General features: G+C 39.6%; 2 protein-coding genes and 1 long non-coding RNA gene across 7 annotated transcripts in view; 2 read left to right on the forward strand and 1 right to left on the reverse strand.

Moving 5' to 3' along the window:
• Window positions 1–1,205, forward strand: part of LOC120531430 (protein FAM222B-like) — a 50,302-nt gene extending 49,097 nt beyond the window's left edge. For all 3 annotated transcript variants that reach the window (XM_039756847.1, XM_039756849.1, XM_039756848.1), the window contains exon 3: window positions 1–1,205. This exon is cut by the window's left edge and continues 1,152 nt beyond it. In XM_039756847.1, the coding sequence (XP_039612781.1) occupies window positions 1–434 (434 nt within the window). In that variant the 3' untranslated portion in view covers window positions 435–1,205.
• Window positions 1,206–15,604: 14,399 nt separating this feature from the next.
• Window positions 15,605–105,291, reverse strand: trpv1 (transient receptor potential cation channel, subfamily V, member 1). Of its 3 annotated transcripts, none has more exons than XM_039756846.1 (16): window positions 105,034–105,291; window positions 69,971–70,294; window positions 69,722–69,879; window positions 61,753–61,905; window positions 61,125–61,262; window positions 59,144–59,442; window positions 57,737–57,913; window positions 54,652–54,807; window positions 48,995–49,090; window positions 42,975–43,045; window positions 39,521–39,686; window positions 36,838–36,904; window positions 32,451–32,749; window positions 28,402–28,523; window positions 26,962–27,074; window positions 15,605–15,773 (listed from the first exon to the last, which is right to left on the reverse strand). In XM_039756846.1, exons 2-16 carry the CDS (start codon window positions 70,186–70,188, stop codon window positions 15,757–15,759), a joined length of 2,250 nt encoding a protein of 749 aa, XP_039612780.1. In that variant the 5' UTR covers window positions 70,189–70,294; window positions 105,034–105,291; the 3' UTR covers window positions 15,605–15,756. The 3 variants fall into 3 exon arrangements, with proteins under 3 accessions (XP_039612780.1, XP_039612777.1, XP_039612778.1); XM_039756843.1 differs by lacking the exon at window positions 15,605–15,773 and adding an exon at window positions 22,025–22,242 and having other exon boundaries at window positions 105,034–105,290; XM_039756844.1 differs by lacking the exons at window positions 15,605–15,773; window positions 105,034–105,291 and adding exons at window positions 22,025–22,242; window positions 81,272–81,381.
• Window positions 22,607–33,319, forward strand: LOC120531431. The gene is made up of 3 exons (XR_005634104.1): window positions 22,607–22,916; window positions 24,412–24,570; window positions 33,280–33,319. It is a non-coding gene; the product is annotated as an uncharacterized LOC120531431 (long non-coding RNA).
• Window positions 105,292–124,596: the final 19,305 nt, after the last annotated feature.

Below are 124,596 nucleotides of genomic sequence, written 5' to 3' on the forward strand. Positions count from 1 at the left end.
AGCTGTGCATGGGGCAGCAGTTTACCTTGAAGCCCCCATTAGATAAACCCACCCCTTCTCCTCCAGTCAATGGGATTCCTGGCAGCATGCCCTACACAAATGGGCATTATTTTCAACCTGTGTGGAATAATATTTTACCAACACCAAATAGTGACAGTTCTGGTTCTCAGGACTTGGCAATGCCATTCCACGGAGGACCTTCAGGGGCATCAATAGACTGTGCAGCAGGAACTCATTACAGAGCTGGAGCTGGTTCCTCCAGCCAGACTAATGTGATGCAAACCATGGATTATCTGGGCATGGACTTCCAGCAGCCTTGCTTTAGGGATCAAAGTCTAGGAATGGTGGCCAAGATGCATCAGCCATCGATGACCAGGGTTCCAGAATCAACAGATAATAGAAATTCTCATATTCAGCATCCTGGGTACAGATAAGCTGAAATATGACAATGCATTTATCTTCATCATGTGGATCTGATTAGTCTTACTCTTTATAATGGATAACTGTGTTTCGTTTTCCAAACTTGCAAGTGATCAAGTTAGCATTTATGAATAGTTAATGTACTGTAACGTCTGGTTAACAAAATGATGTATTGACTTTATTCACGTTTTAAAAATCATTTTAACTGGCTGAACAGTGGCTTTTTTCAAAATTTTGTTTAATTGACCCTTAAACTAGCCATCACTACAAGTCATATTTATAGCATTAATATATATTTTCATTACATCTGTCTTTAGTGGAAATTCTTGTTTAGAACAGTGTAATACATCCATCCATTCAGCCCCTCGAACTTCAATACTTTTTTTAAAACCTACTTTTACTGCACTGAGAATTAATTTTAAGAAAGATTACTCATTTTCTTGGAGTAATTTCTTGCACTAGTGCTGACAAATAATACTGCTTGTATATGTGTGTATGACTGTGTGTGAGCAATCAGAAAACCTAAAGGTATTCCTTGGCACATGAAATGAATGCCTTAGATGTGTGTGCTTCATATGTTAGTACCAGTAAAACAGCAGTTGAACGGAACTGAACTGCATTTATTCCCATGCTAATATGAAATTTCACAAATGATGCAACACAAAGAAAGTTGATGTGTCAAAATTTTACTTGCTATTGACCCTTAAACAGTTTTGGTAGCTTGGAGTATTTCTAATCCTCATGTTTCCTCAACAAGCTCCACCCCATATTTAAAAAAAAAGCAATAAGTTAAATTCTGATTATACAACATTACATTTTTTTGGTTGAAGTACAGCTTAACATATTCCTGCAATCAAGTGACAAACTATTTTTGCACCTTGAGTTTTCCATTATTAATATCCATATATATATATATTTTTTTACAAGTCAATCATCACAAATGACAAGTAAAGGCTGATCTTTCTTTTTTTAGTAACCATAGTATATAGGTTAAAATGGACAATATAACTAATTTATGGTGTTTAACCCTGCCAACCTGTCAAAACACATTCAGGAATGAGTTAAGCTCTGCAGATTCCTTCTCATTCCTATTGGGCCTGAAACCATTTTTCCACAAACATCTAAATACATAAACTATACATAACTTCATACAGCCAACTGACATTACTGAGAGCAGTCATTTTTATATTTTTAATAGCACAACCTCCCAACCATGTTTGTTCTTGACTCTACCCTACCATACACTGATACTGAAAGAGCTGCTGACTGCAGTTTACTTGAATTTTAATGCAGGAAATGAAAGTACTGTTCAAACTGTGCAATTATTAAAAGAATAAGCGTTTTTTCTAAGTACCGTGCTACTATTTTGTGTTAATTTATGCAAAAGTCTAGTACTTTAAAATGAAGGGTTATCTTAAGTGTACTTTTATGAGTGAACATACACATTGATCACATGCAGGTTTGGAGGTAAAAAAACAAAGCTCAAAAAAAAAAAAAAAACCTAATTTTAATGTACACTGGCTTCAGTACTATACTACTGTAACTTAAAGGTGTAATAACTCTGTGCGAATGTTGCCTGTCTGAGTCTGAGTAGCGTCATTTGTGGGTTAACCCACAGACACCTGCAGCCTCTTTTTTTGCCTCCCTCACAGCCCTTTAAAAAGCCTTAAGTATTTGCTCCTTGAACTTTCCTTAACACGAGCATGAAATTAAATAAAAGGAAACAGAAGCTTAATTTTTTGAAGCGATTCTATAGCTGGATAGAACAGATTCTTAGAGATTTCTTAAAAGGAAAATTAGATTATTTTATTGTAATAAAATTTTATAGTATGTGTAGTACTGGGCTGTAACAAATGTCTCTTCAGGTTTCAAAGCTTATTTTTTGTTTAATTTGTGACTATTTATATTTCCTGATTTGCTTGTTATTTAATTTTAAGGGGTGAAGGGAGCTGGGTATCAGGAGAAATGGACAGACCTTTTCCTTATAACAACCTGGCAAATGCCAGTAGGCTGTATTAGCAGATCATATTGGGAGGTTTTTGTAATAATGTAATTAAATTAAAGATTTATAATTTATGCTTTGAAGGTGGTGCCATTATGGATCTCTTGTAATTTATTTATGCACAAACTGCTATGTATATCTCTTAAGAACTATTGTATAATCAAGTCTGTTAAAATAGCTTGCTTGGAGTGGGCCAATTATGTTTTTGGTTTTGTTTTGGCAGTCCACATGCAGTTGAGCTCCCTCCCCGAGTCCCCTCACCCCAAAAAGAGTCAGAGCAATGCTGTTATCTGTAAACATGTACATGTTTGAGAGCATGAAAAGGATTTGAATAACACACATTTGTGTATGTATACACTGTATATACTTTTGTGTGTGTGTGTGTGTGTGTGTATGTGTGTTTTAAAGATTTGTTACAGCCCGAAAATTAGACTGACAACTAACAATACTTATTTTCTGCTTCTAATGTGAAAGAAGTGCCTCTGCTGGCCTTTCGGACCCTTTGACTGTTTAGGAATAAAGGTTCTGCAATGTCCATTGTAGAGGAGAACTGTGAAACTGCTGCTGCTGTCTTCATTAAAACAGAGTTACACTTTAATATCTAAAGATCTCATGCTACGGGTAAAACTGAGTTCTTTATTCGTCTTCAGAAGTGCAACAGAGACACAGAGTTGTACACGAGATGGGGAACTTTAGTGGGAGTCTTAATATAAAAAAAAAAGCAGACTTGATTGAAAAGTCCATGCTTGTTTCGTTGATGTAAATTTATTAAGAAATTTATGAGATGTAAAATTAAGAAATTTATGAGTAAATATCAGATTCTCTAGTGTTCTAGAAAACTGTCCCAGTAGGTTAGTAAAGAGAAGGCTCCCTGAAATTGGTGTGTTTAAGCACATATTTGGCCCTGAAATTCGGGGTGATCTGAGTAAGGGGTGCAGTCTTTAGTAAAGAAATATGCATAGATATATGTGAGAGGAAGTCAGACAGGTGGTTGTCAGTTGCTGGTAATTTTGTTCTGAACGTTAACTTTTTTTTCCTCTTTTTCAATTACTCTGTGTTGCACGGATGCTCCCCACTTATCCCAAATATAATAAATTGAACTGTAACTTTATAACCCTTTAATCAATTGAAGTGTGAGATTTTTTTTCCCTTCCTTACTAAAACATAAGAGGCGGGTATGGGCCAATGGGTTATAAGTCTCTAAATTGCCGCGTGTAGAATTTGATTTAGCCATTTAATATATATTAGTTTGTACTAAAGATTGTGACATGAATGGTCAATGTCGCGGCACATGTGAACGTAGTATCACCCTGAATATTATCAAGTGATCGGTGATACTGATATCGTTGAAATACAGTATATATAGTACAAATGAAGTACAATTTTACTACAAGCTCTTGACAAGAATACTTAACAGGCTGCTCTGCTAGTTAAGAGCACTGTGACAGTTTATCTTCATTGATTGCTTTTGACTGCATTAGTGCTCCACCTTTCCTACCCACAGTTAATACTAGGAAGACATTTTAACAGTGTGAATCAGATTGTGTCCTCTAAGCCACATCTATTGTATGTAAACCCCAATCCTTTACCTTTAGGAAGAGTTGTCTTATTTCATAACTTTTTTTTTTTATCCACGTGTCAAACTACTTTCATCAAAGTGTTTAGTGTCACAGTGACATTGGTGTGATTGACAACTGGTGTGGAGTCATGTTCTCTGTATGTTGTCTACCAGAGTTTACTCATTCATCTAAACATCATTTGTGTTACATTTTCTCTCAAAAAAAAACGTAAAAACTGGTGCATTGTTTGGCTTGAAAAATTACATATTTATTTAATCTCATCCTTCTTCTGTAAGACATGCAAAACAAAGTACAAATCAGAAGTGTAGGAAGTATAATAGTGATACAAATAATATGAACAATACACACTCTACATGTGTGCGAGTGATGTGCACGTCACTTTCAGATTCACCAGAATCACTTTTGGTTTCACTGACCATTTCAGTTTCACTTCCTGAAGACACTCACCTCATCATCACTGCTGACAAAAGGCATTTCTTATGAGACACTATTATGAAGCTAGAAGACGACGTGTCTATGCCATTGCCCAGGTAACACTACGGCCTAATACTTAAGCAAGACTTTGCTATACCACTCTAAAGTAACGTTCAGCACTTTTACAGCCCTTGTCTCACATAAGACCTGAGGATTACATGTCCATTAACATTTTTTGCACAGTTTTTACAGCCCAAGTGACACTCGGGTCTAACAACTAAGGAGTTTAAATTAGCCTTAGCCTGTCATGCAGGAGTGCATCCTGACTTCCTACTACCTCTTGCGAAATTCTGTCATGATTACCGGTTATTCCTTTTCTGTGCTATCATGTGTTATGAGAATGGATCTATACACAATCGAAACCCTTTGTACTAGAAGTAAACCTGATCTTAATGTGTGCTCTTTCTTCAACTGCAGTATGGAACTATGATTTATTTTTACTTAAATGTTAACTAATACTGTGTCACAATCTAGCATACCTCCCAACAAATCTCAAAAGAAAAACTTTTACAGAACTTTTCCATGGTCAGTGTTCAGCAGGTATGAATTTTTTTATTTTATTTTAACATGACCAGTAATTTTGGCATAATAGTAATACCTACCTTCCCAAGCTCAGAACTATTTTTGGTTTATTTTTAAAATCAAATTGTCTCCTGAGATACAGGTACCTTTCTCTATGGACAGCCAAAAAAAAAAAGAGTGATTTTTATTTTCCTATCAAAGCCACATGGCTCAGATAACTCATTGGAAAGCTCAAAAGGGCTCTGAACTTACAAAAAAAAAAAAACACTAATTGCACTCTTTAAATCTTGAGGGATGTTTTGGAAGAACTGTCTTAGGCTGTTAGTGGTTGCATTAATGTTGATTTGACATTCCCAGTCACGCTTCAGGAGTGAGCTTCAACCAGTGTGTGCAGGCTCTGGTTTATCACCATATCCATGACCAGTGTCTCCTGGCCAGTAGCATTTGAACCCTGACAGAGCAGGCCCTGCATCAGTGTTGAGGTGCTGCTTTTTAGTAATCTGTTTGCCAAAGGATGTGTTTTACTGTCATTGCCCCACTTTAGGGTTTTTTTTTTCTTTTGAACCTTGTGTAAACTTTTGAATATTTGGGATAAAAAAAGTGATTTCTTAATTGTGAACTGTGTAGGATTGTGCATCTTTCATTGAAAACCTAAAAGTTTATTTTCATGAAAGAGGTTTGTAACATTTTGAGAAATGAATCTAATTTATGGAAAATCCTTCTGCTCCAAGTGTTTGAAAGACCTTCAAACAATTATTACAAGCCCAGGAAGAAAATGAAAATTACATTGAATGTGTATTGTTTGAGTCTATAAAATCATATACTGACCTTGGTGTTTTTGCCTGCCAAAATAGTCTTAATTATCAATCCAAATTACCTACTCTTTAAAAATTCCATTGACACACTTGACACTGAGATTTCCTTCTCTGGTGAAGACTGTTCCTGTAGTTCACAACAGGGAGTTAATTGTACAGCATGAAAAAGCGATAGAAACCTCAGAGAGAGAATGTAACGGATCAGCATTTTAGGTTTGCATCCTTCCACTAAAAAATTGGCCAATTCTTAGCATAAAAATAGGGGTTAATAATAATAAAAAGGAGGGCTACCTTAAGTTGAAGCTAAGTATCCTAAGAACATTTGTTACAAACTCACATAAAACCACACAAAGAGACATATTCACATGATGGCAAGGAAAAAGAGGCTGCTTATCAGTGTGAGAAGAAGGCAGTTAAAAAATATAATCATTAGAGAATCTTGCGTGTGATCAGAAACTGTAAAGTAATGAACGTTTAAAGAAAAAATATGTACAAATCATGCAAACATTAGGACGTTTTTCTTCACATAGAGAACCATTGACACATGGAAAAGTAGTGTGGTGGGCACTCGACTTTATGGACCTTCAAAACTCAACATTATACGTTTTTACATTTATACAGTCCCTGACAAAAGTCTTGTCGCTTGTGTACAAATTGACCTGAAGTGCCGCTAAAATATATTTCTAATCAAGATTTTGTTACAAGAAATGGGTCATTTTAAACCCATCAGCTTTTGTAATAATGTTTCAGTGCAAAACGAAACTGACAAAAAGTATTCTGATATTCACAGCTTGGTAAAGCCCATTGAGTCAATTTTTGGCAAGACATAAGTGTTGTCGCCTTGTAATATGAGCTTCACCTGTGACTAATAATGGATCAATTAGGTCTCAGGTGTGTATAAAAAGAACCCCAGTACACTAGACCTTCACGGCAACTGCAACTAGACCTCTGCAAACATTCCTAAGATTCGCCCTGAGACTAAAGTGTTGATTATCAAGAGGCTGAAGACCAAATCCACTGCTGATGTTGCAAACACCTTCAGTGTGTCTCAGCGTCAAGTTCAAGTAAAAAAAAGATCTGAAGAAACTAGAGACGTTTTTGACAAGCCCAGGTCAGGAAGACCCTGCAAGACAACTGCTCAAAAGGACCTTTTGTTGGCTCGAAAATCCAAGGCCAGCTAATTTTCCACTGCAGCAGAGCTCCACGAGACCTGGTCACCTGAAGTCCCTGTGTCAATCAGAACAGTTTGTCGGATTCTGTCTCGAAATGGCCTCTATGGTCGAATCAGTGCCCATAAGCCAGCACTAAACAAAAGACAATTGAAAAACCATGTGGCATTTGCCAAGGCCCACAGCCTGCTAAAAGGATGGATGCTGGAAAAGTGGCAGAAGGTGGATTTTTCAGATGAATCTTCTGTTGAATTATACCACAGTCACCACAAATATTGCAGGAGACCTACTGGAACCTGCATGGAGCCGAGATTTACCCAGAAAACAGTGAAGTTTGGTGGAGGCAAAATCATGGTCTGGGGTTACATACAGTATGGGGGTATGAGAGGGATCAGCAGGGTGGAAGGCAACATCAATAGTCTAAAATGCCAAGAAATCTTAGCTACCTCTTGTATTCCCAACCATAAAAAAGGCCAAATTCTGCAGCAGGATGGTGCTTCCATCTCCACATCAAAGTTCCTTAAAGCGAAGAAGATCAAGATGCTCCAGGATTGGCCAGTCCAGTCACTAGACATGAACATCATTGAGCATATGTGGGGTAGGATGAAAGAGGAAGCATGGAAGACGAAACCAAAGAATATTGATGAACTCTGGGAGGCATGCAAGACTGTTTTCTTTGCTATTCCTTGTGACTTCATCAATAAATTGTATGAATCCTTGCCAAACCACATGGATGCTGTCCTTCAAACTCATGGAAGCCATACAAGATATTAAATTTGGATCTCACAGCACCACTACTTAATTTGCTGACATATTTTTGGATTTGCAGTAAAGTTCATTTTCTGTATAGGCGACAAAACTTTTGTCTTGCTCAAATTTGACCTTTCTGTCTTGATTAAATGATAAATCTTTTTTATTTCAGTGCATTAAACATAATTTGGGAGGGCTTTAGCTTTTCATATGAGCTATTTCTAAAACCAGTTGATTAATTAAAAGTCAGGTTAATAGCAGGAGTTTCTACAAAATAGAGAAACGACAAGACTTTTGTCAGGGACTGCTCGTATATAGTGGTTTTCTCGCTACTCAAAGCGTTCACCATGCAGGGAGTATACAGGACGCAAACTCATGATATCTTTTTGGAAGAATTAATTGGATAGGACTGGTGAGGTTTGTTGGGCTGAAGAACCTGTTCTCCTCTAGGTTGCTCTAATAATAATAATAAAAAAAAAACTGAAAATCGTTTCTAATTTCGCTGAGCGTAGATTGTTTCCTGGCTGGCACATACTCGGTGTTTAGTGTTCACAGTCACCACTGGGCATCACTAAAATGATTCAGTGGGGAGCAATACGGCCTGTTGTCGCCACAGTAAAGTGAACCCCCCAAGCAACCAAAACTTCCGTACTTCCACTTTAGGCTGTTGTTTTTTTTTTTTTGGTTTTTTTTTTTCGGAAACACGAGGATTAAAAGACAAGTGAGATAATGTGACGTCGGAGGCCTCGCCGCGCTTTACAGTCATGAATATGGAAAGTACAGTGCAGGGATTGCCGCTCTGTGTGTGTGGTGGCCCTTGTTACTAACAATGGTTGAAGGTTTTAATAGCAAGATTTAAGATACTGTGAATAGAACTTGAAACGGGTGAGTGCTTACCTGCCTCTGGTCTGTTTGCCCAGCTTTTGATATGCGTGCGCACGAACGAACGTGGAGTTTTTAGCTATTGCTTTGGCCAGGCCTTTGCCGGATGACAGACGGTTTCACATTGATTGCATGTGATTGCATTCACAGCTTCAGGGAGGTTCGATTTCAAGTTTGCGTAATGTTTAGTTTTTAAGTTTATTTCGGTGTAAAAATTATTTATTAATTAAGCGCCGCCGTAATATGTGTACAGATGGGAAAAAAAAGTTAAGGAGTGTAATTAGATTTCCCTTTAGCATGTGGTAACCACATTGTGGTTGAACCTGGGTGTCGAGTATTGGGGCTCGGTTAAGCCGCTATATAAACTCAACGGTGCATAAAGGGCCGGGCGGTCAAGCAAACCTGATGTGTTGAGTCCTGAGATAGCAGGGTCGTTTCTTAGTGGCTGACTGTAGAATAGCAGCAGGAAAGATTCTCCTATGAATCGGGTTCGACACCTGACTTTTAGGTAGAAGTTTTATTAATTTAGATTTTGGGCTGACGTGAGCAATTTGCTTTTCCGTTTTTTGGAAGAACATATTTAACTGCCTTTTGGTGATAGAGCTAGGTACCTACCCTTGTGCAGAGAAAGGTTTTTCTTTTTTCCTTTGGAGAATTTATTGTGAATTAATTGATAATGTTTTGAGACTCTCGTGTGTTTATTTACGGAACTAAGTTTATTTTTGAATAAAATAATTTTTCTGTTCACTGTGGATATTCTTCCTTTTAACATGTATCCCCGAGAACTGAAATTGTGGTGGATTAAATCAATCTTTTTTAATACATTAGTTGCTGTGTGTCATTGTTTGGTTTCTTTTTCAGCCTCTCCCTTTATTTTTGCGCCAGGTTACCACGTTTGGTTTATGACAAAGTAGTGTGTCGTTTCAGGGCAAGTTTTCAGAGGTTTAGGGTCTCGTAGTTCCCAAACCCTCTTGAATGACAATGTTTGAAAGCAATAAGGCCTTTCTTCCCTAATAAGTAAATCAATTTCAACAACCGCCTTTTCAATGAATGCCTTTTTGAGTTCCAAAAACGTTGTCAGTTTAGAAACTCTTGGTATGGTTAGCTCATGAAAGGGCTCGAGGAACAGGTATTTTATATAATCAAATATTACCCACGCGTTTATTTCATTATTTTCCAAGCCATTCATAGTTTTAAGAACTAAAAGTAGTAAAATTGCATAAACTTGGAAATATGTCAAAGTTAAACGTGCTACTTAAAAGTACCCTTTATGAGCTTCCCAACAAGCTGTAACTGAGCCACGTTGATTTGTTAAGGAAAAGGTTGCACTTTTATCATTTTTATGAAGAAAAGCGCCAGTATTTCAAGAGAAAATTAAAATAAACTAAATAGTTTTGAGCTCTAGTAGGTAGGTATAATTCATTTTCTGTATTTAGCCAAATTTAAAAACGACCATGCAAAACACTTTTTGATCAGGCATCCATTTTAATTTAATAAGATTTTGCATTTTTAATATAAGATATGCTTATGTAATCCAGGACTGGTGGTGTCAGTTTGGTCATGTAGGTTAAAAGCTTTTTTTTTTTCTTTTTTTTTTTTAAACTAAATATCGAGTTCATGGTAACTTCAAAGGACTGGAGTAAGCTTGCCTTCCAATATCATTTTGACTATCGTCTTGTGGTAAGTTACGGCTTTAAAAGGTAAGTTTTCTGTTTTTAACTCAGTTATTTCTTCACAGTCATGTTAATTTTGCCATCTTCTATATATATATATATATATATATATAATTCACTAAGGCAAGACACCCATGGAAAGCACACCGGAAGTGGCGTGGATTCACTAAGCCGCCGACAAGTAAGATACCTATGGCGCATGCAGGGAGGAGCCACGCCCACCAACTCCAAGACCATTGAATACGACGACAACTCGCAGAGCCACACCTACCAACTCGGGTGCGACGACACAGAAAGAACGTCGTCATTTATATTCGTCTGTCGTAGAGGCCACATGCACCTCCGAGCCACCTTGACTGTTCATAGAGGCATGTTTCTCGCGGAGGTGAGTCGCCATATGCAGCGTGTGAAACGGTTTGCGGGGGGTATCCCATGGGATCCTTAAAACAATCCTTTACAACTGAGGTTAAAACACAATGAAGTAAGCAGTCTTTAAAAACCGAGTTTTCGGTTACCACGCACGACCGCATGCACCATAGCAAACTGTCTTACACGCTACATACAGCAATTCGCATTCGCAACAAACGTGCGTCGTCTTCACTCACGGACAATTATATGTTGCTCTCTCCAGAGTTCCATCTTTTTCTGTTGTATCCTCAAACCCTCCCTTTTTAGACAACTGTGTCTTTCCAGAAGTGTTCAACCATCAATAAATTATGCGGCGTTTGTTATGCCACGGGTTCACTATTGTGTTGTATTTTGCTCTCTCCAGAGTTCCATCTTTTCATTCACTTACTGTTGTATTCTCACACCAACCCGTTTTAGACAACCGTGTCTTTCCAGAAGTGTTTAGCATTCAATAAATAATTATGCATGAGATTGAGCGTGGGTAAGCCGTAGAACCCCATTCGGGCTGCAAACCGTGGAATTCCCACTAAGTGCGACTCATACGCTCCCACTGGTTGCGTCCAAACCCTTTGTGCACACCCCCCTCCCACCTCGCTACTACTGTGGTCGGGTGGATTATATATAGAAAAGCAGCCAATGACTCAAGTGATGAGTTGGAGGTGGGCACGTGAGCGGGCAGTACATACTGAACGAGAATTCAGCAGAATAGCAAGACGGAGGGATCTGAATGGACGTCCTTCTCCTCTTCTCCCGTTCCACACTCCGCGCCGTGCACCTCCCATCCCTCCGTCTGGCAAGAGAAGGCGCGATTGCGGTCCGCCAGTTTTCAGTCACGGACGATTGTGTGTTGGTTCGTTCCGTGCATTGTTACAATGTTGCTTTTCTTGCTGATTTATTACATTACCGATTTTTCAAATGTTAATTTTCTCCCTGTGCTTAAAAATCATTAAAAAACCGGCCTGATTAGGTGTCGAATGGTAAGCCGCATGTCTTTGAGGCATGCTTATGATAACAAAAGCAAACTAAGTGTAATAAATTTTATATAACAGTTTCCTGGTAATTTCTTACAGTAAGAGTAAGTTTTCCGTTTGTTTTCTCGAAGCAGGCATCACAGGTGGAGTTTTGATAGGATGACCAGATTTTACCAAATTTCCAAAGCTTTGTCTCTGTTTTTTTTATTTTTCTTCAGTAATAGTTATTTTCTGCCATGGCTTTTAATGACAGATACACAATGAAATCCCTATTTTGTCCTAAATGGCGCCAACCTTTACATAGCTTAGAGCAAGAGTTGACTTAACATTGACTTTGTACTTTTTATACAAAGAATGATAAATCTGAACTGAGTATAGCTTCCTGTATGTCGATACAAAGATTCAGGAACACTCACCCTTTGGCACTTCCCATGGCATGTTGTGTGCATGTATCATAAAAAAAAAACACTGACAAAGTGAAAAGGCAGAGTGTGCAATAGGGCCAAACCATGACGCAACCAATGGAATCTCTACAAACCAATTAATGACTTTTCTAGGGCACGTCGCGTTGCTGTTGCTGAGGATATGGTAGTAATGGAGGACAACGTTGTCGAGAGAGGAAACTCTGACACTCCTTGATTACCAAGCAGTCTATAAATATATGGGAAGAATGCACACACTCCATGCAGACCCTACCATTGTGACCCAGGAATGATGGCCTACACTACCTGTGCTGAATTATCAGTTCTGAACTTGCTGAATTTCAACCTGATTAAAACTATATTAATGCCTACAACATGTTCACTTGTCACTGCACACTACATATGTGTTCAGTTTTTCTGTCACTGGATCACTAAAGTAAACAAATGCTTGCATGATGACACTGGGCAGCAGGCGGCAATATCTTTGCGAAATAGCAAAATGAGCTTTCATAGAATGAAAGACTGTGGGCAGTCATAAGTGTGTCTGTTTCAGGTATTAATTGGTGTTTGCAGGGCAGGGACAGCCATCAACATCTGCGTAGCAGCGTTAAATGTCAGTAACAGCGCTTGAAGGTAACCTTTCAAGGGGAACGTGTATTCTGGAGGAATGCATGCCCTCACAGGCTGAAGTGTGCCACAGGGGAAGATGAACACGGAGGTGAAGCCCATAGCCATTCTGCTTCTGCTTCACTGCGTCTCGGTTGGATTAAGATCAGGCCTTTGACTAGACCATTATAGGACATTCATCTTCTTGTGTTTGGGATTGTTGTCCAGTCAAATGATGAAGTTTCATCTATGCCTCAGACTCTCTTGCAGTCTTTGCTTCTATTTTTCTCCATCATTCTGTTTTAACCATGCACTCTGCTCCACTCTGTAGTAGTACTGCTAGCATCATACTTCAATTGACCAATGCTGTTTTTTTTTTTTTTTTTTTTTTTTTGGTGTGCACGGTGGTCCAAACATTTGTTCCAAATGCCTCTTTGGACAGAAGGCTACTTGTTGGTTTCTTCAGACCGTAAAACCGTATTTATGAGTAACGCCTTCTTTTAAGTTACCTCCCAAACAGGCTGGCATAATGCTGAGCTCTTGATATGGTCGACAGGTGCATCTTTACTCCAGTCTCCACTAATGGACTCTGTAGCCCCTTCAAAATGATGCCTATCTGCAGTTTCTGTCACAAGGTGTCTTGTTTGTGTAGACATTCTAAAAGTTTTTTTTTTTCTAGTGTGTGTGTGCTTTGAGGTAGTTTTCATTTCCTTGTCATTTAAACCAGCAGCACCTAGTGGGATACTTAATCTATTGATTTATAAACTTTTCCAAATTTATATATTTTTTATTTTACCTGTACCCTCTTTCCAATGCTCATTAGTCTTCATTTTCATAGATGTCTTTTACAGTGCCTTAAAAGTGGGAATTTTACCCAGAAAATGTTATTTTAATCAGTTACTGGTAGAAGTCAACTGTAAGATAGTGGTGTCCTGCTTAGTCAGATTTTCACCCGTGTAAAATATTTCCAGTGATGCCCCATGCTTCATTAGCCTCAATTGTAAAGTGCCAATGAGGGCAAGATGTTTAAAAAAAAAAAAAATATATATATATATAAAATGCTTAATTTTAGAAACACAACTTCATGTGGCAAGTGCATATATAGGCTACTATGTTTGTGAAATAATAACTTAGATTTGAAAAATATCTAATTTATCATTTAAGTTTACACAACACATTGATTGCTTAATTCAAATAGCATATACTGTACTGCATGTTGCCTTTCAAATTAAGATTTGTTCTAATATAACATTTGCAAATTAATTCATTTTAAGCTCCAGTGCTTTGAAGTAAAAACTTTTAGAGTGAGAGAATTGAGTGTTGAATTATCATTTAGTAGTATTAACTGTAGAAATAGTCAAGGCTGTGAAGACACTTCTGAAGCCCTGTAGCTGCAATACACACTTTCTGCATGACTTCTGCTCACCTGTCCATTTCACTCTGTCTGGACGTTTTGGATGCCATTCACAGCATGTTGTTTCTCATTCTGTTTGTGCCTTAATCTTATGATATATAATCCTTGTATTGGAATTAGGAGCACAGATATCTTCATATAGTAGTTTTTAACCTTGATTATGAGTGACCCTGTGGCTGTTTTTTTAACCATCCACTAATCATAATTTATGTTTAATAGACACCTTATTTTTTCATAGGACTTGAAAAAGATTCCAAATTCTTTACCTTTATGATATGCAAGAAAATATAATGCCTTGAAAAATTACTTGTTCCTTTCCATATTTAAGATTCTTGCAACCTGGTTATGGATGTATTAGATTGTGAGATTATAGTCCCAAATTGCACATTGCTCTTCACAGCAATGCTTTTGAGAAAAAAATGGTGATTAGTAACTCACAGTATATTTTAAAAAGATTAAATTTCTAAGTGTATGCTTACATGAACAAGCTGTGGCAGGTATAACAGCCAGTAATGTTTATTGGTAAGTAATTTTAGCAGTTTTTCCTTTTTTTTTTTTTTTTTCTCATTTCAGAGTTAATTGTAATTGTTTTTCACATTTTTCTGGCTGAATGATTCAGGTTTTTGTGCATGACTTCATTCTAGACAGTAGTTATTGAGCCCAGCAGCCATGCAGTGATGGAGTGCAGGAATGGCATCACTTGACTGCACTCTTCAAAATAAAGGTACCAAAGTGGTTCTTCAGGGCAATACCATAGGGGAGCCAGATTTGGTCCCCAAAAGCACCTTTTATTTGGATCCCTAATATGTTCCATAAATGGTCATGGACAGACAATAACAGATTTTTGAAATACAAGCGGGTCTGTGAAAATATCACAGACTGCAAACAATCACACAGCCTAAGCTGGGGCTTCTTGAACTCCAGAATCCGTCAGTCTAATGTACATTCAAAATGTCAGTTTTGTCCACATACTAGACCCTTTTTTTAAGCCCAAAGGACCAATTTCAAATGCAAAATAATTATTTATGGACTGGTGTGGTTCTTTGTCAATCAATGGCTCCACAGGGAACCACATAACCCAGTAAAATGCCTTTATAGTATCAGTGTTTTTAAGAGTATGTGGTGAAGTGTTTTGAATTGCAGTACTCATACTGCTAAGCATTTATGGTATAAACTTCATTTAAGTAAATTAAAGTGCATTTCATCCATTTTCCTGTTAAGATGGCAGTCTGAATTACATTTGTGCCTCACAGCTCCAGGTGATATTGGTTGAATCCAGGCCTGGTAACTCTTTGTGCAGTCTACACACCCTGAACATACTGTATGTGTTAGGTGGGCTTTAAAATGGCCAACAATAAGGGAAATGTCAGCGTACCATATATAGGTGATGAATAAGTGCCTTATTTTATTTCTTTCTTGTGCCAAACACATATGGATTTGTCTCCGCCTCACCATGCCCCTTCATGGAATTGAAATTAGCTGGGCTAGATAATGGCTTAATAAGAGGAACACAATTTATTAAAGCTGAAGAAGAGTTTTGTTGGTGCTCCTTGATCAGACCCTGTTTTGCTTCTGACATTGCACCCAGATTCTTGCTTTTTAGAACTGCATTAAGGAAGACAGAAAATTGGAAACTTGATGGAAAGAATCAGTTCAGTGTTGAGGCTGAAATGAAAAGAAAAACAAGTTAACGTATAAAAGCTCTGGCTTTCAATTGAAAGCATACTACTAATACTATAACACCCAACTCCATCTCCACTTCTTGGTGAACATTAAAAGGCCCTGTCACTGTGTTTATGTGCGTTTATATAATGTCATATATTTTCTATCAACCCCCCCATTTATTCTTGGTAGGCATGAGTCAATACACAATATTCATTATAATATGGAGCGATAATGAAATTTATTTGGAGAAAATTGTGTAAAAAAATAAAGAATTAGCTTAATTAATATAATAAACAAAATATGACTTTAAGCAGTTCAAATGTATCAATTCTTCACCCCTTCTGTTATATTCAAATATACCGTGCTTCCTGTCTAGTAGAAATCTAAGTATTCAATGCAGGCCTCAGTGTTAACATTTGCAGTGCACCATGTGATGTACATGTTTGTTATATTTGATATGGGATTCCAGAAAGCACTATTAGAATTTACTTTATTTTTTATGTTTGTGATGTGCTATCTGTTGGAATGACAGAGACATAGCAACAAGACAGACACAGACACTTAGCCTTAAATTAAGGTGGATTTTTATTTAGTTTTGCAGTTAAAACCTGAATGCAAAATGAACCTTGGCTGTTTCACTACACATACTACACTATCCTACACACTTTTTCAAATACACCCTTAAAAATAAAGGTGCTAGTGTCGTTCTTCATAGTGATGCCATAGGGGGAACCATTTTTGGTTTCCAAAAGACCCAGCGACGTGAAGGTTCCCGAAAGTACCTTTATTTGGATCTGTAACAAGCTCCATGCAGTGAATAACTATGAATAGATGGTAATAGATTTGTGAATTCCCCTTATGTCATGATTTTAAAAGGACTCTTGATGCATAGGTCCAAGCAACACAGGCAAAATCCATACCAGTTTTCTTAATTTGCTAATGTACTGTAACCTACCATATTTTCAAAATTTCTGTTTTGTCCCCATATTAGGATCCATTTTTTAATTGACTTTATTATAATCAAATAACATTCCTTACAAGCAAGTCAAGTTTTACAAAGCTAGGTTTGAAATAAATCAACCCCCATCTCTGTACCCTGTAACCATTTTCATATGGAAAAAAAACCTTCCCAGAATGAAATGTTTCTTTGTTTTAAGTAATGGCTCTATAAAGAAGTGCAAAACCCAGTAAAGAATCTTTTACTGCCAATAAAGAGCCATTATTTTTAAGAGTGTACCTTTATACATTCATATTATCCAGATCGCCAAAGTCGTCTGCCCTTTTAACTAAACACACTTCGTGTGACCTTAGGAGAAATTCAACATACATTGTACCTATGACTGACACCTTAATAACAATCCAAAAATTTAAATTTTATAAGGTGACAATATGAACATAATGTGAATCATTAAAATGAATGCCAATATAAATTTCAGACCTGTAGTTCTGAAATGTGCATATGCCATTTTGACGCTCGGTGTGGCAAAGTGGTGTGAATTTGCAGTTCCCAGGTATTTTAAAGTTTAATAGTTTTCATTTTAATATACAGTTTATAAAGGAGGTACTTTATGTAACTGTTTAAAGCGGTCATACTCAAATTTTTTTGTATTGTTATTTTGCAAGGTAAAAAGTGAACCCTTGCATGAAAATGCTGCACTGACCGAAGTACCAATGAGGCAATCATCATAGTCACACAACACGATTTTCTCACTAATTTTCAGTAGCACACTTAATTTATGCAGTCTTTGCGAGTCGGAGACTGTCGCACTGCACTCCTGTCACCCTGCAAAACTCACCCCAACAAACTGAGTCAGTTGCAGTCAGTGTGTTCTGAGCTCCGTTTGATCCCGTGCTGGTTTGGTTTTAGTCTTGTTACCATTAATATGTACTAAGTGTTGGGCTTCTCGCTCTTGCAATTTGCCCAGAGCTGCTGATCAGCAGCAGAATGGAACCATGTCTAAGTGAAATTGTAGTGGGCTTCTAGGAGGCTCAGAACTGGGGAACAGAGTTGGACAAATTCACCTAACCTTTGGACTGTGATTTTTTTATTTATAAATGTAAGCATCTTAAAATTACTCGTACTTAATTTTTCTGAATTACTTTTTGAATTTTTTTCTTTTAAAGTATGTGGGGGGTAGAGAGAAACTGTTATAAGATTGGTAAATTTTAATTGTGGAATATGGTTTAATGGAACATTAATAGTTTCTTTAGCCTTCTATCCTTTACATGTATTTAATGGACTCTGTCCTGGATACCCACTGTGACACTGTGTTTCAACCAACTTCTATTTTTTAATTGGGCTCCTAGCCTAATTCAGTGGTTATTTCTCACTTTCTGTGTTTTGGGGACAATGCAGAACTTACAAAACTACTAAGCAGTTATGTAGGGATAATGGTCTTGTGTGGTTTTTTTTTTTTTTAATTTAAACTTTTGGACAATATTTAAATCCTAATTTTCATTCTGTTTTTTACAGATATTCTGGTTATCTAATCCATTGTTTACTAATTGGTGGATTCAATGCTGAAGTAGTTGCAGCCTTTCATCATTCAGTATTGTTTGCTCAGGTGTCTGCGCTGCTTTTTTTCAATTTTCATTAATAGAGTAGAAAAGGGCAGAATAACAGGTAAACAGCAAAAGAAAGGTAAGCATTTAAAACTATAGTAAACACAGAAATACTTCTAAATATGTTATAGTTGTAAAAAGCCTACTGCTGGGCCTGTACTATGTTAATGTTAATAGGGTAGGAGACAGTGATTTAGTATACTCAAAAAGATAAAGTTGTTTACAAAACCCAGTGGTGTGAATCTCCAGTTCTTGGAGACTGGTATACCTGTCCCTGCCCTTTTCCAACGAACCAACAAGGAAAGGGCAGTCACTGTTGCTGTATTTCCTGGACAGGGCCACATCTCCATCAGTGCCACAACTTGGATTCTACTTTGGGTGTCAAGTACCCTGAAAAGAAACCTGCTTTATCTTTGTAAAAACATTTATTTCCTTTTTTGATTTATTTTCATTATGCAGGGTCATGGATGTTCCCCAAACATTTTTCCATGTCAGCTTCTTGTCACTTATATGAGGTATCTATAACTGCATTTTGACTAGTCCAGATATGATACTATTGTGGTAGGCTTCAGCTTCCCAGCAACTGTAAACTGCATTAAGTGTGTTTAAATATAGGCGAAAAAAATTAAAATGGACATCTGCATTTTTAACTTATTTTTTAAATTGTATATATTAAAATGTAGAGATGTGTCTAGTTACAGGTAGCAATATCCCTTAAAAATTAAACTAGTCATAATTGTGCAATTGCTCATTGTTTACTAATTTAAGAGGGAATCTTTGTAGGTTTCAGGGTTTTCTGTGTCCAGAGAAGGAGTGCGAAGGAGCCTGCGGGGTTTGTAGTAATACTGCAGCTTGGCTCTGCATCTCCCAGCATTTTTTGTTTTCACAACCACGAAAGCAAGTCTTCATATGCAAAAGGTCACAGCAAATGGCTATAAACATACTGACCATTTCTATATAGCAAGCAAATAACTCTTCTTATACAATGAACTAATATATCTGAACTTCTCAGGCGTCCATGTTATCGAAATCCACTAATCTATGAATTAATGTGCTACTTATACATTTTTTTCCCCTTACACATTCTCCAAGAATTTGACACACGAAAAAGGAACTGCTAATCTTGAAACTGCTAGGGTACATGACCAGCATTTGGTGTACCATTGGAGTTAAAGTAATGGAACAGTATGAGACGTGAGGGAATGCTTACATAATAGCTTTAGAAGTAGCAGAACAGAATTCCTTCTCCCTTCAAACCCTGCTTACATTTCCTTTGATGTTTACCACACACACTCCTCTGTTTCTAGAGATCTCAGTGAAATGTGCTTGGTGTGCCTTTACCTTTGCTCTTGTAAGCCCAGCACTAACCAGTTTGCCTTTCCAGGTGTAATGATGGGTTTTAATACAGAAGCCCAACTGAGACCTTGCTGGTGTACTCTTGAAGTGACTGTTCTTGTCCTAAATTTATTTTTGCAGTAATTAGATTTTTCAGTTGTTTATTTCAGTGGACCTGCTGTATGTTTTACTGTTCACAGCTGACCTTTACCATCAGTATTTTTACTTCTGATCCCCAGGTCATCTTTACCTTATACCCTTTCCTCATGAATCACTAGCAAGATAAGCTGTTGTCATTAAAGCTCCTGCTAAACACGTTCCAATGATCACTCCTTTTTACGAAGGTTCAACTTTAATGCATGGCCCTAAGCTTTCATTGAAGCACCAGCTTTCAGCATAATTTGTGTCCTTCACTCATGCATGTAGGTATACTTTTTGACCAGGTATATTGTTTATGTCCTGCCACTTTTGTGTACTTATTGGGGTGTCAAAACCTTATGTACATTTGCAAGTTTTTGTAACAAATATAGAAAAGCTTGAAAGGTTTGGGCTCCTATTATGCATTTATGAGGCAATTCATCAGTTTGTCCATTAAACCAATTATTGGACCTTGACGGGAGACTGACAATTAATCTGTAAAACTTGGCACAAAAGGCAGGAAGTAACTCCAGACAGGACAACAGTCCATCACAGGGCACATAGTCCACTCTTATCTGGTCAAAATAGTCTTCAGCTATTTTAGCAGGTATGGCATTGGGTTGTGGAGGCAGAATTCACACAGTCATGGGGGGAATCATATTAACACCACACAGTTTACAGGCCAGACTTTGAATCTAGTTGGCAGCTTTACAACAGTCAAAATAAATTAATGCATTTTAAAGTGATCTCTGTACAAATCACATAATTAGCACGATAAAGGGCCACTCTTCACTGAGTTCAAGTTGAAATCAAATCTGGCAGATTCTTGTTGTCAGGTGCAAACTTGGGAATGTGGCTGTAGATTAGTTTTGAGTGTTGAGCTGGTGTACTACAACCCTCCTACCTCTAGGTGTCACTCATCCCATTGCTTTTAAGACCGTGTTCATGGTCTCTACTGTACTTTAACAGTGTGATACTGTTTCTGTTATATTTATTAATTCTCCTTGCATCATTATTATGGATCAGTTCTGTTTTTTATTCTAGTGAGAAAGGAGGCTTTAGCTAATGTGTATGTAAATCTTGGTAAGTGCTGTGTAACGTCCTGTTTAATCAAAAAGCCACTGCTTAATCAATTTCTGTGGATAACAAAAGATGAGCTAATTTAAAAATAAATTCATTTTGTATCTACCCTTACAAAATAGGCCAATATACAGAAAAATAAAAAATGTAGGGGTATGGAGCCTATGTTGGCAGTTAATTTGAAGAAGTCGATGTGTTTTGGTGCCATTCAGAGGATGATCAAGCTGGAATTTAAAGTCTGAAGCTGAGAAGCAGCTCCACTGCAACACTCATCATTTCTTAACTAGCGGATTGCCTGGCTGGGTGTACTGTTCGTCAGGAGGGCCGCAGAAACTAAAAACATTCTGGTCATACCTTGGCAGGAAATCGCTTCAAAATACAGCTTCTTGTTTATCAGTTCTGAAGTTGTGATGGGCTTCCCAGCATTTCTGATACTGTTTGTATTTCATTTTTATTTTTTTTACGTGTTCCTCATTTGAACTATTTCAAGAAAATGTTTCATTTTATCAGCCTGAGGTGGTGGAGCTCTGACATGGTATAAAGTGTTGGTGAAATAAAAGAAGGTTCATGAGACCGGCCATGTTGTGATGACCTATTTAGTTTTCACTTTTGACTTTAAAGCTTCAAACAGTAAACACCTGAACATACAGTATTTTTATTTAGACATCAAACAATATATTTTTTGTTTAGTTTATTTCCAAATATTCAAATATTCAATGTCTGTCTTTGTAGATATGCAAACCGCAACATCTGCCTTCTGACAATGAAAATACTGAAAATATACAATAAATCTGAGCAGTTGCAAGCATAGCAAATGTGTTCTATAACTGCTATTTATTAACTGACACTTTTTAAATACATATTGCATTATAATTGACAACCGTAATTATTCAATTTTTCAGTTTCTCACATTGCTATAGCTTATATCCTACATGCCCTGATCTTCAGTGTTGTTATTTAGCACAGAAAACAGGTGGCTGTGTGCAAAAGAAAGCTGGAGGTAACATTGGTTTAGGTTGAATCCAAAAATGTGAATGACATCCTCATGGAATGATCAAGCAGTGTTCCAGATGAGCACACAAAAGAAAAAGCACTGCTCATCCAAGTATTTGTCTTATCTCTTTCAGTATGGAGTGTTTTTTTTTTTTTTGTACATTTAAAAAAATATTTTTGTGTATCCTTTTGGAAGACTAATATTTCCTGGAATGATGGAGGCATCTATGGATGTGTAGTTCCTCAGCAGCCAGTTAGATGGATGTTGTGTTAAAGGTCTGCATCTCTTCCTCATTGGTAGTTGGTGGCTGCCTGTTGATCAGCTCTCTTGCCAAAGGCACCATGTTCCTCCAACTTTGTCCTGAAAAATCACAAGTAATTTTGCAGTGAAAACATAAAAAAATCTTCTACTTATGTTGTGTTAATTATATTTATCACTGTGACAGTCCTGTTACACATGCAAACCTTTTGTTTTGTAACTAAATTTGTCAGTTTGGGATAATATGTTATCATAGATGGTGTTAACTTGCTTGCTGAGAAATAAGTAGAATCTAGAAGACCTAGCACCCTCGTATCATATCCATCTCTTGAGTGTCCCACTCAGTAACAGCCATTCAAGCCTATTTTAGGTGAATAATTGGCAGTTTGATGTCTTTTTCAACTCTGAAGTTGAACACCAGTTTTCACATTCACAGTTCCTCAAGTAACCAAGCCAGATGGGCAGAGGTAAAATTTGGTTAGCAGCAGCAGAGAAGGCACCATTACATCACCAAATTAGTGTGGCCAGCTTTGTCACAATAGTCATGACCAGGTTGTATGTTCTTGAAAAGTTCTTATTTTAGGGGTTTTAGATATCAAGGAATCTTGTGGTCACATTCATTTTTGTGTCTTACTTTTTTTCTTTTTTGATGATTTCTAAACTAGGTCCTGGAATGCCATTTTGATTTTCTTACGGGTGCTGCTGTTTTGAGGTGTTTGCATTGATAGTTACTATGCTGTTCCTGTGCCTGTTTCTAAGCCAACAGGAAGTTTGAGGTATGTAACCTATGTGGGCCAAGAAGATAAAGGTTGCACCTAATTGTCATTGATTAGATTCAGCTCAAACCTAAAAACTGTTATTTTGTTGATGTTTTGAAATATTTCTCGTTAACAAATTCTGGCTCTGGTTATTGACGACAATTTATGATATATGTTTTGGCGCTGGTTACGTTTGTATTTATTGGTTTTTAATTTTTGCCTCCTTGACTATGATTTTTGTTGCACATATTGAGCTTTGGTTATTTTACTTTTTGGCTTTCTGGTCACACAGCCCTCTTCTTATGTGGATTACAGTTAATCACTTGATTCCTTTTTAAATTGAATTTGGTGGCAGTGTCGTGCACTTGGCACAATGTTATACTCAGGGAGCAAGTTGGCTCAGGCCAAAAGATCTGTGTGTGCTGGCTGTCAAGGGATTAAAACTCCGAACAAGAGAAAACTTTAGAGGACCAGACAGAAGAAGGTCACTGCTGTAATAGAATGAGATTCATTTAAAACGAAAAAAAAATATTAGCAAAAGAACACAAGGTCGGAAAATAAAGGTTAAAGCACAAAGTGGGCAGCGATTATTAGCAAAAGTAGTAAGACAGAAATTGTAGCTTAATGGACCATCAACAAAGTTTCAAAAGTTTAAGAAGATTTCAAGAATATGCTTTTGAAGAATGGGTCATAATACTAGGATGGGGTTTTGCAACTGGGGTAAATATACTGTACTCCATGTTCTTACTAGCACTTCAGGAGCCATACCAGCCAATGGACATTGTGAAATATGGGGAAATGTACTGTGCTCTCCATGTTATAATATGAAAGTGTTTTATTTTGTTTTTCTAACAGTTTAGCTACTACCTAACTGGCACCTGGTAGTCAGGGTTAACTTGAACCCTTGTTTGGTCTTGTAACCAGAGTTCAAAATGAACTATACAGTACTGTGATTTTTGAGCATGGTTTTTGTTTAAAATGTTTTTGTTTGGCATAAATGCTTATATTTGCTGACAAAGGCCAAGCAGACACATTTTTCAGTCAGTTCCATAAAGACTTTTAGTGATTACAGCATTTGCACTGTTTGCAGATAAAGAAACAATGTCCTTGGGAAACAGAGCATAACTCATGTATAGCACTGGTCAGAAGAACCTGCAGATAGCTTGCTGATTATGCTAACTGGGTATTGATCCTTGCATGGTACTGGTCAGTGAAAGGCATGGGTATAAGTCTGTCGGAGCTTCAGAAAGCCAGAAGGACCATTGACATAGATATGAGGTTTACTCTATGGCAAGGCAAATGTCCTCCAAACTATAGACATTTCAGTCATCACTGAAAAATGGTAAGACAATTAAACTGCTCTGCTCATTGGCTTTGCTTTGGCTCTATGTATGTACTGTATGTGTGATATTCTATACTGCAATGTATATTAGGAATAAAAACTGAATTTTAAGGCAAGTTAAATAAGTAATTTCTTTTATACCACATTTCTCTTGTCTTAATATCTCCACAGTGTTTACTGGGAAGGGATATGTGCAGGTTCAAAGCAATTTAAAAAATGCATTCCTGGGGACATGTGCCACCTTTTTGGATGCAGGCGATTTATGACAGCATGGTACTGATAATGCTCATCTCCTTCACTGACTGCTTTAAGATTAAGATGTTCAGCACGGTTAGTAAAGCAAACTTTATCAATTTTTTTTTTGAGAAAAAGTAGGGATGTCATAGTACCGGAATATTTGTATTTGTTACCAATAGTCCTGAAATTTTACGATACTCAGTACCTATTCAATACCATGGCAAAAAAATAAATCCTATTCAACTGCTTTTTATTAAAGGTTACTCCATTACTCAGTACTGTGCCTTTTTGTGTATTATCCATCAAGTAGCTACTCAACTATCATTTAGGTAAAGTAGTATTGGCATTCATAAATTTAAGAATACAATGCAGGATTTGAATTTGTCTGTGTGATTAAACATGGGGATTCTTTCAGTTTAACCACAAGTGGGGAAATGTTATTATCTTGGGAAGTGGGGGGATTTCAGCATAGGGTTTATAAAGAGTGGCATTGTCATAGAATACCTAACTTATATCTTACTGTGTGCAGATTCTGAATTTATTTTGTAACATTTTCTCTACAGTAACTTTAAAATACTGTAACATTTGCTATTGTATGATTTATATTTGTATCATTAGCTGGTTTAAAAAAAAAAAAAAAAAGTAATACTTAGACTAACATTTAACTGATGAGTCAAATTAATTGAAATTTCAAATGGCACAAACTCCTTGTGCTTTAATTGTAAAAAAAAAAAAGGGTCAAAATTTAGACATTTGTCCAAACTTTAAGGTTTCTTGTGTGAAATAACTCTTGTCAGTTTTACATTAATTCTTTATTTAAGAACTTTCGTAAGACAAATTTACATGAGTGATTAGACTTAGTTATTGCTTTTGTCTGTGTAGAAATCTAGAATTACAGTATTGGCAGGACTGACGTTGGGTGTAGATAATCTTAACCATTTAAATTTATGACACATGTGCTCTTACTAACATTAGGATGCCGTCATAAACCAAACAACAAAACTTTAGCATTTGCATATTCCTTTTCAGCAGTGGAGTATGTCATTTTTCTAACATACTGCTAACTATGTGTCTTGATGATTTTGAATTTCTGTAAATGCAGTTCACGTCATATTAATAGTGAGATGTGCTTTGTGCTTCAAAGTATTAAAACACTAAATTAATTTTATTTTGGTAATAACAAATGGAGCAGCTCATTTCATCACTGTTACAGGTCAAACCAAATAGATACTTTGTTTTAAACTTGCCTCAAATTTTACTTACTACAAATGTTGTTAGTAAACATTGTTGTTACATTTCCCATATGCATGTGTTGAAATTCTCCTGCCTCCAGCACAAAGCATTTCAGACATGACTTCCGCTGTTTTTCTTTTCAACATGTGTTGATACAGTGCTATACTATCATCAATGTGAGCCATTTTTCTATGACCTTTTTAGTCATCCATCCATCCATCCATTTTCCAACCCATTGAATCCGAACACAGGGTCACGGGGTCTGCTGGAGCCAACACAGGGCACAAGGCAGGAACCAATCCCGAACAGGGTGCCAACCCACTGCAGGACACACACAAACACACACCAAGCACACACTAGGGACAATTCATGTTTTTCTTATTTTATTTTAACCTATGGAATAATTTGTCCACTTTTTCTGTAACAAGAGTGCAGTACCTACTTTCACTCATTACTACTCATACTGTAAAAATGCTAGTAACATTATTTTTGGGTTTTTTTGGTAGTGACTCGGTAAATAATGCCTACTTTGAAGAAATGGTAGTAACTCTGCATTGGACTAATTTTGAGATAGATAACTAACTATACCTCATAATTGTGTGCTGTCATGAATAGGCACAAGCAAGGGTCAGAAAACAAAAAGAAGCTGTCAGAACCAAACATCACAGCTCATACACAAAGTTGAAAACCTATTCAGAAGAATCCTGTAAATTAACTTGTTTTGTTGCCAATAGGATTAATCCTTGTTGTTTATGAAAGAAATGTATCCTATGCTTGGATTCCAGTAGGTGTGCTGCCATCTTATAAAGGCAAGATGAGATAATAAATACTGCATTATGTGCCCAGCAACAGCCATGCAATGATTAACGCAAAATGACATTGCCAAAATAACAAAATACACCCAAAAGTTCCAAAAACAATACAGATTCTGATTCTCATACATGTGGGGAAAACTATGTAGTTTTCCTTTTTTCTTTTGTTTCTACGACTGGTTAGCAACTGCGTCTACTGTTTTCCAATCCCATTTTTTCCCGCTTTGAACTCCTGTCATCCTCCTGTCCTTATTTCTTGAAATAGGGAGAACAAAAATAAATGATGTAGTATTCATCTCATACGCTAAAAATCCCCCATCATTCATTGCTTATTTCACTCATTAAAAGAATTGTACCTCCTCCTATCTCTCTTTGGACCGGGTAATTTTATTTGCCCTAATCTAGAAGATACCCAAAGATTTATTGAGTAGGAAGATACCTCTTTGATATCCAATGTGTGGACTTCCTGTTCTGTTTATGTCGTGGTTGCCTGGTTCTTCATTGATGATGCCAAGATTAGAGTTCCATTGGTTCCAGTTGACTGTTTCGACTCTGGAGAGGGAATGCAAACAGTGATAAGTTACAGCATTGATACACAACTTCTGTATTAGAATAGAATTATGAGCCTTCTTGATATGAGACCTAATTACAGACTCTCATAAAACACAACAATATACAAGCTGGAGCAAGAGTATCAAAGATATATTTAGAGACACTATGTGTACAGGGAGACTGTAAACTTTAGTAAGACACACCATGTCAGTGAATGCAGTGCCACACCCCTGAAACCTGTGCTGTGTTGCGGTTGTGTGCCTCGCATAGGCCTACCTCAGTTTTGTATTTCTGATAGTTTTATTTAGCACAGTTTGAAACTTCCCATGTAGTCTCTGCTGCAATACTGCTGGCTTTAGGGGTTTGTTTTAATGACCTTTTTAGGATTTAAAAAAAAAAAAAAAAAAGCTGCCGGACATGATTATGCCTGTAAACCACAGGATATTGGGAAAGTATATGGGTGCATGTTATTGGTAACATTAATAAGCATTTCATTTTTTCCCTTGAACTGTTATTAAAACCAAATATAATTGTTCAAATGAAGCTTTATACTGCATTTATATGAATAATGAAAAATAACCTAGAGGCGTCTGCAAAAATGATGCAGCTTACAGCTTACACAAAAGGCAAGAAATGTAATTTGCCTTCTATATAAAATTCACATTTGGCCAGGTTGGCATAACTTTGTTCCAATGAGAGAACATAAACTAGGGTTTTTCCATTACATGGCTTTTATAAAGGAAATTATAACACAGCCTTGAGCAATGAGAGTAAGGGCTGATTTTCAGTCTGAAAGATCCACGTTACATTAGAAGATAGGCACGTGTGTATAATGGGTAACACTGCTGCCTTACATTTTCAGAGTGTAGGATTCAAATTCCAGGACCGGCCTCTGACTTTGTGGAGATTTTTTTTAATGTTATCCTTGCATCTATGTGGGATGCCCTAAGTATATGCAAGTTAGGCTAATTGTCAAGTCCAAACTAACCTGGTGTAAAAATGTATGTCATAATGGAATGGCGTTCCATCCAGGTGGTGTTTGTGTTCCACCTGATGTGGCTATTGAGGTAGATGTCAGTCCTCACTAATTTATTCTTGAATGAACTAGATCAGTAAATGGACGGATTTTACTTTTTTGTGACAATAATCATCCAATTAAATATTGTAGAACATAAACAAATAACTTCATAAAGCAATGACTGATTGTTTTTTGAATTAGTTCAAAATAAAAAAAAGGTAAATATCTACAAAATGCCATTTAATTGCTTGAAAGCTAATTTCATTTATCACTCTATGTTAAAAAGCCTTGGAATCTCAAAGTGCCTACCTGAAACATCTCCGTATGTCCTCATTGGCTGAACTACCCAGGTCCTTTGTGATGCCAGACCTCAGCTTTGACTTTAGATACCTGGGCAGGCTTTTCTCCAGGTCAAAAATCATAATGGCTCTCTATAGACAAAATGAGAGAATTAACTTACGAGATGATTGTTATACCTGCATAACTGTAGGATTTTTGCTGGGACTAGCACCAAACTGCTTTCAAATATACCACGAGCTGCATTTATAAGACAGAAATAGATTATTAAAAATTTATACACATTTTTATCAATTTAAGTAGTGTGTGTGTGTGTGTGTGATTTAGTCTAGTATATTGGTTTTGGCAACTTGATTAATACATCTCCCAGTTTAAACCTTTGGCTCATTTCTCAACTGTGCTTTATTTCCTGATTCTTTGACCATGCCACTGTGTTGGCAGAATCTACATCACTTCCGCTGGAATCTCCTGTCTTTGAAAGCTGTTCTAGGAACTATATGCCTATTGGGGCTTGGTTTGTAGCTACATGACATTGTAAATTCATCCATCCATTATCCAACCCGCTATATCCTAACTACAGGGTCACGGGGGGTCTGCTGGAGCCAATCCCAGCCAACACAGGGTGTAAGATCAATCAATCAATCAACATTTATTTATATAGCACAAAAAAATGTAGCTCAAAGTGCTTTACAAAATGAATAGAAAAATAGAAGACAATAAAAAATAAACATAAGTCAACATTAATTAACATAGAATAAGAGTAAGGCCCGATGGCCAGGGTGGACAGAAAAAAACAAAAAAAAACTCCAAAGGCTGGAGAAAAAAACAAAATCTGTAGGGGTTCCAGACCAAGAGACCACCCAGTCCCCTCTGGGCAATCTACCTAACATAAGTCAAACAGTCCTCTTTGTATTTAGGGTTTTCATGGAAGGACCTGATGATGATAGAAAACAAACCCCAGGTAGGGCACCAGACCACCGCAGACATTGTAAATTGCCTCTAAAAATAGATTTTGTACACTCTTACTATAAATATTTATTAATCCAAAGTATGATATGTCGTCTTAAAAGTAAATAAACAAAAATTACAGATGCTCAAACTTTGAAAAAAAGTTAACTAAGTCCCAGAACATACCTGAATGTTATGGCAAGCATACATTTTCTAATTAAAACTTGTTTTTATTTCTAAGTAAATCTGCCTTCACTCTTACAAATATTGATGGACACTGTCTTATTGTAAATACATCTAAATAATCTTAACATACAGTAACAGAACAAAGTCTGGAAACTGTGTGTGAAACTATATGCCGTCATAAATTCAGCTGAATTGTGTATGTTCATATATTTCTGTCCAAATTTGCATCCATTAACTAATTTCTCTCAAATGTGACTAGCTGAATGTATTCAAAATGTTGCTGCAGATTTTTGGATTTAAGATTTGATGTGAAAGGACTTTAAAAAATGATAGTCAATTAATTCCTGTTCATTTTCCATTCCCCAATGTTGATGTTTTGCAAGTATCCAAGGTGCTACATTCAACTGTACCACATGGTAGCTTACTCCACGTATACCATGGGTATAGAAAAGAATTACCCCCTTCAAAATATTCACATTTTGTTTGCTTTGCAGCCTGAAATGAAGACACACACACAAATATTTACCCAGTTGTATTTATTCAATGCAACATATAACAGCCAAGTGAACGATAAAATAACAGTTCAGAAATAAATAAATAGACCAAAATCTCTGAGATGATTAAAAGATCACCAATGTTGTGTCAGTACTTTGTGGAACTACCTTTTCCTTTGATTCCAGCCATGAGTCTGTTGGGAGTCATCTGACCATCTTGTTACATCTAGACTGTGCAATACTTGCCAGGTCGTCTTCACAGAACTGTTGAAGCTCAGTCATATTGGTGGTGACCATTGGTGGAGTGAAAACTTCAAATCATTCTACAGATTTTCAATTGGGTTTAAGTCTGAACTCTGACCAGACCACACAATGACATTCACCTTTTAATTGCTCAGTCACTGTGTGGTCAATTTTGCTTTTTGCTTCTGGTCATTGTCAGGAAGAAGGTTCACCTTTCATCTTATCTTCAAGTTTTTGTTAGAGGGCAGCAGGTTTTCTTCAAGAATTTGACAGTATGTTGCTCCATCCATTTTTCTTCTACCCTGACAAGTGCCCAAGTCCCTGCTGCAGAGAAACACTCCCACCACAGGATGGTACCATCTCCATGCTTTACTATAGGTATGGTGTGTTTTGGATGGTGAGCTGCACTGGCTTTCTGCCGGGTATATTGTTTGGTGTTGAGGCCAGATAGTTTGATTTTGGCCTCAACTGACCATAACACATTTTTCCATTTGGCCTCAATCTTCAAGGTGTGTTTTGGCAAAGCTCAAATGAGTCTTGATATTGTTGTTTTTCTTGCAACCCTCCCATACAAGCCACTTTTGTGTAATGCTTTTGATATTGTTGCCACTTGCACACAATGACCATTATTTGCCATAAAGTCCTACATCTCCTTAAAAGTTACCACTGGTCTCTTGGTAGCCTCTTTGACCACTTTCCTCCTCGCTCTTCCATCCAGTTTGGATGGAAAGCCTGATTTGAGAAGGGCCCTAGAAGTACCAAACACTGCACTTCTATATTGTGGTGTTTACTGCACTCCTAAGGATTGATGAAATCTTTGAAAATTTTTTGTATCCATCTCCTCACTTGTACCTGTCCAAAACTTTATCCATGTGATCTTTTGTCAGTGCCTTGCCAGCCATTGTCAATAGTTTGTTTTTAGTTGCACTACCGAGCACTGGAATGCTCCAGGAATAGCTGAATGAAACGGAAGGATTACGACTGATCCCAGGTGGAAGCCAATTACCTTGGTGAACAATGGAGAAGGTGATTTCTTGCATCTGGTTGAGCATACAGGTATTTTTATCAGTGGCGTAATCCTTTAACCATATCAGTGATTCTGGATTTTTATTTTTTTCTGGACTGTTGCTATTTTATCTTTCACTTGGCTATTATATGTTGCATTGAATAAATACAGTTGGAGAAATATTTTTGTGTGTGTCTTCATTTCAGGCTGCAAAGCAAAAAAAAAAGAATATTTTAAAGGGGGTGGTTCTTCTCTATACCCACTATTTTTGGTGTTTTCTGTAAAAAAAAAAAAAAAAATCCCGTTTTGTGAAATGTACCCCAGTTTCCAAAGATAACTTCACGTTCCTGTTCAAAACCAACTTTTAAGAAAATTAGCTGTGCTCTAAGTCCTGATATCTGTCTAAAGGTTCCTTTCTTGGCTTTTATTAAATTCTTTCATTTAAGGATAGCCTTCCTGGATTAACATTTTATGTAAGACGAGCATCACACTTCCCAATTTAAAGTATGAGACCCAGTCATACTTAATGGTTAGCATCCTCATTGCCTTTAAGATTTCAGATTACATGACTAGTTGCTGCAAAAGGTAACATTATATGATTACCTTATTTTTTTCTTAGCACAATTTCAATCTTCCAAAGCCCTGCAGGCATTTTGACAGGCAGTTAATGATGACCAACAGTGCTGGTAGCTGTACACGTTTTCAATTTACAGTCTTGGCCCTTTCTTTTAGCTTTTCCATTCTCTTGTAGTAGACAAACATGAGACACTGGGCAGACAAGCCTACCTTCAGATTACATAGTCCATTGACCCCCTTTTCTAGTTTCTTTGGAGAAACATAGTTTGCAGTGTACTTCTGGCTACACACTCTTTGGCTTTCAATTCACACCACAGAGCCCAACCGTGCCCCTTAAGACAGAAGCAAACCTGTCTGATATTTCTCGTGGCTCATTGTGGACCACTATGACTAAGTTGCATGGGATATTGTGCTGCATGACTGGGTTGACTGTATGAGATTGTATAAGTGAAGGCTTTTAATTTTTTATGTTAATATCTGTTGGTGTCATGTCTGCCTAGATCTCAATTCTGTTCATGGCTCTTCTACAGATGCTTTACTGGCTCATGACTTCCACCTTGTTTAATTTAAGTCCCCACTTCCTCTGGGGTGAAAAGAAAAGAGCATACCTGGAGTTTCCAAATGCCTTTGCTTTCCTTTGAAATCTTGTCCACAGTTTCACTCATAAGAGCAATTAACATGTTCAGGAGGAGTATATAGGTGAGAATGATATAGCAAATGAGCAAAAAGTAGAAGAGGTGCTTGAAGTTGAACTGCTCGGTGAATTCCAAGTCACCCATTCCAATTGTAAACTTGAACAACTCCTGGGTAGTGAAATATATGCTGTTGTATGATTTGTTGTGGCAGGAATCCTCACCATTCCCCACAAATGCTTTAGCTGGGGAGTCTTCAATTAAAGTCACCAATGCTGTGTTAAATAAAAAGAGATGAGAAAAAATGCCCAGATGCATTAACTCTCCTACCAATACTGTCTTCTCCATGAGATTGACTGGTTAAGCAGGATAGGTACTCAGAAAAATCACACAATACACAGTTTTCCAGTAAGGCTGGGGAATAAGTAGAACACATCCTATGATTACTATGTGTTTAATTAACTTGTCACTAGTCACCATTAATACAACAGTTAGGTAGGAAACCAATGCCTGAAATGTTGCTAACAATATTTATGTAGTCTTACTCCACCCAAAAACAGATTTTTTATATGTTACTTACTCCATGTAGTTTGTAGTCATGGCCGGGAAAAAAAAAAAGCAATCTTAATCTATTGTTCAATACGACAGGACTCTTGAACAGTAAATGAGTAGGGTGTGGCACAGCTTCAGTTGAGAACCACTGTATTATGGGAATGTGTTTTCTGTTCACACATTTTGAGCTGAATAACATTGACATACTGGCATGTGGCAGAGTGCAGTGACTCTTTTTCTCCCTTGCCTGCAGACCATTCACGGGAGATCCCACCTGGTCCTCTTGATGTCACTTCCGGGACCGAGCCAATGGAAGGAGACCTTGCTGGCTCCAGCCCCTGTGATGTCATGTCTGGGTTCGCACCAATGGCAGAAGACTCGGTTTTGTGCACAGCAGTGCTGTATTCATTTGATCGACTTTGCAGCCAGGAAATCAATTATACGGGTGGCTGCCTCAAACTTTTTCATGACTGATATGTCTTGTTTTTGCAACATTGGCATAGTTGGCAGTATAGAGAAGTCCCAGAAGAGAAGGGAACAGGACCTACAATACACCCAGGTGAGAGTGTACCGGGGCCGAGTTTTCAGGCAGGGAGGATTTCCCGTGGTTCGTAGTTACCCGGTACAAACTTTACGCCCAGCACACTTCACTAGGCAACCTAGGCAGGCCAGGGAGTGTGCGGGATGGGCTCACAGACTTGGGCTGCTCTGGAAGGGGGAGGCAAAAGGGGCTTATTATGCTCTCTTGGAGGAGAGTGCCCACCTCCCTGTGAAGCCAGAGCCCCGATTTCCACCTAGGGGTGCCTCAGACTGGCAGGTGAATAGAGTGAGAAACTGGAGGTTCGACCCAGGGGAGCTGACCCCTCAACAAGCCTGGTCCTTATGAGCAAAGGTAGGGCAGTGGCTATGGCCACACAAAAACAAGCTCTCCCACGTAATAGAACAGGTGGTCTGCCACCTGCTCCTGAAAACACTATCCCGTGGCTTCACCCAGCTGGTCTGGGGTAAACAATTTCAAAAAATGGCAGAGCTCGTAGAGACACGTAGGACGGCCTCGCAATCTGGGGGAGATGAACCGTCCCTTAGTCAAATTCGACCAGAGTACATCCCAAAACCTAGCCCTCTACGGGAAAACCCAGAGCTTGTGCCGATGTCCCCGGAGTCGCGGGTGCGCAAACCGCTTGGGAGCAAGGAGGAATGCAGGTGGAGGGAGAGGAGGGGTTGGTGTGCTCTGACTGAACCAATTTGTGCTACCGCAACAATGGTTATCATTTGAGACCATATAACCTGTGTCCACGGAGAAATCTGCTGGTACAGGTCCGCCTATTGTGTCATCAGCTACGGAGGATCGGTTCAGAAATTAACCATGGCAGTCCTTCCAGATCCTCCACACCCGGTAATATTAGGGCGGGACCGGTCTAAAATTAAAAGTGGTGAGACACATACCACTCCTGGGGTTAACTTGGGCCTAGTTACAGACGAGAATGAGCCATGTCAAGCTACCTCCACGCCGAGTTACCATCCGGCAGAGAGAGAGAGACGAAGCGGCCGCCTTGAGTGATGTGGCAACTCTCGGACCATCGCGTGCCGATACGTCATCCACCAGCGTCGAGATGGAACGGGAGGAAACCACACCCCTTGAGGTCGGCCCTGACCCTCTCACACTTTTACGGTTTCAATTTAGAGAGACGCCGGCTTCTTTTAAAAGGGAGCAGTGGAATGATGACTCCCTCAAGCCTGCCAAAAATGCAGTAGTCCTAGTAGTCAACGGCCATCGCACTAACCAGTCGATGCCACAGGGTCTTCATTTTGTGCTAGAAAATGACCTTTTCTATCACATAGCTGAGCATGACGGGCAGGAGAGATGGCTACTGCTAATCCCACGGACCTTCCGTCGGCAGGTCTGCGAGTTAGCACACGCCCACCTCCTAGGTGGCCATTTGGGCACCGAGAAAGCCCTGGAGCGGATCAAGCTCAGTTTCTACTGGCCGGGAATCAATGAGGAGGTTCACCGCTTTTGCACTTCCTGTCCGGAGTGTCAATTGTGACAAATTCCTAGGAGGCACTGTGCTCCTCTTGTTCCTATTCCCCTGATTGATGTTCCCTTCCACAGAATTGGGGTTGATTTAGTCGGACCTCTGGAGCCCTCAGCCCGAGGACACAAGTACATTTTGGTCCTTGTGGATTATGCTACCAAATACCCCGAAGCTGTTCCGTTGCGCTCAGCCACTTCCAAAGCCATCGCTTGGGAATTACTAGGGGGTCTTTGCGAATGTGGGCATCCCCAAGGAAGTCTTGACAGACCAGGGATGCCTTTTACCTCGGAGAGATTCAAGGAGACTGCTGTTACTGAAAATAAAGCATTTAAAGACTGCGGTGTATCACCCTCAAACTGACGGTTTGGTAGAGCGGTTCAATCAAACTCAAACAAATGCTGCGTAAGGTGGTCAGCAAGGATGGAAGGAACTGGGATCAGCTCCTCCCCCTCTTCCTTTTTGCCTTCCAGGAAGTCCCACAAGCCTCTACGGGGTTTTCCCCTTTTGAATTATTGTATGGGCGACAAGATATCTTAAAAGGAGGATGGAAAGAAGAGGTTCTTCCCTCTACAAACATATTGGAATATATTGTGCAATTACGCGATTGATTTGGTAAGATTCGGCCCCTCTTTAAAAGTCACATGGAAGAGGCTCAAGCAGCACAGGTCCGTTATTACAACTTTGGCACCGCTCTCCGGTAGTTCTGCCTGGGCGATCGTGTCGTGGTCCTAGTACCTACCTCCCACTCTAAGTTGCTTGCCCATTGGCAAGGTCCCTACGAAGTTAAGGAGAGGAAAGGATTCGTCGACTATTTGGTGAGTCAACCTAATCGTCAGCCGAGGGAGCAGGTTTATCACGTAAACCTGCTGAAACCGTGGAAGGACAGGGATCCTGATTCTTCCTCCCGTCAGCCCTGCTCACTCTTTGCTCACATGGCTAGCCTTAACTTCAGTGCAGATTTAAGTCCCAGACAATGACGGGAGCTGGAAACGGTTATCCTGTCTGTCCAGGGGGTAGAGCGTGAAAACCCCGGACGGACCTCTCTGGTTGAGTACGACATTGTGACAGAACCCGGGGTTATAGCCCGAGCACGTCCGTATCGTCTTCCCGAGGAAAAAAGGGCTGAAGTGGAGCTTGAGATCAAACACATGCTGGAGCTAGGTGTAATCGAGGAAAGACATAGTCCCTGGTCCAGCCCCATTGTATTGGTCGTGCGCATGGTAGACAGCTAAAGGGCTTGAGTAAGGGCAGTTTCGAGACATACCGGGATGTGGCAGAGTGCACTGACTCTTTTTCTCCCTTGCCTGCAGACCATTCACGGGAGATCCCACCTGGTCCTCTTGATGTCACTTCCGGGACCGAGCCAATGGAAGGAGACCTTGCTGGCTCCAGCCCCTGTGATGTCATGTCCGGGCTTGCACCAATGGCAGAAGACCTTCATGAGCCCGACGCCTTTGACTTCACTTCCTGTCTTCCCATTTAAAAGCTTCCACCTTTTCCCTATTCCCTCAGTTCTGTTTTGGACTTGGTTTTGTGCTCAGCAGTGTGTATTCATTTGATCGACTTTGCAGCCAGGAAATCAATTATACGGATGGCTGCCCCAGACCTTTTCATGACTCATATGTCTCCTTTTTGCGACAATGAGGATAACATTTTTTCTCTGCCATAACTAGAAACTGCATGGGGTAAATAACCTATAAAGAAATTTCAGTGGAATATTCGCTAGAAGAACTAAAAAAGTACCTCCAGCAATGAGTAAAAGAAAAAAATCTTACATGCTGAAAAGCCAATGAGGAACACCATGTAAACGATCAGGAAGCGCATCATATCTCTCAAGATCATCTGCATGGGAGACAAAGTAGGCTGTGATTACTCGAGGCTGGTATAAATTGATACAGACAGAGACATGCAGAGTAATTCATAAAGAATTAAACACTCTTAAAAATATAATACTTGATAGCGAAGTAGCTTACCCAGCTTTTTGTTAATGTTACAGATGTTTAATAATCATCTGTCATTTCACATGGCTGACGTAAGAGTAGCAGTCCATTGGTTTTCAAGTTCAGTCCTGCAGGAACCCCATGGAAGCGGGTTTTTAATTCAACCAATTTTACAATCGGTGGATAATTATTTTGGTTGATTCCATTGTTTAGTAATGAGGACTACAGATTTTCTAAATTCATAAATATTTGTATTCTTTATCATATATTTAAATGCATTACACTTTCCTTTGCTGTCTTCTTTTTAATTTAACAATATTTGTAGAGTTTACACCATTAATAATATCCAAATTTTGGGGATTAGCAATGATGAGTGCACACATAGATTCATACAGACACACACTGGTTAAATTTAACAAAGTCAATTAACCTAACCTGCATGTCTTTGAATTATTGGAGGAAACGAGAGCACCCTGAGGAAAACACAGGGATGTGAGGAGAACATATAAACTGTAAAGCATCCAGGACGTGAAGCACAGTCTTCTTGCACGAAGCAGCAGCACTATCAAAGTACCATAGCCCTGCCCTAAACATATACATTTTTGGCAATAAAACATATTTAATATTTTCTTGGTATAGGAGAATAAAAAAGTGACAGCTCACTAAACAATGAAATTGTTTACAAGTAAGAACAATATACAAATTGTGAAAATTGGATGGAATAAAACTCCACAGTTACTGGGTTTTCCCAGGATTGAATTTAGAAACCCCTTCCTAAGTCCAAGTCAGTGGTTTTCAAACTCGATGCAGGAACAGCAAGACCACCTTATAATAGAGTACATGCTATCCAGCTGTGGAAAAACATGGAAGGCTGGTAAGTAGTGATGAGTGAGCCCTGTTGACTTCGCTTTGCGTTAAGTTTGGCAAGAATGTGTAAATGCTTAGAAGTTGTGGCATATGAAATGAAATGTATTGAAGTCAATAAGAGAAAAAAGAAGAAAAAAAAATTGTTTTGAGTGGGTTGTAAAGGTACAATGGTCATATAAGTGTCCATGAGGCCTAGGGAAGTGTCTGCCAACTATGCTGGATTGTTTATTGTGGCTATACATGTGACCTGTGCGGTGAGGCAGCAGTGCTAATCACTGCACCAACATGCCACCACCATGTACTCCAAGTCTACACTATTCTGAGCTCCTTATCTCTCTATGCAGTTCCTATCATTGTGACTAACTAACATCCACTTAGCCTATGATGCAAGCATACAGCATTACATACTTTTGAGTGTTTCGGGGATGGCTGTCCCTGTCACTACATGAGCTGCACTACGTAGTGAGAAGCACAAAATGCTTAATTCAGCAGTGAAGACACAATGTATAATGAATCCTTGCAGAACAAAGAAGTATTTTTATAATATTCTTATTATGGTCACCTAATGTAGCCCTCAAAAGAAAAAAAATATATATATATATATATATATATTAAATGCACACAGGGTGCAAATCCTGCTTGAGTGCCAATCGGGTAGTGACAGCATACATGCGTGTATTTGCTGCAAATATTCATACATGTGTGAAGCAAATCAGGCAGTGCCATAAAGTGTGAGGCAGAGCAGGGTTACAGTGCACATGTGTGAAAGTAATGCGCATGCACAATGCAAAAAATGACAGCACAGAATGAGTAGAGCAATCCCCACTTAACATGGCTGTTACAGCTCTCTGATGTCATATTGGCCTCGCAAAGCATCATGAGGTGCTGGAAGAAAATTGTTTATCTAAGCCAGCCGGCCGGCAGGCAAATTTTTGGGAAAAAAATTATAGCACAGAGTCACTGATGAACCCAAACATTTTTTATTTGTTTGTGTATTTTTTTATATTTTATTATTTGAAATAGTTGTACTGACTAGGTAAGAATGGACTATCCACCCATCTGTTTCGTAATATAGATTGGGAAGGCAGCGGTAATACATTTTTTTCCTCCATTCTTTGCACCCATTCTGACTTTGGCTATGAGGTGCCGGACTATCCTGACAACAGTATGAACTTGTGAGGCACAAGATGGCATTCAGGTAAAAGGTAAAACCTTGTCACACTGGCCAGTTTAGAATAGCCAATCAGCCTTTGGATTATAAAAGGAAAATGCACATGTAAACTCATCTTAGCAGACGCTCATACTGAAAGGTGTGTGCCAGTCAGCGACCCTTGATAACACTTTTCAATGACACTGGTGTCCCATCCCTGTTTGGTTTCCATTTTGTGTCCAGTGATGCTGGGATGAGGTGTACCCTCTTCAACCGTGAGATGGGCATATAAAATGAGTGGATAACCAGATCTTTATATAGTGTATACCCTGCCAAGGCATTCTAATTCAACTTTATTTCATAACTGAAGTACAGAGAGGGTAAGTGACTCTAACTGAGTTAGTGCTTTGTGGTTTCTTAGAGCAGCATTCTAGCTACTAGATCACAGGGTTTAGATTGCATACCATTTCAAATTAAACTAGGTCACTTTATTTTGATTACCTTTTGTATCATAACACTGTAGATTCCTAGGTGCTTGAAGCCCCGAGTATAATAAAGGACATCAACCCAAGCAAGAGCCAGGGACAGGACGAGGCAGGCCACGTATTCCTCTTTTCCTAAAAAGTAGAGCACTGTGGCAGTCAAGAAAAATAAGGCCTGCAGGAAACTGGGAGAGAGACAAGAAAAGTGACAGTGTAAGTAAATCTTAAAATAGAGTGTCAGAAAAGTAAAACAGGTCATTCTGTGAACAGAGAACAGTTGTATCCTGCAGCAATGCCCTGCGGAGAGTCACCCATTTGTACAGAGCAATTCTGAAGATGATCTGGAAGGAAAATGGGAGGAAATCATGCACATTATAATAATAACAAAGGTGCCAGAAGTTGTGGAGAGGATTCTCATGCCAAACGGAGGACAATTTGAGAACAGCATTGAGTGTTAATGTGTGGCACAGGCATAAAACTGCACACAATTATGAAAACTCCATCTGTGTCATGAAGCATGTAGGCATCACCCTGAAGCCACAAGGATACTCTGCTGAGTCAGGGTCTGAAAGATGTATTATGATGGAATGCACAAATCTGAGAGGAACCTAACAGGAGAATCTTTTGCAGGCAGTGACTTGGTCATTGATGTCCCCCCCATAGGTTGCCATTCAGCTTAACAGTGCTTGGGAAAGCCACAGTGTTCACACTTGCAGAGTCTCAAAGAAATGGAACTGGGCTCACGGTCCTTAAGGCTGATCCTCCAATTAGATGTGAACCACCCAGTCTCAGGGTAGGGAAGGTTGCTGTGATCTGTGGTATCCAGGGTGAACGTCTCCAGGCAGGTGGTAAGGCTGTCCTTGCATTGCAAGCAAACTTTGCTTCCATTTGGGAGACAGGTGTCATCCCAACTGACTGTAAAGTGGAACCTGTCCCTATGTGGAAAGGAAAGGGTGATCGCCTGGACTGCAGCAACTACAGGGGGATAGCACTGCTCTAGGGTTATCCTCAACAGCAGTCTGCTTTTACACCTAAGAAGTCCACCAAATCCTGGCACTGAATTCACATGGAGTGCAAACATGAATATCAGCAGTTTTTTAGCAGCCTTTGTCGATTTTTGAAAAGTGTTCAAGTCAGTTGATCGAGCTGCATCCTGAGACTGTGTTTTTCCCAGTTGATTGCTGGGGTTCGTCAGGGGTGTGTTCTTGCTCCTATTCTGTTTAGCGCTTGTATAGACTGGGTGTTGGGTAGGGTCGTGGGGTCCAGCTGCTGTGGGGCATCTGTAGGAGAAGAAAGATTCACTGATTTTAACTTTGCCAACGATGGTCTTTTCTTTGCGGCATCAATGGATGCTCTGATTGGGGCTCTCGAGAGACTGAGCAAGGAGTCAGAGTGTTGGGTTTGTGGGTGTCCTGGATTAAAACACACCGGAAAGGGGTGTGTGGAGCTCCTGATATCTGTGCAAAAGAACGAAGGACCAAGTCTTTAGAAACCTGGAGCTTCCTGTTTTGCTATGTGGTTGCAAGACATGGATGCTATTCAGTGACCTGAGACGAAGACTGGACTCTTACGCTACTGTGTCTCTTTGGAGAATCCTTGGGTACCACTGGTTTGACTTTGTGTCGACTGAGTAGTTGCTCACAGAGTCCCAAATGAGGCACATTACCTTCATTGTGAGGGAGCGTCAGATATGGCACTACGGCCATGTGTTGTGATTCCCCATGGGTGATTGATCTCGCAATGGCCTAACCAGGCCAAGAGGATGCCCACGTAACACCTGACCATGGCAGATAGAGGGTCATTTGGGGGTTATCTGGACCGTGTGTCTGCCTGGGGGGTAGCCAACCAGGATACAGAGCTGTTTTGTGATGCGGTGGGTGCAGCAACACATTGTACCAGAGTGTGCTCCCCAACTTGACCTGACCTGGGTATAAAATGATTATCTGAGCCATGATTGGTTTTGTTACTGTTGATATTTTTCTGCTGTTATGGCTTTGAGGTAATATTGCATGCGGGACTACTTTTCCACAGTGCATTTCTCAGCAATCAATGTGGTCCGTTTGTGAAGTTAATCACTGCCTGCTGCTCACAGCATTTACAGACAGTGGCCATTCAACACAACATAAAGTCGCTTTCACCAGTGCGTAACCAGTGTGTCTACATTTTAGATTAAGGTAGAACTTGCCACCTTGGTGTCAGGATTTAGGAATGGTAGCTTTTGTTGCATTTTTCTTCTTTTGTTTTATTTTTTCCATTTTGAGTTGCACATTGGTGACATTAATTGCTTCACCAGTACAAAATATGGCTGCTTCAATGTTGTGTGCTGCTAGGTGCATATATGTAACATTATGCAATGTGTGACACTGCATATTCAGTCATTGTCTGATCATTGTTATTAATAAAAGAAAGACTAGTTGGCAGGCATAATTCAGATTTCTTTTCAAAGAAGCAGTAAAATTTTGACTTTGCCTATTTAGAGAATGCTGAGTTTTTTGCCCTTTTAGTCTGGTTTTTGGTGGTGTTGTTCCCCATTCAATGATTTCTTATTCCTTGTTCCTTCTAAAGTGTTTAAAAGCACTTCTCCATTTGATCTTTTGTTGTATGGAAAAATTAATGCAGATGGGACGTCTGGGTGTTATTCTAAGCTATATGGATTGTTTTGAATATGAATGCCATTTGTTTTCAGATATCTACAGTACATTTCTCAGTGTAAAAAAATCTTTCTAGACATTTGTATAATGAGAAGTCAAGCAAAATGACACCTTTTATTGGCTAACTAACAAAGATTACAATATGCAAGCTTTCATGGCAACTCGGGCCCCTTCTTCAGGCAAGATATAATGAAGAAGGGGCCTGATTTGCCTCGAAAGCTTGCATATTGTAATCTTTTTTTAGTTGGCAAATAAACAGTGTCATTTTGCTTGACTTCTTATTACATCCATAATGGTTAACATGGTACAACACCCTGGTACTACAGAAATTTGTGCTAAACATCCTTAGCCAACATTCAATTTTGCCCATGTATTCTTAGTGAGGAACTCATTTGAATTCCTTTGATAATTATAAAATCGTCAACTCTTAATCTTTATTTGCTTAATCTTTCCTCATTGTATATATGTTGCCTCACAGTCTGAGAACCAGACCAGTCACCCACCTTTAACAAAGTAACAGCCTTTTTGTGGTTTGTGCTTCAAAGTGACTGCAAGCATTCTAGATCCAACGTGTCTCATTTAGCATCACAGTGCTGAAAAGGTTCAGCAGAAGTGCGTCCCATTTTATTGGAGACATTATGTTGGTTGTCCATTTTCATACCCTCTTGTGCATGCTTAGTCCATCCCACCCCAAGTGAATCTGCTTTTTAATCCTTCCTTCTGTTTTATTTCAGGTCGATATTTTCCATTATCCACTTCTACCAAAATCAAATGCAGAGAGCTGAAGTATATAAGAAATGACAAAGAATATTATGGACTTACAAAAGGATTTCATAGTAGCCATCAATTATTAAACCTTGCCAGGTGGTCCGTTTTTTCAGCAAATCTTTAATCTGCAAAAAAATGCATTTCAAATTGGTTTGAAAGAATCTAATGAAAAAGCATGTAATGATTTTTCTGATCTAAAAGGATGTAAAGGAGACCTTGATTACATAAAATGGAAACAGTTGACAATTACCGTAGGGTTGTCCATCTATCTATTTGTGGACTCCTTCTTCAATTACAAATCCTAGCAAGTCAAACTCTAAATGCATCTTCTTACTTGGCTTATAACCAAATATGACATAGACTCTTCCTCTGAAACCATGTGTTATTCACTCACCTTCTTCCCTGAGCGACTATGCCTGGTCATGAAATATGAACAAAAATAGAAGGAAAAGACCAAAAGGAAAAGAGTTTTAGCCAAAGAAGCTTAAGTCAAGTCAAGTTAGGGAGCATGCACTGGTACAGTGCGTTGCTGTACCCACTACATGACGAAACAGCTCGGGATACCAGTTGGCAACCCCCAGGCAGACACGCGGTCCAGTCCCACCCTCCGGAAATGACCCTCTATCTGCCGCAGCCAGGTGTTACGTGGGCGACCCCTTGGCCTGGTCCAGCCACTCGGGTCCCCAACAATGAGGATCTTACAAGCTGAATCACCTTCAGTGAAACGCGCCACATGGCCGTAGTGCTGTAACTGACACTCCCTCACAATACAGGTAATGTGCCTCATTTGGGACTCCATGAGCAATCGCTCATTCGACACAAAGTCAAACCAACAGTACCCAAGGATTTTCCAAAGAGACACAGTACCAAAGGAGTCCAGTCTTCGTCTTAGGTCACTGGATAGCATCCATGTCCTCAACCATATAGCAAGACAGAAAGCTCCAGGTTTCTGAAGACTTGGTCCTTCGTTCTTTTGCATAGATAATCAGGAGTTTCACACACCCTTTCTGGTGTGTTTTAATCCAAGACACCCACAAACCCAACACTCTGACTCCTTGCTCAGTCTCTCGAGAGCCCCAATCAGAGCCTCCATTGATGCCGCAAAGAAAAAGCATCGTTGGCAAAGTCAAAATCAGTGAATCTTTCTTCGCCTACAGATACCCCACGACTCTTCCCAACACCCAGTCTATACAAGCACTAAACAGAATAGGAGCAAGAACACACCCCTGATGAACCCCAGCAATCAACTGGGAAAAACAAAGTCTCGGGATGCAAATTTTGATGAATCTCAACCTTTTAGACCTCCCTGAGTCCGCAAATGCCATTTTTGAAGTTATATCTATGTGTGTCTGTTTGTGTTTGTGTATGTAAACACAATAACTTCAGCACGCTTTCACTTAGGTCAACCAAATTTTGCATACAAATATCAGGTACGACTCGTAGATTCCTTTCAACTTTTGGGCTATTTCCTTCAACTGGAAGTGGTGCTTTTATTCAGGCAGCTACAGAGTCCGATTTATTCAACTTTTATAATATTTATTCAATATATTATTGATTTGATTAATTGTTGATGGTTCTTTAATGTACATAATATATAAATGTAATCATTACTCCTCAAATATCCATCCCCATATATGAATACTGTATATGAGAAAGTCTAGGAGAGACCACTACCAGTTTTTTCTTATGTTTCCAAACTTAAAAATGAGTTGCATCTTAAACCTGTGGTATTTATTTGTCACACCTCAAAAGACCCTCTACAACTAAACAAATAGGGGAAATGAGCTTGTATTGGCTAATGAAAAAAAAAACTAAAAGTGATTCGCCACCTGCAGACTGGAGAGGGAGAAACTATTGTGGCATTCATGAGCTTGTCAAGTGAAATTGATTCTACAAAAGGAGGAAACACTTTGTCAGAATGCTGGTGTATTTAATTGTAATTCTTGTATATACCAGTATGTTTTTTTTTTCCTCAAGGGCATCTTAAATTGGAAGTAACACATTTCAGTATATTAAAAAAAGTACCAATACAAATAGTTAGTGAGAATTGTGTTTTTTTAGTCTTCACTCCATGTATCACACCTTGATATGACTGTTAGTTGGTACAGAGTTTTACTCAGCACAATGACTTTGTTTATCTCAGCCCTTTTGTTTTTGCCTGATGTCTGCCTTTCTATGTTTGCCTGTTTGTGACCACATCTTTACCGACTTACTGGTTCCTCCTCTTATCCCATCATCATACTGGTCTTCTTTCTGTCTGACCTCTCAAATCATAACCACCTACACCTATTAATAATATTGTTAATGACTCATCTGTCTATGTAGTCATAAAACCCTTGTTTTTGAAAATGGTTACTAGTTCAACTGGAAATTGACCATTATGAGTGACAACCCAGTTTAGTTTCCTAGAGAGTTGAGCACTTCAGAATCCTCAAAAGACATTCAAAAGTCCATCCAGGGTCACTTTTTCATTGAAATAATGAATTGCTTACTTGAGAATTCTGATAAAAATAGGGGGAAAGCATTTAATTTGGAATCTAGAAAGCACAGAATCTTGTTAACATTTTCCACTTCCATTTCAATAAATTGAAGCAGGAATCTTGACAACTTACAGTGCATCCGGAAAGTATTTACAGCGCATCACTTTTTCCACATTTTGTTATGTTACAGCCTTATTCCAAAATGGATTAAATTCATTTTTTTCCTCAGAATTCTGCACACAACACCCCATAATGACAACATGAAAAAAGTTTACTTTTTTTAGATTTTTTCAAGTTTATTAAAAGTAAAAAAATTGAGAAAGCACATGTACATAAGTATTCACAGCCTTTGGCATGAAGCTCAAAATTGAGCTCAGGTGCATCCTGTTTCCCCTGATCATCCTTGAGATGTTTCTGTAGCTTAATTAGAGTCCACCTGTGGTAAATTCAGTTGATTGGACATGATTTGGAAAGGCACACACCTGTCTATATAAGGTCACACAGTTGTCAGTTCAGGTCAGAGCACAAACCAAGCATGAAGTCAAAGGAATTGTCTGTAGACCTCCGAGACAGGATTGTCTCGAGGCACAAATCTGGGGAAGGTTACAGAAAAATTTCTGCTGCTTTGAAGGTCCCAATGAGCAGAGTGGCCTCCATCATCTGTAAGTGGAAGAAGTTCGAAACCACCAGGACTCTTCCTAGAGCTGGCCATCTAAACTGAGTGATCGGGGGAGAAGGGCCTTAGTCAGGGAGGTGATCAAGAACCCAATGGTCACTCTATCAGAGCTCCAGAGGTCCTCTGTGGAGAAAGGAGAACCTTCCAGAAGGACAACCATCTCTGCAGCAATCCACCAATCAGGCCTGAATGGTAGAGTGGCCAGACGGAAGCCACTCCTTAGTAAAAGGCACATGGTAGCCCACCTGGAGTTTGCCAAAAGGCACCTGAAGGACTCTCAGACCACGAGAAACAAAATTCTCTGGTCTGATGAGACAAAGATTGAACTCTTTGGTTTGAATGCCTGGCGTCACATTTGGAAGAAACCAGGCACCGCTCATCACCAGGCCAATACCATCCCTACAGTGAAGCATGGTGGTGGCAGCATCATGCTGTGGGGATGTTTTTCAGTGGCAGGAACTGGGAGACTAGTCAGGATAAAGGGAAAGATGACTGCAGCAATGTACAGAGACATCCTGGATGAAAACCTGCTCCAGAGCGCTCTTGACCTCAGACTGTGGCGACGGTTCATCTTTCAGCAGGACAACGACCCTAAGCTCACAGCCAAGATAGCAAAGGAGTGTCTTCAGGACAACTCTGTGAATGTCCTTGAGTGGCCCAGCCAGAGCCCAGACTTGAATCCGATTGAACATCTCTGGAGAGATCTTAAAATGGCTGTGCAGCGACGCTTCCCATCCAACCTGATGGACCTTGAGAGGTGCTGCAAAGAGGAATGGGCGAAACTGGCCGAGGATAGGTGTGCCAAGCTTGTGGCATCATATTCAAAAAGACTAGAGGCTGTAATTGCTGCCAAAGGTGCATCGACAAAGTATTGAACAAAGGCTGTGAATACTTATGTACATGTGATTTCTCAGTTTTTATTTTTAATAAATTTGCAAAAACCTCAAGTAAACTTTTTTCACATTGTCATTATGGGGTGTTGTGTGTAGAATTCTGAGGAAAAAAATTAATCCATTTTGGAATAAGGCTGTAACATAACAACATGTGGAAAAAGTGATGTGCCGTAAATACTTTCCAGATGCACTGTAGGGTTAGGTAGACAATCTGGAAAGATAGTGTGACAATTTAGATGTTAGCTAACCAACTGAGCACAGAAGTGTTGTGTGGTCTGAATGTGTCTTCTGTGAAACTGATGTTCTAAGATGAAGGAATAAAAGTGTAATAAACAGACAGACAGACAGACAAACAGGACTATCTTGTTGCCTCAAAGATAATTTCTCAAACATCCTAGTGCTTTGTGTAAATCCTCCTAAGCTCAGAGTTAAATGGGCCTCAGGTGATAAGTAAATTATAGATAGATGATTGACATTTGAAGGCAATGATAAATGGGGTACAGCATTGGCAGAACATGGCAGTCTCACTGTAAGGCTCTCGTGTCAGGTCTTTTGAAGCTTACTGCTGTTTTTCACTGTTTTTAATTTTTGCTGTGTTGCCCCTAGGCTGTCCCACTGCCCAGGCTTTGCGTTTTGGTCATGGATTAGCAATCTTAATATTCTTTCAGGCTGATGCCACGGAAAACTCAAGTTGGAACACTAGTTTCTACATTGACAAATCATGAGGTGTGAGAAACAAGGAAGATGGGCTGTCATGATGGCCACCCGAAGCTGAGCCGCTGTGACAGCTGATCATGATGCATGCATGTGATTAAAATTCTCCTGGGAAGTTGAGTCTTGTGACTGTCTGCTCCATTACTGTCTACCCCCTTCCATTTATCATGCCAGCCTTTCAAAGCTTTCCTTCATACTATTTTAAAGCCATCAGAGAGTGTTTTTGTGTTGGGTTATGAAAGGTTTTTGTTAAAGAAATGTGATGCTTTTATTTTGGTTGTTGCTGTAGCAACTACAGATAGCTAGGCTGATACTAAAAATCTGGAAGCCTGATTGAAGGGAATCCTTTTTTCGCTGTGAATTAAACCAAGCCGTAGCATTGGATGGGCCCCCATACTACTTTGTCATATACAGTAAATTGATTGATTGGGTTTAAATCTCTTCCATTGAAAAGCAGGATTAGAAAAAGAGAGTTGCATATAAAGCTGAAAAGTGTTTCAGGCAAAGCTGCTGTGGCCACTATAGGGTGTTGCAAACACCCATACCTCAGACATGATTGCCTAACAACAGTCATGGGTTCAAATAACCTTTTCTATTAAACAAAATTACTTTTTACAGTTATTACCAACTCTTTATTTCTTTTCCTATCCTTTCTTCTTTCACTTCAGAGGTGGCTGCTTTTATGCTGAACCCAGAAGTACATTTGGAGTCAGTGGTGAATAGATGAAGCAGTTTTGGGTCAGGAACTCCTACTGTCAGCAGCTCATTCTAGCAGCACCTGTGGCACACAGCAGGGTTGCCCAACAGGACTACAATTTAAAGTTTTGCAAGCCAAAAACCAGTAAATCCTTAGAAAAGGAAAATACTCTTGGAATAAGTAGGTGCCTGGTCAAGCATAACCATTTATTCATTGTTACAGGACCAATTTAGCTTTTGCATGTTTTGCACCCTGTATTTGTCAGATTCCTGTGGAAATGTATATATGTTTTTGGGCCACACTGTGTCTGCATGGGTTTTTGTCTAACATCCTCAAAGATGTGCTTGTTGGGGAAATTTAGTGACTCTAACTTGGCTGTGTATTTGTGATCAATGTGCCCTTCATGTTACTGGTACTCCACCCAGGATTGGCTCCTGACTGTGCCAGATTGTGTAGGGCTAGAGTTGTCTTGGTTAAGCAAATTCTGTAATGACGTGTATGGGGTTAGAAAAAATATTGAGTACAGGAATGAAAAGCAGAATTTTTACTACAATTGAAATAAAATTGAGATAAACAACATAACAGATAACTAATTAATATTTCTTTCCACTTACCCCTTTAATAAAGAAGTATACAGCTCCTGCCAGACTGATGAGCTGTCCAGCTAAACGTAGGTACTCCATTGGTGTCTTCTCGATGTGAAAAGGGGGCTGCAAAACAGAAAACAACGAGGGTTAGTACATTTGGGCTTTCAAATATGGCATGCAATGATTACTCGTGTTTAATCTTTAGAAGCCTTTATGCTGATAAAGTAGCACAAGGGTTTCAAATAAACAGCTTGGTTTTGGTATCTGTGGTGAAGTTGTGTTGTTTACCTTGAAGAAACTCGGACCCCTAGACTTCCAAACATGATATCAGTAATCTTTTTGTCCATATTCTGTGCTCACTTTGTCCATTTACAGTAAATGTTGAAGAACTTGGAAGCCTTGAATGTGAGACAGCTATCAATGCTGAATGGGATGTAAGTTCATTCTGGATATAAATACATACTCACGCACACTATATAACCAGTTTAGGGACACATTGAGCTGGTGCCAATCCCAAGAGAATTAGCCAAAGATTGAAAACAACCCTGGAACGGCACCAGACCTTCAGAAAGCAAACAAAAACTCACCCATACTCACTCATATTGAAGAAATTCTTCCATGTATCCATCTGTCTAACTCACTGATCAGGTTTAGAGAAATTCCGTGCCAGTCCAGGGAATATTTATTACATTTCAAGACACATTTGCTTCCAAACACAAACCCATACCATTTCAAACTGTGCCAATTTAGAGTTGCCAGTTGTCTAACATGCATTTCTTTGGTATATAGAAGAATAGTCTGAGTGCCTGGAGAAAAACCCACACAGACATGGAGAGAATCTGCAAATTTCACACAGATGTGAACCTGTGACTCTGGAAGTGTGAGGTTGCATTGCCGCACGATACGCAATCATACTATTCCAGCTCTTTAAAATACAAAAAAAAAAAAAAAATTGGACAGGAAACTGACTTCTGGCCTAACAAACAGGAGCTCTTCAAATACTCTTCACATGGAATCAAGATTAAAATTGTGAAAAGTTGTCCTCAAACCACTGACATGACATTTGTGAAACACCCGTCTACTACGATAACTGCAGTAAGTTATGAGAACTTCTTTCCATATGATATGGAATATCAGTGACAACATCTCAGGTACAGACAAAACAGTTTCTTAGATTTAGTGTATTTCCCACAAAACCAGTAGCATGCCACTTTTTCACTAGTTGCCGAATTGTTTGTTTCACAAGAGTACTGTCAATGTTCCACAAATGCTATTCCACAAATCCCTCATGTGTCAAGTTGAGGCGTCTATATGAACATGCAGCTCTACAATAGAAATATGCTGTTCCAATGAATATAACGTTTTCTCTGCAGCAAATAAACATTACAGAACTAACAAAATAAGCACAGGGAATTCTTTCTGGCTTGACATGACTATGTTTGCTGCTTCTAAAACAGGGTGGGATCCTGGGCCTTATTGTAGTATGACACAATACACCACAATAACTACATGGATGGCAGTGGCTTTGTACATGTGGTACAGGAAGTGCTGCACGGGACAAACATGATTGGCTGTTTAAAATGTATTCCCACCTGAGTAAATGCAAAGAGAGAATATGCAGCCTAAAATAAGTTTGAGCGATACATATCTCCATTTTTATGTTTGGCTGGGCAGGCCAGGGCCTTTGCATGGTAAAATGATGCCTGGTCCCTTCTTCGTTCAAAATGGATAAAACAAATTGTTCTGTATCTGCTCTGTTTTCGTCTCTGACATTAGGAATATTTACATCATTTTCATTGCTTTCTTCACTTAAATTTTTACTTTCTGTTGAAATCCATTCTTTTAAAGTATTTGAGTACTCCCGTTGTCTTTCAGTACATTTTTTTTCTTTCAGATTTTGTGCTCCCGACTTCTTTTGAGGACCCATTTTCTGTCGTGAATTGAATAGGAATAAGTATGATAGTTCCAAAATAAAAATAATTAGATTTTCTATTTTATCATTATTATTATATACTATTATTATTAATTTAGAATAAAAACATTTGATCATATTTAAATTTTTTCTATTTTTTTTGCCAAATTTATAAAACAGTATAAACTAATATACTACACAAAATTAATTTACCTTAAACAATGGCAGAAACACACCGAGAGCATTTATATATAAATGTCAGTGTTTACACTTAGAGTAAATTGGCATATTTCATAATCTTGTGACCACGCCATCTTTGTTTTCTTTGAGCACCGATTCTGTCGTCATTACACAGGGTCCTCGTTGTCCTGGAGGTCAGTATTTTATTTTAATGGTTGTTGATTTAAATTACATATTTTTAATAATAAAATCTTTGTTTAAACCAAAACAAATATTTTATTTAATAAGTTCAGAATATAGCAGGATCTGAACACAATGATGAGCAGTCAGTGCACACAAATTCCCACATTTTCTCTATGAGTGAGACAGCAATGCCAAGAATTTACCTCAAATGGCCCGCGAAACAACAGCTACCTCTTGGTACCAAAAAACATCATCAGACCTAGCTTGGTGGATCCAAATAAATTGCTGCTACCATTGCTTCCTGTTTAGCTTGGTTTAATGAAAAAAGTTTATTAAAGGTCTCTTAAAAGATGGAGCCAGTTTTATGTATTTGTGCCAACAGTTGTCTGAGGCTAAACTGAACGATAAATTTTTTGCCAGATCTGATATTAGAAAAAATGATTTCTGAGGCAGAATTTGATGGGCCAATGAATGACCTGGAATGAGAGACATGGGCATCACTCAAAGAAGTAATTTTGAAGTTTTTAGGTAACAATAAAAATCCAAATTATAAAGAAATTGGAAACAATGTATTAGTTTCATTTAAAGAATTGATTTGCAACATGAGCCTCAAAGTTCACTTTTTGGATTCACATTTGAAGTTTTTCCTTGAAAATCTTGGAGCTGTAAGTGAAGAGCAAGGTGATTTCAGCTGGATATGGAGGGCATGGAAAGGAGGTACTGGGCACTGGGATCTCAGGATAATAATAACAATAATACATTTTATTTATATAGCACCTTTCCCATGCTCAAGGCATGGTATACGGGGTATACAGTATATAGCATTGTACAAACCAAATAAATAAAGAAGATTAAGACAGTAAATTCAGAGAAAAGCCTAACAGACAACATAATTGATGGTCTAGCACACAAACACAGCCTACCGGTTACATGAGCATCTTGACAGAGAGGTACACTGAGAGAAGGGTAATAAACTCAGGTAGAGCTAAAAGCCTTTGTGAACAGATGAGTTTTGAGTTGTTTGTTAAAAGAATTCATGGAGTCCACTGACCTGATTAATTTCAGTAGGTCATTCCAGAGTCTGGGCGCTATACAGATGAAGGCCCTGTCAACCATGGAGTGCAGGTTAGTGTGGGGCACAACAAGATTGCCAGAGTCAGAGGAACTTAGTGGGTGGACAGGCACATGGTGATGGAGAAGGTCACTGATGTTTTTGGTGCGAGGTTATTTAAGGCTTTGTAGGTTATTAGTAGAATTTTATATTCAATTCTGTAAGACACAGGGAGCCAGTGAAGATGGAGCAGGATGCTCACTGCTGCTGGTTTGAGTAAGGACTCTTGCAGCTGAGTTTTGAGTAAGCTGGAGCTGTGATATAAGATTAGAAGGGGCACCTGCCAGCAACGAGTTACAATAATCGATGCGGGATGTGATAAAAGCATGGACAAGTTTCTCAGCATTAGAAAAGGAGAGGAAGGAGCGAACATGGGATATGTTACGGAGCTGAAAGTAAGAAAGTTTCTTAAAGTGATTTATGTGAACGGAATAAGAGAGGGAGGAATCAAAAATGACACCAAGATTCTTTGCAGTGGAGGCAGGTCTGATGAGATCACCGCCAAGACGGACTGGGAAGGAGCTCAAGTTGCACTTTAGTCCCAATTTGCAGGAGTTCAGTTTTGTTGCAGTTTAATTTTAAAGAGTTCTGCTCCATCCAGGTATTAATTTCACTGAGGCAGGTTGTGAGCTGAGAAAGCTCTGATGAAGTTCCACTTTTAACATTGAAGTAGAGTTGAGTATCATCTGCATAAAGATGATAACCCAGTCCATAGCTATGAATAATATGGCCAAGGGGAAGCATATAAATACAGAAGAGAAGAGGGCCGAGGACCTCACAAGCTCTGAGTAACTCCTTGTGTGACTGGCACTGAGCTGGATCTGCTGTTGCCAAGACTAACAAACTCTTGCCTATCGGTCAGATAGGACTTGAACCACTGGAGGGCAGTGCCAGTGATACCCAGCATGTTCTCCATTCTGGACAGTAGAATGTCATGTCTGACAGTGTCAAATGCTGCACTGAGGTCTAACAGAATAAATATGCTGGTTTGTCCAGTCTGCTGCCATAAGCAAATCATTGCTTACCCGAAGAAGAGCAGTTTCACGCTGTGCTGTGCCCTGAAACCATCAAATTATTACTGGATAAGTAGTTGGTGAGCTGGGAGGCTACAACACACTCAAGAACTTTTGACAGAAAAGGTAAGTGGGAAATAGGCAGGAAATTGTTAAGGTTGTCAGCATCAAGACCAGACTTTTTTAACATTGGGGTTACAGAAGCGATTTTAAAAGTGAGCGGTGGACTGATGTTAGATGAGTCATAGGGACGCACCAGAAAAGGAAAACTAAGAAGTGACAAAAATTAGAGAAGTTATATCTAATTCAATTAATAGACATTTTTGCTTTCTTTAGGTATATATTTAAAAATATTAGATTGATTAAATATTTCCATGTTTAATTGATTTTTGAACAATATTGTATATACGAATAAATTGTGTATTTTTTAAGATTTTAATTAAATTTCTTTTCAGTTTTGCATGTAAATGTGGTGTGATGGAAATATTCTAATTAAAATATTTTTTATTGTGTTTATGAATGCAAATAAAAATAATTAATGTTGCAGTCCTACATAATATCCCCACCCATCCATTCATGCCCACCAGGGCCTAATCTTAGCGCATCAGGAGAAAGGCTTTAATCAAACTCAAACTCAAAAACATTTTGTTTTTTAACAGGCAAAAGTAATACACAACATTGGAGAATAAATGAGAAAAGGCTGTACCACAGATCAAAAAGCATGTAGTCACCAGCTAAAAAAGGCAGTGACAACATGATTTGGTTGCAACATGAGTCTCACTTTTTGAATTCTTTTTGGGAATGGGGGGTCTTGGTGGAGTCTTGATTATAAAAACAGAGTTGACCTTCATATCAGCTTGATGGTGAACCAAAGTCCAGCAAAGAAAAGCACCTAAACTGATATGAATGAGAGATTTCAGTTCTTGATTTTTAATTTACAAACTTTTCTGAAAATGCGTTTTCACTTAGTCATAATGGGTTATTGAATGTAGATTGATGGGCAAGAATGGCAAATGTATCCACATTATATTGAATCTACAACACAGTAAAGTGTGCAGAAAGGAACAAGTTCTGAATAATTCCAAAATCCACCATATTTACTAATGACACATTCATATCTATTTCACTCCTAAAATCAGTATAATTATCTTTTTTTTTTTTTTTACAATCTTTACACTTGTTTAATTCCAATTTTTTTTTCATTGTCAATAGATTACTTCCTGAGAAAAACACCCTTGTGAGCTGCTCTATCGTGACAACGGCAAGTAAGTACAAGAGTTTTTACCTTCCCCTCCTTTCTGTAATAGGCAATCATGGTGAATGTGATCAGGTATATCAGGTAGAAAAAAAAATTTGTGAAGAAAATTTTGCTGACAAATTTTTTCCATTTGTCTTCCAGCACTTTATTCAGTGGTTCTATGCACAGCAGCTCATGCCGATTCTATACAAGAAATAAATGAAAGACACAAGGTAGTTATCAAGAAATCTCGATTAATTTCTTCACTTCTAGTTGATACCATCACATTTAAGAAATCAAATACCCTTTCAAGTCTTGTATACATTACTGCACAGATAAACCAAAGGATGTGGATATTCTATTCAAATAACGTTTCTCTTGACCAGCCTTATGGGTCATCTAGACACAGTTTCAGGGCCATATCAGAAAAAATGAAGAACAGGAATGCCTTGCAAAAGAAGAAGTACAGGAGCAGGTGTAACCAGGTCATGGAGAGCATTTGTGCCTCAGTATAAACATGCAGTGGCATGGAAAGGTTTGGGCACCCTTGCTTAAAATGTCTGTTACTATAGATAGTTAAGTGAGCAAAAGATGAACTGATCACCAAAAGGCATAAAGATGACACATTTCTTTGCAGCATGTTATGCAATATTAGTGTATTGTTTTTGCTTTGAACAATTGTACAGTGAAAAAAGGAAAAGTGCACCATGCAAAATTTTGGGTACCCCAGTGCATTTGAGGTCTCGGATAACTTTTACTAAGATCTCAGACCTTAATTAGTTCATTAGGGCTATGTCTTGTTCACAGTCCTCATTAGGGAACCCCAGATGATGCAAAGTGCACAGCTCTGTAAATTCTCTGACTCATCAAATCTTGTCGCAACAATCAGCAGCCATGAGCTCCTCTAAGCAGCTGCCTAGAACTCTGAAAAATAAAATAATTTATGCTCACAAAGTAGAAGATAACAAAGGGTTTTCAGGTAACTGTTTCCTCAATTTGTAATGTTATTAGGGAAAGACAGTTAACACGAATGTTGGAGGTCAAGTTGAGGTCTGGAAGACCAAGAAAACTTTCTGAAAGAACTGCTTGTTGGAATGCTAGAATGGCAAATAAAAACCTCCATTTGACTGCAAAAGACCTTCAGGAAGATTTAGCAGCCTTTGGAGTGGTGGTGCACTGGTCTACTGTGCATTGGCACCTAAACAAATATGACCATCATAGTAGAGTCAGCAGAAATAAACCTTTCCTGCATCATAGCCGTAAAAGTCAGTGCTTGAAGTTTACAAATGAACATCTAAACAAGCCTGATGCATCTTGGAAACAAGTCCTGTGGACTGATGAAGTCAAAATAGAACGTTTTGGCCACAATGTGCAAAGGTATGTTTGGAGAAAAAAAGGGTGCTGAATTCCAGGAAAAGAACATCTCTCCAACTACTAAACATAGGGGTGGATTGATCATTCTTTGGACTTGTGTTGCAGTCAGTGGCACAGGGAACATGTCATTGGTATGGAGAAGAATGGATTCAAATTAACACCAGCAAGTTCTGGAAGCAAACATAACACTATCTGTAAAAAAGTTGAAGTTTAAAAGGTTGGGTCCTACAAGATAATGATCAAAAACTACAATGGAATCCCTCAAGAGGCACAAGCTGACCATTTTGCCATGGACCTCATGGTACCCCCACCTAAACATCATTGCAAATCTGTGGATAGAGCTCAAAAGAGCAGTGCATGCAAGAAACCCCAAGATTATTGCAGAATTAGAATGCTTTTGATGGAAACAAAAATATAATCTTGCTTGAAATATTAAACAAATATGTCATCTTTAACTGTATGCCTTTGGATGATCGGTTCATCTTCAGCTCACTTAACTATTCGCAGTACCATACAGTTTAATCAAATTAACCCAAACTCCAGACAGTGACAAGCAAACTAACCCAAACTGCCACTGTAGCTCTAATACTGACAAGAGAGAGCCTTGGATTCAGGAATCTGGTTTGCGTTTGCGGCCACAGGGAGGCAGCAGTGTATACAAACCTTTAGATTGACTGGTTGTATGTTGTGATATGACAAGTCAATTCATACTGTAAGTAACGGAATCATCACTAAGTCTAATTAATTAGAATACTCTGTTTAATGGTTGAGGATAAATTGAATTCACTAAGCAAACTTGAAGTTGTAATGCTATTCGTCAATCAATTCATCCATTTTCCAATCTGCTTATCCAGTTCAGGGTCATAGCAAGCCTGTGTCTATCTCAGTAAAACCGAGCACAAAACCTAAGGAGAACACCAGTCTTTCTCAGAAGCAAGCTACACACTCACAGCTCAGTTTAGAATCACATTTTTTAAAACTCTAAATAAACTAACAGAGACATTGTCATAACAAAGATCACAGCTACATATTTTACACCTATTTTGAAATTCCACTTTTAATTCAGGGTCATGGATGGCAGAGCCTGTCTTAGCAACACCAAGCATAGAGCAGATTGGTACCTGGACGAGATCCATCAAAGGGCTCATTCTATACACAAACCCACACTACACCAATTTAGAGACGGGAATAATCTGCACTGTTTGAAATGTGGGAAGAAAAGTCACACAGACACAGGGAGAACATTTAAACTGATCACAGGTAGTAACTGGGCTGGGATTCAAATTCAGGACTCTCTTAGACAGCAGTGTTAAGCAATGTGTTGCCACACCACCTCAGAACAAGAATATTATTACCAAACCAAAACAGCAAAAAAAATCACAAAGTAACCAATAATACTCATCCTAAACCTTAAACAGCTTCTTATTTTGAAAATGAAATATACTGGTTTAACCTTCTTCTTGAATAAACTAGTTCAGACAATTCGATTCCACTGCAGATGTACTTAAATACAAAGTGACATTGCTTGACAATATGTGCCTGTATGCTGCATGATGATGCTCATGACCAAGGTGATATTTCATTGTATGAACGTTAAAAAGTCATTAGAGTGCATCACCTACCAGCAAAATGTAAACAAGGGAGGAACACAGTAACATTTTTATGATACCAATGAATGAGAACTACTGAAAACAGAACAGCAAATGCTAAGCCATCAGCAGATCCTGACATTACGTGACATATCTCCTGCACAGCTTACCGGGATTTCACTGCCATATACAAGGATTTCCAAAACAGAGTTTTTCTCATAAGAATCAATGGAGTCGATGTCGTAGAGGCAGGAATGTACTGGGCCATAAACCCATTCTGTAAACTTCCGGGACAGGTGTCTGCAGTCTTTTTCTGGAAATTCTCGTCCAATAATGTGCTTAAAAATCTGGAAAAGGCAACAATTTCACATTAGTCATCATCGTATCTTTCAAAGAGGACTGCCAAGATTTATGTGGGCATTCATGTTTGCCCCACTCTGAAAAAGAGAGCCACACTTTAGTGTGTGGTCAGTCACTGAGATTTCATCATGTAGATTGCCTAAGTAGCTGCTTATGTCCTGTTTAATAGGAGAGTGTTTCTGGTGTCTTCCCAAACCCGGAATGATACTATGAAACCCATGAGAGGGGTGCTAATAGGGAGAACATACACTAGCAAAGAAAAAGCCAGTCAGGAACAATTCAAATGCTGTTGGTCTCTAGGCTTTTCATTCTTGCTTTAATACATCCCTGAGCTCTAAGTGGCCTTTGCAAAGCAAGCAAGGCTGACCTTCTCTCTGTACTGAGTAGTTGGTTGTTGGCTTCCTGTTGTTCTCCCGGTCTTTGATGGGTCATTTGCTTATCCCAAGGCACCATCCTGTCACTTGTGACTCCAGTCACTAATTACCAGAGAAGTGACCCTCCAAACTTATTTTGTTATTTCTTCTATAGTGTGGGTGGAGTGGTGGTTATGAGACTAGGGATCTGCTCCAACAATCGGAAGGTTGCTGGTTTAAATCCCATAAATGCCAGAAGTGACTCTTCTCCGTTGGGCCCTTGAGCAAGGCCTATAACTTGCAATTGCTCCATGCTGAGTATGTGTTAATCTGCATCCAGCCCAGTAAGTGGGCCCTGCAGGGAAAACTTGGGGGTTGGTGGCAGAATTGGCACTCCAGCTACTATAAAAAACAAAATTACACTATTTCATTCCATCTGAACTTGTGTGATGCTGAGGTGTCACCTGTTGCATGGCTGCACTCGGGTCCTAATCTAGGATCCTGAGGTGTTTTGTGTGGTGGGTTCAGCAACATGCTGTATCAGCGCATACTCCTAACCTCATCTATAGTAAGCAGATCACACATGCAATTGGCTGCCCTTGCCTCCCACTTTCACCTGATCCCCCATTACGTTTGCATTAAGTTTGTGTAATGTGCTACCAGTAGGTTTAAGGTTGGTTCCTGCCTTGCTCAGTGCTGTGGGTGTAGGCAGTGACCTCCAGTGACTCTGAACTCAAAAGTAGGATATAAAATGAATGCATAGATAGCAATACAAAAGTGGACTATTGTAAATGTCTGTGGAGGATTTGACTGCTCATCTTGTAAAAATGTTTCTTAGTATTAATAACTGGGCACTATGCTCACCTCCAGCTTGCCTGTCTTTGCTGCCAGTTTCAAAGGGGTGAGCTTGCGATTGTTTGTGATGCTCTCCAGCTTGATTTTTGGATAAAGTTGATTCCCTTTCCGCAGTATCTCATCATACATTATGGTGACAAACTTGGTGTTGACCGACGTGTTGTCAGCTACTGTGACCAGAGCATGCAGCACTGTATTTCCAATGGAGTCGGTGGCATCAACCTTAGCTTTCTCGTAGGGGTTCTTCATAAGAAATTTCACAATGTCCATCTGGTTGGTGCAGGCAGCCAGTGCCAAGGGGAGCTCACCTGAAAAAAGATGTGTATAGCAAAACCATTTAGGCTTGTGGTAACCATTTAACTTCCTTTCTAGTTTCTCTACTGGATGAAACTGAATCTGTCCATTCTCAGGCTTCTAACACACTCTTACTAAATATCTCAAGCCTGTGAGGGGGCATCGGCAAATGGTGACATTTCGATTATAACAGAGTCACCGCAGCTACCCCAGTGAAATTTTAGTTTGAGTTTCAGTCCCAATAAACAGGGAAATAACAACAAATTCTCTTTACTAAAATGCAGTTAATTACAAAAACAGGCTGATTTTTATTTGATGTTTCACTCTCCTGTAAATAAATCATAATTAAACATTAAAAAAGCTTATATAGTCTTTCGCTTCTTCCAACATACTCTTAACCTTAACAGATTCACTAATCCTCAGAACGTATTTATAAACGTTGATGTAACATAGACGCTATATGTGAAGTATTCAGATCTATAGCATTTAGGAAGCTCAATTCACCTGCTTAGCAAGCAATGCAGGCGACAAACAAAAACACAATCCGCAAAAATGCATTTTAACTCGTAACTGATCCAAGAACACTGAGAAATTTCCACAAAAGTTTCTCTGAAAACAAAAAAGGTTGCTGTTTTTATTCCTGCTTTTAGTACTTCAGTACTAAACAGAGTTGGTGTAAACCAGATGAATGGATGCTTATGCTGCTCCAACATGTTGCATTTGCTATAAATTAGTGGTTTGTGTAAATCTGACCTCTGGAAGTTTGCAGCATTTAGGCACAAGCTAAGTAGGGGCAAATGTAAAAAAAAATCCTTTTGCCCAAAAGTGAGGGACTGTTCAGTTGAAAGAGTTATGCCCCCTGCGGTAGCAGGCCTGCAATACTCTCATGTAGCTTTTGACCACACCCCTTTTGCCTGGTCTTCTATTGCTGGGAGAAGGAATAGGGGGCACACACACACCACTCATCAGCCATTGAGATGAATATTTAACAATGGCCTTCTTTTCCTTCAAGTTTGCATTACAGTTTTTGATTAATAAATATATAACATTCACGTTTTACTCATGCCCATATACTTTATAAGGTTCAGAGCACCGGAGGGGACATGGTGTAAATTTTTTTGGGCTTGTTGATCTAAATGGTCAAAAGAGAGCGGAGAGGAGAGGAGAGGAGAGACTATTGTTATTGGCACAGTTTGCTGTGCCTATGATGAAATGAATGATACTGAATACTGTTCTGCAAGACATCATTCCTCTTGAATATCTAATCTTTGGATTTGCCTCTTCTTTGTTAATTCGCTTAAATCGCTGCCCAAAGTAAACATCTTGTCTTCCCTTAGACAGGAACAGTGGCTGGGCTTGAAATTGGGCCTTGTAGATTACAGAGTAGCCTTTTCTGCCAATGTACCAAGGGAGCTCCTCTGTAGCACATCTTAATAAACTGAGTCCCTGAGTTTGTGGCCATGTGATGAAATGAAATAGAGATAACAGAGGTTTCTTGCTGGTGACAAATCTTCTTTGGCTTCAAAACCTTGATCAAACAAGCAAGCAGTGAGAAATCTCCTGAAAGTGGATCATATCACTGGAACGGTGGCAGTTTTCATACCTTTGGCTCAAGTCAAATATGACTCAGAAAATCCAATTATTGCATCATTCAGGGTCATTTGGCTCCATTTTGTTCATCAGAATGTCTGCTTACCAAAATAGAATCCATTTCCTTCATTTAACTGAAAGAACTTCCCACTGGCTCTTGCATTTACGTCTGCTCCCTTCTGGACAAGCATCTCGACATAGTGTCTATTTCTTCTTTCAATAGCAACATGAAGGGCAGATTGTCCTAGAAAGACCAAACAGACAATGAAATATTAAAATGGACTCATAATTTAAAAAGACAGAAAATATTTGGGAGAAGAGAAACAGGTAAGATGTTGTCCCACCCATAAAAAGAATGTTCAAGAGTCCAACTAAGCGCTGATCAAACATTCATGGAAGGTGAACAATTGGCCATATGCAAAAATAATTCTTTGAAAAAATACTGAACAAGATAATACTTTTAGAACTCTTATGTTCATCACAATATTTAAAATTCTATGTTTGCACCTTGGCAGAGAATTCCCTGTAGAGCCAATATTTAAGGTAATGCCTTCTTATGCTCCTGAAAGTGTTCTTCCAAGATTTTCTGCATCATTTTACAACTTACGATGAACAATTTAGAACTGTTAGAAGAAGTAAATTGTTACTTATTTCCATTTTAGTGCAAGCTTGTAACATGACATATTTAATAATCCAGTCACCAAAAAGCACACAAGTACATATAATGTTCTCACCTTTGTAATAACTGTCAGTGTATGCAGCATTAACAAAATCCTTTAGGTAACCTCCTTTTTCTGCAATGTCCAGGAGCACATCAATCGTATCATTCTGCCCATCTTTTAAATTTAGAAGTGCCTTCAGTAAACAAGTTTTACCATTTACAGGATCTGAGGAAAAAAAAACAAACCCACTAGGTTATCTGGACTACTTATAAATGACGTCTTTGAATAAGAGACACTTCAGACTGTCTCTTGATCAAATTCACAGAGCAAAAAGCTGCCAGTGTGTAATGAAGGGGCTACTGACTGTCCTGGTCATACTCTAACATTGTACAGCAAATTCAACTTTTAATGAATCTGTTTCATAGACCTCTCAACTGGGTTTTTACTAAAATAGGCTAATAGGTTTTTAATCCAAGTTAGTCCAAGAGTATAATCAAGAGATGAAAGCACTTTTCCATAATGGACAAATTGTCCAAACACCCGCTATTCCTCCATGTATCACATGTTAAATAACACTTGCCACAAACCAGCAAAAATAAAGAAATTAATAATAATATCACTTGAAGCAGAAATTACATAATTTTAAACAAAAAGAAGTTTATTACCATGGATTGTGCACCACGTGGCACAAACCGTCACAACCAGCAGACACTTCAAAATAAAGATAAATCAAGTACTGAGATGCACAGTATATGTTTTCTGAGTCACCAAGGTTTCAGCAGACACATGGAGAAAAGATGCAGCAAAAAAGCATTGGCCTTATCATTAGCCTACAAAATGAAGTAAATTATCAAGATCGTGGGGTTGAAATATTTGCTCTCTCTTGCCCTACATGTACCTTCAACTTTGTTCCTTGGCATTCGTGTGTGTCTGAACCTCTCTTGACCGATGCCTCCTCTTTCACGCATGTTCCCATAGTGCCTTTTTCTCAGACAATGTCATTTCAAGGTGCCTTGCTCATCTCCTGTCCTCTTTCATACTTCACAACTTTTAAGGAGACTCTCAGAGTGCCTCCTATGCCTTTTCTTCTACTTATGTGTCTCACACTTCCTTTTTTGATCACATCACCAAAACCAAACTGACCAATCACATCAAAGCCAACCTGACCAATCAGATTATTCTCAGGGACTGGTAATGCAGACGTTAGTGTTTTATTATATAGTAAACTAGCAGAATACTCGCGCTTCGCAGCGGAGAAGTAGAGTGTTAAAGAAGTTATGAAAAAGAAAAGGAAAAATTTTAAAAATAACGTAACATGATTGTTAATGTAATTGAGTAATTGTTTTGTCATTGATATGAGTGTTGCTGTCATATATATATATATATATCTATATATATATATATATATATACACACACACACATATAAACATTTATACATAGACATATATACATATAAACATATCTACATATACACATATCCACACATACACATATCTATAGATATATACATATACACATCTACATATATATAAATATATATAAACATACTAATACATACATACAGATAAATAAACTGTACATATATATACACACACACACACACACACATTATATTATATATATAAGCAAAATACCCGCGCTTTGCAGCAGAGAAGTAGTGTGTTAAAGAAGTAATGAAAAAGAAAAGGAAACATTTTGAAAATAACGTAACATGATTGTCAATGTTATTGTTTTGTCACTGTTATCTATATATATCTATATCTATATCTCTATATCTATATATATATCTCTATATCTCTCTCTATATCTATCTATCTATCTATCTATCTATATCTATCTATATATATATATCTCCTTTGGGGTGCGAGCAGCTGTTGCTGGAGGTGCCAGAATCCATCGAGGAAGAAAAATGAAAAACATTTGTTGTACAAAATCTTAATTTATCTATCCATTCCTAAAAAATTAAATGGGCAGGCTATTTCGTATCAGTGCAATATGCTGCTTGTTAAAACAGATGACTCCTGCTCTTATGTGCACTTACTGTAGTGCTGCGTGGGTATTATGAAGTATTGTATCTGTTCAAGTTCTATTTAAATTTTAAATATAAGTAGTTTTTATTTAGTCGACAGAAATATGTTTGGTAGGAATAAAAGGTAAATTTAGTCAGCATTGCATAAATTTTTCTTCACCATAGAAATTTAAAGAGTAAATTCAACTTACATTCCTACCAAAGATATTTCTGTCGACTAAATAGAACCTACTTATATCCAAATTCGAGCTATTGAGCTGTCGCCTGCCTGCCTGGATATGTCACCCTCGCTTCGCTCTTACTTTTTTACCGTTCATGTAATCATGGCTAGTTGCGAAAAAATTAGAACATGGAAGGAGGATTACACCGAGTATGGCTTTACCAAAATAATTATTGATGGGGAATAAAATATCCATTACAGTATTCATAAAGCTTCAATTGGTGATCTTTTTTTCTGCGTTAACCTCATATTTTTTCATACTTCTTCTCAAACCAAGGGGGTGCGAGGGTAAAATGAATCGGGAAGCGCTGATTTATATATATTGAATATACTGAAATAGTTTCACTGTCAAATAATGCGAACAATACGCGGCACATGTTTTGCCCTAATTCTGGGCTCATCAGGCGTACACACTGACTGCACCCCGTCTTGGGAATCGAACCTCGGACGTCCGCACTAGAGGCAAAGCCTCTCATGTTGCACCACGGCGCGTGTTTCGTTTATTTGACAGTATGTAGATTGGGGTGTGTGGCTGCTCGAGTTTTGCAGGGCAGGAGACGCCACTTTTTGCAGATACGTTCACGTGATCAAAAGTCTCTGCGCTCTTTGGAGGTCATTCATATATATATATATATATATATATATATATATATATATATATATATATATATATAAACTGGTCAGCCATTGGCCTCGCTCACTGAGTGCAAGGGAAAAAAATAAAATGTAGTCTATAAACTATTAAACAGTAAAACATTAACGTTTTAAGAAGTAAAGATACACTGAGCACCAATGGAGTGGTTTCGGGTAAGCTACATTTTAAGCCGGTATAACATAACAGGTAAGTAGTACTAACAGCAGCTAAAATGTATATGGATCATCTCTTGGTAGCTGATCCCTTTTCAAAGGCGCTACACGACGGCTGTGGTATAGAAATTACATTTTCTATGTGAACGTCCAAATTTCTGCATGTGGTAATGTGCTTTTATCAGCAATTAAAAGAAAATCATTTTTGTGTGCTCTGCAGTGTTAAGAGAGAAAGGCTTTGGTTGGGGATAAAAGGAAAAAAGGTGTAAAGAAAGGAAACTTGCCTTTTTTTTAATATAGTGTAGAGAGAGGTCTTCGCTGACGTCTCGTGTAGACTGGAGAGACGGCCCTGCCATTTACTTTTCCGGGATGGCACTGTTGGTCCTCCACTACTGTGCGTGTCTTCATAATCCGACCTGACGACCTCATAATCGTATACGTGTAAAAGAAAGTGCGAAGCGCCTTAATATTAGTTTGCCGTGGTCTAGAAATGGGATCCCATGTTTACAGTTGTCTGGGCTATAGCTCATCGGAAGAGGGAAAAAAATTAAAAGTGTTTTCTTTCACTTAAGGCAGAAGCACAGTCAGCGTCTCAAAGGCCGGCACAGCTACGCAGGCGCGCGGGCTGCCCGACTTTTGTAGTATTTTTGCAGTGAAGGAAACGCCACTTTTTGTAGACACGTTTACTTTCACTTAAGGCAGAAGTTAAGTCAGCGTCTCAAAGGCCGGCACAGCTACGCACGTGCGCGTGCGCCGACTGCCCGACTTTTGTAGTATTTTTGCAGTGCAGGAAACGCCACTTTTTGCAGACACGTTCACGTGAGCAAAACTCTCTGCGCTCTTTAGAGGTCTTGCTTTCTCTGCGCACTGTGCTCATAGTCAGTTCACGTGAGCCGCTCGGAGTACATGCATCAAAGCTTCTGAGCTGTGCCTGTGCGATCTTGCGATGTCCACGGCGTTATTTAATGTTAGCTAAGACCCGGCACTTAAAAGTTTTTCACTACAGCAAGTTTAACTCTATTACAAAGTGATCCAAAGTCTCGTTTATACCTCGTGTCTTCTCATTAAACTTGTATCTCGCGAATATAGTATTCAGCGTTTTTCTTCAGCGCTCTTTGGGGGCTCTTCCTTCTTTTCTAGGTACTGTGTCACAGTCAGTTCACGTGATTACGTGGGAGGCGTGATGATGTCACACGCAGCTCTGCCCCCCACGGCCATTGGGCTAACGTCCATTACAGTATATGGAGAAAAATAAGTTCCAGTTATGACCAATACGCGTAGAATTTTGAAATGAAACCTGCCCAACTTTTGTAAGTAAGCTGTAAGGAATGAGCCTGCCAAATTTCAGCTTTCTACCTACACGGGAAGTTGGAGAATGAGTGAGTCAGTGAGTGAGTGAGTGAATCAGTGAGGGCTTTGCCTTTTATTAGTATAGATTATTTCCTTTTTGCTTTGTGCACTCCCCCACCATCATCTGTGGGGGAGGAATGAAAACTTTAGAATCGTCAAAAATTTCGATCTCTGTTTTTCGACGGTTCTCGACATTTTAGGGGACCCGATACCAAAAATATCAATATCTCGATGATAGATATGTGTGTGTGTCTATGTGTAACAGTTTTTTGAGGATGGTCATGAGGTAAAACGGAGGGATGGAAAAATACCAATCTCGAAACTTAACTTGGTTATGAGATGACAATGTGCTGATTATTTTTTGAGTCAAGTTATGCAAGAGAAAGAGACGCTCCAGAGGAATCGTCAAATACCGGAATTCTACAATTAATTATGAATTCTTCTCGTCAATTGCTACATAATGACCTTTTTTATGATCAGAAAGATCAGTTTAAGAGCGGTAAATAATTACTGATATGTTATAGAATAGTTCAAGTAACTTGGTTCCAAGGGTGCAAAGCATACTGACGCTCACATCTGAATTTTTGGATTGTTTATAGACATTATTTATATCTCTTTTTCAAGGGTTTTTGGCCCTATAGAATTTTTTCTGATGTATTTTTTTTATCTCTCCAATTAAAAGTTATTTTGAGGTGGTGTTTTTTTGCATAGGCATCACTATATTCTGAGTTTGCTGCCTCCTGTTGCAATGCCATTTCTCCCATGAACTTCTGGGGCAGTGTGACGGCAGATATCATCATTTGTAATGGTATTTTAATTGCCATGTTCATACTCACTCAATCTGAGACTGGATAACAAAAACATTTTTGGTGCTGTTTTGTTTCTGTTTGCACTGGCTTATTGATCCTCTGCTTCATGCTTTTGAACTTTGGTTAATGATTAGGATTGACAGAAAATCAGACTTTTTGGATTTTGAATCTGTTTTTTTATTTTGACCATGTCTCTTTCTCCCAGTCCTTTTCTATCACTGAGACAGAACAATGATCAAAATTACCAAAGACGTAAATATGCAAAATGTGCATGTACATATGAAAAAAGTGCAAGTTTAAACAAGCTGATTAGGAAATAGGTCTTAGCAGGTCTTACAGGACAGATGAGCTGATGATCTGATTATTCTGCAGACATGTTTTATATAGAGGAGGAAAAATGGCCAAAGAGATAGTGTGACCATGCCCTGTATCATCACACACATGCCGCATGACCATACCCAAAGCAATTAGTTGTCATGCACTTGTGACATCTTAAAATAGCAGCCAACTTGGATCTCTAGAACAGTGTAAGACTGCCAAGCCAATAATACAAAGTAAAAAAGAAAGAACCACAAACAAAAGGCAACAATAAGGTACAATGTGTATTGTATTAGCTGACACACCTAACATCATTAGAGCTAAATGTGAAAATGACATGTCACATATTCAGAAGTGATGTAACATGTACCCTCTAGATCTAAAAAATAACATTACATGTGTATACCCAGCAAGATTAAAGGATGTACCATTACCTGTACAGGAAGACGGAATGAGGACACAAGTGAATTGGCCAGTGGGATGAGGGAATAAATTTGTACCCAGTTGGTATGATTTAATGGACAGATTACGAGAAGCAGAGGATCGAGAGTCATTCCATTCACGATACAATATGTGGCAGTGGTCCTCATATGGTGACCCAGTTGGAACACCTGCAGGGGTACTTGGGAGTTGGAGTCCGGAAGTACAGTCCTGTCGGGGTCCCTGGATATCATTACAGGGCAGTGTCGGGAGAGGACCTCCCTACTTTTTCTGTGCCGTGGAAGTGCTCCCTCAAAGATATAGCGTACAGGTTTGACTTAAAAAGGCGTCTGCTGCCTCACATCGAGAAGTCAGAGTCGGGAGGCAGCGGGCAACACACAACAGAAGACAGAAGGAAGAAGGATTGTTTATTATTGTGATTGTGTACTTGTTATTGTGGCTGATTACTGAAGAGAGGAGTGTGAGAAGTGTCTTGTGAAAATAAATATATTTTATTTTATTTGAAAAGAGGGCAGTGTATTGCTGTGTCTTGGGTCTGGGGATCAATGGTGCTCCCTTGTGCTCACAATATGTTCATGATCTAGAACTGTTGCCATGCTGCCAATTTTGATAGCTGTGTGTATAACAGAGCAGAGGTAAACAGAAAGTGTTTAAGACAAATTCTGAAAAAGCAGCATTTCCTGCCTTTTAAATGTGATGGCTTGTTGATCTTGTCTGGTTCATCCAGAGTTTTATCCCTGGCTCAAGCGTGTTTTTTGTTTATTTTCATTTTATTGCTGTCTTTATTTTGTATATTGACTTATTGATTGTGTTTGTTTTTTTGTTCCATTTTTTTTACTAATTGTATAGTATTTAATTGAATTATCTGTATTATGTTAAACACAGTATATATGTAATTTTTTTTTAGTAGGTGTGTGTGTTGTGCAAAGTGGAGCTGAAGGCAAGCAGGGCTTTCTGATGCTTCAGCCATGGGACTCCAGCCCTTAAGTCTTTAAGTTAGGTAGGTGGCCACTTTGACTTTGGTGTTCTGGGTTTTTGAATCTTTTGATTTTGTTTAACTAAAATTACTGGATTGTGGATTGGTTTCGTTAGGAATTACCTTTTGCCTTTAAATATAAGCTTCTTAGGACTAGAGATTTTCACAGTTCCTCTCCCCTTTCTCAAAATTTTGTAAGCTTTGATGATTTTTTAAAATATTGTTGGGTCTTTTCTTGTCTGTTTGTGTAGGCTGAAGTCTATTTAGCAGATTTGAGGGAAAAGGTCTCAGATGTGCCTGAAAGTAGATTTTGAGGGCAAGCTTCATTTTAAACCTTGTGAACTGGCAGAGTCCGCAACAGTGCCAGTGGTTAGTGATGCTGTCTTACGGTTTCAGAGTCCTATTTTTAACTTCCAGCCTGTGCACTGTTGTTGTAAGGCTTGTATGTTTTCTCCCATTTTCACAATTGTCTCTTCAGGTGTTCTCTGGTTTTTAGGAATAATACATTTTATTTTATTCTGGTTTTATTAGGAATCATTGTTGAACATCTTTCACTTGCATGGCAACAGCTCCTTTTTTTAAAATCCTTCTTGCAAATTATTCGCTTTCATGCTGGCCCAGTTGTACTGAATGTCCTATTGATTTGTAATTTATTAATTATAAATACATCCTTAAAAATCAATACTATACAGAGAGGAAAAATACACCAAAGAAAAAGCATTTTTAAGCAGCTTAAGACCCATACAACAAGAACAGATGATTCATAGATGTTAACAGATGATTTGGTTAAACTTTAATACTTTACTTCTTTGCGTTGTTGCTTATTGCTTTTGCTCCATAAGCTATCTTAGTAACCGCACTCAAGCATTCATCACAAAGCAGAACTAAAGAGAGGCTTTGAATCCATTACTGTACAGCTTACTGGCTACAAGAAATGGACCATATTGATTAATGTTTGCTTGTCTATAAAGTATAGACTAAGTTGATGAAGACATAAGTAATCTACAGAAATGCTTAAAATTTACATGTGATCCGAACTGCTGCTCCATGCTGCTTTCTAATGAAAGTGCTGATTACACCGCTTCTTACCTTTAAATTCTGAATGGGTCAGCTGTTTCAAGGTTTTTCTCAGGTAATTTTGCAACCCATCCAATCGGGACACATCACCACTTGCGACAGCATCAAATAGTGTTTTCAAGTCAAATTTTGCTGCTCCTGTGCTGTCAGAGCTAGAACTTCCAGGTTTTCTGGAATAAATCACAAATCGTTACTCTGTTGAACAGCCCAGTTCATGTCATTAAACAAATACGGCCACCACTGCATGTTTTATCATCTTACCTGTCAAAGTCCAAGTTAAATTTCACCATAGGAGCTGACTCTTCATACTCATCCTGGTAGCAGGTATCCATGGGTGCCTTTGTGTCATCACTCCCAAAACCAGAAGCAAACTTTTTTCGTGGCTTGCTCCTGGGGCTTTTGGTGACCTGAGGGTCAAATGGGGAGTCTTCGGTCTCGAGGGTAAAGCTGAATTGCTCAGTAGTCTCTGGCTGATCCATTTCAGCTCCCTGGGCCCAACTATTTGGTGCAGCTCAAACTGATGGTGTATGGGGAGGGCAGCAGCAAAAGATGTCAAAGTCAAGACTTCAGGCAGATCTTGGAGGCCTGTGACACATAAGACATCTGATCAGGTCGTGGCAGAGCGCGTTATGATGATGCTGGGCACACAGCAGTGCAAGTCTGCATTAAAAAGGCCATCAGTAGCCACATCCAGTTTTGCCTTTTTATAATTTATTCTTAGTACATCTATTATATAAAACTGAAATTAATGATGACTCAGTAACGTTAACTTATTGAGGAAAGGAACTTGCATTTCATTTGGTTGCATCCCACTGTAAAAATCAATCATCAAAATGTAGTATTTAAGTTACACATCCTGTTGACAGCAGTGAGATGACTATGAGTTGTCTATATCAGTAAATGTTACAGGACTGGGCGTTCCTGCGGTTTAGACATGAATTTTACATGCTTAGAAGTGAATGAGTGCATCAGGGATTGCAACAAATATCCTTCAACTTAAAGACAGCCTACATGGGCTGCGACATGTACTCGGTTGTGTTATGTACACCATATATATTTTGAACAACAGGCTGTGACAGAGTTGTGTCCCATCAAAGGCTGGTTCCTGCCTTGAGTCTCATGCTGCTAGAATATCCTGTGTCACAAAGTGAGGTCCATGGCGGCCTATGACTTTTAAAAGAAATGGTGTGGGGTGGGATGCAGGTGTGTGGTAGTGTGGAGGATCAACCCCAGGGCTGCTGATGGGGAAACTGGCATGGTCTGGTCAGTTTCCTTGTTAGCACTCCGGGTTGCATCTGTGTCTGCCAATATTTAAAAGGAGAGGATCAGCAGTATAGAAGGGAGGATGGAGAATAAAGAAAGGAAGGCAAGATCGAAGGGGCAAGTAAGAGTGGGCGAGGAGCAGAGGCCAGGCGGTTGGGCCACTGTGAGAGGGAGCAAAGGCAATGCACTACGAGCTTTAGTATAAGAGCAGGGACTTGGATTGACCCTCCCGAGATCCACATAGTGTGATATAGTGTATGGGATGATGGAGGGCCGGCTAGGTTTGTCTCTGCCAAAAGTCAAAAACGAAAGGCAAGACAGGAGTTGGTTGACGGTGACTGCTGCTGATGCGCCAAATCCAGCTGAGCGGACCCACTGAGGGGAGCTGAAGAGACAGAGAGAGAGAGGAATAGCCATATTTATCTTGCTGAGGAGACTTACCAGATGTCTGGGAGTATTTCACTTTGTGATTTTGAAGTATTTATTGTTCAGTTTCTAATCCCCAAGTGATCACTGATTTTTAGATAGATTATTCAATGGCTTCTTTATTACTTTGTGAACTGCAGTTTATTATTTTGACTTTGTTTTAATAAATTGCACTGTGCATTTTGGCAACTTTTGCTCGCCACTGTGCCCATTTCAGTTACAAACTACTAGGGGGTCATGTGGACAGTTTAATGGCAAGTATGCCACCTGGACATCAATCCCTGACACTTAGTCTCTCCAATCTCTAGTTAAATATATCGGGTCTGAGAATGTCATATATTTATTGCAATATTATTTTTCATAATTATGTTATTTTGGAATTCAAGCCATATACAGTAAGCTCATATGCTCTGCTGCTAAGGTAACTTACTGCAATGCAAATGTCACTCAGCTAAGCCCATCTATTGAGGCAGAGCCTTTCAACCCCAAATTGATTGTCTTACTGACACTGGAGAATGAAAGACCAGTAATTTTCTTAAAATAAACAAGATAAAAACAAACTGTAGTTATTGGTTGTAGCTAAAAAAATCATTTGGCCCAGCAGGTCATCATTATGGAGATTGTCAATAACTTGATCTTTTATGTTGTTGTAAGATGATGTATAATTAATACACATTTTTCTTTTTAGCCATATTGATTATTGTAATGCACTCCAATCAGGACTACCAAAAAGGAAGATGAATCAGCTGCGGCTTGTTCAAAATCTAGCAGCAAGTATCCTAACTAAAAGAGAGAAAATTCTGATCTCATTTCATTTGTATCAGGTAATTTGCATCCGTATATTGGCTGCCTGGGACTTTTAAACCTGAATGCATACTACTTTTGATTGCATCTAAGGCTCTGAACAATTTTGCACCTCTCTGTATTTTGGAATGGCGGCTCAGTGGCATAGTGGGTAGTGCTGCTGACTCGCAGTTAGGAGACCCTGGTTCACTTCCCGGGTTTTCTCCCTGCGTTGGAGTTTGCATGTTCTCCCCATGTCTGCATGGGTTTCCTCCGGGTGTTCCAGTTTCCTCCCACAGTCCAAAGACATGCAGGTTAGGTGCCTTGGTGTTTCTAAATTGTCCCTAGTATGTACTTGGTGTGTGTGTGTGTGAGTGCCCTGTGGTGGGCTGGTGCCCTGCCTGGGGTTTGTTTCCTACCTTGTGCCCTGTATTGGCTGGGATTGGCTACAGCAGACCCCCGTGACCCGGTAGGATATAGTGGGTTGGATAATGGATGGATGTATATCGGAATGCTTGACCCCACAGATTCCTAATTATAATCCCATATGTTTGAATACTGGCCTGCTCAATGAGCACCTAAAGTGTGGAATTATCTACTGACAGTGATACAAGAGGCTAAAACTCCTAAACACACTCTTTAGTTTTGTAATGTATTCATAGTACATCTATTGTAAAAGATTAAAATACAGAGGACATTTTTAAGTATTTCCATCACGTATAGATATTTATGAATTACTTTATCACATTTCAGTCCTGTGGTATGTTCAGGTAAAAGTGGGTGGTCTTTTGGCCTTGGAGCCGCATCGAGGTTTATTTTCTCCAGCAGCCTCACCACCTAAGAGTTTAGTTTTTCTTTCCTCCCTGGCCATCTGATGACAACATGTGTTATTGAATCAGACATTAGCCTTTGTCATTATGTCCATTCAAACCTGAAATCAATTGCAACCCAGAACTGAGGAACTTCCAGGTAGTAGGATTTTTTTTCTTGAAGCAACAAGTCAGAAGACTGTGAAGCCAATGACATTAGGAGGACAGGTTCCGAATGGTAAAGTAATCACCATCTTTGTAACTATGTACTGATTAATACAGAATATAAAGTCAATTTCTGTTTCTGAGTCACTATATTTAATTTTTTTAGTCCATATTATGGCTATAAAGATCACTCACTGCAGTCATGCACCAATCATCATCTACAGTATACATATAAAGGTGAGTTGGGATCCGAGAGACTGTGTTTGTGGAGGGATGGCAAGTTAAGGCGGGTGGGGGAGTCACGTGATCATCTCCCCTCCCATTCACGTCATTTCATTCACTTCATTTCGCTCCGAGCTGAGCTCCGCAGCTGACGCGGTCTTGCCGTTCTTTTCCTTAGTGTTTAGTCGTCTCTTTTTTACTGATTTACTGTTTACTAGACGCAGTACTTACTAAATAGTATTTTTCCCTTTAGTATTTCTACTTAGTGTTTCTTAGTGTTTAGTAGACGCGGTGTGACTGTTACTTTCTACTTCATTTTTGTACTTTAGTGTTTAGTAGACTTTTACTTTATCTCATTTACTGTTTTTTTTTTACTGTTGTTCCCGGTGCTGTTGCCCTTTTTTTACTTTATCTCATTTAGTGTTTGGTAGACTTTTACTTTATCTAATTTACTGTTGTTCCCGGCTCTGTTGCCGTTTTTCCCGTTTCTATTTTTTATGTAGCATGCATGTTCACGAATTAGTCATAGAGAAAATGTATATATTTTGGCTCCAGGAGGGCAAACCATAAATGTTGTATATAAAGAAGCTCTATAAGTCGCATGTAGATACATAATTATTCCAACTACAGCGACTGCAGCAAAGCGCATGTGGTCTGCTAGTATATTATAAAGATGGCTTTTGTCACAGATAGGTAGTGTGAGGGGTCTACTGTATATCTTTATAGAGTTTTATAGGTCAGTTTTATGGCTTTCTAGTTGAAATCGCATTAGTATGTTCAGTTAGGCGCAGTTGTCTTTCATTTGATTCAGCTGGGAATTTAAAATCTGTGCCACATGTGAGGTAGTGATGTATGGTCGTCTTTTTTTCAAACTGCACCCACCTGTGGTTCTATAAAATGAACGCATACCTGCCAAAACCTGAAATAAAAAGATAAAAGAACTGACTGGAACCCAACCCAAACCCGCTCTATTAGTAATGACACAAAACATTAACTGGTCATTAATTCAATTACTTTTACTAAGGTAACCAAATGAGACAAATGTAGCCTAACATTTAAAATCCCTGCCACAATGTGTACATCTTTTACCTTGCAGTGCTATCACACACCCGTGTTTGGTGTTCCTTTAATTACATGTTTTGACATAATAAATTTAAAAAGTTACTTAGGTGTAAATAGATTAAACCGGGACTGGTTGCATTCGTGTTTATATTAGCCTTGATTTGGCACATCTTTTGCATGTTTTCGCTGCACTGTGAAGAACTAAAATTGATTCCATCGTACCAGAAGTCAGTTGGTTGTGTCTTGACATTACAACTAAACCTACTGGGCTGAAGATGTGGTTGCTGCTAGCACTTGTTACAACGATATAAAGAAATGCCTCTGGAAGTTTGTATAGGTGAAGGGAACATTTGTTGTTGGTTTCCCATAAAGAAACAAGATTGCCCTCCACACAGTCCCCAAGGGAAAATGCATGTCAGCAACAGTTATTAGTCTTGTTTATTTGCTTACTGTTAAAACAAGTTTTTTTTTTCTTTATTATTTTATTTCTTTTGGTCATGCATTAACCTGGATCCACCCAATCTGGTTGAAAATCTAATTTTTTTTTTGTTTTTTGACCTGCACCCACCTGACCACAGGTATAAGTCAACCTGCATATCACTAATATGAGGAGTGATTAAAAATGTTATTATTTATGAGATTTACATACATCATAATTCTCCTGTCACCTGCAGGTTATATGTATTTGTCCCAGCATTCCTATCACTTTTAGAAATAGTTCAACTGTGTTTATGGCTGTCCAGTAGATGGTGCTCTACTGGCCCTTACACCATGAACACATATTGTAGCTTTATATCATTGCAGCTTGCTTATTGCTTTACATTAGTTTTACACAATTAAGTTCAAATCATCTGTCATAATACCATACTGAACAATGAAATAGTATCACAGATGCTAAAACATTTTGCAACAACAACATACATGGTTGATCAGTTACCCTGGCCTGCTTCAAGTGTCTGTAGACCCTGACGAGAGCTCAAGGTCTATAAAAACTGTCCTCACCCATACCTTAGCTATGTCTCTAGCATGAAGCTCATTTAGCTCAATAACCTGAAACAAAACCCATTGTGAATGACACAGCAGACAGAAATTATTTAAGAGAGCAATGACAACTACAAATGAATACTGAAACAAAAAATCAACTTACTGTATGAATAGATAAACTTCACATATAAACATTTATAATGTAAGAGATGGAACAAGTAAGAATAGGAGAGCAAAACATAAATTGCTAGTGGAAAATGACTGTCTGTGCAGGTGCTTACTCAATGGAGTGGGGGTCTCGGGTCAAGCAGATGAATTTATGGGAGCTAGTGGTATGGCCTTGAATGCATAAGCTAATTTATTGTGCTTTCATTGGCTGAAAATCAAATAATCCACATTAATTTTGTTGTTCGAAGAGGAAAATTCTCATTGAAAGAAAGATGAATAATCAATGGATTGAAATCATTTTGATTTGTCTAAGATGAAACTTCTCAAGAAAAGAGTAGAATCCGTCCAATCTTGCTGAAAACAAGTTTGCCAAGATTCTTAATTAGCATGTGTGGTTTTGTGTCTAGTTTCTTTTTTTGAAAGAAATAATAAATGAAAAGGGAAGTGAGCAGATTTCTGACTCAGGCACCGCCACACCCTGCTTGGCCCCTGATCTGCTGTCCAGTTCAGAGTCTGTGTTGGTAGCACCTAGACAGGAAACCATCAGCTTGTTAGTCAGAAAGGCTCACGTGGTGTCTGACTGAAAATGTAACTTGGTCAATGCTTCACTTCTGTAATGGGAGCTTAGTTGTGGTTCTTGTAAGCTACATTAATACATCTTTTCTCAGTTTCTTTACCCTTCACACTCGGTAATTGACAGGCAAATTTACCAAAAGAAGTCTTAAAAATGGGGATCATTTCATCTTGGAAATGCAAAAATGTAAACACATAACAAGCAAACTGTACAGCTTGGTTCCTTCTATGGAGCTCTGCATATCAACAAATTACTAATAAGTCAGCTCAAGACCACAAATCCACAGGTTCAGCCCGACATCTCTAGGAGAATGTCTAGTGGTCTAATTACTATCTCTGTAAAAGGCTTAAATTAACCAGGAGATTCAGAAGATAAAAATAACAGACTGCTTCAAAATGCCTGGGCTGCTGAATTCTAAATGGACTTAATGGATCCCTGAAGGAGCCTCTCATTCTTCAGGCTGAAAACAGTGTATAGTATGGATACAGCTAAGGTGAAATGGTGGAAAGCATTCTCAGGTCTCCTGAGTCCTCAATAGCAGGTCTTGATTGCTGGATGTCAGGCATTGAAATGGCCACTGTATTAGTAGGGTAGTAAGTCAAGAAGCTCTTTCCTTTTCTGGGGCAGGTAGTTCTGTAAACGTCTAGATTATGGCTTCAGTCATCTCTACCAACTTAACACAAGAGCGATTATTTACTGCAGAAGATATGAATTTCTGTAAATAGTGTATTGTTCACATTAAAAGTGTTCAGTTATTGCCCTCCTTCGTCAGTATGTAGGAGGTTAAGGGTTGTGGTCACTTTAGTTTATAATTATTGGTCTTTAACTGAGAGTTGGGTAGAAAAATTGTGTAGTAACTTCTCACAAACTGAGACCCAGGTTCAGTTCCCAGTCCAGTATCTGTTTGTCTGAGGTTTGCAGTTCTCTCCATGTCCATGTTTTATTTTAGGTTCTTTGGAGGGTGTCAGGAATTACCACAACACCAGGATAACATTGGAGAGAGAGAGAGAGAGAGAGAAGGTGTCATACTGTCAAGGAAAGAGCTAACTGGCACGCCAGTATGGGGAGTGAGGGGCTTCTTGTGAGAGAGAGAGGCCGTTTTGAGTATGGGGTCCCAGTGAAACCTTCAGAGAAACCAAGGCAGTCCCACATAAGGTGGCAGCCATCTTGTAAACATGTTTTTCCTGACCCTTTCCCTTAAAGAAAGAGAAATAGTGGTACTGTAAGGTTAACAAGCAGTTGACCCCAACACCACAGTCACTAGCTACAAAAGTAAAGTTAAGACCTAGGAGGACTGGCCAGGGGAACACACATATACCCCAACATAGAAGTTATCCATTAAAACAGTGTTTCGCAACCTCTGGGTCTAGACCCACTTTTGGGTCATGATTGGCTATCCTGTGTTGTGAGTCGCCATTAAGGGATCATCAGCTTAAGTGAAAAATGCTTGAATTAGTGTAAGCTGACCTAATCTGCCGTGTTTATAAGAAATGTAATGATTTACTTCATTAGGTAGAAGTACATAATAAACACAAAAGGTTGCATCCAGTATTTGAACTATTAAAATGTGTGCTTTAAACATTTAAATTGAATTCTAAATATTCTCAATTGTAATACAAATTTGTAATTTATCACCCTCTCATAGTTGTCCATAGAAAGCAAGGTCACTAGTAAAAGAACAAACATAAGATCCTATTCATAATCACTGAACTTGAAATAGTCTAAATAGTTTGTGATCTGTCATTTTTAATTTTCTGGGAGTAACTCTTAGAAGGCTAGGACCACCGGTAAAGAATCACAAAGAATCAAAAAATATTATCATATCCATGATCAGGGACATAGAAATAGCATAAAACGATACTCCATATTACTATATTAACAATCTCCATTTTTTCAAAGTTTTGTGAAAAGGAATAACTTTTGACTCCTCATATCCTATTAGGATGTAAATGTGGTACGTGGTTGATGTGGTGTGCACAACTGTCAAGTCCTTCTGATTATTTTTGATGAAGACACCTATTGGTTTATTATTTATCATAAGGGTGAGATTTCCAGTACAAAATATGGTGCAAGCATTGCCTAAAAATTAGGGCTTTTGGGTGTAAAGGTACCCCAAAAAATGTGCTGTCTTGCATAGCCGGACACCAAATGAGTTGAACTGCATCATCATATGTGGAGCTTTTCTCTTGCGGGTGAGTCAGACAAAAAATACTGGAATGATTTCAAATGGTTCATAAGTAACTCTATGAAAAGGAAAAAAGCTAATATGCCTCATACCCTTGTATCTATGTGCTCTGTGCTCTATTATATACATTTAGCATTGCGCTTGTTACACCTAAAGGCACCTGTTACAGGAGAAAATCCTGTCTGGGGGGTTCTCATTGACAAAAAACAGAGTTGCAAGGCCAGAAAACTTTACATTTACATGTATATTATAAACTGTAACATTGTAATCTTTTCTTTTTATGGTTTACTTGTTTGTTACTATTGTTTTCTAAATCATTGGTAACAGTGTCAAGAAATACAGTTTTGATATTTGGTTGTTGTGGAAACATGCATCACAAGGGGATGTGGTTTTTTGTATGGCATCATGTGGCATCAGTTTGGGTGCCATCTGATTTAAGTGCCAGATGCATGCTGTGTAACTGTCAGTAGTTTGTTTTAGTTTAGTAAGTCTCCAATTTTTGAGACTTGTTCTATCCTTAGCATTATTCCAGATGTGAATAATTGCCCCAAGGACATCCTCTCCTGTTACTCCATTTTCTTCACACTTCCCAAAGACATAGATGTTAGTTTAACTCATGGCTCTAATTTATGTATCAAATGTGTACTGATGTCCCATGCATTGTTAGCTTTTGGTTTCTTCTAAAATGGGATTATAAAATGGATGGATGTAAGAGGGGCGGCACGGTGGCGCAGTGGTAGCACTGCTGCCTCGCAGTTAGGAGACCTGGGTTCGCTTCCCGGGTTCTCCCCGTGTCTGTGTGGGTTTCCTCCGGGCGCTCCGGTTTCCTCCCACAATCCAAAGACATGCAGGTTAGGTGGATTGGCAATTCTAAATTGGCCCTAGTGTGTGCTTGGTGTGTGGGTGTGTTTGTGTGTGTCCTGCGGTGGGTTGGCACCCTGCCCAGGATTGGTTCCTGCCTTGTGCCCTGTGTTGGCTGGGATTGGCTCCAGCAGACCCCTGTGACCCTGTATTCGGATTCAGCAGGTTAGACAATGGATGGGTGGATGGATGGATGTAAGAGCTTTGTAAGAGGTGGCCTAGTAGACATGATGGTGGTATTTAGAGGCAATTCAATACAATTAACTGATTTCAAGTTCTCATTGTACATCTGGAGCTGTCTAGTGGTGACTTTACCCCTTGCACCTTTGTGTTAGCGCTGTTTAAATGACAGTGTGCTTATTTTAGTATGTAGTCACATGGATGATTCTGTGTAAAATAAAGACTTAATGTATTGCAAGAGAGAGTTATGCTCCCTGCTTCGGTTTAGGGACCTTTTGATTGACCTGGAAGTACTTCCATCTAGTTATGCCCTGGCACCAGAAGTACTCCCTGGTCCAATATAAAAGGAGCCTCTCTACCTCACTTAGTCGGAGTCGGGAGGAAGTGGGCAACACTTGCGGGAGGAAGAGGAGTTCAAGAAGAAGAAAGAAGAGAGGAATCATTGTTGATTATGATTATTTTGTTGAAAGATGTATTTAAGAAGAATAAGCCACCTTTATTTGAACCCTTGACTGTGTGTGTCAGTTGTGTCTGGTGTTTGGGGCTCTGTGGCACCCCCAGTCTTCCACACTGTTTTTACAGAGAATGTTTGGTACTGTTCATTAAAATGAGCTCATTCTATGTTGATTATTAGTTTAACAGCAATTCTAATGTGCATAAAAGTATCTGAAGTACTTTCTCACACTGACAATTATCAACAGCAAGTCATGTTGCGACCCTGAAGCTATAACTGGCATTTTTTTCCATTTTAGATGAATAGCAGCAAATCCACATAAAACACTCTAAATGGAACCCACACAAAGCAGTCATTTGAATATGAATTTGGAAATATGTTTAATGATCATTTAGAAAGCGAATGAATAAGATTGACTAAATGACATCAATTGGTCAAACATTACTGAACAGTTCTGCTTTCCTTTGTAATAATTGCAGTATTTGTCACAAAGTCATCAAATAAATGTGGTCAAAAGAATCCTTTCAAAATAGAAGAGGAGTCAAATGTTACCCAGGTTTAATTCTGACGGTGACACATCAGCGTAATTTTGTCCTTTTCGCAGAATGTTCCTTCATCCCTTTGTGTTCCCTGCCTGTTGCCTCTAACTGCCCAAAGCTGATGTTGGATGCAATTGTAAAATGACAAAGCAGTCAGATGTCATAGCACCTGGTGTCCAAAGTGCTGATTTTAGTGTGAGCTGATGTGACCATTGGCACTTTTCAAATGCTGAGTGTGATCTTGTTATTCTTTCTCTGCTGTATGTAAGGGCACTTTACAGAAAAAACAAGTGAGAAGTCAAGCAAAATGACACCTTTTATTGGCTAACTAAAAAGATTACAATATTAAAGCTTCTGAGGTGACTCAGGCCCCTTCTTCAGGCAAGATGTAATTATTGTAATTGATTACATCTTGCCTGATCAATGGGCCTGATTTGCCGCGAAAGCTTGCATATTGTAATCTTTTCAGTTAGCTAATAAAAGTGTCATTTTGCTTGACTTCTCACTACATTCATAATGGCTAACATGGCACAACACCCTAGTATTACAGAAAAACAAGCCAAGCAAACTTGGTTCCTTTGCAAATTATTCTGTATGTTTGTCTTTGTATAGTTAAAATCCCAAATTGTTTAATTTTATTGAAATACATAGTTTTATTTCTGTAAGCCGTTGGATTCAGCAAGTTTGAGAATGTTATTTTATGCCATTAATGAAGGAGAATAAAGTCAAGTGAGAATAAATGTAACCGTGAACAGCATTAAGTCCAACGTCAGCAATAATGCAGTACCTTCCTCTTTTCAAACTGATCCTTAAAACAGCATCATGCCAAATCCTGCTATGAATATTTAACACAAACATTTGAAACAAGCCAAGAGACAAACACATACCTGCACCTGCAGCCTGGAGCTCTAGCGAAGTGTCCACGTGTTTTCATGTGTATAAGCATTGAACAGCAGAGGAGGCGTAACTGGGAGAGGTGCCTGGGAGATGCTCTGACACTGCAGCCTGGGCTGCTCAGCATGAGACTCTGGTATCGTGGTGGGCTGTGTGCATGTGTGGTGGGGAGGGGTGTGGGGGGGTGGCGGCTGTTTGTTGTTTCCTCCCTAGAGCATATCTTAGTACATTAGAGCAGCAGATAATGCATTACATCAGTGTCTTCAAGTGAGAGTCTGCATTCTCCAGCTTCTGATGAGACGGACGGCATGGTCTCTCTCAGTAATGGGTGGAGATTCAGCTACTGAAACACAAAGATGTCAACTGACCCCACTCACTGCACTGGAAAGCATGTCTAGAAATCGATTCCCTATCATTTCCTAGCACTCAGCAACCAACTTGGAGTCGCATCTAAACACAGCAGACATTTGATCCCATTAAGGTTTTCTTCTTAACCTTAATAGAATGAGTAAGAAACTGGCAAAACAGATCTTATTAAAATAAAACAGTCCTCGAATATAAGAAGGTAGACTTGAGAAAATCCATTGCTATAGACTGATCTGTTCAAGGTCTTGATAGTTCATGTAAGAAATTAGCTAATCAATTCTGGAAGAAGTGTGCATATGAGGTTAAATTCAACACTCAGGTTTTACATTGTATTTTCATATTGTAGGTCTTCATATTTTCAGAACATTTTAGATGAAAAGCAATGTTGTGCTGAACAGCTTCAGATGTGTTTATTTTGTTATATTATTTTATATATTGACATTGGCAATCTGCAGTGGGCTGCCGCCCTGCCTGGGGTTTGTTCCTACCTTGAGCCCTGTGCTGGCTGGGAATGGCTGCAGCAACAACAACAACATTTATTTATATAGCACATTTTCATACAGACAATGTAGCTCAAAGTGCTTTACATGATGAAGAAAGAGAAAAAAGACTAAATAAATAATTAAAATTATGGAACACTAATTAACATAGAATAAATGTAAGGTCTGATGGCCAGGACAGAAAAAACAAAAAAAAAAAATCTTCAGACATATGCGCCCCGAAAAAACCACGACGGACAAATGAGCGCTGACAAACCCGCTGACTGGTTTTTGACAAATGCGCGCCGACAAAATCGCCACGACAAAATCGCGATAGAGGCCAAGAGAGTGGGACACATTATGTGCTAGGTTATAACTGTTATAACTGCTGACGGCATGCCGCGAACAAATAACTCAGTCGAGGGTTGGCATAACGCGTCGTATAGAAAGTGGAATTACCAGCAGTCAGGCAGCCAGCAAGTCTAAATACGCTCAACTATCAAGACGTCTTGCTGCAATTCTTCCTAAATATGCAGGGCGTGGTTTTAAGGACTATCTGCGTGCCGTGCCGATGCCATGCCACGTCTCATAATATTGACTTCTAAAATAAACATTATTATATATGCTTTAAACTAGTAATTCATATTTAATGAAACTTTCGCGATTTTGTCGGCGTGATTTTGTCTGCGCGATTTTGACGCCGCGTTTTAATCGGCGCTATTTTGTCGGCGTGCATATGTCTATCTCGCAAATGTCGGGTCACAGATATAGCGGGTTGGAAAATGACTGACATTGGCAACACAGCATAAAATTCACAAAAAGTGGCATATGATGCATTCCAAGCTATTTTAGTATGTTAGACAACATACTGCTGTGTTATTTGTAATAAATGCGTATTCACAGATGTATTGCTGTGAAACATGAAAATACTGTCACCTGTTAATTACTTAACATTCTTGCAGTCTGTCTTACATTTAGTTTTTAATTAAATCTGCATATGTACTTTTAATTTAAACATGTTCTGATATTATTCAGTTACGGATGACAGTGGTTTTGCAGTATGGTTTTTTCAGATAATGAAGACAAGCAGTTTTGAGATAAGGTAGTTCTACTTACTTACTACTCATGGTGCCAGAGAGTGGCGACATGTTGCATGTTGATTAGCACCTGCAAGTAAGAATTTTGTTGTACTCTGCACATGTGACACTAATATACCTTTAAACCTATTACGTGGTGCTAGGCCTGTCAAAAGATGCAGAATTCCTGTGACTCTGTCATATTACGTTAGAGTGATGCTAATCCTGTTGAGATGGTCCCATAGCTCTGCCTAGGCTAGCATTGGGCTTCTGGTTTCTTGTGTCACTTAACTGATTGATTCCTACCAGCAAGTCTGATCCGAGACAAACAGAATGAGGCTGCGACTGGTATTGAGTCTGGCCAGTGATGTAACGGTGTCTTCCAGAATAAAGTACGAATATCAGTTCCTGTGTAATTCATGTAGCCCAGGCACGTGATATTAAACAGTACAAGATAAGAGTGAGCAATTCTTACTAACAGACAGCAGCTAACCTAATCCAGTCATATATTGTGAAATGTTAAGAGCCATGCAGTGGTCTGAAAAAGTGAATCTGTCATGGTGCATCAAGCCATAGGTCAGCACTTACTCCACTCATGTAATTTCTTGACAAACTTTACTCCACAAATTACATTTCTGGAAAACCTAAAATTGTTTGTTTCTATGACTTTTTAAATGATAATGTACGACTGACATAATTTGTTCTTTTGTTTCCTTCTACAAAATAATCAAACCATCAATTCCTGACTAGGCCTTGAGAAAAACAAAATTCCCTTCTAATTCGTATAACTAACTGCAGTCAGCGGAAAACATCAGCACAGCTTGTTTCAGATCAGCCTCACAGTCATCATTATTAATATAATTAGTTCTTTTGCAGTGAAGAATATGAAATTTGTTTCACTTCCTAATAAATACCCTCCAGCAGGCAACTGAGGTATAAAAGATTTTTAAACTGTAGGGCGACTATTTCACCCTCACTCTTCGACTTGTCTGATTTGTCCAAACGTGATCCTTATGGTCAGCTTGTTTAGGCTGTCTGAGTTTAGTCCAGCTTTGCTGGATTGTTTCAATTTAATTTAGAGCTGCCAATTAATGAAGAACTGAACTTTGGTCCAAGTCTTGCAATGTGGCAACACTAGTGTTTATGCACAAAAGCTTGTTTATGCATTTTATATTGTGGACTGCAGGGGAGCTCAACAGCAGACCCCTAATCCCAAAAGATGAAAACATGTGACCAAAGTAGTAAAATTAAGGAACTTTATTGATAAGAAAAGAAAGAATAATGACAACAAAACACAGGAGTAAAATAACAATAACTACTGTATACCCTTATGGCTTACCTAAACACACATAGTCTCTAACTGCAGGCAAGCTTAGATATGGGGGATCCCCAGACATAATTTATTGTTTGAGTCCCACCTAGATGTACTGAGTGGGCCACAGAAAAAACTAGTAGGTAATGCCAAATCTTAGAAGTCTCCTAGACTTAAATAAGCACTAGAGAAGAACCGCAAGTAGTGCACGAGTATGCCTTGGTGTAGGGATAGACACAAAAACACAGAAACAGCATCTGAGATTAAGAGCAATGTATATACACTATATATAAATGTGCATGCACTTTTACATCTATTCGATGCTTGCACGCACCTCACTACAAAAGACCAGTGTGCAGCAAGCACTGCCATGGAACAGTGATGTCATGCTAATGACACAGATGAAGGGACACAATGTTGAAAGGAAGCAAAAGATGCGGCCCAACAATGTGCAAATGAAACACTTCAGTAATGGACGGCTAACCTTGATATTTTCACTAAAAACATTGTCTATCTGAAGGTATTTTCTTGAGACAATGATTAATAGGACTCATATGTCAGCGATACAGTTAAGATATCGTATTGCCAGTGCCTTCTTACGAAAGCCATTGGGGCAGCAAGCAAAGGTGGGTCCACATCCTCTGGGCAGGGTCACCATTAAGAGTTAGCTGATGCCTCTCCAAGTTCTTGAATATATATATATATATATATATATCTATATATATATATATATATATATAGCGGGAGCAGGAAAAGTAAAAGGGATACCGTTTTGCCGATGTTAGTGGCTAAGCGACTTTGTCTTTCTTCTGAGGTTTCATTTGGCTGACATGCTGGCCCCGCTTATATTATTAGCAGCTAAGTGAGTTTTCTGTTTCCTTGGAGGCTGAGCCCTTACCCCGACTCCACCTCTCACTTCTGGTCCGGACAGACACACATGTAGACGTTTATATATACTGTGTTTATATATAGAGAAAGACAGAGACTGAGAGCATATGCAAGTCAAAGCATAATATTATACTTGATAGCCACCAGAGCACCACACAAGTGAGTGATCCCTCAGCAGGGACAGTATGATGTGAAATGTTAAAAACAAAGAAAGTAGGATCACTTCATTATTTATTTTGAGAAGGAGTAAAGAAAAACAGATGGCGAAAGCAAAATATTTAAAAGCAAACAAAGAAAAAACTGACCAGCTGGATCTTGCCCATAAATGATAAATAATACAGTGCTTGTGCACAAAGGGTGGATGTGGCTTAAGTGAACAAACAGACTCAAGTGGAAATGATGAGGAATTTCAATTAAATGTTGAAGGCCATATCTTGGGCTGGTCAGTTTCTCTCTATTATAAAAAAAAATCCTGGAGAGAAACAGTAGGGCGACGATATGTGATCTTCACGTTAAGATAAGACACAGAAGACACTTAAAAGACCCGCGAGACTAGAGAGCTTGGCCACGGAGCATCTCGCGGGGACCGTAAACATGAGATTCCGTCTCACGATGACACAGAACATGAGATTCTTGCAAGACATGCCCTGCTTACAAATAAATAAGAGCAAAGGCAGCCAGCAAACCCACTCAGTCGTGTTTTGGCTTTGAGCACACACAGATCCAGGGCTCTCAGCGCATATAAAGCGTATAAGGACAATACATTATAAATGAAACATAGATGACAAAGCGAAGAAGAAAGCAGCGCGGAGAAAAGAGACTCAAATGCATTGTAGAGACAAAAAAGAAAAAGAATAATCTAGGTGCAAATTCAGAAAATAAGGAAAGTGGAATTGAAAAAAAAAGCACGTCTAATCTGGATGTTGGCACTATACACAGGCAGAGCAGGTTAGATTATGAAAGCAGTGGAATTCGAAAGGCTCAAAAAAAAAATAGTTGGTGCGATACACATGTGGAGAAAGTTAAAGAATATGAAAGTAGGAAAATTAGAATGTATAAAAAAAAGAAAGTAAAGATTACAGGAGTGCAAACAATTGGAAATTATTAGATAATGTGAATTTCCCCTTGGGATTAATAAAGTATCTATCTATCTATCTATCTATCTGATACAAAAAACAATATTAAATTAAAGAGTAATAAAAATGCATGTAAAAACAGACAATAACTTTGAATAATGTTAGCATTTACTCCCCCGGGTGGAATTGAAGAGTCACATAGTGTAGGGGAGGAACAATCTCCTCAGTCTGTCAGTGGAGCAGGACAGTGACGGTAGTCTGTTGCTGAAGCTGCTCCTCTGTCTGGAGATGATACTGTTCAGTGGATGCAGTGAATTCTCCATGATTGACAGGAGTTTGCTTAGTGCCCGTCGCTCTGCTACAGATGTTAAACTGTCCAGTGGGCTTCTCCTGCCCACTCCTGATGCAGCCCACAATAGCAGTGTCATCAGCGAACTTTTGCACATGGCAGGACTCCGAATCATATTGGAAATCTGATGTATATAGACTGAACAGGACCGGAGAAAGTACCATCCCCTGTGGCACTCCTGTGTTGCTGACCACAATGTCAGACCTGCAGTTCCCAAGATGCACATACTGAGGTCTGTCTGTAAGATAGTCCACGATCCATGCCACCAAGTATGAATCTTCTCCCATCTCAGTCAGCTTGTCCCTAAGGAGCAGAGGTTGGATGGTGTTAAAGGTGCTAGAGAAGTCCAAAAACATAATTCTTACAGCACCACTGCCTTTGTCCAGGTGGGAGAGGGATCGGTGTAGCATATACAGTAGATGATGGCATCCTCCACTCCCACCTTCTCCTGGTATGCGAACTGCAGAGGGTCGAGGGCGTGGCGGACCTGTGGCCTCAGGTGGTGAAGCAGCAGCTGCTCCATGGTCTTCATCACATGTGACGTCTGTGGAGCCGACACAGACAGTCGGACATGTTGTTCTTCACCACCACACATATTTATTATATACAATATATACAATAATATGGTCACTCAGACCAAGTACAATTAGTGCACAAACCCCAAACACAACGTCCTGGCCACACAAATGCCTCTTCTTCGGGCCGCCTCCACTCTCCTCATGTGCCTTGTCCTTCTTCCACCCGACTCCAGCCTTGAATGAAGGGAGACGGTCCCTTTTATACACTCCCAGATGAGCTCCATGTGGTTTCCGACACTCCCCTGTTGGCCACGCCCCAGCGTGGCGGAAGTGCCGGCTGTTCTCCCGGCAGCTCACCGGGTGTCCTCCTTAATCTTCCCCCCAGCACTTCCTGGTGTGGCGGAAGTGCTGAGGTAACAGGTCCCCAAGGCATTGGGGCGCCTCCTGGCATTGACCACGGGCACCTACAGGGTGGGGCTTCCATGCCCTCAACCCGTGGTCCCCAAAGCAACCAGGATGGCGGCCCCCACGTGATCCAGGGTGGGCGCAGACCCACATCTGGTCCCTCACGGCGTCCCGGCCGGGTCGTTGCCCCTGGCATCCCTGACACGTCAGAGCAAAAGGCCGGAAGTCATTCAGCTCCCTAGGACGTGATACCTTTGGGACTGGGGTGAAACAAGATGTTTTCCAAAGCCTCAGGACTCTCCCTTGTTTCAGACTCAGATTGAAGATGCGCTGTAGAGGACTCCCCAGTTCCAACACACAGGCCTTCAGCAGTCGAAAAAGGGAAAATAATCACCACGGACCAGGTGTCATTAAAAAAGCAGGATAAAGGAAGGTCAGAAAATAAAGTAAAACGTCATAAAAAGTTTAAAAAACAAGGGGGCCAAACACATGCAGAGCAGGTTAGAGATAATGAAAAATGGAATTCAAAAGACTCAAAAAAAAACGCGAAACACATGCAGAGCAAGATACAGAATATGAAAGCAGAAAAAAATGACAGTGTCAAAAAAAAAGAAAGTAAACATCTGTCACACAAGTACGCATGGGAGGCAGCTAAAGGGCTTGAGTGAAGGCAGTTCTGAGGCATGCCGGGATGTGGCAGAGTGCACTGATTCTTTTTCTCTCTTTCCTGTAGACCCTTCCTGGAAGATTCCACCTGGCTCTTTTGATGTCACTTCCGGGACCGAGCCAATGGAAGGAGACCTTGCCGGCTCTGGCCCCTGTGATGTCACGTCCGGGCTCGAACCAATAATTGAAGAACATGGGCCCGATCCTTATGACCTCACTTCCTGTCTTCCCCATTAAAAGCCTGCCCTTTTTCCCTTTTCCCCCAGTCTAATTCTGGACTCAGTTGTATGCACATCAGTGCTGTGTATTTGATAAAAAAACAACTTTGCAGCCAGGATACCATATTATACGGGTGGCTGCCCCAAACCTTTATCTGTTTATGTCTCGTTCTTGTGACATTGGCGTAGCCGGCAGGATGGAGCAGTCCTGGAAGAGAAGGGGACAGGACCTGCAACTCATCCAGGTGGGAACGTACCGGGGCCGAGTTTCCAGGCGGGGAGGCTGTCCCGTGTTTCGGAGTGGCCCGGTACAGGCTCTGCTTGCTCCACTAGGCAACCTAGGCAGGCCAGGGAGTGTGCGGGAAGGGCTCACAGAATTGGGCTGCTTCGGAAGGGGGAGGCAAAGCGGGCTGTTTATGCTCTCTTGGAGGAGAGTGCCCGCCTCCCTGTGAATCCAGAGCCCCGATTTCCGCCTAGGGGTACCCCAGACTGGCAGGTGAGTAGCCTGAAAAACTGGAGGTTCGACCCAGAGCGGCCGACCCCTCAACAAGCCTGGTCATTATGAGCAAAGGTAGGGCAGTGGCTACAGCCGCATGAAAACAAGCCCTCACAGATAATAGAGCAGGTGGCTTGCTACCTGCTTCTAGACACACTACCCCGGGGCTTCACCCAACCTGTCTGGGGTAAACAATTCAGAAATATGGCAGAGCTCATAGAGCTCGTAGAAATACAAAGGTCGGCCTCACAATCTGGGGTAGCTGAACTGTCCTTTGGCTGAACCCAACCGGAGTATGTCCCAAAACCCAGCCTCCCCCTGTACAACCCTGAGGTTGTTCCGACATCCCCGAAGTCGCGGGCGCGCAAACCGCTTGGGAATGAGGTGGAATGCAGGTGGAGGGGAAGGGGGGGTTGGTGTGCTCTGACAAACCCGTTGGTGGTCCCACACACAGGCGTGCTGATCATTAACGGGTATAAAATTTCTGCTCTGTTTGATTCCGGCAGCAACATTTCCATTGTTGCCCACCGATTTGTGCTACCCCAACAGTGGTTGAAATTTAAGATCGGTATAACCTGTGTCCACGGAGAAACCCGCTGGTACAGGACCGACGCTTGTGTCATCAGTTATGGAGGATTAGTTCAGAAATTAACCGTGGCGATCCTCCCTGATCCTCCACACCCGATGATACTAGGGCAGGACTGGTCTAATATTAAAAGCGGTGAGACACATACCACTCCTGGGGTTAACTTGGGCCTAGTTATGGACGAAGATGAGCCGTCTCAAGCTGCCTCCACGCCGTGTAATCAGCCGGCAGAGAGAGACGAGGCGGCCGTCCTGGGTGACGTGGCAACTCCCGGGCCGTCGCGTGCTGACACCTCATCCACCAGCGCTGCAGCGGAGCGGGAGGAAACCACGCCCATTGAGGTTGGTGCAGACCCTCTCTCCGGAGAGAGACGCCGGCCTCCTTTAAAAGGGAGCAATGGAGTGACGACTCCCTGAAATTTGCAAAAAATGCAGTGGTCCTAGTCAACGGCCAGCGCGCAAATCAGTCCATGCCACAGGGTCCTACTTGGGCACCGAGAAAACCCTGGAGTGGATCAAGCTCTGATTCTACTGGCTGGGAATCAATGAGGAGGTTCGTTGCTTTTGCGCTTCCTGCCCGGAGTGCCAGCTGTGACAAATTCCAAGAAAGGACCGTGCTCCTCTCATTCCCATTCCCCTGATTGACATTCCCTTCCATCGAATTGGGGTCGATATAGTCGGACCTCTAGAGCCCTCAGCTCTTAGACACAAGTACATTTTAGTCCTTGTGGATTACCAAATACCCCGAAGCTGTTCCGTTGCGCTCAGCCACTTCTAAAGCCATCGCACGGGTAGTACTAGGGCTCTTTGTGCATGTGGGTATCCCCAAGGAAGTCTTGACGGACCAGGGGACACCTTTCACCTTGGAGACGTTCAAGGAGACTGCCAGATTACTGAAAATAAAGCATTTAAAGACCGCGGTGTATCATCCTCAAACCGACGGTTTAATGGAGAGGTTCAATCAGACTCTCAAACAAATGCTGCGTAAGGTGGTGAACGAGGATGGAAGGAACTGGGATCAACTCCTTCCCCTCGTCCTTTTTGCCTATCGGAAAGTCCCACAAGCCTCCACAGGGTTCTCCCCTTTTGAATTACTGTATGGGCGACAACCCCGGGGCATATTAGATATTCTGAAAGAAGGATGGGAAGAAGAGGCTCTTCCCTCTACAAACATATTAGAGTATATCGCACAATCACGCAATAGTTTTGGAAAGATTCTGCCCCTCCTTAAAAGTCACATGGAAGAAGCCCAAGCAGCACAGGTCCGCTACTACAACCGCGGCACGTCTCTTCGGGAGTTCCACTCGGGAGATCGGATCATGGTCCTAGTGCCTACCTCCCACTCTAAGTTGCTTGCCTATTGGCAAGGCCCCTACGAAGTTAAGGAGAGGAAGGGACTGGTCGACTATTTGGTGAGTCAACCCAATCGTCGGCCGAAGGAGCGGGTTTATCATGTGAACCTGCTGAAACCGTGGAAGGACAGGGACCTCGATCCCTCCTCCGGCCAGCCCCGCTCACTCTTCAGTCACACACACAGCCTTAACTTCGGTACGGACTTAAGTCCCAGACAACGGCAGGAGCTGGAAACAGTTATCCGGGCCGTTCGGGAGGTAGTCAGTGAGAACCCCGGAAAGGACCTCTCTGGTTGAGCACAACATTGTGACAGAGCCCGAGGTTATTGCCCGAGAATGCCCGTATCGTCTTCCCGAGGCAAAAAGGGCTGAAGTGGAGCTTGAGATCAAGCGCAAGCAGGAACTAGGTGTGATTGAGGAAAGTTATAGTCCCTGGTCCAGTCCCATTTTGCTCGTTGGTAAGCCTGACGGGAGTTGGAGGTTTTGCAATGACTTCTGTCGGCTTAATCAAGTCTCCAAATTTGATGCCTATCCAATGCCACGAGTGGAGGACCTCCTCGAGAGGCTTGGACAGGCTCGATATTTGACCACACTGGACATGACAAAAGGGTACTGGCAGGTTCCTTTAACGGAATCCGCGAAGGAAAAAAACGCGTTTAGTACCCCTAGCGGACACTGGCAGTATCGTGTCCTTCCATTTGGGTTACACGGGGCTCCAGCAACCTTCCAGCGTCTGGTGGAAAAAGTGCTCCGGCCTCATAATTCATACAGTGCTGCCTACCTGGATGACGTGGTCATCTATTCCAGCACATAGAGGGAACACCAACAGCATGTCCGAGCGGTATTGTGGACACTTGGTGAGGCCGGGCTCCGGATTAATCCCAAGAAATGCTTCTTTGGATTGAGCGAGGCCAAATATTTAGGCTACCTGGTGGGTCGGGGTAACGTAAGGCCACAATGCTCCAAAGTTGATGCCATTTTGAAATGGCCCCGTCCGCGAACCTAGCGGCAGGTCCAAGCCTTTCTCGGGTTAGCGGGGTTCTCGGAGAGAGTGGCGCCCTTGACTGATTTAACAAAGAAGAGGGCCCCAAACATTGTGGTATGGACTGAGAAGACAGGCGCTGTATTTGGTGACTTAAAGCGGGCCCTTACGTCCACACCTATTTTGATGGCACCTAACTTTTCTTTGCCTTTCATCCTCCAGACGGATGCTTCGGACACAGGCCTGGGGGCCGTGCTGAGCCAAAGTGTCGATTGTGTGGAACATCCCATCATGTTCCTAAGCCGGAAACTGTTGGACCGGGAGACCAGGTATGCAGCGGTGGAAAGGGAGGCTTTGGCGATTAAATGGGCGATTACTTACCTGTTGGGCCGGGACTTCACCCTTGTCACGGACCATGCACCTCTACAGTGGATGGCCCTGCACAAGGAGTTGAATCCGCAGGTAACCCCGTGGTTTCTTGACCTACAGCCGTATAAGTTTTCGCTCATTCATCGCCGAGGCGCTCTCCATGCCAACGCTGATGCTCTTTCTTGGGTTCACGACCTCTCAGTTAGGGTTGCCCGACCCGACGGGTCTGGGCTAAGGGGGGGAGCCTTGTCACACACGTGTGCATGGGAGGCAGCTAAAGGGCTTGAGTGAAGGCAGTTCTGAGGCATGCCGGGATGTGGCAGAGTGCACTGACTCTTTTTCTCCCTGTCCTGTAGACCCTTCCCGGGAGATTCTACCTGGCTCTCTTGACGTCACTTCCAGGACCGAGCCAATGGAAGGAGAAATTATTACTCTGAGAAATAACAAAAGGCGAATAGAGATCGAATATATGGACATAGGTGATATGTCAGAAGTATTTAAATATTGTAAGGCTTTGAAGTTTAGGTCAAGAGAGTTTCAAAAACTGAGTTTACCTCACATGCATTTATTGGTTACTTTGCAAAATAATTATTAATTGCTGATGATGTTGATCGTTTTGTCTGTGCTGAAGTTCCAAACAGAGAAACCTATCCTGAATTATAGTACAAAGTCATTAAACACGTCGCACGGAGCTCATTTAAAAGATTCAGCACGCTGGCACTCAAAAGATTCAAAATATTGTCTTTACAGAAAAAAAATCTTAAAAGTGTGTATCCGGAAAAACAAAAATGGTTTTAGCATGTGTTGCTGGATCAGTTACTGTAAATGTTTATTGGTGTTGTGACTTGGAAGTCCCAAAAGCACAGCAGCAAAAATACTTTCTAAAGTTGCCCACTAGTGGGGAGGAAACACAGTCAAAACCCTGATTAGAAACCCAAAGGGCTGAGACAAATTTTTATAAAATAAAAGGTTTAATTTAAACAAAGTCTCTAAAATAAGAATAAGAATGAACAAAGGCCCAAAACAGTATCCAAAAATCATGGTTATAAAACAGAGTAGAGAATTAAGAATTCAATAAACACAATCCCAATACAAAATCCAAAGTCAAAGCCCAAAACAGCGCAGGGTCGAAAATGTGGAAAATGCATAGTAGCTATAGTACACAAAACACAACTAACTCTCCTCTCCTTAGCACATTTGCAATGGACTGCCAGGAACTATGGGAGGCCCTCCCTTAAACAGGGTGGAGGACCATTCCTGGCAGTGATTGGCAGGTGGCTCCACCCCCTGAGGAGCCACCCACAAAACACAAGGGATATAACCAAGGCCACATTAATTTACAAACGATCACAAAGAAAAATGTACATAATAAAATAAGCATTAACACAAATAAATGGCATAAAATAACATAAAACAAACAAGAGACACCACTTTGAAACCCAGCCAGGGATGACATGCCGGCTGAAACATGACAGTTGGGCTTAGTTACAACTACTTCTATCATGCTGTCAATGTACAAACAGGCTGAAATTCTGTAAGGGACCATCAGTATCTGATACACCTGTCCTAAGATCTATTGAAAAGAAGTTTTGAAAGTTGTGCAAAACTCTTGTCATTTCCACGCACATTCAGAAGAGGCATCATAGTTTACCATTTGAGTAAAACCATCCTCTTTTTATATGTTTAACTATCACTAGAACTGGAACCCATCATGCTGAAGAACTGCCACTATCATTCCACATGGAAGAAGCCGTGGAATATCAAGATGGTAACAGTAGTGTTGGCATCAGCCTCAAGACACTGTGAGATGTGGCCGGCTTGTCATCCCGGCCAGTACCCCCAGGCCGCCAGATGGAGCCCTCCCTGCAGTATGGGGGTGCCCTGAAGACCAGCAGGGAGTCATGGACTATGTAGTTTTTATCCTCAGCCCTGCTGGATACCACAGGGGCCGCAAGAGGGAGCTGCAGGGAGGACCAAAGACTTCTTTGTGCCCTATGACCCGTATGTTTGTCAAGGGAAGAGCGACGGGCTTCCGGGGTGAAGAAAAGAACTTTTACCTGACCCGGAAGTGATACAGGATCACATGGACTGGGGATTGGGAACACTTCTGGGTCAGGGAATATAAAAGGACTGTGGGAGCTCCCAGACGGCGAGCTGAGCTGGGTGGAAGGGTGGCAAAGCGTCTGGGAGCTGGAGGATTGGTTATTGATTGTGTATTGTTTATTGTATGAGTATTGTGGAGGAGAGGGTGCTTTGTGCACTGTGACATTTTAATAAAGTCGAATTTTGGACTTTTACCTGGTGTCTGGAGTCGTGGACAGGGGTTCAAGAGAGCGAGAGCGCCCCCTATCTACCACAACACTTATACCCTCACCAGCCCTCACTAGCTTGTTGCAATACTCCTATGGTACATCTACCTCTGATAATGATGTTTCTTAAAATAAAATAGTCCTGAGACACAGCTACTTCATTAACTTGGCTACTATTATATTTTAATTATGACATGACATAATATAAAACCCTTTGACCATCTTGATCCTCTGTAGTTCAGGTCAGCACACTTGGTATACACTACGGTAGATTACTAGCCTATCTTGTTTCCTATACCTACCTATTGCAGGCTGCTGCCATGAACAAGCGTGCCTGATTTGTTGTTGTGTACTTAATTGATGTTGTACGAATTACAAAAGATTTCAACAATTTGTAATTTTTATCCACCCATTATTTTAGTAGAACCAATTATCTGCAGTACCAGGCTGCAAGATGCAAACAGCAATACCGGCTGCATGTTTCCTTAACATTTGTTTAACAGAGTAATTACATAATGACTTTTCTTTCTGGACGGGAATTTCATTCCTCTCATCTTATTTTTGACCATTTCTAATGAGTACTTGATCTAATTTAGAGTTACTTATAAACACACAGCGGAAATGTAAGCAAATTAAATAGGCTTTGTGTGAAAATGCCTATATCAGTGTTTGAAATGTGATCTCAATGATAGTTTGACTAGTCTACATTTTAAAAACTAGTCAGGAAAAGAACACCGCATAATATGATCTTCAAGAGCAAAGTCTCAGTTTCAGCCCTATGATGATACACTTTCTTGGTAGACTGATTCTACTGATTCTATTGATTCACTAACAGAATGTCTGACTTGTATCTCAGAATGGTTGAATAGTAACTTTCTCAAGTTAAATAAAGAGAAAACTGAAATCTTAGTGATTAGCAATAATGGATACAATGAGGCTATTAGAAATAAACTGGACACATTAGGATTAAAAGTCAAGACGGAGGTAAAAAGCTTAGGGGTAATTGTTGACTGTAATCTGAATTTTAAATCGCATATTAATCAGATCACTAGGACAGCATTTCTTCACTTAAGAAACATAAGTAAAGTTAGACCTCTTATATCACTGAAAGATGCTGAGAAATTAGTTCACGTGTTTGTTTTCAGTCGACTAGATTACTGTAACGCACTCCTCTCAGGACTACCCAAAAAAGACATAAATCGTTTGCAACTACTGTAGTGCAGAATGCAGCTGCTAGAATCCTAACTAGGAAAAGAAAATCCGAACACATTTCTCCAGTTTTAATGTCACTACGCTGGTTACCTGTGTCATTCAGGATTGACTTTAAAATTCTGCTTATGGTTTATAAAGCCTTAAATAATCTCGCTAAATCTTATATATCGGAATGTCTGACACCTTATATTCCAAATCGTAACCTCAGATCCTCAAATGAGTGTCTCCTTAGAATTCCAAAAGCTAAACTTAAAAGAAGTGGTGAGGCGGCCTTCTGCTGCTATGCACCTAAAATCTGGAATAGCCTGCCAATAGGAATTCGCCAGGCTGATACAGTAGAGCACTTTAAAACACTGCTGAAAACACATTACTTTAACATAGCCTTTTTATAACTTCATTTTAATTATAATTTAACTCAATCCTGATACTCTGTATGTTCAATTTCCTCACCACTATTCATGGTGGCTCTAAAATCCAAACTGACCCCTACTCTCTCTTCTGTTTCTTTTTCCGGTTTCTTTATAGTGGTGGCCTGTGCCACCTCCACCTACTCAAAGCATCACGATGCTCCAACAATGATGGACGGATTAAAAGGCAGAAGTCTACGTGATCATCATCATCATCAAGTCCTTCCGTGAGAACCCTAAATCCAAAGAGGACTGTTTCATTTATGTTAGGTAGAATGCCCAGAGGGGACTGGGCGGTCTCATGGTCTGGAATCCCTACAGATTTTATTTTTTCTCCAGCCGTCTGGAATTTTTTTGTTTTTTCTGTCCCCCCTAGCCATTGAACCTTACTCTTATTCGATGTTAATTAATGTTGATTTATTTTGTTTTATAATTGTGTCTTCTTTAATATGTAAAGCACTTTAAGCTACTGTTTGTATGAAAATGTGCTATATAAATAAATGTTGTTGTTGTTGTTGTTGTAGACTGAGCTGTTTGGAGCAGGATATCACAAGTGAGAAACCATTCAGGGCTGACGTTCCAGCTCTCTCACTCTCTGGGGGAATTAGAAGCCACTAGTTCCAACTCTGTACTACTATCACTACTGATAATAATAATTTAAATAATAAATTCTTTACATTTATAAAGTGCTTTTCTCACTACTTAAAGCACTCTCCATACAGGGAGGACCCGGACACGAACTCACAATCTCAGGCAAGTCTCCCTAAGACAACGGCTTTGTCTGTGCAGCAGTTCTCTCTCTGTCTCTCAGCTGTACCTGTGCACACCACCAGTCACACTTATGAAAGAGATGTCATTTCTTAGCAACTGAGCTTGTAGGGAAGTCAAAGTGTGACACTGGACAGCCATTATGAATCAGGTGGGTAGCTACTTATTTATTACTTACCTTTTAAATATTTTCATGCTAAATGCCAGATATTTTGGACCCAGTCAAGGAAAAAACAATGATCTAGGGAGAAAGTCAATTTGCCTGTAGCCAAACTTGTAAGTAGAATTTTTTCTTAATCAATTTGATCAAAAATATGCTGACTCAAGAACTGCCTAAAACAGGGACAGGCAAAGTCTGAACTCTATCTTGATGATGGCAAGTTAGTCTTCTCAAATGTTGTCACCTCAGTTCACATTTCATTTTTAATGTAAATGAAACACCGGTCTTCCACACTGTTGTCAGTATTTGGTCATCAGCTTGAAGAATGGCAATGCTGCACATAATAATATAATTGTTCCTCTCTCTTTCACTGATTTTGAGATTTTGTTAAATTAATAGATTAAAAATCAGAAAAGAAAGTCAGATAATTAATATCTAGCCAGTACCGGCGCCACTGATTCGCATCGGATACAGATCATAATTTTGGCCCAGCCACACAGGTTAGCTAACAAACAGTCAGTGGATGCACTAATAAGCTTGGCCTAGGGTACAAAATAACCCAGCTCCAGCACTGTATCTAGCTTGATATTAATTTCAATGTTTTTCATAAACAAAGTATTTAAAAATGATAGCAAGTTTGACATGATGTGTCTAGAGTCCTGACTCCCACCAAAGTTAATTTATCTATCGTCACTGAAAAGGCTTGAGTATGCTTGACGACAAAGTCCTAATAAATACAGATTTCTCACCAAATCTCCCTTACAGGCTAGCAAAATCAATTCTACTAATTAAAAAGAAGCTCTGTATGAAGCTCCTACCAGGAATCATCATCAGAGGAAAATGATTAGACTAAATATAGCAAATAAGGAAGGGGAGGACAGGTGGATGATGAGGTGGGGTTCAGAGGGTGTTGGTCATAAAGTCTTATTTATTATTTTCGTGTTCTTCTTTTCAAGACTGGGTTTATGTCTATATATCTGTTAATGGCGTTTTCATCAGATAGCCACGTTCTAGCCAGTTCTCTGACACTTTTCGTATTAGCCTTGAATTTTACTGAGTCCAATTTAAATGTGTGTCCGGTCGAACTTGTATGTGTGTTAATCAGAGACAGTGGGTCCTTTCTTCACACTACATTGTGATGTTCCTGTATACGTGTGGCAAGTGTTTTTGGTGTTTGTCCCAAGTATACCGCTGGACATGAATCACATGGTATGCTGTGAACCACGTTCCATGCCTCTGGTGCTGATTTCTTGCTTTTAAGGAGCAAAGGAGTGTCCGCAGGTTGTTTGTAGGCTTGTGCACTACTTTGATGCCTGTTCTGGACAGGATACGTGCTGTACCTTCGGATACCCTGTGATGATAAGGAAGTGTATGCCAGGTGTCTAGGTTGAAGTTGATTGTTCGATGAGGTTTCTGGCATCTCCTGTGTAAGCATTGTCTGATGAATGTCTTTGGGTAGCCACAAGAATGAGTGGTGGCTCTGAGGCTAGAGGTTCAATTCCCCTAAACACCAGAAGTGACTTTACTCCGTTGTGCACTTGAGCAATGCCCTTAACCTGCAATTGCTTCATCCTGGGTATGACGTTAATCTGCATCCAGTTCTGCATGCAGGTCTTCCAACTTACAGGGAAAACTTAGGGGTTGGTGACAGGATTGGCCCTCCAGTCTCCGTGGTTTGTTGTGTGGTGGGTGCAGCAATGCACCATTAGCGCATGCTCCCAACCTTGTTTTATTATGGCGCTGATAGTGGCTGTGTGTTGCATGTTGTTCGAACATGTAAGTAAGAGCTTCACTGTACTCTGCACAAAGCTGTAAATTGTCATGTCCTTCTACATCTGTTGTTGTATCTTAGCTTTTTTCAGACCACTTATGCACAAGATCTTCTTGCAGTTCCCAAAGTCAACTACACAGAGTTTGGAGAAAAGTTTTTCATCTTTGTGGACTTCTCTCTAGGCCCTGTTGTGAGTCAATGTCAGTCGGAATAGCGAGATATCGCTTATAAAGCCACCTTTTCTCTGTAAATGTTGAGGTTTGCTGTCTCTCGGTTACCTTCTCTGAAAACTGACCCTTTAGTTTCTATTGCTCCTATTGTACCACTTAATTTGTGTCTCTGATTTTCTGATTAGCCACCACAGCTTCAGGACTTCCACATGCATCCCAGGACCACCAGATCTACTGTACGTAAAACAGATGCTTTAAATTTATGTAATGTTGAGTAAAGTTTATTATACGGATTTGATTTAAAATATTTAAATGTAGTGTAGCCTAGTTAACATTGCACCTATCTGATTTTTTACAAAACATAATTAATTGTGCTAAAACCAGTAAAAAGTCAAGTTTGTGTAGTTAAAAAAATAACATTTTGCTAAAGGAAAGTCCCAAAAGACCCAAGAGACAGATTCATATTTTAAATTTCTTTGGAAAAGACACAGAAACCCTAGAACTCCTGACAGCACTGAAGCAAATCAAAAATGAAAGTGAGATGAAATTCTACCCAGGATCAAGTAGCGAGCGATACTAGCAGTGCCGCTACACCAGCCCTGGACGTTGACATGGAGGGTGAGAGGCAAAAGGAATGGGAGTGAGTGAGGTAGTCTAGTTGAAGATGCATCAGACAAGATTGACAGAAGTGAAACATCTAATAAGAATATTGTGCCCAGCATGTGGACACGTGAACAAGTTACGATTCACCAACTTCTATGGCTAATAAGGAAGGGAGTGAACTTTAGGTGCACAACTTGTAGTCAGGTGGGTTCCTTGGATCCCAAGAAAACAATGAGCATGAAGAGCGTGAAATAGTGGGCTATGGGCACCATGCATTTGTCTTTCTCTGATGTCAAAAAATAATGCTCTTTAAGAAAAAAGACTGTAGAACCTGTTTGGACCAAGGTGCACATACCTGTATTTAGCATTCTGGACAATGCTAAGGGGAGCTGTTTAGAATTGTCTGTTCTACAGCTAATATTTTTTACAAAAAATACCAACAACCTATTGTTTTTTTTCTTTAAATGTTAACTTCATCCGGATTTCTTGCACTCCAATCTTAAAACTCACTAGTTAATCAGAGCCAGTGGTTAACTAATAAATCATAGTCATGCTCCTCAGTGCAAGCCTTCTACTCTCAGTATCACTGATGTACCTCCTTTAGTCAGTGGGCTGGATACATGAAGTACTGTATCTATTTACTGATCTTTGTGGGCCGTATATAACATGTTTTGAATATTAAAAAAGGTCTAAGGGGCTACATCGTGAATTTGACATCTCTGGCTCACACATAGATGTGGTAGGCGAGAAAGGATAATAAGACTTTGTGGCTGACAAGTGTCTGCAAGGGTTTCCTACTTGGGAACTGTCAGGGAGACCTCAAATCACCATTCTGAGACAGCAGATCCTTTGGTTGGAAGGCCACAGCGGGCTGCTTTTTGTTGCCAATTTTGCTCAGATGGGCTATGATGAACTGTAATTGAACTTATTTTCCCTACAAATCTGGAACTTTACTCCCAGATGTTTCATATAGAGTGGCACCATGAGAGGTTGTTTTATGCTTTGATACTTGTACGTTTTTGTGACAATCTAGATATACAGGGGTGGGCAAAAGTAGGTTTACAGTTGTGAGTTGGCACCCTGCCCAGGATTGGTTCCTGCCTTGTGCCCTGTGTTGGCTGGGATTGGCTCCAGCAGACCCCCGTGACCCTGTATTCGGATTCAGCGGGTTAGCAAATGGATGGATGAATGGAATGCAAAACACTGAGTTTATTCTTGTAATATTACTTACTGTATTTTTTATTTGTGTTATCTGTCTTATTCTTCGTAAAGCTATTGAGTTAACAAAGTTATCGTACTACTCATAATCTGCATGTTTTTTTCCATACGAACAACTGTAAACCTACTTTTGCTAACCTCTGTTAATTTTTTACGTTTATCTCAGTTTATAACTCACATTATAACCTTAGGTTAGAATGGCTGGTTGATTTATAATGCAGACTATGGGTACCTATGGAACTGGACACCATATAGGTAAACAGTCCTCACAAGATAAGGTGCTCGTAGATAGTTTTAAAATTAGAGATGTCCGTCATCAGAGTAGTTAGCCAGTTACAGTATCTCTACTTCATTTCAGAAGGTACAGACCCCCATGCGCTTTTAAGGGTGGTCTGCCTGAGGGAGAGAAAGAGAGAGAGAGAGAGAGAGAATCCTCCACCTGGATATCAGATACTGAAAGACAAGCTGCTTCACTTTTCTTTCTTTCTCTCCTTCATGCAATTGTTATCTTCGGAGCACCCATATCCTTACAGGATTTTTTTTATCATGCTCTGCCACTTGTCTTTCCTCTGTGTTTTTCATTTAAAAGGTAAATAGAATTTTAGAGAATAAAAAAAAATCCCTGTTATTAATATTCTGGGTGTGGAGAGATGGCATAAAGATGCTTTCTGTTCTAGTACACAAATGCTAGAAAATTTCTTATGAGACTGCATTTCTAATACACAGTTAACTGTGAAGCAAGTGACTGTCCATATCTTCCGTCTCTAAGTTTCAAAAAATTATCTTCTATTGCGATCAGTTTTTTCTTAATATACTCAACATCAGTCAGAAGGAATTGCCATTGTTACTCAAGAATAACACCTGCCTTCAAGCGGCCTCCATGCACATTACCAGATTCAGCACTGAGCTGTAAACTGGCCATCTTGTCCTCTGAAGGTGCTCTGTAGTCTGCACTGAAGTCCATATGCTCTTTGCTTCCATGCCACAGAAATCTCTTTGTAAAGCAGCTTGTATTGGTGCACAGTAAGGCTGGCATGTGCCCATCTTGGGTCCTGGTGTAAGAATGCATCTTGGCTCTTACAGCCCTATCCCTTTGTGGTAGAATTACAGCGGTTTGTATGGATGGTCTATTTGTAATCATGGATGTGGTAGAACGGAGCAACTGCAGTAAAGTGTATGTGGCTTTGGTAGCAATCCTAATCAAAGAACAAACTGATTGAACATTAAACATAGTTTTATTTGTTCATATTTATTCAGCACACCATACCTGCTAATTATGTTTTCTTCCAGGTCAGGTTAATTAAAGATTATTGTTAGACATGCATGCAATGGGATATTGTACTGCAAATTGGCATTCTGTACTGTGAACGATGAGATCAGTTTTAATTTGAAACTTGCTAAGTTTTATTTTCTGCCTTCAGGAAGTTCTTGTTACTATCCTGTGGTTAGCAGTTGCTTAGATCACTAAAAGCAAAACAAATCTGAGCAGCAAATATGAAAAGCTAACTGGCAGTGTGAGTCAAGACAAAAGGGGCATGGAGTATTTTAATAAATCCTCCTGTATAAGTTGTGGACAGCCTCGGTAACAACTGGATAACTGACGCCAGGACAATGTGTACTCATTTGAGCTGTGGAGGAAGCAGCCTGACTGAATGACTTGGATTAATTGTCCCTCAGCTCTACAAACCTTCTGGATGAAGGCTACAGACACAAAGTTTGTGATGGAGGAGGAGTGCATGGCAAGAACGTAAATAGTCTAGGAGGGACTAGTCTCTGCTCAAGTTTGCTTTCCTTAACTTCAACTGCAGGTCATTTGGATGAAGGACAGTGATCAAAATTTAAAAATGCGGTTACAAATCTGCACTTTTACCATCAGATGCGTCTACATGCATAAGTTCTTTCATCTTATTTTTTCTGTACACAAGTTATATCATAAGTCATCCACAAGCAACATGTTCTAACTATAAAGAAGTTTGTAATTCAGTACCCGGGAGACATTTTGACAGATCAAATAGATAGATAGATAGATAGATAGATAGATAGATAGATAGATAGATAGATACTTTATGAATCCCAAGGGGAAATTCACATAATCCAGCAGCAGTATACTGATACAAAAAACAATATTAAATTAAAGAGTAATAAAAAATGCAGGTAAAAACAGACAATAACTTTGACTAATGTTAGCATTTACCCCCCCGGGTGGAATTGAAGAGTCGCATAGCGTGAGGGAGGAACGATCTCCTCAGTCTGTCGGTGGAGCAGGACGGTGACAGCATCATACCAAATGCTTCAGCTGATGATAGCTTTCTTTCTTTCCAGTGGCAGGAATGGCGTCTTTGGGTCACCAGTCTGTGTGATACCCAAACTCACATCAACTAACTTTCATGTTGGAATGTCAACAATGATTCATCGTCTGGCTACTCAGTCCGTTTAGTCAAGGGTTATAATTGAACCACTACCGCCATGAATGAACGGCCTACCACATTCTGCAGCACTGCAGTTAAAGCATAGACAGAGTTTAAGGGGGAGCTCAGCAGGCATGGCCTCCCCAACAGATGCACTGTATTACCTAAACAAATAAAGCGGTCTGTTAGGCTCCTACATTCTTCCTAACGTGCCCCATTAAGCTTGCTATTGTCCTTTCCCTACTTATTGCCTACTTGCATGTGCCCCATTTACTAAGTCAATACAAAGACATACCTGCACACTGAATTAGATGGCTGCCCTTCCACAGAGTGCAGTACTCTGTTTAATGGCACTTTACGGGATTGTGAGGTTCATCATAGAACCATTGCTTAACAAAGAGCCATTTCATTCTGGGAAGGACTGTTTGCATATCATATTGGTTCTTTGATCTTTGAAAAGATTACTAATATACGTATAGAAGAAAAAAAAACCACAAGTCTTTACTGTAAAATAGGCTGTCTAGCAGGATATTGATCTCAAGAAAACCTGAACTTAGTCTTTGAGTAAGAGTCATTGTAAAATCATGAATCCCCTTGTATTTCATAAATTTGTTATCCTCTGTTCATGGCTATTCATGGATCCTTTAAAAAATAAATCAATGTTCTTTGTGGAACCTTCATGTGGATGGTCCTTTTGGGAACTAAAAATGGTTCCCCTATACTAGCATTGCTCTGAAGAACCTCTTTGGTATCTTTTTTATATGAATGTAGGTTTGTCGTAATGACCCACTAGTCTACAGCTCACAGCAGGAATTACTTCAGTGAATCTGCTGCAGTATGGAGGCACCGCTCGTGGTCTGACTTGCACAACTGGGACAGTGGAAAGAAATGGAGAAGTGAGCTGAATTGATTTCTTGTGAATAGAACATGAGACAGTCCCATATGTCCAATGGGAAATCCCAAATGATCTCAATGGCATTGATCTGGGTGTTCACAGGTGGTTTAGGAAACAAGTACAATGAATGCCAAATCTGAGATATTACTCATATTTCAATATGTATTTAAATGAGTATAACAGTAATATTACTAACCCACATAATTAATTTCACAGTCACAATGGGCGCAAGGCAGGAACCAAGCCTGAACAGAGCACTTTTGCATGCATACACCCACAAAGGGCCAGACGAGGATCATCAGTTAACCTAACACACACGTCTTTGGGATGATAATGAATGAAAAGCTGTCAGTTATTAAAAATATCATACGTACAGACAGATGACATTATGTATCATTTGGAAAATTAAAAAGGAAAAGACTATGAATAAGAATCAAACAATAAGGGGCACTAAACAGACATTAAACCCTGGGCAAAAATTAATGCAAGCGTACTCCAGCATCTCTACACTGCACTGCAATACTGACAGGCTGTTTACTTCATATAAGTGTCCTTCAAATTCAGACAAGTTATAAATATATAAATGCCTGGAGTCATCTGAGTAACACCAAAGCAGTGCGTTTCCTATCCAAACTCTGGAGCGGCAGCCCGACTAACAGCTCTTCGGTGTTGTCACATTTTCATTTTCTCAACTCACCACTGCAGGGTCCCGACCTTCACCTCCAAACTCGTTTCTGGGTCAGCACTGGCAACTTCCAGTTCTAATCTTCTGGTCTTCTTAAAAGTAAAAACTAGACATAGCTGAATAATCTTGATGCTTTATTTCGTGTCTGTTTGCACAAATTGTGCCAGGCAGGAGATGGCAAAGTGATATTTGGCATATTAGAGAAGAACTGCCACCTACCAACAGGATGTGGTCTCAGAGTCACAGAACAGACTGCTGGAGTTGATTTATCTCTAAGAGGCAGATGTTCATGACACGAGACGGCTCTGCGCATCAGCACTTGTGCACGTGGGCTTCCTCTTTCACTTACTAAACTGCCACCCTCTCGGGCCGAGTGGACATGAAAGTTATTTTGGAAAATGAAAAATTGTCTTTCATTCAATTCCATTTGCACAGAAGAGACTCTTTTTACTTTGCTTTTGGCGTACACCCTGACCTGGCCGCACATGTGAGGACCTTCCTTGGACTCTCGCACGCTTGTATTTCTTGTTAGTATCCTACTCATGCAAATGAACGTTCCCAAAACATAGAAGACACTATATCTTGTCTAATCAGGACCACTTCCAGTTGCACAATATTTCTCAAATATCTCTTTGTTTATCATCAAAATTAATTGATAATATCGATACACAATCATTTATCTCTATTTATAATCAAACTTTATATTAAAATGATATTTGCACACTTAGGGAGGTCGCAAATGGTTGTAGAATTTTTTTATGATTACATATGCATTGCAAAAGTCCCAGCCAGGAAAGCACCAAGGAAACTGAAATCTGAAGATTTAATATTTGGTGTTATTTCCATCCATTTTCCAACCCACTGAATCCAAACACAGGGTCATGGGGGTCTGCTGGAGCCAATCCCAGCCAACACAGGGCACAAGGCAGGAACCAATCCTGGGAAAGGTGCCAGCCCACTGCAGGACCCACACACCAAGGCCAATTTAGAATCGCCAATCCACCTAACCGGCATGTCTTTGGACTGTGGAAGGAAACCCACGCAGACACGGGGAGAACATGCAAACTCCACGCAGGGAGGACCCGGGAAGCGAACCCGGGTCTCCTAACTGCAAGGCAGCAGCGCTACCGCAGCGCCACAGTGCCGCCCTTGGTGTTATTTTGTAAAATTAATTACATTTGGAACATGTCATTAATTAAATGTTACATTTTTTGATTGTTTTTTTCTGCACTGTCAATTTAGGCCTCATGAGTGATGTCTTTTTGTGCATTTTTCCCTACTTTTGTTGTTAGCAGTTGGCTTCCATTGCTGTCACTTGCCTTTCAGAAGTTGCGATGCATGTTGTCATTGGGTCGCTTCTATTTAAGATAGCAATTCACTCTTTACTTTCTCCTACATGAAGGTTAAAAGGACATTTGCAGTGCTAGTGATATTTTGTCTTTGGCTTAGGAGGCTTATTTATTTAGTGCTAGGTTATTAAAATGATATTTTGTTAACGTTTTAAAAGTGTTGTTTGATTTGTTTGGCTCTTCTGGCTTTTGACCACCACTTTGCTATATGAAATTTGTTTTTTTTTTCTCCCTTCTTTATTAAACATTCCATTTAGGTGCGGTATTGTGGAAGGGGGATGAAGGCTTACCTACTTATCACAGTATCACTCCATCACCACACTCTCTTTATGTCCTGATACTCTTTCTCTGCACTGTCTCCCTTGGGCTTTGGCCTCAGTCTGCCACAAGCTGAGCTTTCATCACAACTTCTTCACCCAACCCTAGGTTTCGTTTTTCTCTGGCCGTGAAGCAGCTTTAATCCTCATCCCAAAGTTACTTATAATTTCCTCCCACAGCAACACTGCAATCCTGGGTGTTTACTTGCCTTTACAAGGAAGCTACCTGTTCTGTTAGAAGGACAGCTTGACCCATATGCCCTCCTCTGGACCCTGGTGTCCTCTATCATCCTAGAGATGTTGCCAACTGTGGAATTTTCTCCCTAACTTAAATCTCTCTTCTCAGTCAGAGAACCATGAAGGTATCTCTGTTATGTCCTTGAGAGTCTGTCCCCGGCCTCTTTCTCTCTTTTTACTTTCTTGTATTCGTAGTATAGAGAAAGTATAGGAATCGTGAAACAATTCAACCTCGGGATTTTGATTAATCTTGACATTTTAGACCTTCCTGAGTCATAAAATACCATTTTTGAAATTCTGTCTGTGTGAGTGCCTGTGTGTAAACGTGATAACTCGAAAAGGTCAATACATTTTTTGTACACCTGCTTTATATCAAAAATAAGGAATCCTATCAACTTTTGGGGACACTTCCGGCAACTGGAAGTAGTTCTTTAACTGAATACTTTTGTTACCTTTCAAGTAAACTATGTTTATAATTACAGATAGATGATTCAAATTTTGTATAGATATTTATAACGGTAAAAAGAAAACAGATATGAAATTTGGGAACAATTACTCAACCAGAAGTACTATTTTATTTAAACAACCATCCGAATATTTTGTGTCATGGAAATATACTGTAAATGTGTACACAGTATTAAAAATTGTATTCAATACAACGCCCATTCTTTCAAAAACTATTATTCATTTTGTATTTATTTATACATCATCAGTTTAACGATAATGTGTAAACATTGAACATGTCATGTAAATATAAAGATGTAATGGAAACAATAAGCTGCTACAATCCCGTTGTGTTCCTGGTAATACAATTAATTTTATGATTTTTTTTTTTTATTTCCGCTGTCATTATCATTGCAGCTAAATGCAGTTTTACCTATAGGAATTTATTGCAACAAATATACTTTTTCCAAGTTTTTAGGTGACTATAACTTTTTACTTTGCACGTAATCTAGGTAATGCATATGAAATCATGAAAGAAATTCCACCACCATTTGTGACCTCTCTAAGTTTTGATTATAAATAGAGATAAATGATTGTGTATCGATATTATCAATTAATTTTGATGAGAAACAAAAAGATATTCTATTTGAGAAATATTGCACAACTGGAAGTGGTCCTGATGACCTTTTCCTTTATCTCAGTATATGAGAACGTCGAGGGGATTACACTCCCAATTTTTTACATTCGACTTTTGTCTAATGCCTTCTGAACCACGCAGGACACATGCAGCGCTTACTGCTCCTCTAGCAGCATCTGGGCTCTCAGACTGGCATGTGCATCACCTTGGCTATGTGGTAATGTGGTACTTTTTCTTGAGATGTTCTTCAGCACCACTGCTGTAATGAAACATTATCTGAGGATTTATAGCATTTCTTTTAATTTGAACAAATCTAGCCATGCTTTTCCAACCTGTTTCATTAACAAGATGCTTTGGCTACAGGATTGCCCCTAGTTGGATGCGTTTTACTTATCATACTGTTCTCTGTAAACCTTAAAGGCTTCAGTTATTGTAAATTCCACAGAGGCGTATATTTCTAAGATGCTGGAACCACCACATCTGACGCTACCCACCATACCACAGTGAAAGTCCCTTAGATCTTGCAAATTGCACACTTTAATGCTTGGCCGAACAACAATTAAATCTCTCAACTGTTTCTGAATGAGACTGAGTTACAGCTACATGACTGGATGTTTGGAGCAGCAGGCTTATTATGTTCACATGCAGGTTTACCCTAATAATCTGTAATGCATTGCATTCATTTTCATTTGGAGACCTTTTCTTGTCTTACTCAATGCATCCATTAACATAAAACAAAATACCATCTCTAACCCTAACCTGACCCAGAATCAGATCCCTGCCTGGAAGAATTCTTTTCCAATATCCCACCAAGTATATAAGCAGTGCTGTAATTTACTCATCTGAGTTTCTGCTTTATTGCTCATTTTCCACAATTCATTTTATAAGCACATTTGTGGGTTTTAGCTTAAAAGAAAAAAGACACCAAAGCCTGGCATGTAGTTTATTCAGAGGTGGAGGCGCTGCGTATGGTGGGGACTGAGAAAGTAAAAGAGCTCAACGGACATCACCTCTCACAATGTCCAGAAACACTGTCTGCTCGGCCAAAGGTACAGGAGCTCAGGCTGATAAGAAACTGCTTCTGAGGGCCATTGTAATTCAGATGTTGTGGGCTACCACAATGCAAAACTGCAAACTGAGAAGGCCTATGATGTGTTCGACACCAAACACCTCGCATGGTTGGCAGCCTTTTCACACCATGTCAGGGCATTGTGCAAAAATTATCTAGCAAGATTAAAAATGTATTGCCCTTGCATTGCGAGATAAGGAGGGCTCTTTGAACATTTTGATCAACAATGAGCCCTGATGCAGTCCACCTCTGACAAATAGAAGCTACACAAATTTCAGACTTTTGACAGTTAGAGGATCTGTACAGACTTTTTTCAAAACATGGCAGGATCTAATCAGTAATATTTTAAAATAAGCTCTTAAAGCACAGAGGAAGCAATTGTTTCCATATTTCTTTGTCTTCTGCATTCATCTCTATTGGCTTATCAAATATATTAATTTAGGTATGTTTACAAGCCGTAAATTTCACGCCGTTTGCCTTGTTCTCTCTCTCAGGGGTGGGGATCGATTTGTCCTTAACTCAATTTTTCTTTTTGTAAAAAATTGATTAAAATTAATAAAAATAAATTCAGACTTTTGTCATCGGCCTGAAGCTGTCAGCATACAGCTTTTAGAGGCATATTAAGCCACCATCAACAGAATTTCCTGATAACCTTAGTGGTATATTGTCCAAATAAATATGATTAAGGAAAATGGTTCATCTCCCAAGTGTGGCAATCCTGCTAAAATTTCTCCAACAGCTAGGATTAAAAAAAAAAAAAAAAACTAAAGTCACCAAAAACACAAAGCAGCATCTTCTGGCCTCCATTATCAGAAAGACACAGTAGCGAAAACTGCAAAATGGAAACTACTGGTCACTACTAAGAAAATGAGTGACCACCTTAGTTGTAAAATTTTATGGGCAGAAAATGAATAGTAAGACCCTTAGGGAAGTGACAAGTATGTGTGGGACATATCCAGACTTACCACACCTAAACAAGGTGGTACAAGAAAAGGTGCGTAAATCTGTACATACTAGTTGTATTCATTTTCTTTACTTTCACTGGATTTTTGAACCCTATAAGTGCTCTGTTCTTCTGGACTCTAATTTCTTTTGTTTCTTTTCATAAAGAAGCCACATGAACTCTCCTCCTGTGGGTTCAGAGGTCTCGTACTATACACTCTCCAGTAGTCACCTGGCAGGAGTCCCTTTACTAGTCTTCTTCTATACAGTGTGACAATAATACGCCAAAGACATCATAAAGGTTTGGGGCAGCCACCCATATATTGTTTTTCCCAGCTGCAAAAGGGTTTGTTGTATCAGAAAAGACGATGTGCATCTCCCAGAATCCAAACTAGAACTGGCTATAGTAGCCCGAGATGGATGCTTTAAAGGTCTGGAGAAGAACTGATGTCATCAAAATGGCCGAAACCAGAAGTGACGTCAGAAAAGGGGCCGACTTCGGAAGTGACGTCTTCAGAGGCACCAGAACCTTGCAGGATTTCCCAGGAAAGATCTGTAGGGAACTGAGAAAGACAGTCAGTGCACTCCGCCAACCCCCTGGTCAGATGTTTCATTATACTTACTTAGGCCCTTTAGCTGCCTCCTACTCACACGTGTGTGACAACAGTATCCTCTTTGCCCTCCTGTGCTCTTGGGAATATCCATTGTGATGCACTTCCAGTCTTTCCCAGATAATAGAGAACAGAAAAGCCTATAATGAATTTCAAGTTCTCATTTCCTCTTTGAATGGTTTCCCCCTGTGTTCCCAGCATGTGTCACGCCAGGAGGTGAAGTGAAATGTAAAGATATCTAGACATGCATAATCATGGGGTATAAGCAATGTACTGGTATATCCAACTCTGTCTGTTTCTCACCATATCTTTCTTCGGCCACACATCCTGCCACCAGTGGGGATTGTTTCTCCAAATTCAGCAGATCTATTCAGAAAAATGTGCTGTGCAGTGCTTTGCATTGTTAATATTTCAAGAAGGTCTTCAATGTTACTGCATAACATATTATAAATTAAGGACAAGGTTCACTTTTTGTTTGCTTCTCCTGAATTGTATTGTCATATTATCGTCCATCCATCCATTATCCAACCCGCTCATTCCAAACACAAGGTCACGAGGGTCTGCTGGAGCCAATCCCAGCTAACACAGGGCGCAAGGCAAGAAACAAACCCCGGGCAGGGTGCCAGCCCACTGCAGGTTATATTATCATTGCTTCATAAACTGCTTTATGATGGCACTCATTATGATTGTAAAGTACTTGCTCTGCCTACTTGTGCCATCTGGGTGGGGATCAAAGGAGGAAACCCAGGGCTGGTGTAAGCAACTGTAGATACCCCAAAGCATGTCTGCTCTTTTCCTATGGAATAGTCTGGAAAACAGCACAAGGTGGCAATACACCCACAGTTTATATCACCTGGCGCTCCATCATGTGAGTGCAGTGCAAGATGCAGACTGGAGTGGCCAGGACAAATGATACACAGAAAAGTCCGAGCTAGTCCTGGATATTAAGGGAGCAGGCAAAACACCAGGATGATCCTGAAATACACAGAACAAGATAGAAGAAGCAAAGTGCAAATTACTAGTTAAGTGCAAAACTGGAACTATAAACCAAATATATTAATATGTGGTATACCAATATAAAGAAATGCTAGTGTGTCGGGAAGGAGGCATTAATTCTGATCCTGCCATGAATGACCAAGCTTACAAAATAGACAAACACACTGAAAGATTTATTCTCCTGGAATATAATTTTTTTAAATCGTTTAGTATGGCGCAGTAAAATGTAACAATGTTTGATCATTTACTCATTATACAATGAGTGAATATTATGCTCAAATGACTTTTTGTAAATGCACCCTGAAATGACTGGTAATGGGGTAAGAGACAAAGGCCCTGGTTTATTATTATTATTATTATTATTATTACCATCATCACAACATTATACAAAGCTGATTCCATTAAAGAATGTCATTAGATTTTAGCTGTTACGAGTAGTTGATAATACTTGCATTTGACGTTGTAACTATGCAGTGTCCAAAGAAGCTTGTTGTAATATAACCTAACATAACATTCTAAAACACGCTTAATCCAATTTGAAATTATGAGGGTCAGCAAAATGTGTAAAAATATTATGCACGCTGAAATAAATATTAAATAATATTGGCCATAAAGTTAAGTTCACCTGCTGCTCACTTCTTATTATCTCCACAGAGTATTTCATTTTTATACAGCAACTGTAGTCCTTATAAAGTAAAGAAGAAACATGCAAACTAACAATCAGCATATATAAAACAAAAACGATATTTTGTCAAGAGTGCAGCTGCAGTACGTGTGGTGAGAAGTTCTTTTGTTTTTGAAAATGGAAAATTTGTGCACGTGCTCTAAAGGTAGCAGCTGACACAACCCCAAGTGAGTCAGAGAAGCGACTGCCATCTGAAAAACAGCTATCTGTGCAGGATCTCCATCTTATTTCCCTAATTTAATAAGACGTACAGCTTTCTCTAACACGATTAAAGGGCAAATCAAGAGCAACATTTGCCACTAATGAACAGATCCAAGCAGAGCTGCCATAAGCAGCACAGCATGACATAGTGACTAAATGTGACGAGTTCTGGAGGAAAAGATGTGCCAGAGAGCAGACAAAAGGCCCACTTTTTTATTACAATTATTGTTACTCAAAGCTACTTCATTTAAAGAATGTTGCCACGTTTTTCTTTTGCATTTACTACTTCCTGGTGGATGATGCAGTGGTTACCACTGCTGGTTCACAGATCGATCTTGCTGGGTTCAAACCTCACCACTGATGACTGGTAGTCCATTTCTGTGTTTAGTCGCTAACCCTAAAGATGTTTCTATTTGTAATTCTACGTTTTCCTCATGTTGGTATTTCATGAATTGGTACTTAATGTTGGCAATTTTATTTATCATTTCTTATAAACTCTGAAATGTTTAATACTGTATTTGTTAATCTGTGTAGCATTCTGAGCTAGTCTCTTGTGCAGGCGCAATAAGAAAAAAGAATTGAATTGAAAACAGTTATGAAAGTAATTTAAAAAGTAATTACTTAGACTGCAGTTTAAGGCCGAGTTTATACTTGGTATGGAGAAGAACGTCAGTTTATCTAGACAAAGGTTAACAAAGAGATTGAAACAGCCATCAACACTGACTGAGGACATACTCTCTGAAATCTGAAGCTGCCCCTCCACTTCCCTTGGGATGTAACTCCCTCAGATCATTAGAACATTAAATATATTTTAATGAGAAAATGGCTTCCAAATGAACAAAACTTGACAATCCTATTCACCTAACTTCTCTAAAATAATATTAAGTTAAGTTTTGAAAGTCCCACTGTCTACCAAAGTACTTGGTAACTTATTCCATGTGTCTGCAGCTGTCTGTGTGAAGAAAAGTTTTCTAGCATTTGTGCAAGTTTTACCTTAACAATGGCGCCAAAGTGCGCTTGTTGAATTCATTTTAAGGCAACAGCCACTGTACTAATGGCTTTCATAATTTCAAAAGCTTCATTCATGTCATGTTTTAATCTCCCTTTGCTTAAACTGTAAAGGTTCAACTCCTCACATCTCATGGCCTACAGCCCTAGAATCAGCCTACTGTTCTCTGAACCTTTTCTAGCGTTGATGTCTTTTCTTTATAAGTAGTCAGACCTTTTGTTGTGGTGCTCCAAATGGTGGTCAGGCACTTCCTGTTGTTTTAATTTTTCTTCAGAACTTGATTGGTGTTCACCTGTGTCACTGTGGCTTATTTAGACATACTGTAGTTTGTTTGTGTGTATAAGGTCCCAGAATTCACACTGGTCTTTAAAGACAACCAGGAGTATATGACAATGACCTGTACCGTACACCCAAGACAATGCTAGTGTGGTTTTGGGACAAGTCTCTGAGTGTCTTTAAAGCCCAGACTTACACCTCATAGACCATCTGTGGATAGCCCACTTAACAGACACTTCTCATCCAGTCTAACAGAGCTTGACAGGAAGGATGAGATAAACTGCCCAAATCCAGGAGTGCAAAGCTTGTAGAGACATAACCATGAAGACTGGAAGCTTTAATTGCTGCCAAAGGGGCTTCTAGAAAGTGCTAAATTAAGGGTCTGAATACTTATATCAATGATAGATTTCAGTTTTAGATTAATACATTTTGACACCTTTAAGAAAACCCGTTTTTACTTTGTTATTATAAGTTATTGAGTGCAGGTGGATGGGCAAACAATTCAGATTTATGCATTTCAACTTGAATCTATAACACAGTAAAGCATGCAGAAAGTGAGGGGTTCTGAATACTTTCTGAATCCACTGTATATTATACTATACGTGTAGGCTCCTCTAACATCATCTCACAGAATTGATTCAGTAAAATATGCACCTGAGATTTTAGTGACATTCTCTTTTTGTTTTACCAGTGTATTACTGGTAAATGTGTGCTGGAAGTACAGTATTACTGTCTGTTTTCTCACATGGCAGGAGTTCAATCGTGCAACGGTACCAGTTACATGTAAGCAATTATGGCCTCTGAAGGTCTTTTAGAAAACGTGCTGAGCCTGTGTCTGTAGCATGTTGTCTGGAGCTTGAATCATCCCTTGAAGATGCCCCTGTATTTCTCTGGACACATTCACATATCACAGTCGACCCATACAGACACACCGACTTGAACAAGGCTAAGAATTAAATGTGAGCCCCTGAAGCTTTGAGGTATAAACACCATCAGGTTGCCTTTTTTCAAAATATTATCTCGAGTAAATAACTGGTTTAAAACTGAACTGAAACTGTTACTGAGTTGCCTGCAGCACTCTGGCTGGATGTCTTTTCTGTTTGGGTATTTTTGTGATTGTGCCCTGTAGACCAATGGCACCCAATTCACCAGGATTGATTCCTAACTTGCACCCTGTGGTGTGAGCAAAATCACTGGTTCCCTGTGATTCTGAAGTGAGTAGATGCAATTTACTCCACAGCACATGTAGGAATAAATCTGTTTTGTTAATTTAAAGTGACTAAAGACATATTTCCAGTTTTCAGTCATAAAACAACGTGAACCACCAGGAAGCTTACAGCAGCCCTAACCCAATACAGACAGGCAGAGACACAAGTGCAACACACAACACACTTTATTTTACAGAGGGTAGATGCTTTTCTTGCTCCCCAGAGCACAGCATAGTATAATCCACCAGAATAGAAATCTCTCAAACTCCTTTTCATCTCTTCTTCTCTTGTTCAGTCCTTCTGCCTGCACTGTCCCTCTGGAAATCTTCATCCACTTCCTCCCGACTCTGGCTCCTCGAATGTCGTTCCTCCCGACTCCAGCTCCTGGGATTGCTCCATGTGGCTCATCAGGGTTACCTGGAATCACTCCCAGGTGTGGTGGAAGTCCACTATATGGTTCTGAAGCTCCTCCATGGAACCCAACAGGGCTGAACCAAACTCCAGCTCCCAGTGTGCCTTGCAAGGATCCATGGCACCACAGCCACCCAGGAGGGCTGCCCTCTAGCATCTCAGGGGATGTATTGTCTCACCGATCCTCTCTCCCCCAGTCCTTCCATTCCGTTGGCGTCACAACAGGTACTCTTCTGCAGTTATGCACACTCAGGCAGACCAATCAGTCCCCAAATACATACCGAGAACAAGCAAACATCATGTAGAGCCTGTCCATTGTTCAGAAATCTTGAAGATTGCCTGGGGACATTGGGGCAGACCTGAGGTGAGCACTCATGATCTTAATAGTGATCATTTGTTTAAATGTGGATCTCTTTTTGTCCGGTGTCTTTCTGGAGATGGAGTAATGGAGCAATGACTTCAGCTAAGGCAAGAGAACCTGCAGATCCAGGGATGTTATTCTAGAGCACTTTGTGACTTATTATACATCTTGTTCATGGCAAGACATAGACAGGACCTCTTCTACATGAGTGATTGGCTGCTGTCCCAAATTCTGTCAAGCTAAACCTGAGCTACTGCCATTGTAAGGTGAGAATGCTACATCTGAGTCGCTTGTCCACCCCCATGAAAACATCTCTACTAAGTAACTTAGTGATGCATGCATATAACATAAGGTCAGCTACTGTAACTTAACTGCATGTTACACGTCTGATGAATCTCTCTGTTTCTCTCACTAAATGATAAAAGCACTATATATGACGACACCAATATCAGACAAGCAATACTATATGTTTGAGAATAACTTTTGTGAAATAACACACTGCTTTTGAAAGATAAAGCAATTCCTTTGTGAAATAACACAATTATATATTTTTGAGTGGCAGGAACAAGTTTCCACAATGTATAAAATGCAAGATACAAACTAAAACAATCCAAACTACAATAAGACGTAGAGACAGAACTCATCTTTACACTTGTATCAACTTTTGTGCCTGAAGCAAATTAAAATCAGTGTTACATCCGGAGTAGGTGAGCCGTATAAAGGAGAAAAAGGCCTGGCACATTCTACAATGAATGGGCTGAGAAGGAGTCCCTGGTAAATGACGAATGAGCAGACACGCTGGTATCTGCTGACATTTAGAGACAGCACTAAGGATCACAGGCTAAATGTTAAAACGGTAAGGAAATTCTCTAAAAATCCACATATGTCCTAATTCGGCATAATATTAAATAAAACATGCTCCCCCACGACTTCTTAATTTGATTTGGATCTGGAATCTGAGCTGGCCTTTACAAATCTCCCATTTTTTTCATCATTCTTTCAGGTATTCATTTATTCTTTGCTTTAAGTCATTAGTTTTCTGTATGACTTAGCTGGTCTTCAGCTTCTTCTTGTGAATGAATGGCCTGACATTCTCCTGAAGACCGCTTCGATACAGAAGACAGCCCATGACTCCTTCAGTGACCGCAGGTCGTCCGGAGCCTGAGGTATCCCCAAACCACAACATGACCACCACCACCACCATCTTGATAAGAGGATCTTCCTGTGGAATTCAGAGGGAGTCTTTGCACAGATGTAATGAAGCTTGCATTATCTACTAGCACTCTTCTGTTCATTGACCATTGTTCAGAACTCTTGAAGATTGTCTGGGGACATTGGAGCAGACCTGAGGTGAGCACTCATGATCTTAATAGTGATCATTTGTTTAAGTGTGGATCTCCTTTTGTCCGGTGTCTTTCTGGAGATGGAGTAATGGAGCAATGACTTCAGCTAAGGCAAGAGAACCTGCAGATCCAGGGATGTTATTCTAGAACACCTTGTGAGTTATTATACATCTTGTTCATGGCATACATGGACAGGACTTCTTCTACAGGAGTGATTGGCTGCAGTCCCAAATTCTGGCAAGTGACACAAAATGGCTGAAATGGAGGCTGACAAATCGTAACTGATAAACATCAATAACCATTCTGAAGGTGTCATCTTTGGATCATGACAAGAAGTGCCTCCAGATCCCAGCTAGGGGTGTCAGCTGCTCCAATTTAAATTACGCCAAGCCGATTGTTAACCAAAGTCTTCGCACAGCTGATCCTCAGTTTCCTTTTAATTAGGGTAAATTCGCCAGGAAACAATAACAGTCTCATGCTGGATTACCTAGCATACCAAGCAAATGAAAGAAGCACTGTCCTAGCTCTTTGTAAGGCACTTGACGCAGTAACAACAATAGCTCTTTATTTACAAGTCACAAGGGCATGAAAATCATAGGCAGCCTGTCAGAAACATGCATGCACATTACTGAAGGGCTAGGGAAGGTATTAGAAAAGCACGGGGTGAGTCGCATAATCACAAACATGGAGAAAACCCAAGGTGCTCATAAATAGCGGGCCCCAACAGTCCAGGGGTACAATTGTGCACCTCTCAAAAATCTCTCTTTTGACAGCTACCTCTGTGGCATTATGGGAAGTCAGTTCCTCCCCTCATCTGTATTTAAATAGGGCAGCTTTAATTTAATTCAATTTAATTGAATTAAAGAAGGAGAGCTAGCTTTTGCTACAATGATATTCTACTAAACCCCACAAAAACATCTAAACAAAACCACTATGAGCTATAAACAGTAGTGCAGATTATGCTTTTTCACATCATTGTATTCAAAGTGAGTATATTTTTATTAACCCTCATTCTCATACTGCAGTTTCATCCATGAATTAAAAATACAAAGCCAGGCTGAATGGAACTGTCTCGCTTTTTTGTGTCTTAGCACCCCCTACAGTCAAATCTACAACATTACTACAAAGTGTCCACCTGTTCTCTGTTTAGAACTTCTACTTTCTAAGACTGTCTGCAGTCCAAATTCGTGTTCATGTGTACAGACAGAATAAAGCAAGTTCTTACTTGGCCAGTGGCCTCCAAAGTGACAACACAATGACAAAAGGTGCAGCATTCAGGAAATGCGTTTGTGTTTATTGTGGAGAAGCTCATTTTCTCAGAAATAGATACTCTATTCGGATGTATATGCTGTGTAATGGGGTTTCTGGGGTTGAGGAATTGTTTCCAGCCCCAAAATCTTAGTTTTCTGACTCTCCACATGTATATTAATAACAGAATCAATATTCAAGTTCCAGGGATAACAATTGTTCAATTCTTGTTTAACAGATCAGAATATTTTGCTCATTTTCCCAGTAAAGCACAAGAAAAAAAATCCATGCAGGCCTGGGGGCTATTGGTTTAAGTCTTATAGATGAATGAGCCTAAGTGTCCGGCATTTCACAGATGTAAATAAATAGAGAAAAACGTTGTTTTTATATTGAACATGGCTAAGTACAGCCCATGGTGAGACAAAAGATACAGAAGATCAAAGATGTAATCCCGCACTACAATGAAATTGTTATCCAGATAAACTGAGAAGAAAATGCTGTGGCCATGGTCTTAGATGACATCCCACTTTGGCCTGTAGAAAAGTTTGTGTGCGCTAATGATGATGTCCTCCCATCAATCCCAGTGCACTCCTGCGGCCTGATGGGAATTGTAGTCCCACCCACTACTACCTCTTTCCCTGATATATCTGTACAGCCTACATTTTGAGTTTGACTCAGAAATGTACAGACAATATTTCATGAAAATCAGTTGTTTAAGTGTGATTGATGAACAAATAGACAAACAAACAGCTTATAATTTGACTTATTTAGATTAACCATGTCAATTCAAATTGCATGTCTCTTCCATCATGAAAGATTATGTTATCATTATTAATTAATGTATACCCAATGTTACCTTAGGGTTTACTTGGTGGAAACAAGCCATTGATTAACTTGGTGTGAAGTGAACTTGAGTCTTGGGCAGCAGAAGTGATTTACTTTGTAGTTGTGGTTTCACTAAAATGAAGAAAATGAGTCGCAGTGTTTTATGTTGTACTGTCAGCACCTTCCTGAGTAGTAATCATATGTTTTTAGCAAAGAGAAATCCCTGGAGTTGCCTTCTCACAGAAGATATGACTGTTATGTTGATCTTTTATCAGCTGATCTCTTCTGCCTCAGGGTAGGCTATACACTCTTTATGAATCTGACTACAAGGCTATAGAAAGTTACATAAAAGCAGTGTGTTAGTCACCCTTCTAACAGCTCAGTAACGGCAAGCTTCTTCTTTGTTGCTACTTCTCCTCTGCATTGGTTATAGTCAATTGAACGAGGGAACAGTAAAGATTATTCATTCCCGCTAATTCGTTACTCTTAAATTAACAACACCACTATCTTCACAAGGTTTGATGTGTTTTATCTCATTCAAATCACAGAGCAAGACATGTGAAAAGAGGGTTCAACACTACTTCTGGGCATTACTCAAGTAAGGGAAGTATTATGTGGTTTGAGAAAGAATTGCCTGTATGTCAAAGAGGAAAAAGTACACTTTCCGTTACTCCTCTGTGTTATTTCTTGGTTATCAAATTATTCCAAAACACATTAAGTATGAATTCTGCAAAGGTAATAGCAAAGATAATAGCAATTAGCAACCGACTTAACACCAAACTCTGTGGAGCAGGTCCAGTGTTTTGTAAAATTAAAGAATGACTAAGGCATTTCATTAAATATTTTAATACTATCTATCTATCTATCTATCTATCTATCTATCTATCTATCTATCTATCTATCTATCTATCTATCTTTATTCTTCTCTGGCACTTTCTGTTTGTCTCCAATCAGTGCCAATGGACACCCAAAAAAAATTCACTACACTCGTTAGCCTACAAGACCGATGATTTTAAAAAGTTTGTGACATGCTGTAGAGTTCTGGTTTATCCCACAGAAACTATTCTAACTCTCCCTACAATAACGAGCACATTTGGACACCACTTCAGTACCCTAAAGTATACACATGTCCACATTCATTCATTCATTTTCCACCGCTTACCCAGGTTATGGTGGTAACAATCTTAGCAATGAGGTCCATTTCTCCCTTTCCACAGCCACACTTGCCAGCTCATACTGTGGGATCCAATGGTGTTTCCAGGCCATCCCATCGACTCCTGGGTCTTCCCTCAAGGCTCTTCCCAGCTGGTTGTGTCCATAAGACCACCACAGGGAGACATCCAGGTTGTCAATTGCCTCCTCTAGATGCAAAGGGTCAGCAGCTTAACTCTCCCAGATGTCTGTGCTTCTCCCCCTATCTCAAAGCACACGTTCACTGATTGAGAGATTCTGTCTTTGTAGAAGCCAGACATAAGTCTTGTCAGCATATGTTGAAAGATGTCAGCATTCATTTTTTTTAGTAAGTGTATTCACATGTTCAGGTGAAAGTCATCAAAGTATTGCTATCTGATGCACTATGGGTTGACTTTTTGCATCTATCATTCTCTCTTTGAAGAAAAATGTTCTATCTTAGTTCTTTTATTCCTGTTAAAGAAACTATTTCAAATGGAAAGCTGACAATTAATTTTTCTCTATAGATCTGAACACTTATCTGAGGTCACCTCTTCATCCTCATCTGCTTAAACTAGAACTCTTCAGCTCATTCAATATTTTCAGGTAGCTCACACTGGGATCAATTTAGCAGCTCTCCTCTAGATTTCTACTTTCTTTTTATTTATTTAATTTTTGAATACAGAGACTAAAACTTTACATGATATTCAAGATGAAGCCTCACAAATGCATTTCATAGTTTAAGCGTAGACTCCCTTGACTGTGCTATGTAAGACACCCCATTGACCTTCTTAGTTATTTCTGCACACTCTCAAGATGTGAATGAGACCACTACAGCAAAGAGACCACCACAGTTCATAAGTCACTCTCATGAAGTGCACTTTCAAATTTGTGTAGTTATATCTAATATGTTTTTTAACATTTATTTCTGAAGTTTGTAACTTCATCTACTACATATCACAACAAGTCCATATTCAATGATTCTGCTGTCTTTATGGAATTTTATATTTCACTTACTTTAATGTCATCTGCAAGTGTAAGTAACTTCTATTTTTGCCACTTCTATACTATTATAAAAATCTTCCACTGCATTAAAAAGAGCCATGGTGTATCTGTCAGAGGTTGTAAGGCAGAAACCATAATGGACCATTTTTCAGTTGCTAATTAACTTAACATGTCTGTCTTTGGGATGCATGGAGACTTGACATGTGGACAATACTCAAACAGCAGAGAGGGCGACTGGAGCATGAAATGAGCTTACAGACAGGAACTCTAAACACAGCACAATTCTTTCAAGTAAAATGTGAACTTATATTTAACACTTGCTGTATATACAATTTTATGAGTCATTTAACATTTGTAATCTTTGCCAAATAAACTTTAATTAGACTCCATCGCCCTCATTTCATTCTGTCATGAACCTGTAGGGCTGTCAGGTGATTTTCAAAATGGATGTACTGTTTTTTCCACTCCGATCATAAACTAAAAAACACCATAAGGAGTTTTTATTTGCCTGGCAAGTTGAAGTACTTAGTTCAAAAGAAACCTTGTATATTGCCTCCTTATTTATTTAAATGTGTATTTTGACAAATGGTATGTCTGTTTGTAACTGACTAAACATTTTCACTGTTGTAATAGAAATGATGGCGATGGCTGTTGTTCTTCAATGATATTTATCAAAAAATGTTACTTAGAATTGAGGTCTTCCTACTGAGAAAGTTGAAGCTCATTTTACTTATTACTTACTTTTACCAGGAACAACCTAAAAGCCTTACTCTTCTTCAAAAGGGTTGATGGTGTATGTAGTAAATAAACATTCAATTTTAGAGGTCTTGCCTTAATGCCAGGGATAGCATGCTTTAACATCATGGAATAGCCTGCTAAGAAATTATAAGGTTAAAATGTAATGTCTCTGTAAATTGTAAGGTTAAAATGTAATGTCTCTGTAAATTGTAAGGTTAAAATGTAACGTCTGTGTATGTTGTGCAAGATAAGAAAGAGTGGAATGTTAAACATGTTAAACGGACATGCACAGTCTGAAATGTAACCCTTTAGAATAAAGGAGATAAAGTGGACAGTGTGCAATCAGTGCCTGCATGTAAGAAATGAGCGAATCAATGAAGTATTACGCAGTGTGATTAATCCATGCTCCTGAGAGGACCAATCAGTACAGATGTTAACTTTATATCATGTACTATGTACGCCTGTTCTGATAACAAAGTGGTTATAAATAAGATTTTGTGTCTGTTCGAGGACCAGAGGATGCCTTCTCCTCCTGAAAAGAATATAAATGTGCACTGACAAGCTTCCTCCTGCCTGGGTTTTTGTCTGTCTGACTTTCCTCCACCAAGTATAGAATGCTATCAAAGACACTTATTTTTACTTTTATGGCAATTATTGAGAACTGGATGGTTCAGTGGTTTGTACTTCTGCTTATACAGATCTGGGTTCAATATCTGACCTTGTCTCTGTCATTATGAGGCTTCCACATTCTTCCCACCCCTTGTGTTCTCTGGTTTCCTTCCTCCATATTCAAAGTGCATTTCTTGAGATAATTGAAATCAGTAAATTGGCCCAGGCATCTCAGTGTCATGGATCACAATCTGGATTCTGAGTTACAAGGTTGCTGGCACAATTATTGAGCTCATCCCATTGTGTAACGTTGGTCAAGTCATTTAACCTGGCTTTTAAAATCTAGCTTTGTACTTAGCTTTCTCAAACCCTTGTAAGAGATGCTTGGACACAGACAGTGTTGTCGAAATTTAATATCTTATTAAAAAAAGAAACATCCTCTAACAGGACAATTCAGTAACCAGTCAGGAGAAAAGCTGTTCATTGTATCTTTTAATTACTGCCTTGGAGGGAACGTTCGTCAGAAGCAGTGCATTATAGCATGGTCAGAATGACCAGAATGTTCAGAGAAACAAACAATAGATGTCCATTTTATAAACTATTGAATTTACACACAGTGTCAATCAATGCATACATTTTACCCTGGTTGGTTTGTTGGTTTACACCCAAATATTTACATAGAATAGAAGTCTATTATATTATATTCTGGTTCTTCTTAAACTTTTTGAGATGAGACACCACCCTTGAAATTTCTGTGCATATAACAATTGCCCATTCTAGTTTATAGGACATCTGTTGATTTCGTAGTCATCTCTTAGTCATCCTTCAGTACATTTTGTATATTACATCAACCTTTCTTCTGGTACATTCTTTATTTACTTGCCCATCTCAGTATTTTTCCTAAACCAAATCTTATATTTCAGTGTACATTTTGTTGTTCACTTGACCTTTCTTTGGTTTCCCACATTTATAAACCATTTATGCTATTTTTTTAAGATGAATGCTATGTTACCCTAAAATTATTCTTCCACAATAGACACACAGACCAACAATGTTCCAAAACACACACATTTATTGCTGTCTCCTGTACACAGCACCAAACACTGCACAAATCAGCACAGAGTCCTCTCCTTTCTCTCTTTTGTTCTTCTACTTCTTCTTCTATGTCGCCCTCACTCTTCCTCTTACAAGCCCTGTGTTCTTCCTCATGACTCTGGCTCGACTAATGGAGTGAGGCAGCCCATTTTATAACACCCCAGATGTGCTGCAGGTTCTTCGTAATGATCTTCTGACGACACGTCCTGGTGTAGCAGAAGTACCACATGAGCACTTGGAAGCACTCTGAGTGTGCCTGGAATTTCTTCGGGCAGCACTTCCGGTTGTGGCATAAGTGCTGCAGTCCAGGGCTCCATAATCCTGTGGGTGCCCCCTGGTGATGGCCATGGGCCCCAACAGAGCTGAGCTTTTAAACTCTGATCCCAGTTGTCCTCTCGTGGTCCAAGAGATGTATTGTCCCTGTCCTGGTTCTTCCAGATTTCTCTGCTGGGAAGGATTCCCAGCACTCCAACACACCCTGAAATTCACAAAACAGATTTAAAAAGTGAATGAATGTATTTTGGCATATTGTTTGTACACAGGAGGCAGAAAGGCATAGTTACCAGATCTGAGTTGATTCTTATATTGAGAACAAGTGAAGAACGCTTACATAGATTTAAAAACACAAAACTTCAGAGGAACAGAAAACTTGGTAGTTAACAATAAAGAAGAAGAAAAAACTCCAGTCAACTCAGTTGTCTAGGGAAAATGAGCCTCTATTAACCCACAGACTTACCAAATAAGCAAAGACAAAGTATGGCTGACTATACTATGCCAAATGGCACCTGC

The sequence above is a fragment of the Polypterus senegalus genome, chromosome 6 (assembly GCF_016835505.1).
Source record: "Polypterus senegalus isolate Bchr_013 chromosome 6, ASM1683550v1, whole genome shotgun sequence".
NCBI lineage: Eukaryota > Metazoa > Chordata > Cladistia > Polypteriformes > Polypteridae > Polypterus > Polypterus senegalus.

What these genes read in the sequence shown, in the direction of transcription:
- trpv1 (XM_039756843.1), bottom strand. Translation starts at nt 70,188, where the DNA reads ATGGATCAGCCAGAGACTACTGAGCAATTCAGCTTTACCCTCGAGACC. An exon ending in CACTGACAGTTATTACAAAG is followed by an intron (nt 61,263 to 61,752) that starts GTGAGAACATTA and finishes TGGTCTTTCTAG; the next exon opens with GACAATCTGCCCTTCATGTT. An exon ending in CAAAGACAGGCAAGCTGGAG is followed by an intron (nt 57,914 to 59,143) that starts GTGAGCATAGTG and finishes TGCCTTTTCCAG; the next exon opens with ATTTTTAAGCACATTATTGG.